The following is a 144,179-nucleotide window of genomic DNA, read 5'->3' as shown; positions in this document are numbered from 1 at the left end:
AGGCAACTATAGTTTGAATGGTTATTTGCAATTCAATAGCCTCCCATGTGATCTAAGGTTAAACACTCATATGTTATCTAGCAGAAAACAACAAAAGTTAATTATCAACCTATTTAGGAACTCACAGACCATTTTTTGCTCTTAATTTAGCTTCAATGGAATCTCCCCATGTTAAACCTTTTCACCAATACACAGGCATTCCCATTTCAGTGTCAATTAAACAAATTTTACTTAACACAAATTTGCCTCACCTTTTTGCACACTGAAAATGAATTGCAAAATGCAGAAAAGTGTGCAATCTGACCATGAGTTGTGCTCCAGTCCACAAGTTCAGGGGCATCAGATTGGATTGGTCTCTTGGAAATATCTGTTTAAATCAGACTGGATAGCTATTATCGAGACACAGAAGTCAGGGCTATCCTCAGTTACCTCTTGGCAGGGAATAATATTTACTGAATCTCAAATGTTCAGGGGTGACAGCAGTAAGGTCAGTTAGCTAATAGTAAGCAGGGAAGGTGCAAGTGAGTATGACAGTTCAGGGGGATAACCTAATGGACCCCCCAGCTAGTGATGATTTGCCCAGATTGGGATATTTTAGCTACACACGACTGGCACATCATGTTTCTTGGCTGAGCTGATGTTGTTAATGATCCAACTCACACTTATTCCCTCCTCCAACACATAGTTGCCAGTTTGAAGGAAGCTGCCTTATACAGTCAAACAATTGTTCCAACAAGCTCAGTATTATCTACTAATTGGCAGAGGCTCTTTGGGATTTTAGATGGATCTCTCCCAGTCTACCTGGAGATGCTGGGGAATGAGACTTGGGGCCTTCTGCCTGCGTACAAAGCAGATTTCCTACCACTGAGTAACAGCCCTTTCTGCATGGCAAGGGACTTGACCAGAAAGGTTACTTGCTCAATTGGGAAGTGCAAGAGCTGGTCTCCAAGCTAACAAAGCACACAAATTTAACTAGGCATATAAACGAAATTGGAGTGGCGGAAACTATGCATGTGTGTGCAAAAAAAGAGAGATTGTAAAAGCAGTAAGATTTTATAAGTATCTGTGCAAAGAGTCTAAGCTGAGGGGGCTTTCACATTTATTAACCTGTCTCATGTTTAAAAGCCCAGGCTGGGAGAAGTCTGCAAATTTTTATAGCTTTCAAAGTAGTTGAGTGGAATTATGAAGAGGAAAGGTCAGGAATTTCTAACACCTTTATTACTCACTCACTTCAAGCAGAAATGGGTGGACTGGCTGCATAGCAATTCACTTTCATGCCTCTGTAGACTGCATTTCATCTTCTCCCCTCCACCTTCTGCCTAACCCCTTCAATGCACTTCATTTGTGGGGACTTCTTGCATTTGTCTTCATCTGTGGAGAGGGGTGATCTGGTTTCCCATCTATTCTCCCCCTTTCCAACTTCTCAACACATGGTAAAGGAGGCAAGAAATGTTGGCAGTATTTAATAGCCCTCCGAAACAGTAGCCACTTAAAGCTGGGGATGGGAGAGATCTCTGTGGAATAGGTTATATTCTGCCCTAATAGAGATTCTCAAATTTTCTATTCCCAGGGCCTAATTGACTCTCCAGGCCACCTTTGACAGGTGGGTGGGTCCAGTTTCCCAGCCCTGCTATGAGCCAATAAGGCTTTTTATTTTCTTTTAGGTAGCTTCTTCTCTTACACCTCTCAAAGTAATTTTTACTCATCTCCTAATTTATTCTCCCCTTCTTCTTTCACACTAAATATTCTCCTTATTTGGCTAAATTGTCTGTTCCTTTAATCCTTCCTCCCACCACCTTTAACATTCACTTATCCCTGTTACAACGGTTTCCATCTCTTATAGTCTTCTCTTCCATCGCAGTTCAATGTGTGTGTGTGTGTGTGTGTGTGTGTGTGTGTGTGTGTGTGTGTGTATTCACCCCTTTTAGCTATTATCTTTCAGTGCCTTCTCTGGTCCTTTCCCCTCAGAGAAGGGAGAACTCCCTCCTCCTTAAGTTTCTTTGTATTTACCCATCTTTACTCAGCATTTGGTGGGTTGGTGGTGGTGGTTTGGGTCCAGCCAAAAGGTTACAAGTATGACCAGAGGGTGGAGAAGGGCAATGAAGAGTTCTTGGGTGGGTTACAGCACTGAGGTCTTCCTGAAAGTCGACTGAAGCCTCCAGTGGCTCCCAGTCTTCCATTTGAAAAACATGATCTATGTATCTATGTTTCTTAATAGGTCTGAAAAAAGATGGTATCAGGTCCAGAGGAAAGCCAGCAGGCCAGAAAGTAGGCACAAGACACACAACCCTAGCATATCTCAGTCTGCAGCTGTGTCTGCACCTGCATTTGCACAGATAGAGGAGCCCAACCAGAACCAGCCTCTTTAGAAGATGGGGCAGAACACTGTTGGACCATTTACTCATTTGGTACCTGCTCAACTGGCAACTGATGGACCACCCATTGACCATCCGTGGTGGTGTCACTGAAGTATAGCAGATAGCAGGTGAAAAGCTTTCTCACCAAAAAGTCACTACAGTGCAACAGAATGAATGGCCTAGGGCCATGATTCAATGACACCTGGAGTTCAAGATCCTTGGTACCATAAAACAGGTTCATTCATGCCAGAGATGAGGAACTTGTGATCCTCCAGATGTTGTTGCACTACAACATCTACCATTCTTGACTATTAGACATGCTGGGTGCGGATGATGGAAACTGGAACTTGACACCAAGGATGGATGTTCCCCATCCTTGATTTGCAAGATTTAAAAATGTGACTTTATCAGCACCACTTTTTTGGAGGTGGGGGTGTGGGTGTCTTTTGGAGACTGCATGTCTTGAAAATGGAGTCAAGTGATTACAGAGCCAGGCTCTGCTTGTTTTTAATCATCTCTATAGTCCTAAAACAATCTTGGATAATTGCACAACTAAATATGAACATTGACCTTTGTACTTCCTAAAGCCCTAAATCAGTGAGTGAAAAAGTACAATTATTTGTCAACATTTGAATTCACGAAGTGAGAGCTTAAGCCATGACCCATTCCCCAATGGTGACATTTTCTAATGGACTATTGTGTGCCTGCCAATAAGAACTGGATGCCACAACTAGAGATCGTATTCAGACAATGCTTTGGTATGACGCAGTGCTAATTTATGTCCCCTCATTTTGGATACAAGGGCAATCTCATTTGTCAAGTAGCTTTCCCCCTTTATGTACCCTTGAGCCCTAGGAGCCTCACTTTAGTGATTCATTGTATTTTTATTGGGAAATGCATCCAAATGCATAAGTCACTCGTACATTGTGATTACTGCAATGCCTCCTTCATTGGCCTGAAAGACTGGCAAAGTGGTTTTCCACATTTCATCCCACCCCCAACATCATATAAATTTGCTTGTAAAGAAACATTTGCATGGTGCTAATGTGGAAAACCTGACAAATGTTTAAAGAGTTGAAATCTAATGAGCATTAGCCATTAACCCATACACTTTTGGTGACTCACAAATTCTCCTTGGTGAGCAGCAGGCAGGGGCCTTTTGGGGGCTGGGCCAACCTGACCTGGATCTGGACCTCCAATTGAATCCCCCCCCCCTTTTATGTTCCTGCTGCAGATACAGCTTGTTTTTAAGGGCTAGTATATTTTCCTCCAGCTTATGTGCAAAACACATGTGATATGAATTTGTTTATATGCTTAATGATGTTTCTTCATGTGCACCCAGTGACTCTAGGGTCATAGAGTCCAGCTTCATGCATCAGTTGATTTCTCTGTGATTCACTGTGGTACACTGTAATGATTGGCAGCTCAATGTGAGAACTGAAACTATGAGAAAGTAAGACTTTTTGTAAGACTTATCAGTAAGTATTGTAATCTCATAGGTGATAGTATGAGAAGAAGCTAAAAGGTTCTACAAGGAAATCTCTTTCATTCTCAACACTCCTCAGCATTGCTCAAAGCAAGGCCTATAACTTAGTTTTCTGTATTGGATGAACAGCGTACGAACTAATGGAAATTTCAGCTCAGATTCAAACTGTGATAGTTTAGACAGGGGACAGCTCAGTGGGAAAACATCTCACCAAGAGTTAAATATCTTCCCCATAATTTTTAGACATAATTAAAAAATTTACAAAATTTTAGATTTACAAAAAAGAAACACACATACCAATAAATAAAATTTAGAAAGGGACAAGATTAGATGTGGAAACACAAGGTTTCCCCCCCCCTAACAACAACAACTCCTTTCACTCCACTCCGCTCTCCCTTTCTTCCCTCCCAAGGTGCCATTGGCCTCTGCCTGCCCCTCTGAGCTGTAAACTCTCCTCCTCACCCTTTCTCCAGCAGACATGATGAGCTGCCCAAGGGAAGATGCCAGCAGCAGCCATGGAAAGGCCATGGAGAGACAATGGGATTCTCCCTTGCCATCACCACAAGCACTATTTCCTCCATCTTTCTGAACTTGGCAGTGGCACTGGTAGGGAAAATAAGGACATTCTGGGATCAAATCCAAAGATGGTATGGCTTTTGTAATTCAGGGACTGGTTCTTGGAAAATTGGACGCAGAGGGTATGATATGGGCTACCTGATCAAATAGACAGTTTTTGAGCTCAGGTAACGTACAATTACTGATGGGTGAACTGCCTTTGTTAGGGTTGGAGCCTGGCTCAGGAAAATTGAGCTGTTTTCCCTCAAACCACAGGAGTTTGACTGGTGCTGAGATGGGGAAAGTATGGGACCGATAGTTGGGAAGTTGGGTTTGTTGGAAAAAGAGCTTGGCTGTTTCTATAGCTTGGATTAATATCTGAGCTGAGAAATAGTTTTTTGGGACTACAATACCTCTCTTATATTTGATAAAAAATATTTTTGGTGACCGATATTTGTAATTCCAGAGGTGATATTGCTGCACAATCTAAACTAGACAATGCAAGAACATTTCGGGGGGGGGGAGGGGATCATCAGGAGACAAGGGCAGGGAGGGAAGAATGTGGGCAAATGCCCTCAACATACACTTTGAAAGCTTGGGATCTTTTCCAAGTCAGAAATAAAGAGCACTTTAAAATTTAATTGTTTCACAGGTCACATCATTGGCTACTGGCATCAAAATTTAAGATGGCATTAAATGGGGAGGGAGAAACCCCCAGGGATTCTAAAGTAGATGTGAAGTGATCCTATTTGCTCTCCCGCTCACAAAGATTTTATCTATTCAGATAAGGATGGACAAATAAATGACAAAGAAGAACATTGGGAGTAGGACGATTGTCTTTGCACTTCACGGAAGTCTCCAAATACCCATAAACTATTTGGCATGTCTCTCACCTTTATGTAGCTCATCAATGACAACGACCGAGTTTTGCACTTGGAAGCTAAAATACTTTTTTTAAAAAGAAAGTAAAGGGAATGTGAGCAAATGTGGGGGAAATTATGGTTTGCAAATTTAAATGCCCTTGATGCTGAAATCCACCTGGAAGCAAGGCAACGCCTGTTTTCAGCTGCCTTTGAAAGCCCCCTTTTTCTAGTTGACTGTGGGAATTAGAATGCTTGCAAAAAGCCCATGTGCCATCAACTCAGAGCCCAAATGGTGCCATCCGAGCCCCTCTGTCTGGTCCTCAGGACTCTCTGCAGGCTATGACACTTCACTAAGACAGCCCTCTCACTGGCTTTGTTTCACACCCTCCATGGGTGTTTTTGCCTGACTGGAATGTGTCTTTGAATGCTGATATTGCCTCTTCCTTGCTTGATGGAGGATAGTGAGGGGTGTGTGAGTATGGACCCTGCTGTACACACATACAATATTACATTAATTGCTCTGAACACCCATAACCGGCATATGGCCCCTGGAAAGTAGCCTGGAAGTAAGGGGTGGATGCACCTTCCTTGGAGATTTTTGACAGACATTGGTTGGCCATCTGTCATTGATGCTTTAGTTGAGATTCCTGTATTGCAGGAGGCTGGACCAGATGACCCTTGTTGTCCCTTCCATCTCTACAATTTTATAAAGTGCAGCCCTTGGGCTGAAAATTGCAGGGAGTAACCCTCAAAGACCCTATTGAAGGTCTTTTGTTTTGGTTCATTGGCACCTGACCTCCAAACCCCATAGAACCCCAAAGAGGTTGTGAACCCTCTTTTGGGGGATTTGTTTCCATAATTTTAATATGTGCCTCAGTGTAAAGAGGAAAGAGGCTGGGAATGACAATGGGCAGAAATGGCTGAGTTTTTCCCCAGTTGTGTGCAGTGGTGAAGAGTGCTATGACAGGAGAGGCATTTTGGGCCTCCAGAATAAAAGGGAAAATGGGAAGGAGTGGGAGAATGCATACACAGGTCCTGAGTGCCAATATCATTCTGCTTCTGTGTTGAGCCCTATTCGGAAATTAAGTGTTATATGTGCATGAATAGGGAGCAGGTCACTGCTAAGTAGCCATTCCTCCAACACATTGCATATTGACTACCCCTCTTCCCTGGCATCTAAGCTTTTGCACATATACACAAAGATTTTCTCCCTGTAGACCAAGAGTAGCCAACGAGGTGACCTTCACTTATTGTTGGACTTCAACTCTCATCAGTGTTTGAAAAGGAAAAGGTCCTGACTTCCTTTGTCTCCTCAGCCTAGTCCTCGGACCATTGTCGGCATAAAACAGTCCACGAGAAGACTGTCCTTGCAGAGTATTTTCTGCTTTTATTCTTAAAAGTCTTTATCTGCAAAATGACCAACCAACTGTACACACCTCAACACTACCAGCTTTCTTTCTTTCTTTCTTTCTTTCTTTCTTTCTTTCTTTCTTTCTTTCTTTCTTTCTTTCTTAACTAACCAACCAACCCATACCAACATTGACCATATATACAGGTACAATTAGGTGAAAGGTTGCATGAGTCATTGTACGCCACTGACTCATGCTGACTTAGTTCTTTTAGCATTAAAGAAACAGCGGCCAATTTTTAGCCGTGACAAACCCCAACCAGCATGGGCCAATGAGCAGGGATGATGAGAAATGCAGCCCAACAATGTATAGAGGACAGCACATTCGCTGTCTCTGCTGAATACTTTTGCACTGTATACACAGATCCCAGAGGTGAACCTCATTAGGTACATACAATGCAGAGGTGGGACAGTTTGATATGGTTCCACAGCCTTCTCACACATTGATAAGGACATATAAGTGTATCTTCTGAATAGGGATTAGTCCTTGCATGTGTCAACATTTAGCTCTGCTGATGGAAGCCTCAAAAATTTGGGATCAATCCTATCTATTATGAGTTTCAGGGGATCGCTACAGAAAGGGATGGAGGAAAAGGAATGAGAGTGTGAAAGAGTCCAGTTCACTTTTGGAATAGCTCCATTGGTCTGTCAGATTTAATATCCCAAATGAATTTGACCTAACAAGCTTAATTAGAGGGAAAGGGAAACAGCAAGAAACAGAAAATTCTATTCCTCTGGGAGTAGAGGGTGTACAGTTCATCCAAATACAGACCCTTAAAGTTCTGGTGCAGTAGTACTTTTTCATAGCCCCAAAATCCACAGCGCTGAATTTAATGACCTTTGCCTTGTGTTACAAGTAGTGCTCACTATAATGCAGACACACATGGTGGACCTGAGAGAACATTACTTTTCCATTGAGTAATTATCTCAGGGTAACTGCTGTATCGTTGACTGTCTGGCTGATGCCTTTGGATTGGACTAACAGCCTTTTGGTCCTTTCCAACTGTGGAATCCAAACTTGGGGAGAGAACTGTAGAATTCTGATGAAAATCCTTGTGAATATTCATCAGCATTTTGGTATGAATTTCTCCCAATAAATACTTTTTATATGCTGTTTTGGTTAATATACAGTTTTAGAGGGGGGGGGAATCGTTTACTTTTCAACAAGGTATGAACAAAACACAAGGTTTTCCCTGTCAGCATTTCACTCCTCTGTTGCTGGATGTGTGATTGCTACATCATATGTCTGTGTTTACTTGTACTTGTACTGTACTTTTGTACTTCTTTTCTCTCTCTCTCTTGGAAAAGAAGTGAAAGGACGCCATGACTGCTTTGTCCTGTATATATTACTTAATAAATACTTAGAATAAACACACCTATGCTCCATGTCGTTTCTGCTATACACTGCTGATAGAGTTTGCACATATCTTTTGATATGTGTCACTACAGTGCACCGGGACTGCAGACTGGGGAACGTCCCGGGGCTGCGCTTAATCAGGAAGATGCCCAGAGAGGTCTGTATCATCCTGAGGGCTGCGTGTGCCCCCAGGCATGTTCCGACGTTCCCCACCCCCCACCAAAGTAGCAGATTAATTTATCAGTTTTTGCCATAATCTGTTTTTGAATTAAGTGGGTTCCAGTCATCAGTGTATTCATTAGAATTTCTGGCAAAGGAGTACTATATTTCAATAAAGTCGCCTGCATCACATATGTTGTTCAAGGCATAAACCCTTTTATGTCAGTTTTTCTGCAAGAAACAAAAACACCCTCCATTATTTAATTTAATGTAATGCATTTTTGTGTGGTGTTTTCACAAATACAATGTTTTCTATGCACACTTTCCCCAAATATATGTATTTCTGTAAACATTGTTTAGTTGGACAACTGTATTGCATGCAGAAGGTTTTATGCCTGGCATTTCCATTTGGTGCTGGGAATGTACCCCCTGTGAAACCCTGAAGAGCAGCTGCCAATCAGAGGAGACAGTATTGAGCTGGATGGACCAATGGATCAACTCGATGTAAGGTAGTTAGTTTCCTATGTGCGTCATTCGAACATCATCAATGCCATTTGATCACATTAACATTTTCCCTATAAATTTAGCCCTGAAAACACAATAATTTACACACACACACACACACACACACACACACACACACACTGAAGGGCAAAATGTAGGCACTTTGGATTCTTTGTAATTTGTTTTAAATATTTTGGCTCAGATGTCTGAAATACATCAGTTCTCCTTGCTTGTCACGCTTGACAGTTGTTTTGCATTTTATGTCTCAGTTATCCTCTTTCACATCCAGTGTGGGTAGTTTTAGGTGTGGGGAGGGGGGCACAGTTTGGAAAAATCAACATTTTATACAACACATTCATGTCTATTTTTCTTTTGATTCCTTAGTAAGCCTTGACAACATTGTCAACAATTACACAACATATAATTCTATTTCTTATAAGGACACTTTGAAAACTTACCTGTGAAGTGCGCTTGTTGAATATTATGATTAATTTGCCTGTCAGAAGCATTTTCCATGGTAGCATTTCATTCCTGAAACACTCTCATTTATCCATATTTCCAAAGCCATTTTAGATTTTTTAAAAGTTTTTTTATCTTATTGCCTGCGCGCGCTCTCTCTCTCTCTCTCTTTTAAAAAAAGGAAAAAGATGGTTTTAAGTTAATGAGAGAACATGTATGCAATCTCACACATCTCTACTCAGAAGTAAGTACCATTTAGTTCAATGAGACTTACTTCCAGCTCAGCATGTATTGGGAGTACAGCTGGAAAGCACCAACTGAAAGTCCTGGTTTGTAGAACAATTCTTAGGGTCTTCCATTATCTGGCTCACCTGCACTTTCAGTTACTGGATTGTGTTAAATGGCATTGGCAAGGCACATATATATTCTGTGATCAGGGTGGAAGAACTCAAACCTGGGAGCTGAATCAGGTCTCTCTGTATGGTCCTCAAGAATCTCCCTAGGACACACCCATATCGAAGCCTTCTCTGCACATATATTTGGCTCATTGGAATGTGTTCTTTAATTGTGATGGTGTCTCTTGCTCCCTTGGATGTGTGTATGCATGGGTGTAGAAAGCTCTGGCCAGAATGTAGTCTAGTTTGCAAATTTTAAAATTCACACCAGTCTGTTCATCAATTTTTCCTCTGGCTTTGCCCATCAGTGGTAACCTATAGGCCAATGTTGTCGTCTGGCTAAGGAAGTCACCTCATTCTATGCTGCACCATTGCTTCTTTTATACAGCAGTATTTGTGAATTCTCATACAGTTTCAACATATTGTGGGGGGGGGGGGAGAGAGAACAGTAACACAAAGGATATTGCTTGAAGCTTGGAAACATCAAGGAGAGGGGTAGATTGGATAACATCATTTGCTTGCTTAACAGGCTTGTATCCATCTTTCCCACCATTTTTGCCCTTGTGGTGGCTTGCAAACATGCTTGAATAAAGATGTATAAAGAAAGTCTCCACATGGGAGGGCTACCCCGTGAAGCTCTTCTGCCATAAAACTGTGGGGATGGCGGATGCAGCATGGGGGCACACCCCCACCTCAGCATGATACGCCACAGTGTATTCTAGCCGCCATGCCCACTCTCTGACCTTTGCCTCCCTCGCAGAAAGCTTTGCTTAATGTTTCACTTGGCTGGAGCGTGATGAGTGAGGCACACTTTCAAATATCACGGGAACATTTGGGGGAAGCACCTGGTTTGAAGCGTGTATCACTCATGCTAGAAATGTGCCCTTGCTGGAAATAAGTTAAGTTCAGGGTGGTTTCACTACTGTTTCCAACTGTTTATTTCTGCTAATAAAAAGAGGCTCTGCAAAGCTAGCCAGCAGCTTGTTTACTTGCACAGCTCACACGCATTCAACTCCCGTGTCGTCCTCCCTTATTTCTACAAAAACCAAAAGGGTCCATCAAAGCTACAAGTAGTAGACCACTTGTTTTGTGTCTCAAAGCTCTTAGGCCCATTACATTGATTTCCTCCACTAAGCTACCAAGGCAACAACTGCCTCCACAGAAATACTGAAACTAATTTACATTGAGTCAGACCTTTGACCTTTTATTAGTGCCATTTACCAAAAAGTTGCAATCCAAACATGACCAGCCCTACCATTGTGCAAAGCATATCAGTCAGCTCTGGCAGTAGATGCTGGAGATGTGCGGCTGCAATGCCAGACCAGGGGATGTTTGGCATCCAACCCACCCCCCCATGTGGGTGCTTAATTATTGTTTATGCATTAATAGCTCAATTCCTTTCTCTAAAGAGCTCAAGGTGGCCTACATGGCTCTCCTCCTCCTTATTTAATCCCCACAACAACTCTGTGAGGTTGGCTGAGGGACAGTGATTGGTCCAATTTCACCCAGTGAACTTCATGTGCAAGTCGAGATTTGATCCCCAGTCTCCTAGGTCCTTGTTCAACACTCTAACCACGACACCATCCTGGTTCTCCAGGACAACAGGTGTGTGAAATCCATAGAACTATGGGCTGTAGCATTCATTTTGGGTAGAAAGGCTCCTGGCCACTGCAGATGGGAGATGATCTTTGTTCCTGTTCAAAAGCAGTAGCATTGCTTACCCAATGCTCAAATGGCTTTTATTTATTAAATGAGTGGCCTATTTTTATTTCTTTTTTTTTGCATTTCACATGAGTTTCATGTGTGTAATTTAAAGATACAAAAAAGCCTAAACCATTACATTGCCAGTATAATTTCCTCCCTATAGTAATCATTTTTAAAGGCCCACAGGCAACAGCAGTAGGTGACTGTCATTCCTACTTCATTAAGTGAAAGAAAATAAACACCATTTATTTTGGAAATGTAATTGAATGCCTTTTTAGTGAAAAAAAAATTCTCATTATACCAGGCAGGAGATTGAACATAAGCTTTTAATGTTTCTTCTTCTTCTTCCTGCCTCTAATAAGTTAAATACATTGTTTGTAATCTGAAATTGTTTCAGGTACAATCAGCTAGGAACTACTTAAACAAGTTTTTTGCTTTTTTTTTTTGCAAGGCATAATTAGGAAACTATTACAGCAACCTTTTTTGTGCAGCTCACCTTGGTGGGCGTTTTAATCTCAGATGAGGCTGGTTTGGTCCCTCTGTGTTAAGACCTCAGTGATATTTTACACACTTTAAGTAAATGGTTGTAAAAACAACGAAAACGGTATCACACCAGGTCAGATTCTTATGTCATCTAGCTCAGCATTGTTTACACAAGGGGCAGGGAGACTTTGCCAGATCAAGGGCCACATTCTCTTGTGGGGAAGAATGTTTCGGGGACCACATACCATCTACTGATAGGGTCAGAAACATAACTGAGTGCACCAGTGAATGTCACTCTTACCTTTGTGCACTGGTCTACTTTTCAGCCAGATGGAAATCAGAGAAATATGCATCCTTCCTCCATCCAGGCAAGCAAGAAGCATTAGCCTAGTTCAAAGAGATATTCAAGCCAGGTGTGTGTGGTCTATACTCACTGGCAGCAGCTTTCCAGGGTTTCAGACAGGGATATTACCTGGGGATATCCGGGATTGAGCCAGGGCCCTGCTGCCTGCACACCAGATGCTCTACCACTGAACTATTATACCTCATGTTTTGGGGGTTTGTGCATGGTATGCAAATATTGGATTCCAGCCAGTACCTGTTCAACACTGTCTAAACGGACAGAAGTGATTCTCCAGAGGTTCAGGCAGGTGACATCTGCAGCCCTACCTGCAGATGCTGCTGGGGACTGAATCTGGGACCTTCTGAATGGACAATGGATTCTTGACTATTGAGCCATTGATCTTCCTTCACAAAAATAAAGCTGTGTTTTTTATTATGATTACTATTAAAGGGGCATTGGCAACTGGTATAAGAATAATTTAGAAGTGCTTCTCTGCAATGGACAACTAAAGCAATTGATGCATCAACATTTTCTCTGTTTCTTTTTGTCGTGTACAACGTACAGTACAATATAAAGTTGCATTCATTGTCCAGCCCATCAGCAAGCATTCTGGTACAGTCACTTATGCACTGCTTTGCCAGATGCAATGCCATAGGAAGGTTATAAGAGGAAGGTTATATTAACTTTATGAGCCATGAGCTGTTTCTCATTGTACAACATGAACTCTGGGAGAGAGACATTTTATAAAGCCTCAAGTTACTTGGATTGCTTTTATCCACCCAAATCTATGCATGCTTGCTCAGAGATAAGGCTGCCTTTGCTTGATTTAAGAACGCCCCATTTACAATTCTGCCCTGTTTTTGTCACTTGCAGCACTGTTTCATTTCCACTGGAGTTCGCCTTCTGACCCAAACGACATTTTCCACCTCACTGCCCATTGTGGTGAAATCATGTAACTATTATAATTTACATAATTATGTAAAAAATAAAATTGCCACTATGTTATTCCACCCCTTTATTCCAATCCAATGGAAACACAATGCAAATGGGCTGGGGGAGTAATCAATTATGCATTATTTGCATACTGAAAGCAGCAGCACAAAACAATTGTATTTGCCAGATAGATTTCCATTTCAGACATGGGCTGAATAAGTGAATGTCATCCATTTTTGCTCCCATTTCTGTTTTTGTTGAAATCACCCAATAGCCCTGCTCCCTGGTCAATATATATAGGATTCATGTCTACTCTAAGACCATCGACAGCACATTCCACCATTCTGAGTACTGAAGCAGATTGGACAAAGGCAGCTGGACCTTTACTTCATTGCTGGTAGTGGGACATTATAACCATTATGGCATTAAAAGCACTGCAATAAACCCCATGTCTGAATGCTGCCTAGGGGTGACCAAATACATTTTGGAACCTGAGTCAAGGCACAGGATGCTGCCAGAAGTGGATTTGGGTCAATACAACTGGTCCCCCTGCACTGGGCGCCAAGCAGGACATTGCAGTTATGACATAGTACACACACAAAACAGAAGGCAAAGGCGGGGGCATCAAATTTTGGCCTTGCACAGGGCTCTGCTGAAATTTGGAAGACCAAAGTCCACCTCTGATGGTGCCACCTATTCCAAGTTGGACTGGGAGTTGAATTTTACTTCACTGATTGTGATAGGACTTCACCCCTGCACTTGAGAGCAGCTGAATAGCTTAGGGGGTGCAGGTTTGGTGGTGTGGCACACACAGCTCTGGAAAATGGCTGAAAGGGGATCAGGAGCAATGATGAAGGAGATTACGTCACTGCCTTCTACTGCCAAGCAAAGAAACATGAAGTCATTTTCAGCCAAAGGCCACATTTCCTTTCAAACTGCCCCTTGAGGATTGCATGCCAGTGGTGGAAGGAGCAAGAGGCAAAAAAAGGGCAGAGCAATTGAGTGTAAATTTTACCTTTGTACAGTATGTTACTCTCAGCACACAGAGACTCACTCTTTCCTCTCTCCAGGCAAGCAAGGAGCATTATCGGAATACAAGGACTTGCTCCAGCCAGGCAAAAACACATAGGGTGTGGATCCCGTCTGGAGAAAGTGCTGTGGGCCCGTATTCATTCCCCAGGTTGCTGACCCCTGTCTTAGCCCCTATTGCCTGAAACACCTGCCTCACTCTGCCCTAATGGTAGGGCCAACCCTGGTTGTGACCTGAATGAGGAGAAGGTCAGGTTGAAGACTCATGGGGGTGAGGAAGGCATCAGCCCCCGTTGTGTTCCTTGTCACATGTGGTCCAACTAACTTGGTTTGCCTTTGAATAAACTGAGGTTTCCTATAGGGAAAGTGGAGGTGGTGGGGCTTCTATCATTAAAACCAAAGAGAGATTGCAAACTGGCCCATAATTAATATCAACCCAGCTGCTTCTGCCCTTGTGCATCTCTTGAGGAATAGCGAGGGGAGGATTTTGAAAGCACTGTGAATTCTTGTGTGGGATCAGCACTGCTTGTTCCAAATCCTTGGGAGAAATCCTTACGGGCTTCTGCGTGTTCTTTCTTTCCTTTTCCTTTTTTCTTTTGCTTAATAGCATTATGCAGACTACACTTGCTGACCTATAGATTTATTCCTACAGTGTTCTCTTCCAATGCATAAGAATACATTCAGGCTCAATGCGGAAGGTGAGGAGTTGACGGAGCGAGAGAGACTCTGTATTAATTAGCTGGGTGCAAGAGTCATGATTAATCCCAGGGACTTGGTGGGAAATGAGCTGGAGTTGGAAATCAGTTCTGGCTCCTAGATAGCTTGCTTTATTGTTTTATTTTATTTTAAAATTATAAATACATTACCGGGAAGTGTCTCCCACCTACATGTGATACATATTTCCTTAGACATGCACCTGAATAAAAGTGTTCGGGTCAAACAGCACTTAGTTACCATCAGTGTTGCTTTTCCTGCATGAAATATATATTGTGCAGTTTTAGTCGTATCTAGAATCATACCCCAAAGGCCACTCTTTGAATATGGAGGAAGCTGCCTTATACAAAATCAGAACATCTCCGCTGTATCAAACAGTTGGTCCCTTACCTTTCCCATCCTGATCTGGCCACAGTGATCCATGTGACGGTCACCTCCAGGCTTGACTACTGTAATTTGCTCTACGTGGGGCTGCCCTTGAAGTTGTCCCAGAAACTCCAGCGGGTGCAGAATATTGTGGTGAGGCTCCTTACGGGGTCCTCGCCACAGGACCACATTCACCCAGTGCTTTTCCAGCTGCACTGGCTCCCGCTGGTTTAAGGTATTGGTTTTGACCTTTGAAGCCCTTTGCGGCCTAGGACCCTCGTACCTATGGGACTGCCTCTCCCAGTATGCCCCGCGGAGGACCATAAGGTCCATAAACAGCAATACTCTAGATGTCCCAGGCCCTAAGGAAGTCAGATTAGCCTCAACCAGGGCCAGGGCTTTCTCAACATTGGCTCTGGCCTGGTGGAACGCTCTGCCTCATGAGACCAGGGCCCTGCGGGATCTGATTTCTTTCCGCAGGGACTGTAAGATAGAGTTGTTCCACCTGGCCTTTGGCTTGGAATCATTACGATCCCCTCCCCCTCTTTCCTTTTCCTTCTGTGATGGAACCCCTACTTGGGGACTTCCCTGGCTTTTCTCTGGCCCACGTAGGACCAGCCTGGATAGTTGGCCTTAGTGAAGATTTGACGTTTTCTCCACCCAAACAGTTTTTGATCTGGGCTTCCACTGAAATGAGGCTGCATTTTAAGTTGTACTTTAATCCTGTTTTTAAGTTTTATTTGAATCAGTTGTTTTCATACTTGATGTTAGCCACCCTGAGCCAGGGAAGACGGAGTATAAAACAAACAAACAAACAAACAAACAAACAAACAAACAAACAAACATTGGTCTGTCTAGCTCAGTATTGATAGTGACTCTCCAGGGTCTCAGGCATGATTTTCTCCCAGCCCTACCTGGAGATGTGAGGGATTGAACCAGGAACCTTCTGAATGCAAGGCAGATGCTCTACCACTGAGCTACAGTCCTTCCCCCTTCCATCTTCCAATCTATCAAATGACACAATCAACTACAGAGCACTCTGTAGGGCAAGGATTTACAGATTGCACAATGGAGCTCCCTTCCCATCCTCCCCCTGAGCCCCCACTCCTGGGGAGGACACAGAGCATATACAGGGGAAGGAGAGGGGAAAAACTTCCATTTCACAATTGCAAATCCTTGAGCAAATGGAACAAGGACATTGGACAGCACACCGCCCAATGAATATTACTTCATTAACTTTGTGGTATGTAAGCCCTGCTGCTGTTTCGGGACCCTCCTTCACATTCTGCCGAGAGACACCCTAGGCAACTGCCCCCAGGTCTGATCTTAATGGCATCAATGTCCAGGGGTCTCCTCTGTTGCTAAGCTACGCTTTATTACTTGTTTGTTTGTTTTTGGGTCCAGAAAGGCCAAACGTATGTTCTGTGATGCTTTAATGCAGCAAAAAGTCTTTGCTGTAACAATAATAGCAAGTGATTATCTTTCATCCTGATGAGAATGGAGGACTTGGGTTGGCAGGGCGGAGGGACTCAGATGTGGAACATCATGACAGCCCTAGAGGACTGCCCCTGATTAAAGCTATTTCCATATCAGCATTTGGGAGCGATCGCTTTCAAAATTAAACCATGGAGAAATGCTGCACTTGGGAGGCAGTTATTATCACATCTAATAATAGCCATGGGCCTTGGTCATATTAATGATCTTGACAAGGAAAATAACACAAGTGACACAGCAAGATGCATTTATTTAAAGCTCAGGTGGTGGCCCTAACCTCATTTAATGTGGCCCCCATAGCCTTCGAAAGCTATTCCATTCTACCATCCCACCAGAGTTTATTCCTCCCTGTTCATTTCCTCCCACTGCTTTCCTGGTTTTTAAAAGACCCCTCCCTTTATGTTTAGTTCCAGGACAATTGGAAACACCAACATTTTATTTCATTTTTTTAAAAAAATGATTTTATTATTTTTAAAAAATATTGTTTTCATTTATTGCATTTATATCCCGTCTTTTCTCTAAGGCTCTCAAAGTGGTGTCTGTAGTTCTTTCTCTCCTCCTTTAGGGACATGGGTGGCACTGTGGTCTAAACCACTGAGCCTCTTGGGCTTGCCAACTGGAAGGTCAGCGGTTCGAATCCCCATGATGGAGTGAGCTCCCATTGCTCTGTCCCAGCTCCTGCCAACCTGGCAGTTCGTAAAGCACACCAATGCAAGTAGATAAATAGATACCACTGCAGCAAGAAGGTAAACAGTGTTTCCATGTGCTCTGGCTTCTGGCACAGTGTTTCCATTATGCCAGAAGTGGATTAGTCCTGCTGGACACATGCCCCGGAAAGCTGTCTGTGGACAAACGCCGGCTCCCTTGGTCTGAAAACGAAATGAGTGTCACAATACCATAGCCACCTCTGACTGGACGTAACTGTCCAGGGGTCCTTTACCTTTCCTCCTTTAATCCCCACGATGATCCTGTGAGTTAGGTTAGGCTGAGAGGTAGTGATTAGCCCAAGAGAACTTCATGGCTGAGGGAATTTGTACCCTGGTCTCCAGGTTCTAGTTCAACAATCTAGCCATTCTACACAACATATGCTGTGCACAGGTAAGTGTCTAATGCCCAGGGCAATTAAGTAATGCAATGAGCATACAGAAGTAAATGGTAGAACATTGTATGCTGCACTCTAGAAACAGAAAATAATAATGTTAGCAAACATCTCCTTTCCCCAACTCTCCCCCCACCCCAGCTGTTTGAGAATAGATTGATGAATTCTGCTTTCTCTCTGTGTGTCCTCTGCTCTGTGTAAAACGCTAAAATAAGAAAGGAGTTGCTTTCACTTGTATTTCAGAACAGCAGCTGTACTGAGCTGTTATACCCATAATCAAAACATCAAAACCAAAACCTGTGTACTTATTGGAGAGTAACCCAATCAAGCCCAGTGAGGCTTAAGGTGGGGAATTCTAATCTGTGGCAGTCGCGTGCCACACTACCAAATCATTCATACAACCACAGTGACCCTCAACAACCAAATGATGCAAGTGATATGTGCAAGGCACTGGTGTAAATGACAGGCTTTCATTGCACCTAAACGATGGCAGAGGTAGTGCTAGGTGGATCTCTCTTGTGAAGCTGTGTCAGAGGCATGGGCATAGCCAAGAGGGAAGGGCAGTGGGTAGCTGCCCCCCTAAATAAATAAAAAAATCAATAAAAATAGTTAACTAACTGAGTTTCTGCCCGCTCCCCACAAACACTCCTCCCAGCAAAAATCCTGGCTACGCCCATGGTCACAGTTGGGGTGCAACTGCAGAAAATGGCTTTCCCCTAGGAGCCATTGACATACACTTAACTGGTGAGGGACTTCCATGGACAATCTCATTAGAAAGGCAGACAGCCTCTCAGAGTGCACATTGTTGTTGCTACTATGCAAATACAGTTATGTCTATAGACAGAAACAGAATTACAGTGAAATTGACATTCTAAGACACATGTTATGCTTTGCTTTAATTTCTTTTGCTTCCCTTTATCTGTTTATCTTCCTGTTCCCTCTACTGTTCATGTTTTGCACTTTGCCCACCTTACCAAAACTCAGGTGTCCTTCATCTTGCAGCTTCCTTTATTCCCTTTGTTGGTTGTCCTTAGTGGCATCTGTGTAATGCTGTGTTTTTAATAATAATAATAATAATAATAATAATAATAATAATAATAATAATAATTTTTATTTATACCCCGCCCTCCCCAGCCAAGGCCGGGCTCAGAGTGGCTTACAAGCAATAATAAAAACAAGTTGAATGATTACAACTTAAAAACAAAATTAAAGTACAACATTAAAAAATTGAAATATTAAAATATTAAAATTTAGCCTCATCGCAGGAGGAGAAGGAAAGGAAAAAAGAAAGAGAGGGAGGGAATCAAATTGGCTCCAAGCCAAAGGCCAGGTGGAACAACTCTGTCTTACAGGCCCTGTGGAAGGAAATCAGATCCTGCAGGGCCCTGGTCTCATGAGGCAGAGCGTTCCACCAGGCTGGAGCCAGAGTTGAAAAGGCCCTGGCTCTGGTTGAAGCCAATCTAACTTCCTTAGGGCCCGGGACCACTAGGTAGTAATGACACATGTAGCATGTAAATTGATAAGATAAGCTTGAGAGATGACAGGAAAAAAGGTAAGGCAAATCTGAACTGGGAAAAGCCTGTGGATTTTGCTAATGGTTGCCTTAGTGGGATCTGCAATTTAACAGTACAGCTGAACAGCCTATCTTCCCCTGTTTTCTGTAAATATACACATATTCTTACCACCCAACCCCAAGAAATCCCTAAATATTTAGGCTGCATGAAATACAAGCCTCTGAGTGCAGTCCTATACATGTCCACCAAGAAGCAAGTTCTAGTTGATTTCAGTGGGGATTAATTCCGAAGCAAGTGGGCAGAGTGAGGGTTTGAAACTGGATCTGGATTCCTATCTCCCTCACCCATCACAGTCCAAATTTGACAGGTGAGTAGGTGACTGTCAATCACCTGACATTATAATGACAATGTAGGTGTTGACAATCACCTGGTTGTGCATGGGTCTTTGGAGGCAGCGCCAATCAGCTGGTGAGCAATACCAGCAACCCCCCATTTGGCTGATGGGTTGGGGGATCCCCAGTTTGGGGGCATAAAATGGCTGAGCTAGCATGCAAACATACTCTGCACCACTGAGTTTCAGCCCTTCTGGTTTGAGTGGAAAGATGCAGAATCGTGTTCTTTATCACAAAAACATAGAACTGTAGAGTTGGAAGGGACCCAAAGGGTTATCTAGTTATTTAGCAGGAATCTCAGTTAAAGAGTATCTGACAGATCCAAACTCTGTTTAAAGGCTTCCAATGAAGGGGAGTCTACCACTTTCTGATGTAGTCCATTCCACTGTTAAACAGCTCTTATCATGAGAAAGTTTTTCCTTATGTTGAGTTGGAATCTCCTTGCTTGTACAGTGGTACCTCGGGTTACATACGCTTCAGGTTACAGACTCCGCTAACCCAGAAATAGTGCTTCAGGTTAAGAACTTTGCTTCAGGATGAGAACAGAAATCATGCTCCGGCGGCCTGGCAGCAGCAGGAGGCCCCATTAGCTAAAGTGGTGCTTCAGGTTAAGAATAGTTTCAGGTTAAGAACGGACCTCCGGAAAGAATTAAGTACTTAACCCAAGGTACCACTGTAATTTGAATACGTTGGTTTGGCTCCTACCCTCTGGAACAGCAAAAAACAAGCATGTGCCATCTTCTACATGACAGCCCTTCAGATATTCATGTTATTGTGTTTAATGATTTTGTATTAAGTTCTTATGTTTTACTGATTCCCACTTAGATTTTTGTTGTTGTTTCAAAGACAAAACACAGTTACATATTGGCAAGCCTTCCAACAAATTCCAAAATAAACAAGTAAATAGATAAATAAAATTATTTGTGTTTGCAGTTGCTTTCATTGAAAGATAGTGCACACTGCACAATGACAACCAGAGGTTATGTTTTACTGTTGATGGAAATTTGTTTTAATTTCCAGTAAAACACAATGAATCCATAATGCCATCATATCACGTCAGGTGTATCATTGTGGTGACAATAATATTTGTCAGCAGAGCCAATTTGGCAGGGTGGGCAAATTAGCAGAAGGAAAAATGATATTGAGATAAACAGCAATGAAATGATACAAAAGTATTCACCCTGGGTGCTGAAAGTGTCCCAGATCTGGAGGTGCTTTTCAACACACATGAAGAGAGAAAAATACTAATCATTTCAGTTCACCTCTAATTGAGTCCCAGTGGACTTGTTCACCTTGACTGGAAAGATGCAGTGAATTCCTAATAAAACTAAAACAGAAATCCAGGTAGGTAGACCTGCTTCTAGAACCATGAGTGTTCAAATCCATGGAAATTCTTATTGTGCAGATTTTAACATGGACCAGAATGAGAGCACGTTGATACACATTGCTGAATTTTAGCATCACAAAGATGATGCAAAACCTCCCAGTGAGTTGGACGAAGAGAGACATGTAATTGATTAGAACTCTCCATTAAAATTCAAGGCTAAAAGTCCAAATTGGTCACATTGAATGCCAAGCTAATAAATGATTTTATGTCTGCACCACCTTAACAGTGTCTCCAGACCTCACGTAGTGTTCCCTTTGAAAGCTGATATGTATTCCAAAAGATGCCCAAACTGAATGGACTATTTCATTAGGCTGATGAGCTTCAAAGCAGTCAGGGGGCACCTTCCAAGTTTGAAGGCCACTGAGCATAAAATTAATTCTATTGCAACTGCAGGTAAGTAGCAGATAACCTGTTCCCTATGTGAAATACTTAATATGATGCTTTGTGTGAAAGGGCGGGAAAGCAATCTATGACTCTTCTATAGTTATTTACATTAGGAGACCAGAAATAAGGAGGCAAGACAAAAGTTTCGGGGCAAAACTAGAGCCACTTCATTGAATAACATGAGAACATAACGAATGCATAGGGGGTAAATAAAAACCATGTGTGAGAAGGAGCCCTGAACTCTTCAGGCTCTGAAGCCTGTTGACTAGATGAGACTACCCTGAAGGGAATAAAGACATAGCTGTCAAACGTCCCTTATTTGGCAGGAAACTCCCTTATTACAGCGCCGTGTCCTGCTGCTGTCCCCTATTGATGATGTCCCTTAAATTTCCCGGGTTTCATGCTCGCCTGGCTCGGGAGGGAAGCATTGGCTCGGGGTCCTACGCAGCACGAGAGAGAGTGCACTGGTGCCGTCATCCTGGCACAAGGAGTTCCATCGGCCCTTCCCCGCCCAAGGGGTGGGGAGGGAGAGAGACTCTTGCCCACGCCGCCCATGAGCTCGGAGGTGGCAGCGGTGGTGGCAGCTGAGGAGGCGGCCTGAGGGAGGAGGAAGAGGAGGGGATGGGGAGGGACACAGAAGGGCAGCGCTTCAACAGCCGCCATGGCACTGCAACCACCTCATGCCGGATTGACAGCATCTGTCATTCCTACCAATGTATGTAACTCTTTACAATAGCAAAAACCCTTATTTTGGCTGCTGATCCCTTATTTTCGAGGCTGCTGGTCCCTTATTTTCAAATCTGTAAGTTGACAGCTATGAGTAAAGATGGCCCTAAATTCCAAGTCGTCCCATCTGCCACACCCTTAAAGTGAAGGAGGTCTTCCTGATTCGGAATCCTGCGGGGCTGCAAAACCCCAAGTCAGAGACACAGGTTAACTTCTGAAGTTATATATATACCCTGCCCCATGTGTCACAAAGCCTTATGTGCAAGTTTATTGCATCACTATTCACCTTAAACATGCTGCAGGTACTCACCATCTGTCTGAATCTCTTCCCTTTACCGCATACACCTTCCAAGTGACAAAGACTATTAAACTAATCAGTCTAATTATCCAGCACCCACAGCTAACTGTTCCTTCCCAACAGTACAGTGTGGAATAGGCATGTTATTTTCACCATTTTCTACTTTTTTGTGCACTTTTGTACACATATATTTGTATGGATCACTACACCACTCAATTTAGAGAAATGCAAATAAGTTTTGTGCATTCCCTCCTCCCCCCCCCCAGGGCAGTGCATATAAGGTAGGCTTGTACAGTAGTACCTCGAGTTACAAACACCTCAGATTAGAAACTCCGCTAACCTGGAAGAGATACCTTGAGTTGAGAACTTTGCCCCAGGATGAGAATGGAAATCATGTGCCGGTGGTGCAGTGGCAGCAAAAGGCCCCAGTAGTGAAAGCATGCCTCTCGTTAAGAACAGTTTCAGGTTAAGAACGGACCTCTGGAATGAATTAAGTTCATAACTCGAGGTACCACTGTATTAAAGTTGGAACTGAACTGAATTTCTCCCCTCATCCCTAGATGTAAAGACAAGGTTTTAAGCTCTGGTGCACTGTTCAGTTTGCAGGAAGATGTGCTGAGAACTGCTCCCCTGCTCCTCAGCTGCAAAGCTAACTGTCTGTGCTGTCAGAAAGCTGGCCTTCCACCTCTCTGCCGACTTCCTCTCTGCTCCAAAGGTACTGTACTTTGGGCCTCGATGTCAGACAGTTACATTTTGGAGAGAGTCTGACTTGAACCCAGAGGCATTCTAAATTCAGGGGGAACCTCATCATTTCTCCCTCTCCTGAAATGTGATTCATGTCAACCTAATGCAATCACCTTTAATTGGGGAAGCCAGACTTTTGAACTCTGAAAGGCTAACGTGTTGCATGAAAGATACTATTTCCCTAACATGTAGAAGCAGGAATCTCTCCCAGGAGGAAAGCAGCAAGGTGGATTCCTTTCATAATTATTCATGGCTCCTTACATTTCTGACAGTGGGGGGGGGGTGAGGCAGCACACTGCAGTATCTCCTGTACACCTTGGTAAAAAAATAATCTCTTTCGAGTGGGTCTGTGGAAATAGATATTAAAAAGCAACACTCCTGCTATAAAGAAATGCAGCACACTGCAGACAGTATGCCACACTATTTGGCTGCTTGAAATGCATTTTGCATGATGTGCAATGGCTCTGTTGGGCCCCACAGGATGCAAATGTTGCTTAAGAAGACGTTGTGTGCACGTATTTTTAAAGGCAAATCAGAACTGAATGATCCCCATGCACGTTGCAGTAATCTAAACCATTGTGATAAGGCAATCACAATTTAAACCATTGTGATAAGGTTGCTTCCTCTGCTGTGAGAGACAGATATCCTTGGAGGCTACAAAATGCTAACTTTGAAGGAGTGAGGGGAGAGAGGTTTAAAAGTGAGAGAGATTCCAGTCTAGGAAGGTTAGAAAATCTGGTGCTGCCAATAGGGGGCGAGTTTGCCCTCAGCCCCTCTTCCTCTGCAAATATGACTCTGGGGTTTGCGCCTGGAGGGAAAAGGTTGCGGGGAGACAGGTGATGACCACCAGACAATGGACAGGGGTTTATGCCTGACACATTGATGAATGCAATGAAATTAGAGCATTGGTTTACTCTAGGTCAATTTAATCTAGACAGGGGTAGTAACCCTGAGGTCCTCCCTATGTTGTTCAAGACCAAATGCCATCAGCCTGCATGGTTGCATGGTCAGTTGTCAGGGATGATGAGATGTCCAAAACACACCTGGAAGGCTACAGGTGCCACATCGCTCATTTAGACTGGCAAGCAGAGATTATGTTGGGTTTTTGAAAGGGGCGTTTCCCAGCCCTGTCTGGAGATGCCAAGGATTGGATCTCAAAGTGAAAAATCTAGACTCTGTCCTCTGGGGCCGTGCTCCAGTGTGAGTTATGTGATTCTTACAAGCTCACAGCCCCCCCCCCCCTGTGCATTTTGGGTGTGAGATCATGGTGTGCTCATGCATGAAAAAAATGGGATGTCCTGGGACCGTTGATGCATCTTGTGGATCGTTTTCAGTTTAGTTGTCTTGATTATATGGGCAGGACTCTTGCGATGATGTAGTGACTTCTTTTTGTCTTAACCCTAGCCCAGCCTGTTTCCAGTTGTAAATTCAGTTCTTCACATTATCACTTTTAAAAATGTAATCAAGTCTATTCAGCAGCATTCTACTGCACATTTTAATGCAAGTTTTTCTTAATATACACATGCTTATATGCCATTTTGCTGAATAGATGCTTTTGCAAATCAATTTTCCCCAGCATAGTTCATTTCTATATGTTATTTTCATTGATATTCATTCTTATGCACACTTTATACCAGTACATGCATTTTTGTACATATGACTTAGGTGTACTGCATTGCAAAACTCAGAGTGGTGTGAATTTTGAAGGATTGCAATGTTTTGTTTCATGTTCTTTTTCAGAAAGTATGAAACTAATAGATTTACATTTCCATGTGAACTGAATTGAAGTCCCTAGTTGCTTCTCAGAGCCATTCTTTTTGTTTTGCCTTTTTTGTCACAGAGCCCTATCTTCACTGTCATGTTTTCGAGTGTATTGATATGAAACGGCAATCTTGAAATGTTTAAGATTCCTGGGAATAAAAGACCCAATTCATCTCACTAAAAACATCTACAACCAGAAAAGTCCTCCAAAACACTAATTAAGATCTCATTTCACTTGACAGTTGAGCCACATTCTTTGTCAGACTGGAGATTTTATTTGTTTTCTGTGCTATGTTGATTAAGAGGTCTTCACTTTGGTCAAACTTCACTGTTTTCCCCACAACTGACAGACAACAGAGATGACAACCATGGGAAGGGAACAGAATATACTGCATGCAATTTGTCGCTGCAGTCCTATTCGTTTACTCTCACAGGCACAAATCAATAGGTTTATAAGTGAATCTAGCTGGCTGCTAGAATATTACCCAAACTTCTACCAACAGATGAGTTTGATCTTTCCACCATATTGGCATTCACTTTTGACACTTGTTATCCATTGTGCCCAGCTATATGTTTGTAAGTAAGCATTTTCAGGGAACAAAATATTGGTCACTATTTTTATTTTATTTTTAAAAAAGGTATGTATGATGAGATGGGGATAATGGAATTTAGAACTTTTTGTGGGATTTGTGGCATAAGTGTGTCTCTGCCACTCTCCTAGTTGGACCAAATCTGAACTCCACAAGAGGCCAGGAATAGATGTCACTGCCCCTGAGTTCCACTTGGAATGCTGTGTAAAGTCCTGGTCACCTCACCTCAGAAAGGTTCTTGTAAGGTTGGGAAAAGGTTTAGAAAAAAGCAACCAAAATGATGAGGGGGTAGAACAAGTTCCCTATGAGTAACAGTTGCAGTATTTGGGACATTTTAGTTTAAAGAAAAGGCAAGGAAGAGGCAACATGATAGTAGCTTATAAAATGATGCATAGCATGGAAAAGGGGGATAAAGAAAAAGCTACCACCCCTCTCTCATAACATAACTCTTTCTTTCTTTCTTTCTTTCTTTCTTTCTTTCTTTCTTTCTTTCTTTCTTTCATCACTCGTAGCCGAGTAAGATTGTCTTTCATGAACATTGTCTTAACAGTGAGGCCGTGACTGTGGAGGCTAATTCTGGATCCACACAACCTTCCATAGTAGGGACATTCTGGGCGGGAGTTGATCATGGTGCATATTTGCCAAACGTGCCTTCCTCTTTGCTCATTTCTCCATTTTGCCTTGAGTTCGTGTTTCTTCAAAATCCACCTTTGGTAAAGGCTATTTTCCAACTGGAGTGCTCGCAGGCCAGTATTTCCTAGTTATCAGTGCTTATACTACATTTTAAAAATATATTTGCATTCAGAGCATCTTTAAACCTCTTTTGTTGTCCACCAGTATTTTGCTTTCCATTCTTAAATTGAGAATAGAGTAGTTGCTTTGGCATCTGAACAACATGACCAGTCCAACAAAGTTGAAGTTGAAGAATCATTGCTTCGACACTGGTGATCTTTGCTTCTTCCAGTATGCTGAATTAGTTTGCCTGTCTTTCCAAGTGATATGTAAAAAATATTTGTAGACACCGTTGATGGAATCTTTCGAGGAGTTGGAGATGGCACTTATAAGTGGTCCATGTTTCACAAACATACAGTAAAGTTGGTAGTACAATAGCTTTGTAAATGAGCATTTTGGTTTCCTTGTGAATGTCCCGATCCTCAAACACTCTGTGCTTCAATTGGGAGAAAACTGCGCTTGTAGAGCTCATGTGATGCTGCAATTCGGCATCGATCTTCGCCCTTGTGGAAAGATAACTGCCCAGCTAGGGCTCCAATAAAGCTGGATGTTAGAAGATTCAGGACACATAAAAAAGGAAGTACTTCTTCATGCAATGTAGAATTAAACAATGGAATGCAGTCCCACAGGAGGCACCAACTTGGATGACTTTAAAAGGGGATTAGACAAATCCATTGAGGACAATATGATCCATGGCTACTGCTCTGTTTACAGATTTAGAGGCAGTAATGCTTCTGAATACCAGTTGCTGGAAACCATGGGAGGGGAAAGAGCTCTTGTGCTCACGCCCTGCTTGCAGGTTTTTCATGGGCATTTGTTGGCCAATGTGAGAAAGGGAAGCTGGACCAGATGGGCTACTGGCCTGTCCCTATGTTCAGGGGAGATGGTGGGTCATTATATTCTGTCTCTTATCCATATGCATGATATGCATGAACTCTAAGGCACAGATTGTCTTTTCACATACTTTAGAAACTCAGTTGTCAGCTTCTGATAATGCATTGTAGGGTAAACAAGACAAACAATTGCATGATAAACAAACCCAGCATGTTGGAGGTGCAGAAATATAGGATACACAAGTAAATGCAAAATATAGGATGTGGGACACCTAGCTTGAAAGAAGGACATATGAAAACCATCTAGGGGTCTTACTACACCACAAACTTAACATGAGTCAACAGTGGGATGCAGAAAGAAGAAATTCTAGCAATTCTAGGCTGCATTAACTGCAAGTGATTTTAAGTTTCTTGAACTCTTTTAGAATGTTTCTTTTTTGTACGGTGGTACCTCTGTTTACGAACTTAATTCATTCCGGAGGTCCATTCTTGACCTGAAACTGTTCTTAACCTGAGGTACCACTTTAGCTCATGAGGCCTCCCACTGCCACTGTGCCGCCACCGCACGATTTCTGTTCTCATCCTGAGGTAAAGTTCTTAACCTGAAGTACTACTTCCAGGTTAGCGGAGTCTGTAACCTGAAGTGTTCGTAACCCGAGGTGTTTGTAACCCGAGGTACCACTGTATATCTGTTTGATGCTCTGGACTCCTTCAAGATGAAGGACAGGCTATAAATTAATAAATATTAATGATAATAATTCTTGGCTTTATCTATTCCTGAAATTCTATGGTTAGAAGCAGCCTCTTCATTGTGAGTCTATATCACAACCATCATCATGTGCTAATAGTGAACTTGTTCTCTATGTGGATCCTTCTATAGTAAGATAGAGAGAGGTTCCTGCACAGGAATGACCTGGGGAAATACGGGGGGGGGGGGCTTAGAAAAAAAACTCTAAGGTGGAGGCATAAATTGACAATGAGCATGCTCAGTAGTCATGGAATGCTGAATGGCAGGAGAAAAACAAGGGGGAGGAGGAATGGATTGGAATATCTTAGAAGAAAGTATGGCTGATTGGTTGAAATTATCAATTGAAAGGCTCAACAGTGCAATGTTTTGTTGCAGGTCCCACTTATAGCTATTATTCTTTACATGAAAACATTTCTGTCAAATGTGTGTGTGTTGGAAGGGGGAGATTCCTCAATACTCATAACAATCAGAATAGACCCACTGAAATTATTATACACTATTACTGATTGATAGACAGAATTCATTTCCATGGGTCAGTTCTGAGTATACAGAGGAGACACACTAAAATGAATGGATCAAAGGTAGACATATTCATTGATTTCAATGGGTCTCTTCTGAGTAGGACTGAATAGGCTTCAATGGAGGGAAGGTTTCTGTGTAGGGATATTTCTCCATGTGTTGCCAACATCGGTGGAATTTTGACTTCAAAGTCAAGCAGGTAACAAGTCTCTGTGCCTAATGAAACCAATGGCCCATCTTTAACTAAAGTATCAGATGTGGAATGGAAGAATAATGCCTGCAACTGTTCTACATCCGCTTTGATATACTTCATTTTTGATCTTCACCACCTGCTGGATGCAGCTCCGGCTTTGTTCCCATTTTCTGCCTCCTGCTGAGAGATATTTAAATCAACCAATATGCCAAAACCCTCAAAAAGTGCAGCAAGCCAGGGAAAGGGGGTTCATTTTGTGGCAAAGATGAAGGCAAACTTCGTTTGTCATCTCTTGAGATAAAAGCCAAAACTTTCTCATTAAGATTCAGACATATACAAAGTGATGGCAATGAAAGCATCACAACTGGCTATGGTGCACATTGTTTTCAGAAATTCTAGATTGCTTCCATAAAATATTTATATTATATATATCAAAAGGAGATTAAAAACAAATGTATGGGTTAATGTGAAAATGTATTATGAAAATGAGAGGAGGGAGCTAATTAATTAGAATGCTGGTACTCTGCCACCATGCCACGCTGATTACAATCCCCCCCCCCACACACACATTTGCGTTTTCTTTTAAACAATTTGAGGGATGCATTTTAATGATGTAGGCAGTGTAATTCCTGCACATGGGAAACAGGGCAATACAAGTGTGAGGGGTAATATAATCAAGACCCAATGCCACTGGAGAATGAAAAGAAATAATAATAATAATAATAATAATAATAATAATAATAATAATAATAATAATAATTATTATTATTATTATTATTTATTATTTGTACCCCACCTATCTGGCTGGGTTTCCGCAGCCACTCTGGGTGGCTTCCAACAAAGATTAAAAATACATTAAAATGTCACACATTAAAAACTTCCCTGAAAAACAGCCTTCAGATGTCTTCTAAATGTTAGGTAGTTGTTTATCTCTTTGACATCTGATGGGAGGGCATTCCACAGGGCAGGCGCCACTACCGAGTAGGCCCTCTGCCTGGTTCCCTGTAGCTTTGCTTCTCGCAATGAGGGAACCGCCAGAAGGCCCTCGGCGCTGGACCTCAGCGTCCGGGCAGAATGATGGGGGTGGAGATGCTCCTTCAGGTATACTGGGCCGAGGCCGTTTAGGGTTTTCAAGGTCAGCACCAAAACTTTGAATTGTGCTCGGAAACGTACTGGGAGCAAATGTAGGTCTTTGAAGACCGGTGTTATGTGGTCTTGGCGGCCACCCCCAGTCACCAGTCTAGCTGCTGTATTCTGGATTAGCTGTAGTTTCTGGGTCACCTTCAAATGTAGCCCCACGTAGAGCGCATTGCAGTAGTCCAAATGGTAGGTTGTAATATTCAGATTGATATGTCTTTTACTTTCAGGGTATCCTGCATGGTGTCTCACCCCCTAGATGCCCTCTCATCAGCCTCATCCTGCATGACTAGTGGTCGGTACAGTGGGAGCTCTAGTCCTCGAACATCTAGAGGGTGCCAGATTTCACATTTGACCATTTGATTTATCAGGTTCCTTTTTACATAAGCCAAAGCCCCAAACACTCAGGCCTTTCTTCAGAGCGGAAGCCCTTCAAATTCCTGTCTCTTTGTGCACCTTTTCAGTCTCTGCAGATTTGTTTTGAAACGTGGCGAGAAAATATGCACACAGTATTCCAAATGGTCTCTTTCTCCTCCTGCCTCTTTCATATATGACAAGGAACATCAGGTCTGGAGGGCAAATGCTTTTCCATGTGGCCCTCAGTCCTACCCTGCAGCTACACCCCTGACTGATCCTGCTATGCTTACACACAAAGGCACACACAAACACACACACACACACACACCACATTTCAGCCAAGATCTCATCGCAAATCACAATAGAAGCAAAACTGCCACAGAGCAAAAAAAGCAGGTAAATGCCACAATTAAAGAGCAGTGGCAATAAAACAGCAGCAAAACAACAATAATAAACAGCAGTATTCAACTCAGCACAATATCATTAAAACAAACAGAACAACTGGCACCTGATGAATTAGCAGCAGAAACATTATTCTTATCAAGAGAAAGCAATTTTTTCAGAAAAGGGTCTTGATTAACACATGACAAAACTGGGAGGTTTATTTTCAATCCCTATCCTGACAATCCCTAGTATGGTGGTTGCCTTTTTCTCAGCTGTCGTTCACCAAGTTGATATTTTCATTCAGCTAGCCACCACTGCCCAAAATCCTCTCTTTGACTAATCACCTTCAATATGAACTCCTTATTGGCATACCTAGTTTGGATTTGATTTATTATATTTCTGTGCTGCTTTCCGTTCCAGTGAATCCCAAAACAGTTTACAAGCAATAAGCAGCAACAGCAGCAATAAATGTAATCAAGTATCACAGCTTTAGCACAAAACATCAAAATCACGATACCTGGGCCAGAGCAAGCTGGCCCTCCCAAGTCATATAATCCCATTAACAAATAATAAAACAATTAAAAGTAATTATAATCTATAAAAGAATATTAATCTTACTTATGTGCAATACTTATATTTTCATGATGAATTGTAATTGATTTTTTCCCAGTGTGTGTGTGTTTTGTAATTGCTACATACACCACTTAGGAACTTTGGTAATTAAGCCGTATAAAATAGCTGAATCAAATAAATTACAACAACTAAAAAGTAGGCTAAACAATGCATGTGAAATTGAAATGTGTTTTACTTTTATTGCTCCAATGTATACCACTTTATATTTATTTACACTTAACATTGCTTGTGATTTTGATGTCTAGCCTGGGGTGGGGGGGTGGGGGATAGAATTCTGGTCTTAAATTCCTCTGCTTGCCAGTTCAAGATACTTTGTGAGCTTTCACCCTAGAACTCATAAACATCTATTGACTGTTGGAAGATGCAAGGCAGATAAAAGAAAGTCCTTCTTCATGCAAGACATGGTTAAACTATGGCACTTGCTTTCACAGGAGGCAGTGATGGCCACCAACTTAGATGGCTTTAAAAGAGGACTAGACAAATCAAATTCATGGGGGGGGGGAGCACGGTTTTCAAGGGCTACTCACCATGATAGCTATGCACTGGCTTGGTTCAGCAGGCTCTTCCATTTTACTGAAGCTGCCTGTTGGGTTTCTTGTGGGTCCTGTGAGCAAAAATATTATGAATCAATCCCCTGTATCTTCACTTTGCATATTTTATACAGAGCAGATATGGAGAACCTCTGGCTCAGTGCCTGAATGGAGCCTCCCCTGTCCCTCTATCTGGCCCTCAAAACTCTCTGAGGCCACACTCCTTCTCTTCAAGTCGCAACTATGCTTTGCATCTTCCTTGAGTATTTTTGCCTGCACCAAATGCATCCCTGTACCTGCCGGTCTACAATCCAAATATAATGCATTCTCAGGAAATTTTTAGGTGAGTATTTCAACTGAGTCCTATGGGGAAAATTCTAATGTGTGCCTGACCACTGAATTTTGACCCCCCCAAATGATGAAAAGACCTGGTAAGACCCAGGGAAAACATCTGAAACCTTGTGAAAGGCAAACAAGGAAGGAAAAGGGGAGGAGGCCTCTTATTCCTCCCCCCATCCCGTTTTCTGGCAAAATGGCTGCCACGGACCAGCAAAACACAAAACATTAGGCAAATAAGACAATCCCCCAATTTCCCCTTCCCCCTGACTTCCCTCAACTTCCTCTTCTCCTTTTGATTCTCTTTCTGCCTACCACTGAAATATGGCCCACAGAACCGTATTTATAAGGGAATGGGGTCCTCAGGTTGAAAAAGGTCCCCATCTGTGATCATGCCCATATCATTTTCCTCAGCTCTCAATTTCTTGAGTGCATTGAAAAGGAAGAGGAAGAGAAAAAAAGGGGGGGAGGTGCCTTACACACCAACACCCCACTAACCTGCCAACAAAATATATCTATGCACAATTTGGCGGATTTAGTCCACCTTATAGTTTGCAAATTTCATCCACATGCACATTTGATGCTTGCAAATTTCATTCACTTCTGTGAATAAAGTTATAGCTGCTATACATTTCCCACCGCATTGCACTGGGTGAGGGGAAATGATATTTGTTTTTAACAAATCTGATTAGGTCACAAATGTCAAGCTGAATTGGAAAGGCACAAAATGGCTCAAAGCCAGCTTGGGCTGTTTTGCAAACAGATACAAGTTGAAACTTGTAGTCCAAATACACATGTATGAGCTGCTGTCTGCATTGTGACTAGATGACCACCATGGTGCCTTCCAACACTATAATCAATGCCATTTAGAATAATTTACAACTTGCTTCAAATGCTATTTTTGCTAAGAACAAAAATTGTTTCTGGGAACTGGTAATCAACTGTCTTAATGAATATCATTTTCCTGGAAATTCTGAATTTTCATGTAATGGCGCATGGAATAGGGAGAAAAAGAAGATTATCACCCTATCGTCATTGTACCATGAAGGTTCTGCAGTAAAACATTCATATATGCAATTGTATTTCAAGCTACTTTTTATAATAGCATGGTTGGGAGGACTTTAGACATTATCTAGCCCACCAGCTTCCAAAATGGTATTTGATTCCCACAAGTGGGTTATGAGATGCTTGTGGGTTGATAGCTAGACTGTTAGCAGTGGGCATCGAAGCAAAAACTGACAAGAGAATATCACTCTATCCTTTATTATTTCAGCTCAGTCTACATGTGCAGCAGAACATGATGGTAAAGAGGGGGTAGACTGGACTGTACAATTGCAGTCTACAGGTGGGATGTTACATTTCTGAACACTTCACTACAGAAAATAAAAACAGCAAAAAAACACCAAACAGAAACCCACCACCATCAACAAAGACAGTAGAAAGCTGTCTGCTTTAGAATCTTTCCTTTCTGATGAACAACTTAAAAACAAAAACAAAACAAAACAAAAACAACAACAGCACCACTTACAGGAAGGAGCTTCTATGAATATTTTTCAAAAATGGCACCCACCACTCACAAGCTAAAGTAATACATAAGAATAGTCCTGCTGCCTCAGACAGAATTGTATTCTGGTTTTGCCACCAATTTTTGGATCCTGCACATCCCTGAAAGGATCCATAGCTCACTTTGTCTGGAGCTAGGGATGTGCAAATCTGTCAAGTTTGGTTTCTTCCAGTTTCTTATTTTTCCAGTTTTAAATTCCCACATCAATTTGTGATTATTATTTTTTAAGTCTTCATGAAAACCCACTAGCATTATATCACAATTTTCTCCCATTTCTGCAAAACAATTTCCCCTAATATATATTTTGTTTGTTATTTTCAATTATTTATTTATTCCTAATTTATATCCCACCCTTGGGGGCATCTCGTCCAGCCCCCTGCAATGCAGGAATCTCAAGTAGAACATACATGACAGTTGGCCAGCCAATTTCTGCTTTAAAATCTCCTCCTGAGGGAGATCATTCCATTGCCAAACAACTCTTACTGTGAAGTTCTTCCTAATGTTTAGTTGGAATCTCCTTTCTTATAATTTGAATCTATAGGTTCTTGTCCTACCCTCTGGAACAGCAGAAATGATGCTTGCTCTATTTTCCATATGATAGCCCTTTAGATTTTTGAAGGTGGCTATCATATCTCCTTTCCGACTCCTCTTTTTCAGACTAAACATACCAAATTCCTTCAGCTGTCCCCCATGAGGCTTGGTTTTTCAGACCTTTGATTAGGCAGAGGGGCTTCTGAGTAGTAGCACCCACCCTGCTGAATGCCCTCCCATCAGATGTCAGGAGATTGTTTAACCTTTAGAAGACATCTGAAGGCAGCCTTATATAGGGAAGCTTTTTAATGTGTAATGCTTTATTAGGTTTTTTATATATTGTATGTTGGAAGCCGCCCAGAGTGGCTAGGGCAACCCAGCCAAATGAGTGGGATACGAATAATAACATCATCATCATCATCATCATCATCATCATCATTATCATCACCATCATCATCTTGGTTGCCCTCCTCCACACACTTTCCAGCTTGTCAATATCCTTCTAAAATTGTGGTCTCCCAGAACTGAACATAGTACTCTAGGTGTGGACTGACCAAGTAGGAATATGGTGGTACTATTATTTCCCTTGACAGGGTCACTAGACTCCTGTTGATCCTGCCTAAAATAATATTAGCTGGTTTTGCTGCTGCATCACACATTTTTGCTCACACTTACCACTTATCTATGCATTTTTTTATTTTTTCATTTTACACCGTGGTTGGAGAACTGCATTGCAATATTTGCCCAAGTGTGGAATTTGAAGGGCGGCTGTGGTTTGGTCCTTGTGTTGTGTACGAAGGTGTGAATTAGGTAGGTTTGACTTTAAATGGGAATTGAATCAGATTTCTCCCTCATTCCTAGCTGAAACCTTTGTGTTGCAGCTTCCAAGGGGTGTGACCCTTCCCTCACCAGCTGTCCAGATTTCTCTCAGCTAGGTTTTATTATTTCTTTTCATCTTTATGGGGAAAAGCAGTGGAGTCACTTACTGGAAGTGGGGCTTTCAGTTACGACAATGAACATGTAAATAGGTACTTATTAATTTTAAGTGGAGAAGACAGCTTTTGTAGTCTCATTCCAAGCATAAATCAGAGGTTCTGGGTGAGTGTGCAAGGGTTTTTCTTTTTAAAGAACCATTAAAAATGCTTGTGAAGATGGATTATAAAAAAGGAAAATGAATTACTATTCCAAATATCTTCCCACAAGCAAACCTGTAGGTCTAGTGAGGAGTCATTCACACAACCAGCAGGATGCATAAGTACACAAGGAATTTGCATGTGGCGACCTTTAGCTTTTAGCCCATGGTGAATTGGTTGTTTGACCATGACTTACAAGGTCTAACTATACACTAAATTGTGAAATGCATCACTACAGGGTGCCTGTGTTGGTCCTTGCATGTTTCCATCTTGCTTCATGAGGTTTTCAGCATATAAAAACAATTACAGAAGCCAACTTTGACTCCTGTCAACCCTGGCTAACATAGCCTGCATGGAAAGGAATTATAGTTCATCAACATGTTGGAGAAGCTTGGCTTATAGTCTTTCAAAGGGATCCCCCCCCCTCCTCGAACACTACAGCATGTATGTCCAGCTTTGCCCCTGTTATGTAATGGAACATGAAGGTGGAATAAAGATGCCTACCTAGATAAGACAGAATAATACCTTTGTCCGGTGCTGTTTTATTGGATTGAAAATTGCACTTCACAGGTAGGGAACAGAGTACAATTTCCAACAAAAGAAAGCCTCGCATTATAATGAACATTAATTATTCATGGAACGGCATGGCGCTTCCTGGAGCAAATCTCCAAAATGATATCCCATTTCATGTAACTGAACCATTTCAAACGCCTTCAAAGGCTCCTTTGGAAAGAGCTCATTAACTCCTTATCAGAAGACAAACTGGATTGTACTGCTGCAGCAGCAAATATGAAAGCCCCCAGAGCTCTCTGCAATGAACAAAAAGGAAGAAAGTCCCACTTCTTTTGGATTTATTAAAGCAATTGTGTAGGGCTAAACCATACAGTCCTTAGATCTAAGGGACTCAATGTGGGAAGCTAATATATTTCCATTGCCTTCCCCCCTCCCCTTACTAGGGGATAGCCCCTGTGAACTCACTTTTTCTACTTCACCCCTCCTGCCCCCCCCATAAAACCTGTGTCTACCTGTAGTTAGCATGATGGGCTGCAGTTTCTTTTGAAAGTCCCTGTCGCCCCAGTGCAGGCTTCCATTTTTGTAGTAGGTTCCATTTAAGAACCCAAGAAGAGACAGATCACTGGACCAGCCCTATGGCTCATTTAGCCATTACTCTATTCTCACTTCCAAGGGCATTCTGGGAAAACCCCGAAATGGCTACTTCTAGGAGCAGCTGCAGAGTCAATGCTTTTCCTCCACTTTCACCAGCAAGAAGAATTATTGTAAGAATTAAAAAAAACCAGGGTGGGGTGATGACTCATAGATGATAGTGTGTTCCTTTACAAAATATTCATTCATTAATGAAACACAGAACAAACCACATATTCATGAAACAATGGGTTCTAGCATGTTCAGTGGGAATTCGTCCCAGGGAAGTATGCACAGGACTGCGGCTTTCATAAGGTTCTATGTAGCAAGCATTAATGTAATTCCGAAATGGGGGGGGGGATCATTGCAAACCCCCTCCAACCCCCCACCGCAAAACTCTTGGCTGCTCTGTTGCCCCAGTTCTCCTTTAAGATATATATGTTTTCTATTAATACCCATCTCTAACATGAATCTCACCAGAACAGACTTTACTGATGTCAGTGTTTGTTAATGCAAATAATAATAATAATAATGAAAATGAAAATGTTATCAAACGAAAATGCAGCAGCAGAAACCCATTTAGGATTTAATATGGATGTCTGTATCTTTCTGCCTTTTATTTTAAAATAGAACCCGCACACTGAAGGCCAACAAGGAATGTGGGAGAATTGGTCTTGGTTGCCCTAGGTCTCATCTAATCAACCTTGGTTTCAATCTAATGAATCCTATACATTCCTGAAGCGACCTATCTCGAAAGAGGTTACTGTGTGGGTGTATGTGGCTGAAGAAATGATTGGAGACCTAAAACAGATAAAACTTGTAGGGTGGGGGAGAGAACTCTCCCATGAACTTATGTCCAATCTTACACTGTTTCCTCATGTCTTAAGCAACTCTGAATCTTCCAGATAGAAATTACTCATCTGAAGTAAAGATTTTGGCACCAATTTACTTTACTTCTTACTGTGTTGCCTTTATTTGCTAAGTTCTTCTCCCAGCTCAATTGGATTTTATCTGCTGGAGCCCTCCCCTCTTTCTATATCATTTAAGAAAAATAGATTGTTGACACTTTCATCCGTTTAAGCTCCTTATCTCAGGGTCTTTGTACAGACTGCACTTTTTGCCTACGGATTCCATTAAGAGACGCTGTTTCTTTTCACTCTAGTACATGTTGGTGAAAAGGCAGAGGAATGAGTGAATGCTTCATACGCTTTCAGAACAGGAAGTGTCCTAGGATGCAGTTGTAATCTGGCACAAGGGGAGCAGGGAGGCCCAGGATCCTCTCTCGGCCACTGGGCGAGGTTGGGCAAGTCACGCCCTCTCAGCCTTACCTTCCTCACCCAAATCATGGCTTTTGCCCTTGGATGCTAACCTCAAAATATAGTAACATTTTGATATGGGTGACATTAAAAAGCACAGAGAGACAAGTTGAACACTTTGTTATAGGAATGTATTATTATTATTATTATTATTATTATTATTATTATTATTATTATTATTTCTATACTGCCCTTCATCTGAGGATCACAGGGTGGTTTGCAGTATAAAAACACAAAAATCTTACCATAACACAGTTTAAATGGCCATAGATTGTTTAATTAGCCAAAGGCCTGGGTGAAAAGGAATGTTTTTGCCTTGCACCTAAAGATATGTAATGAAGGCTCAAGGCAAAACCTCCCTGGTGAGAGTGTTCCACAAGCAGTGAGCCACCACAGGAAAGGCCCAAGTGAGCAGCCTGGATGCCACATCAAGGAGAAAAGGGGGTGAGGCTGGATGCTACATCATTCTGGAAGGAAGAACAGGGCAAAGGGAGAGAGAGTTTTGACAGGTTCTGCAAGATGGAGAAACAGAGGCTTGTCTTGCTCTGTACTGGACCCACAACTATGGCTTGAGGAAGTTAATGGGAAGGCAATATCTGTTGTGTTAATGCTATGAGACCTTCCATCATATGTTCAGGTCATACAGGTAAAGGTAATGGGACCCCTGACCATTAGGTCCAGTCGTGGCTGACTCTGGGGTTGCGTCGCTCATCTCACTTTATTGGCCAAGGGAGCTGGTGTACAGCTTCCGGGTCATGTAGCCAGCATGACTAAGCATGGCAAACCAGAGCAGTGCACGGAAACGCTGTTTACCTTCCCACCGGGGTGGTACCTATTATCTACTTGCACTGGCATGCTTTTGAACTGGTAGGTTGGCAGGAGCAGGGACCGAGCAACGGGAGCTCACCCTTTCGCAGGGATTCGAACCGCCAATCTTCTGATTGGCAAGTCCTAGGCTCTGCGGTTTAACCCACAGCGCCACCCACACCCCATTTCAGGTCATATATGTGTGTGTAAATAAAAACATACATTGTAAAGACACCACAGTCTCCATTGACCCTCATACTAAGAAAAACAAACCCTAGGTAAGTAGTACTGTAAGGGAAAGTCAAAAAGAACTTTGAAGAGAGTTCAAAGGGACACAGGAAATGTGGTGTACAGAAGACCCACTCCTGGACACTGCTCTGGAGGGGGTCCCAAGTCCTTCTGATTGAAGCTCGAAGCACAGCCCATGGACGGTGTGAGGCTGGTAGAGGCCCCTGGCATGCCAGGACTGCATCTTCTCAGAATCGGGTTGCTTGGGAATGCAGCCCAAAGCTGGTGGTAAATTCCATCTAAGGCTAAATATGGGCACAAGACCAATAGTCAATAACCCTGGGTAAGTGCTGGAACCCCTGAAAACTCTCACTGCACAGACATTGGGGTGCATGCAAATATACAGAGGCAATTGTGTTGTGCTAAGTTCCTGCAATTAAAAATTGTTGCATGTACCAATGTGTAAGAAAGAGGAGGTGAACAGAAAGAGTCAGATGTCACAAAGACTCCTTGGGAAGCTTGACAGGCAATGGGATTCCCCCCCCCCTTCATCTTTATTTTTTTCCAAAAAGGCAAGTAATTATCACAAAGGATGCTTAACTTTGGGGAAAGAAAGGAAGAAATGCTTTACAACATGCTGAAACAATTGTGACAGGCTGAGGAGAAAATGAAGACATATGACATATGGGGATATGAAGAATGCAATATGCTTTGATAGACTTCATTGTCTGACAGTTAAATACACCAACTGTTTGACATAAATGGCAAGGCGCGTGGAGGTAGCAGAACAAGAAACCTGTCCTGTATTCCATGTGGGATTTCCTTATATAAATTGTACCGAATACTGTTTTTCAAAATGTTTTTTAGCTATGAGCTAAGGACATACTTGTAGGGTTGAGAGTTTCAGCAGGGCTCATGCAAAATGTCCCTCTGTGACTAAGGCTACCTTCACACCATACATTTAAAGCACTATCATACTGCTATTAAAAGTCACGGCTTTCCCCAAAGATTTCTGGGAGCTGTAGTTTGTTAAGGGTGTTGAGACTCCTATTACATTCCCAGAGTTGCAATGCGTGGCTTAACAGGCAATCCCTCTTTGCATTGAACTCTGGGAATTGTAGCAGAGGAAGAAGCCATGGTTTAGAGCCTTCCCAGTAAAACCCCTTGGAGTCAGGCTCTCCATTGAGACTCTCTGCAAGTCTCACTGGCCAGTTTTTTCTTGGCTTTAGAGTGATGAGGCAGAGTCATCCAATCTCAATGAGGCCTCTACTTTGTCATAGGCATCTGGTCCAATACTGTGGGGACAAGGATGCTGGACTAAGTAGGATGCTGGACTAGAGTAGATCAACCTTTGGTCTGATCTAGCAGAACTCATTTTATGTTCTGGTGTTTTCTGCCTAGATCAGCTCTGTTCTCCTTGTCTAAGAACAAATGTGAGCAGAAAAGCTGACTGCAGCTTAAGGTCACCCGGACCCAAAAGGACGTGTCACTAGTGCTTTGAATTTTCTTCCTTTTATTACCCAAAGGAAGCATAAACTCTCAAACCAGAAGGCAAATGTTTTGGTTGGGTTCATGGTGCGGTTAGCATACAATTTGACTCATAGAAATGCCCACTTCTCTGTATTATTTGTGGCTTCCCTTCTCTCTCTCACGTACATAGTCTTGGAACAGTGCAAAGTCTTTATGTGCATAGGATACATATGAGCTGTAGCAACTGCTTAGAATTTAAATGTTCTTCACAAATCTTTCAAGATCTATAGAAATACATCCTAAAGCGAAAGACTGCTCAGAGACCTTTTGTATCCCACTGTTACGCTGCTCCTTGTGGGATGGGTTAAATGTAAACTATCATTCTTTCCTTCTTAAAGCAGGCAAATGCGTGAGCTCTTGGCCAGGGTTTTGAGAATGGTATGGCTGCAATATATTCTGAACAAAAAGCTAAACTGATTGTAAATAATGTTATGACGGAGGAACTTAAGATAGAAAAAGGAACACGACAGGGGTGCCCGATTTCCCCATTACTTTTTATTTCAGTTCTGGAGGTGTTGCTGAACATGATAAGAAATGACCAGGAGGTTAAAGGTGTGCAGGTCGGAGCTAAACATTACAAGTTAAGAGCGTTTGCAGATGACCTGGTATTGACTTTGCAAGAGCCAAACACTAGTACAAAAAAGGTTTTAGAAATAATACAACAGTTTGGCCAGGTAGCTGGATTTAAGTTGAACAAGCAAAAAACTAAAGTTTTAGGGAAAAACTTAACAGATATGGAAAAGGAGAAATTTCAAGAGGAAACAGGTTTGATTGTGGTAAAGAAGGTGAAATACCTAGGGGTTTATTTAACATCTAAAAATCTGAATTTGTACAAGGACAATTATGAAAAATGTTGGTCAGAAATTAAAAAAGATCTAGAAATATGGTCAAATTTGAAACTGTCAATGCTAGGCCGAATCGCTGTGATTAAAATGAATGTGTTGCCTAGAATGCTCTTTTTGTTTCAGACCTTGCAGATTCTTGACAAGATGGAATGCTTCAAGAGGTGGCAGAAAGATATTTCGAAATTTGTCTGGCAGGGCAAAAAGCCCAGAATTAAATTCAAAATATTAACAGATGCCAAAGAAAGAGGGGGTTTTGCCCTGCCGGACTTAAAATTGTACTACGAGGCAGCAGCTTTCTGCTGGCTGAAAGAATGGATGCTCCTCGAGAACACTGATATCTTGGATCTGGAAGGTTTTAACAATGCTTTTGGTTGGCATGCATATCTTTGGTATGATAAAGTAAACAGCGCTTTTAAAAATCACATTGTTAGGAAAGCATTGATTAATGTTTGGATAAGATACAAAGATCTATTGGAAAACAAAACCCCTAGATGGGTGTCACCAGTGGAGGCCAAAGCAGTGAAGAGACTCAATACGGAGGCCGGATGGCCGAAGTATTGGGAAATCTTAGAACAGGAGGGAGACAAGTTCAGACTACAAAGTCAGGAGAAATTGAAGCATAAAGTTGGAAATTGGTTTCAATACCGTCAAATAATGGAATTTTTTAAACAGGACAGGAAAATTGGTTTCCAGGTGGAGAAATCAAAATTAGAAACTGAACTGTTAGAACCCAATACTAAGATTCTATCTAGAATGTATAACTTGCTGTTGAAATGGAACACACAGGATGAAACAGTAAAATCTGCTATGATTAAATGGGCTCAGGATGTTGGACATAACATCATGTCAGCTGACTGGGAATGGTTATGGAACACCGGTATTAAATTTACGGCATGTAATGCCTTAAAGGAAAACATTATGAAAATGGTATACAGGTGGTACATGACCCCAGTCAAGCTGGCAAAAATTTATCATTTGCCTGACAATAAATGTTGGAAGTGTAAAGAGACTGAAGATACTTTTTATCACCTTTGGTGGACATGCCCGAAGATTAAGGCCTTCTGGGAAATGATCTATAATGAAATGAAAAAGGTACTTAAATGTACCTTCCCTAAAAAGCCAGAGGCCTTCCTTTTGGGCATTGTTGGCCAATTGGTGACAAAGAAGGATAGAACTTTTTTTATGTATGCTACAACAGCGGCAAGAATACTCATCGCAAAGTACTGGAAGACACAAGATTTACCCACTCTGGAAGAATGGCAGATGAAAGTGATGGACTATATGGCATTGGCTGAGATGACAGGCAGAATCCGTGACCAACGAAAAGAGACGGTGGAAGAAGACTGGAGAAAATTTAAAAGTTATCTGAAGGACTATTATAAACTTAATGAATGTTAAAATGTCGTGGTTTTCAGACACAAGGGGGTACAGGGGTATATGGTTAGAAGATTGAAAAGGACTAAGTTGACAGAGAATTGAAAGTAATAATTGGGAGTTGCTAGTTGAGGTATGGACATTGGGATGCAGAGAGGGGGGGTATGGGGAAGTCCAAGAAAAGTGGTCTATAAGAAAATATGTATGAAACTATGCGTGTTTGTTTGTCTTTTTCATTGTCTGTTTGTCTTTTTAAAATGTTGTAAAACCAATAAAAATTTTATAAAAAAAAAAAAAAAAATGCGTGAGCTCTTTCTTGATTTATTGGATTCTTTTATGAACTCCATTCAATAGTAAGTTTGTTCACATATTACACTGAAGGTGCTGCCTGGTGTCAACAGCCAAGGACTTCTTCTGAAGACTGATTTTGTTGCAATGTGGAGCAAGTATTGTGAGCACCGGTAACCTTGCCATTTCTGTACACTGAGGTAGTCATATGAGGAAAATAATTATTCACTCAGGAGGGAGAGAATTTTGTAAAGAATACAAACTTTCAGTTAATTCATGTTTTCCCCGTTTCAAAATTAGGGAGGCACAACACATTATGCACTCTTGATGTGGCTGTATGTTTGTCTGTGTTCCATGTGTTTGTGTGTGGTGTTTTACCAACGTACTTGACTTCATTCAGATGCCAGTGTAACACTGCACAAAAATAATCTTGGTGCAATGCTATGCTCAGTCACAAAGGACAGGATATACAGAAGCTGGCTAGACCAGCAAGCAATTCTTTCTTCAATAACTGAGGACATGCAGGGCAGGGTGTGGCGCAGACAGGCCTGTCCTCTCTGCTGATGTCTTATTCTGCCAAATGTTAAGACTGGCCTTGAATCACACTGAGATGATGATGATGATGATGATGATGATGATGATGCACTGTTTTATCAATATGTGTGCTTCAGTAACTTGTGGGGCAAGGGAGATGGTAGAACTAAAATCTGCATCAAATTCATGTTCAAATTCCATAATTCATTGTGGTAACAAATGAGGCATGCAAGAAATATAACAGTGCAGTGTGCTTCAGGGTTCCAGTCAATCAACTATGCTCCTTTCTAGGATACACCATTCTCTTTCTCCTCTCACCTGATCTTTGGTTCCTCACCATCAGCAAATGGCCTGCTGGTAATCTAGGCCCACTGAGCATGCTCAGTCCTCATTAGGCTGTTGCAGGAATTCCATCTTTTCCCTTAGCTTTCTTTGAAATAAAAATATTTTGCCTTTCCGCAAAATATTGTGACTCCCTTGAACCCCATGCCCCTTGTCCTCAGGTCTTATGGATGGCTGTTGTTGTCTAATAATAATAATAATAATAATAATAATAATAATAATAATAATAATAATAATAATAATAGAATTTATATACCACTCTACACCTGGAGGTCTTGGCAGTTCACAGAATAAAATCGAAATAGAAAACCACAAAATAAAAACAACAACCCAATAACACCCCCAAGCTATCAGGACCAGCCTTCAGCAAATTGTGGTTGCTGTTAGAAGGCTTTCCTAGGAAATTCAAGGGGAGTTGGAATGCCAGGGGGCAGAACAAACTCAGGAGACAACAAAGGAATGGAACTGGGGGGAAATTGCTCTTTCTAAACTGTATGTATTGAAATCTTGGATAATGCTCCAGCAAATATTTCACTGGTAACCTTTACTGCTTTGACAATCCTTGACAATTTATTGCTGAAAGAATAAGGCTTCCACGCAACTGTCAAGCAATTTTTCTACCTGGATTGCACTGCTTAAATATGTATTGTCTTAGATGCTTTATGCTGACCCAGTCAGGATTTTTCCTGTGCTCAAAAGCTTTGCTGGCTCTTCTGTATGCCTCTCCCCCTCTCCTTGAAACCTGCCTATGGTTGTCTGCAAAGTAGCTTTATTTTACATTTTGTCTTGCAAGTCACTCTGCTCCACATTTGTGTGTGTGTGTGTGTGTGTGTGTGTGTGTGTGTGTGTGCAAGCATGAGGAATGACACCTAGAATTCCCAGTGGGCTTCCTTCTTTGCTTCAAGGGAAATTTACTGTGCAAACTTCCATGTATATGTTTAAGCAGCATCGTGTAAGGTTTGTAAGAGAGGCAGACTTAGGCCATTCACACCATGTGTTTAAAGCACTATGGCACAACTTTAAAGAGTCTCCCAAGAATTCTGGGAGCTGTAGCTTGTGTTGAGTGCTCAGAATTAACAGAAAGCCCCTATTCCCCTCACAGAGTTATAATACCCAGAATGGTTAAACGGGGAACTCCACAAACTGTAGCTCTGTGAATGGGATAGGGGTCTCCTAACAACTCTGAGCAGCCTTACCAAAGTCTGCTCCCAGAATTCTTGGGGGGGGGCATGCCAATTCAAAGTGGTATCACAGTGCTTGGAATGTATGGCATGAATATGGCCAGAGACACAGTCAGACACATATTTAATTGTCCCCAAAGATTTTAGAGCAGGGGTGTGGTGGGGAATGCAGTCCTCCATGTTTCTCTATTTGCCCCTCAGGAATCTCACCAGGCATTACATTCGCCCTAGCCATGCCTCTTCATTCTAGGCCATGACCCTCATCAACCTGACACCATGTTCTTCTTGAGTGTTTCTAGTTGCCTGGAACATGTCCTTGAACTCTTGTTTGCTTGGATGGTCGACAGAGAGGGGTGTGGGTGTGTAGAAACTAGACTACTGTACAAAGGTAAAAAAAATAAAATCATTTGTTGCTCCATACACTTTTGCCTCTGGCATGCTGCCCCTAGAAGGTTGTGAAGAAGAGAACACGACTTAGGTCATGTTCACTGAAAAAACAACAACAGCCTGAAGTCCATTCTCTTCAAAAACAACATTTGTTCAAATTTATTTAAAGTTATTGTTTATTCATGGCATATAGAAATCTCACCCTTTTTAAAAATAACTCAGGGACCTATACAAGGGCTTCCTTCTGTTTATTCCTCACAACAACCCTGTTAGGCAGTTTAAGCTGAAATAATGTGAATCCCATGCTACCTGTATGAGGATCTGAACTTAGCCCTTATGCATCTGCCTTCCCTAAGCTACTATATCAATTAGAAAACCACATATTCACAGCAGGTCCATGTTGCTACAAAAAAGCTGATCCAGCATAATTACTGAGACTTAAAAAAAAAGGAAAAAAAGCTGGCTGGTCAAGATTCTCTCAGCCTCCATACATCCCTTTCCGCAATATTTATTTATTTAGTCTAAAAAATATTTATATGCTGCTAGTCATAAAAAAATCAGACTGGTTTACAACCGTAATGCATAAAACCATACAGCAAAAACCACATAAAGTAGTTCAAGTCAGAAATTGTCTAACTCTTGTGGAAAGATGTATTTTTAATTTCCTGAATAGAAAAGGTTTCAGAAGGCATTTATAAGTTGGCATGGAAGGTGCCTGCTGAATCTCCATTGGCAGAGCATTCCTCAATACTGGGCCAATGAAATTAAAGGCTCAGTCTCTTGTTGTTAAATAAGCCTCACAAACTCAGGGAATATTAAGCAAATGCTTCTGCTAATGATATCAGTGACTGAGCTGGGATATGAGGGTTCAGGTGGTCCTGGAGCTAAGAAATCTGGAGCTATGCAAATTAATACAAGGACCTTGAACATGGCTCAGTGAACAACCAACAGTCAGTCAGGGGCATAGCATGGGAGGGGGATAGGGGAGCCATGGCCTCTGGCACAGGATCTTGGGGTGTGGGAACTAGGCACTTCCCCCGTATGCGCCCGGCACACTCTGCATTCTGCACAAGTGCCCCCTGTCAGCGGTGGAAACTGGGTGAGTGCAGAGGACTTGCTCCATGTGTTCACCCAGCCCCTGCCTGGCACGTGAGCACCCTCTGCATTCTGTCCCCACCTTAGCAGTGGGAGGGCATGGAGGGTGCTCGTCAAACTCTGCCCTCTGCCCCCTGCCCCCACCCAGCATGCGAGTGCCAGCCCATTAGTGCCAGGGCTAAGGGAGCATGCAAAGGGAGCTCTCCGTGCTTACCCAGTCCCCGTTGCTGATCAACATTTGAAAATCCCATTGTTCTAGGGAATTTCATTAATGCGAGCAGTTTCTGAGCTCTGCGCACAGTACCATGCCTAGGATTTAGGATTAGAACTGCCACTGCTAGAAGGAAAGGAGCACCTTTTTCTGCCTCCCCATTTTCAGTCACTCTCTGAAGATTGGAGAAGGGACCCTCTTAACAGTACTGTTGTACTGTTTTATTGTTGTTAGCCGCCCTGAGCCCGGCTTCGGCTGGGGAGGGTGGGATATAAATAAAATTTATTACTATTATTATTATTAAGACTATTAGGGGAGTGGGCAGAGGAAGTAAGGCTTTGTTTTTCCCCAGTCTTCAGATGAGGACTAGACCATGTGAAAAATGAACATAAAATTTCAGCCGAAGTTCATTCATTTTCAGTTTGTATTCTTGTTATAAAAAAGTACACCCAGGTACTATGTTGGGGCACTCATAACCTAGGTTTAAGGTGCCATTTAGCTCCTAGCTTTCACATCTCAGTTTCTAACACTGCTGCTGATGGGCAGTCACTCACACACCGGGGATGGGAACAGGTGCGGAGGAAACTCTGCCACCATTTGGCAGCGGCAGCAGCCTTCGTCCCTTGACAGTGGGGCGTGTGGCAGTAGCCTCCATCCCCATGGGAGAGGATGCTCATGCCCGTCTGTTATGGGTGCTGGTGTGTGTGTGCTATACCACTGCAGCCAGTGTAGAAGTTTAAACAATGGTGGCACATGTTGTTGGCCAGATGTCCCTGTTGACAGTCTGCCCACTGCATTCTCCGCCAAGTGTAGCTTCTGAACAAGACCCCTGGGCAGTTCCACATTGAGCACATTGCAGTAATCAAGCCTCAGAGTTGCCAGTGCAAGATTATAATGTTGAAGCCATCCTGATATGATAGCCATGTTCAAATATATAAAAGGATGTCACATAGAGGAGGGAGAAAGGTTGTTTTCTGCTGCTCCAGAGAAGCGGACACGGAGCAATGGATCCAAACTACAAGAAAGAAGATTCCACCTAAACATTAGGAAGAACTTCCTGACAGTAAGAACTGTTCAACAGTGGAATTTGCTGCCAAGGAGTGTGGTGGAGTCTCCTTCTTTGGAGGTCTTTAAGCAGAGGCTTGACAACCATATGTCAGGAGTGCTCTGATGGTGTTTCCTGCCTGGCAGGGGGTTGGACTCGATGGCCCTTGTGGTCTCTTCCAACTCTATGATTCTATGATTCTATGATTCTATGATTCTGATCAATATGTTAATAATAAAACAAATAATATAAATCCCAGAACATTGTGAATATGTTGTAAATCCTAAAACACTGAAGACTATAATCAGCGTAGTGATATTTATTATAGCTAATGAGACATGTTTTGATCATTTTTCATTAAAGGAAGCGAAAAGGAAACTAAAATAATTATAATAAAGCATCGCACAACCACCCATCCCAGAGTATAATTCCTGCAAACTCCTGGGCATCAGAATGTGGAAGATTAAAATATGTTTTATTTATTATCTCTCACATTAAAGTAATGTAGGGACCAATTATGTTTTGTAGTACATAGCTGAAACTTAAAAGTATGTGTGTGTGTTGGCTGGTTAGAGCATTTTGTAAGACTGATGCTAGGGTTAGAGTCTCAGTGATTAAGATTCTACTTTTGAAAATGTGAAAGGTGCAACTTGTAGATGTAATTTTATTTCCTTGTCATGACAGCAAGGCAGAATGAGTAATATGATTCTTGCTGGACTTCCCCATGGCGAAGGTGGGCCTCACTGGGTCATGTAGCCTCCTCTTGATGCTCATGATGTTGTGTGTGTGTGTGTGTGTGTCACTCGTGTGACCTTACACAAACGTGACAAGCCCCCCTCCCCAATGTCAAGCAGAACTTGGTGCTTCTGCCTGAGGGTCATCTGGTCTACTCCCACCCATCTTCCCTCCCTCCACCCCTTCTTTTTTTCTCTCCCCCTAATGTCTCAACAAATGAAACGGATTTGTAAAAATGTTACATGGGAAAAAATATGAAATAATATGAGAGACATTACACTTACTTCTGTAAAACAAGAAAATCTTTAATAAAAAAATTTAAAAAACCAAAAAATTATAATAAACTGTTCCAAATGCCATGTTTAAGTAGCTCTGCATTGTGTAAAACCATGCAGTTTTATATGATTTGGGATTTTTCATACTGAATTCGCAATATGATTTTGTTTTTTTTCATATAATATTAACACATCACCATGACAAATTGAATTATTGTTGAATTGGTTAAAGTAATAATGAGTGAGCTCCACTAGACTCAAATCATATTGTTTCTATGGCCTCCCAGCACCACTGGAGGACAATAGGGACTGAAAGAAACTAGGGTCCTTAATCTAAAGAGGTTTCAGTTACTGAAGCTGCCACACAGATGGAGCTGCAGCTCTGTTTAAGGACCCAGCCTGAGTTTGCTTGTAATTCAGGTAATGCTTGAGCCTGAGAGTCATACAGACTACATGCTTCACTTTCAGCAGGGATTGGCTGTACAGATGACATCCAGTGCAGTGGCATAGTGTGGGTTGCCAGTGCCAAGAGCTAGGGAAGACAAGTAATGTGGCCCCTAACCGGTGCCTCCATGCAGTGCTCCATGCAGTGATGCCGGATGGAGCTTTGGAGCAGCGTTGGGACATGTGTGTACCCATTCTTGGGCTGGTGTGCCGCCACCACCACCACTGCCACAATTCTTGCTGTCTGCCTGCCTCCTCAGCAAGCAGGGGATGCCACATGGCCAAGGAATACAAGGGCTTTCTCAGCTCCTGAAGTGAAATAGGCAGGCAGGATACAGAGCGCCTCTCATCAGAATGGCAGCCACAGAGGTGCACCCATAAATTTCTTTATGCTCAGGGCAATCGCCCCAGTATGACCCTCCCCTCCCCCACACCACACCTCTGGTCCAGTGTAAGGTTGGGAAATACTGTTCTGAGAGTGCTCTAATTGGAGAACAGCCTTTACCAAAGGTGTCATGGGCTTTGAAGATGCTTGAACTGAGGACACAAGGGAGAAACGTCCTAAGAAGAAGGCATGCTTGGCAAACCCTCACTATGAACAACTCCTGCCCGTAAACCTATGTCCCCACTGTGGAAGGACGTGTGGATCCAGAACTGGCCTCCACAGTCACTTGCCGACTCACTGTTAAGACCGTGTTCATGGAAGACAATCTTACTCAGCTACGAGTGATCACCAAAGAAGAAGAAGAAAGAAGAGGTGGGTATGACTCAGGGAAAACTTCTAATTGGGCAATCTTAATCATGCCCATGGGCCAGAAATTCCCCACTAATGAGAAGGAAGGAAGATAAAAGGTGCCATTATATTTTGCTTGCTTGTTTTCCTATGCTTTACAAGATATCAGATTGTAGGAGAACATGCATTTAAGAACCAATGATTGGTAGAAAGAAAGAAAGAAAGACAGAGAAGTCTAGGCTTCTATTCCACCCAGTCACAGCAAAGTCCCACCCTCTCCTCCCTGCTGTACCTTTTGTGTACCAAGAAACGTATCTGGATTGCAGTACAGTGAGATTCTGAGCTGCATTTGTGTGTGACCCCAAACTGGACTTTGCAAGAGCACTCAAACTGCAAGATCAACCAAATTGCAAGATATTAACTTAAGGAATTCCCCACCCTTTTACCCCTCACCCCACCCCACATTGTTTAAAAACATTCTGAACAGCCACAATCTCTTCCAATGAAGATGTAAGTCCAGGTAACAATTTCACACACTACAGCAATTACTCTTTTGTGGCAATCATGTTCAAAAATGCATTTAACAATCCACACACCTTTAAGATTAATGGCAGAGATGTGATACCAGAAAAAAATATATTCTAAAGATTGATGTCAGATTTAAAGGAGAGGTCAGAGAGAGAAGGAAGACCTTTTCTCATTAAATGAGAGTTGAAGGATAAATATCAGGAAATAATGAGGGAAAATAAGCCAGATTTTATGGACAGTGAAAGCTTCAATCTTTAAAAGTTTGATAAATAGGCATAGCAGGGTGGTCTGATCAATGTGGATTAATAATGATGCCTTTAAAAAAAGAGGACACAGAGTTCCATGCATATTTCCATGACACATAAACATTTATAGAAAAAATGAAGCATGGTATCTTAAATATAAAGTGATGGAAAAATAGTTGTGTTTTTATTATGAGATCACCACAAGGTCCTCATACTGCATTAATAAGAACTTGGTTTGCAGCAAAGAATGTCCCATGTAATGATGCAGCTTATTTTCAAATAAGCTAAACTCAAAGATCAACACGAGTGATTAAACTAATTCACAATGAATGAGGAAGAAATTCAGATCACATTTAAAGGGAAAGTATTTTTCTGAAACAATATGCAAACCAAAACACAGCTACCCTTCACAATTCACACTTACTGGGGTTAGCATGCAAGCCTAATGGCTGCCTAGTTGTTCAGCTCCAATAACCACAGGAATTCAAAGTCTTCTGTGAATGATCAAAAAGAACAGACCTCGATTAAAAAGAACCCACAGGATTGGAAAGGGGGTGCAGAAGAGCACGAGAGCCCTGCAAGCAAAGTTGCAGAAACTTCACTCAGACAACGTAATAGAGCAGCGAACCACTGACACTTCAGACAAGGAAGGCCTGGCCAAAATGGTGTAAGGTGGCTCAAGGGGAAAGGCAGGGCTTGAAAATGACTTACATGTCAGATGAGCCAGTGAATATATTTCATAGGTTAGGCATGCTCCTAAAGCAGCCTGGACAGAGGCTCTTCAGCACCTTAAAACTAAAATAGAAACCCCTTCAGCTAAAATGCTGGATGTAACTAAGAAAGCTAATGGATCTGGAGACACAGTCTGAAATGGAGATTCTCAAAATGACAGTGCAGGATCTAGAGCTCATGCTTGAAGATCAAATCAACTGTGAGTGCCTCAATAACTTTGGGTTTGGCGTGCGCGGCTGTGTGTGTGTGTGTGTATTTGTGTGTGTGTGCTCTGTCAGATGCAGGGGGAGAGGAATGCTTTCTTAGTAACATAAATCCCAGAACTCACCTCAATCTGAATGATATTGAGAGAGTGTTGGACGTGTCTTATAAGACCAAATAGTGGTATTGTGTATGGGACACAGCACTTTCAGAATACTTAACCCACCACTTACAGATAGGTAGCCGTGTTGGTCTGCCATAGTCAAAATAAAAAAAATAAAATAAATAAATAAAATAAATAAAATAAAAAAGTGTGCATGCACACGAAAGCTCATACCAAGAACTAACTTAGTTGGTCTTTAAGGTGCTACTGGAAGGAATTTTTTTATTTTAACCCACCACTGTTTAAGAGAATGGCAAAACATGACAGAATTGACAAAATCTGATTTCCTTTTATCCGCTTTGTAAGCAAACATAATATAAACTGTTGCCCTCCAGGGACTTGGACTTCACACTGGAGAGATTTTCTTAAGTCATGACTGGGAATCAGCTTTTCTCCTCTTGGTTGCTTTAATACAGTGTTGTGCTTGTATGTTTATGAACTGCTGTTCCTGCAGTGCCCGTATTATGTTTACTTGTTTTATTAAAAATTAAAAACAACATTTAATAATAATAATAATTAACACTTATCTGAATTTTGCAGTGCCATTATCTGGTCAAGCAATGTGTACAAAAATGCATATAAATGCATATTTTAGCTAAACTAACATACAAAGATACATTATTATATTAATGAAAATGGGTTTACCAAAATGTGTACATTGTGAGAAAATACATGTGTATTTTAGAATAAATCTACACCAAAATGTTGATGAATTTCTAAAGATTTCTTTTTAAAAGGGTGTAAACTGGTGTGAAAATGTGGAGCACAGAATTTAAGATTGGAGAAATGAGAAAATGAGAGAAATGCAGATTGACAAATTTAGATTGAGGTGGGAGAACCAACTGATTATGCAATCATTTGATAGCAAGTTATCAAGTGCCATAACAGATAACAGAAAAATTAATGTATGTATTCATTAGGTCTCTCAGGATTTATATACAATACCAGAAATTATGGAATATAGATTTAGTTAAGCTAATAAAAGCATCATGTAAAAGACAGAGAACTTAACTGTTCCATTCCTAACTGGGGGACCACATGTATGTTTGATGCATTTATGAGATGTTGGGCTCTGTCAAACATGCATGCCCTCAATAGCTTCAGATCAAATTTGTGAAAAGACTCCACTGGGGGGGGGGGGATGAGTTGGATCCAGACCTGCAGAACAATGCTAACTATGCCTACACAAAAGAAGTCCTATTGAATGCAATGGAGTAAATGGAGTTAGAATTGCAAACTATATTAATCATACTTTACTCCCATTATTTCAATTAGTCTGAGATTATATGGAAGTTGTACAGTGGTACCTCGGGTTACAAACACTTCGGGTTACAGACTCAGCTAAACCGGAAGTAGTACCTTGGGTTAAGAACTTTACCTCAGGATGAGAACAGAAATCATGTGGCGGCAGCAGGAGGCCCCATTAGCTAAAGTGGTACCTCAGGTTAAGAATGGTTTCAGGTTAAGAACAGACCTCCGGAACGAATTAAGTTCATAACCAGAGGTACCGCTGTATCTATGATTCAGATAGGTAGCCATGTTGGTCTGACGCAGTAGAAATATATAAATACTATCCCATGCTTTTTCCTGTAGGACTAATTGCAGTCATTAACAGTCGTCAACAGGTTTACCATGCCCATTGAGTCAATTTACCCATCTCCTATTACTCTCCTGATAAAAACCCCACCCCACCCTCCCACTATATATAAAGGTCTGGCGACTTCTCTTTTAGTGTATCTGAAGAAGTGTGCATGCACACAAAAGCTTATACCCAGAACATACTTAGTTGGTCTCTAAGGTGCTACTGGACAACTTGTATCTATGATGTTTAGCTGATGTTGCAGTAAGCATTCACACATATATTAACCAACCCTGAGTTCCATGGAGTACTGTGTCCAGTTTTGGGCACCACAGATTAAGATGGGTGTGAACAAACTGGGACATTTCTGGAAAGCGTGACAGAAACAGTGAGGGCTCTACAGATCAAGAGTTCTGAAGAGTGAAGGAGTTGTGCATTTTTCACCTGGAGAAGAGATGATTAAGTCATCGTTTAATATTTGAATGTCTGCATTTATGGCTGAGCAGATTTGTTTTATGTTGCTCCAGAACGTAGGACCTAAAGTAATGGGTTCAAATTACCAGGGAAAAAATATTGAAATTAAGAAGTATTAAAAAAAAAATCATGATGGTGAGCACTTTGACAGTGGAACAGAATGCCTTGTAAGTTGTACTTTCCTTTATTGGAAGTTTTTAAGCAGACGTCAGATGGCCAGCAATCAGAAATGCCATAGTGGTGGATATCCAATGTTAGCTGGGTTGAAAGGTGGATTAGATTGCTACTGAAGTTACTTCTACTTCACAGTGCAATCCTATGAGTGCCTACTTAGAAGTCTGCCCTTTTGAGTTCAGTTAGGTTTACTTCTAGGTAAGTGAGTATAGAATTTCAGCTTCCGTCTCCTTTAAAAAAGTAGGACTTAGTGAAATAGTTACAACTGGCTTGTAATCTTGACTTCAAAGACACTGGGCTATGATTTAATTAGCTGTCTCTGGTTCAGTGCCTGGGAGTTTACCCATTTCCCCCCATTGCCACTTGTTTACTATTATAACTAACTTTTATAGAGCAGTGCCTTTCCTACGATCCCCCTAGAGGCAAGAAAGCCCGATTGCCAGCTTCCCCAGTTAAATTCATGCCAATAGCCCATTCGTGCATATTTGGGGATGATTATGTGTTTCTTTCAAGTGCCTTAAAAAGGTGCTTGTATTGGTGCTGTGGTGACATGCAAGTGTATGTTTTACATTTAAATGAATAACTCATGATGAAACAATTGTATCTGATTAATTTTTCATTAGTTGACAGTTCTAATTAAAAAGAAAATATACATTTTCAGTCCATGCTCAGGAGGCAGCCACTGTTGGAAACAGGGTCTGACCTTTTTGACTACTTAAATATTTATGGCTGTACAGTGAATTTCTGCTTATAAAAGATGGATTTAGTGCATACAAGGACCTGGACATGTCCTCAGGCATGTTGCCTACAAAGGAAATATTTCACTCCCACCCTGCACTTGCCAGTACACTGATAGAAATCATTTTGATAAAGTTAGCTTGTTTCTTTAGTTTGTTTTTCAAAAGTCAGGCCAATCTGAATCATTTTTATCTTCTGTTTTATTCACATACCTCACTCTAGTTAAAATACTCGAAAGGTAACTATTCGGCAGACCCCCAAGTAGGATGAAATCCTACTTGCATCAAAAAGTCCACCACATGATAAAAAAACTTCATTGCAAAATGGGGAGTAACCTCTTCTTCTGAGACTTGGGGCTAGAAGATGAAGCGAGAGGAATAAGCATAGCTGCTTCCAAGCAGGTCAAGTTGGGTGAGGCAAAGTCTTGGCAAAATCAAGTGAGGCAAAGTCAAGACAAAGCTTTTTAAGGAGTTCAGGACCATGGTCAGATCCCTATAGGCCCTGCTAGCTGAACTGTGAATGATCTCAGCCAAAACCTGGGGCCATCTGAGGCTTTATATATGCTGGCAAGGGCTATACTATTGTTGGCCTCATAGTTGCTAGTTTTGATGACTTAAAGGATCTTTGTCTGATTTTACAGGCACTGGCAGCTGCCAGGAGGAAACTGGGGGAGGTACAGTAGTTCTCCTAGTTGAGCAGACTGCATTTTCTCCTTGTTTATATCTTCTGTAGGGTAGTGCTAAGTTTCAGTGGGCATGACTGACAGTGTTATTTAAATGTTCACCTCAAGTCTAGCATCAAAGGATAGTCTTTCGAACTGCTTTTGTGAATTTTTCAAAATGGTTTCATAGCCTCATCATGGATGTGATGAAATTGACTCTGCTAGTCCACAAAGGTTAGATATTGACAATATCAATTTCTTTTAGTCCTGAAGATGCCTCAAAAATTCCTTATTGTTTCATCAGTCACTATATCAGTTCATTCAAAATCGGTTTATTAATCCCTTGCCTAAATGATGGTGGTGGTGGTGGTGATGATGATAACAACAATTGCTTAATATTAAAACAAACAAAATATATAAGTTCTATTTATCCCCATGTACACATATCATTGAAAGGTTCACACAGTCACTATCCATGGTTTTTCCAGTATGTGAAAGAGTTGTATGCATGTACCAAAGTGCATGCAACCATTCAAAGAGGGAACTGGACCAATCAATGCCATCTTCTTGCATAGAGGACCTGTATGTATATACATCGGCACATAAAAAAACCCTTTTTCATGCTGGCCAAACATGCATTGGTGAGGAGGCATTTCTCCTGCAAGCACCAGTGCACACACATGTTCACGTGGCCTGTGCAGGCCCCTCACACCTTTCTACACATGGGAGCAGTTGTGTGCAGCATATGCACTCTTATGTCATAGGCCTGAGCCCCAAGTTAAGGACTTTGCAACATTCCTGTCTCTGGGTAAAAATGTGCAAAATTCTTTTGAGAACTCCCACACCTCTTACATAGAAACTTCCATGTCTGCCTCAAAGGCTTGCTTTATGTGAGATAGCAGAGAAACTCTAGCATACACCTTTCAAAATGATTTGGCACACTCTTACAAAGCCCTGCATGATTTCAGACAACTCAGGCTAGCTGTCCTTTCCTGGGAATGCACTATTGTTTAATGTACCTTCATTCAGAACAATCCTATTCTATAAATTATGTATAAATGAATGTCTCAACTGAATGGACACAACCTGCTTGAGTTTCATGTCCAGACACCTGCATTTATCCACAGAAGTGTTGGGATATTTGGTGATAAGGGTCTATAAATGATGGTTCCATTGTACAAGCTGTCAGTCAGCTGAGTTGTGATTAACCCATAGAGTTAAGAGTATGTTTTCCTGTCATGTACTAATAAAGTAATTTGTCACTTTTTATTTTATACCTCAGTAGGCACAAAAGAGCAACTTCCCCCTTCCTGTTTAATTGCACACCTACCGTTATTCCATCTGACAGCCAACCTAAAAGAAGAGCAAGCAAGTTTTGTGGCCAGGTAGGCTTTGCTAATTAGGCCATGCTATGGATATTTAAGTATAGGGAATCACAGAAGGGCTAGGTTTAATCCATAATGGTTCTAGCAGAGCAGACCTTGAAGCACTGAACACTACACAGAGAGGAAGAAAATGTGTTCAGTAGCATCTGGGGACAATTGTTTTATAAAGCTTATTAGTATAAAACAGCATAAGCTTTGGTAGGAAATGTCCTGCTTCACCAGAAGCTGATTCTTGTAGGAGCCAGTAGCCCATTCCTAAGAGTCCATAGACAAAAGAACATCTTCAGAATTTGGATTTGGTGCCTGTAGGCCTACTGAGGATGAGTCTATGTCCTCCTTAGAGCCACACTAACTCTAAACAGTGTTGGAGGCAAGGATAGTGCACCATTAGGGAGATAGGAACTGTGCCTACTCACTGCCACTTGTTGGGGGTGAGTATTGTCAGCAGGCCACCCTCTTTGAGAAGATCATTTGGGGGTGTTGTGAAGGAAAGTGAACTTCCCATGGGTGACTGGTTCCTGGTGGGGTGGGCTTGCTCTTTCTTAGGTGAGTGGGTGGTATGAATTGGTATATATGAGTTAAGTTGGCTTTCAAGTGAGAGGTGGAATGCTGAGGAGCTGCCTTTCCATTTTTTAAAAAATAAATATTTTATTAAGTTTTCACAATAAAAAACATACAAAGACAAAAAAAGTACAAAATCACAAAAAACAATACAATGCAAAAATACAAACATTAAACACATCAAAAGGAAAGGGGAAAAAAGATAAAAACACATATAGTAACAAAAAACAAAAAAATTCCCTCTTTCTTAATTTCTCATCTTCAATTAACTTATTTTCCCGACTTCCTCACATCTCCGGTTCTTGTATGCCTTTTAAAAAATTAATTCAGCAAATTAATATCCTATTAATTTATCTGTTGTTAATCCAATCTTACATTTCACTTTGTTGCTAAAGCCCCTGCGATTCATTTCAATGTCCTCAACATTCAAAAATTTTACAATATTTCTGCAAATATTGTCCTTGGAGACTGAAGTGTTCTCCTACTGGTTACTCTGTCTTGTGATTCCTGATGTCAGATTTATGTCCATTTATCCTTTGGCGTAGGGTTTGGCCTGTTTGTTCAATATAGAGAGCTGAAGGGCACTGCTGGCATTTGATGGCATACACAATGTTATAAGATGAGCAATTAAATAGGCCTGAGATGGCATGTTTGATGTTGTTGGGGCCAGTAATGGTGTTTATTGTAGGCTTTGGTACCAGTGCCCATGTTAAGTCTGGTTGTTGTATTATTGTGGGTGAGGAGTTGTTTAAGATTGGGTGGCTGTCTGTAGGCGATGAAAGGCCTTCTTCCCAGAGATTGAGAAAGAGAAAGAAAGAGAACTGTCATTGTCTAGGAGAGGTTGTAATCTCTGGTGATGCATTGAACTGTTTTAACTTAGGTGCTGTATGTTATTACTAGTGGTGTTCTGTTATTTTCTCTTTTGGGGCTGTCTTGTAGCAAGATCTCTGGGTATCAGTTTGGCTTTGTTGATCTGTTGTTTAACTTCATCAGGTGGATATTTTAGTTCCAAAAAGGTTTGCTGTAGATCTCTTAGGTGACAGTCCCTGTCTGTAGAGTTGGAACAGATGCAGCTGTAATGTTGAGCCTGGCTATATATACAATTGATTGTTTGGTATGTTTGGGATGGTAACTAAAAGCATGTAGATATGTTTGTCTATAAGTTGGTCTATAAGGTGCTCCTGGACAATATTTTATTTTTTTTATACATATTCGATAGTCACCAGCATTCCATGCTTCTTCAGAAAAAACAAACATACATAAATAAATCAAGGCAATGGCCCATCTAATCCAGTATCCTGCACAGAAGTGGCCAGCCAGAGGCCTGTGGAAATCTACAAGTAGAACAAGAGCACAAAAGCACTCTCCAACAACTGGTACTCAGAAGCATCAAAGCCTCCAACCAGACTTGCTGTGTCTTGTGCCTCTCAGGATACTTCATTAGACCATCTCCTTCCCTCCTTCCAGCCTTCCTTCCAACCCCTCCTGAAAATTCACCCTTTCCGTGATTTCATTTGTTAAATTTATATATACCAACTTTCATATGTGTATCACAGGGCAGTTTAGAGTAAAGCCTTTTGAATTGCTCACAGCCATACTGCAACCTTCCCCGACCAACCTTCAGAGGTTTTGAGTCACAAATCCCATCCGTTCCAGCCACCATGGCCTATCATTGGGATTGATGGGAACCTAAATCCAGAAGCCTCTGGAGGGCACTGGTGAGCAAAGGCTCCCTACCTGTATTTAATTCTAAATCCACATAGCTGAAATAACTGAATATGTTTACACTGTTCCTTCTTCCTCTGTTGCTTTCCTTTTGATATTTTTAGTCTTGTGGGGGAGTGACCTGTTCTTTCCTCCTCTTCTCTGCCATTCCTTACCAGTGATAATATACAGAAGTGTCTAGGGCATAAGAATGAAGACTCCATCACCACTACCTGCTGCTGACTCCCCACCATGGATGTAAGAATTAGAAAGAGGAGGGGTTTATAATCATCGTTAGCAATCTTATTCTGAACTAAATCAATTCTTTGGACCGATCCAGATGCATTTGTATAAGGACAGGGGGGAAATCTCTGAATTTTAGCTTCAGGTCCCCCCCTTCTTTCCCATTTGCTGCCCTCTGATGTAAAGCTGCCCTATGCCAAAGGGCAAATTGGTGGGGGACCCTCCCTCACCTGGTTGGTAGTGAGAAAGACAAAGGCCAGAATAGTGAGAAAGAGCTGGCTAGAAGCAGGTAGAAACCTGAGAAAGAGAGACATGCATGATTTCTTTTCAAACCCCAAGGAAGCAATACCTTCTGGTGTGAACCCCTCCACCATAGGCTCAGGTTGTATGTATGTGTAAACCTGATATCATAAAGGCACTACAGTCTCTGCTGTCCCTCATTCCAAGGAAACTGAGTAAGCACCTGGAACCCCTGGAATCTCACACCTCCCAGACATTTCTGGAAGAGGAATGAATAGTGTGGTGGGGGCATCACCCCAGATGCTATGAGTAACTGCCACTTCTCAGGATAGAGAGGGAGAAGTGAGGGACGTGGTGCAAATGTGCCATCCTCCTCATTAGATTGGCTCTCCCAGCAAGGTACAAGTGTGTGGACCTCACCACTGCCCCTCCCCTCCCTCTATTCTTCCTGATACGTTGCCATGACTAAGGTAAACAGAAATCAGGTGAGCAGTACAACCTTACCACAATAACTACTGTGGTATCAGCTATGCAAATGCATTTAATGCACACTTTCCCCTAATATATGCATTTTTATAGATATGTGTATTTGGTTGGAGTACTGTATAGTCACATTTGTAGAAAGGTGAATTTAGGAGGATAGCTCTGTTTTGGTTAACACGGTGTTTTGGGAAGTGTGAATTAGGCAGGCAGGCTCTCATTTGAATATGAACTGTACCAAATTGCTTCCCCATCCCTAAATTTGTATTCCATGCCCATTTGTTTCTGAGATGTGGTGCGTCATGATCTTATATATAAATTACTATAGCTTGATACTCTTTCTTCTACAGAAGTGTTTGACAAATGTAATTTTCTTCCCTGTTCCATATCTCTGCTATATCTTGTTTCTCCACAAATTCTTTTGCCCGAGCTTTCAGTCTAAGCAACTTGCTTGAATTTATTCCCCCCCCCCCCGCTCTCTTTCTTTCTCTCTCTGATAAGTGAATTAAAATGACAGTAAGAAAACCAAAAGCTCAAGAGGTGAAAGAAAGAGGCAAATGAAATGGCTTTATTTCCCAGACACCATAAATCAGAGCCTCCCTGCTTATAATGTAGCAAGATGATCAACCAATTCCTTCATGCATCCTGGGCTTATTTGTCTTTTCCAAACCATGGTACTTCACTTCCTCAGAACATACATTGAATAAAACACAGTGTAAAAATCAGCTAGGTAAGGCTGAGAGTCAGGGACTGGTCCAAGGTCACCCATTGAATGGGATTTTGAACCTTGGTCTCCCAGATCCTAGTCCAACACATAGTGGCCTTTTCACAGAATGACAGCTATCCATCTAACACCTGGTCACGCTGAAGTACATTGATTTCCATGTGTTGGATTATGGTTACAATTTTTCAGCGCATAAAGACTGGAGCAAGTCTGTTTCCCCTTCAATTCCTTGTTGGAAGGACTGGCCCTACCATTAGATAAAGTGAGACAAATACCTCAGTCAGGAAATTCTGGGATGGTAGTGACAGCACAGTGCTGAAAGACAGAGCTTTATGGAACATGTGACTTGCTCTGGGCCCCCAGAATTTGCCTGCTACATTCAGGTTCAGTGGAGGGTGCTGTCTTATTACCAGTGCTGAAGTAGGATTCAACTGCCAGTGCAAACAGGTTTTGTACAGGGGATCTGTGGTGTGTGTATGAGCATGCAGACACATGTTTGTGCATGTGTGCACACCCTGTCCTGGGCTGGGATTCAATATATAATCAATGTTATATATACATCAGTCCTGGCACAGTCCTCAAGCCCTGCACCTCAGGAAAACCACATTGACAGCCTCCCCTTAAATCTGGCCAGGGACCCCATTTTCAAGCACAGCACTGCTGAAATTATAATTCAGCAAAACATCACAAATCTAATGATGCTTCTCACATGATTGTATCATAAAATTATGCATAAACTCACATATGTTCCTCAACTTTAAAAGGCTTTAAGAATATGGGCAGGATGGTGATTCATTGCCTTGTATCCTTACACTAGCATCCTCTCCCTGGTTGTAATAAGTGCCCAAGGCCTCAGTTTTTGAGAACAGAACTGCAAGGCTTCACTCTCCCTTACATGTGCAAAATCCACAGAGAAATAATGCCACTCTGATGAGCAACATCATAAACCATAATGACAAAAAAAAAGTACTAGAAAGGACTGTTCAAACAGCCAGTAGCAGATGTTGGAGAAATAAGCCTTATGGATTTATGGTCAGTTAAGTCTGACAGATGGAGATGAGAGATTAATCCTTTTCTTCCCTGGCAGACTCAATCCCTTTTCCCTAGCCCCTCATAATTGCCTTTCATCAATGGTCTTAGCATTTCAACCATTTCATGTGATAGTTCTAAACTTTAGTTAACATTAAACAGCAACATGATTTTGCCTCAGGTAATTAAGAGCAGGTTGATATGCCAACTTGAGCAGGTAATATCCGGGAAAGCTGGTGTCATGTTCTAGTATACAGATTCAGTGTAACTTTTTGCATAGCCTATGGGGAGCTGATGCTTGCTCCAGACCTTGCGAGTGAGTAAGTGCTTTTGTTGTTGTTTAGTCGTGTCCGACTCTTCGTGACCCCATGGACCAGAGCACGCCAGGCATTCCTGTCTTCCACTGCCTCCCGCAGTTTGGTCAGACTCATGTTTGTAGCTTCGAGAACACTGTCCAACCATCTCATCCTCTGTCATCCCCTTCTTCTTGTGCCCTCCATCTTTCCCAACATCAGGGTCTTTTCCAGGGAGTTTTCTCTTCTCATGAGGTGGCCAAAGTATTGGAGCCTCAGCTTCACGATCTGTCCTTCCAGTGAGCACTCAGGGCTGAGTTCCTTAAGAATGGATGTGTTTGATCTTCCTGCAGTCCATGGGACTCTCAAGAGTCTCCTCCAGCATCATAATTCAAAAGCATCAATTCTTCGGCGATCAGCCTTCTTTATGGTCCAGCTCTCACTTCCATACATCACTACTGGGAAAACCATGGCTTTAACTAAACGGACCTTTGTTGGCAAGGTGATGTCTCTGCTTTTTAAGATGCTGTCTAGGTTTGCCATCGCCTTTCTCCCAAGGAGCAAGCGTCTTTTAATTTTGTGACTGCTGTCACCATCTGCAGTGATCATGGAGCCCAAGAAAGTAAAATCTCTCACTGCCTCCATTTCTTCTCCTTCTATTTGCCAGGAGGTGATGGGACCAGTGGCCATGATCTTCCTTTTTTTGATGTTGAGCTTCAGACCATATTTTGCGCTCTCCTCTTTCACCCTCATTAAAAGGTTCTTTAATTCCTCCTCACTTTCTGCCATCAAGGTTGTGTCATCTGCATATCTGAGGTTGTTGATATTTCTTCCGCAATCTTAAGTAAGTGCTAACAAGGCTTAAATGAGGATGAAACAACATCCTAACAACTGCAACTATCAGAAGCAAATAATATTGTGAGTCCAAGGCGGATTCTGATTTGTGGTTTTTTACTTGATGCCCATCTCCCCAATAATGTGTGACAATCTTTGGAAATGTGGAAGAGTTTCAAAAGCAGATTGTGATAAAGGAAAGAAATAGGAATCATGGGGGACTTCAACTTCCCCAATATTTGTTGGGACTCTAACTCTGCCAAGTGTAAAGTCTGACAAATTCCTCCAATGCATAGCTGAAACATTGCTATACTTATATAATACTTTGTATTTGTAGAGTGCTTTCAAGTGCTTCAGATTTATTTATCATTTATTGGATTTATATGCCATCTTTTTTCCCAAGGCACCCAATTTTTAAATACATTATACACAGTTTAAAGGGATGGTGTGCTCTCAGGACAAATAAAAACCCAGTGGTATGTATGTTCCCTGACTTGGGCTCCCCCACTTCTGCCTTCCCTCAAGGCAGTCCCAAGGAAGGTGGGAGAGGAATTGCCCCAGTACCTCTCAGGCCTGTCATGGTTGATGTTTTTGTCAGATGCTGATGGTACTGTGCACCCTGAACTGGGCTCCTCACTTCTCCTTACCACAGAAACAGGCTATATTATGGGTCAACATGTGGAATGCACCCCAAGATTAGGACTGTTGACTATTTTTAGAGATAGGCAATCTGATCTTTGCTATAAAGAACTAATTATTATTCTTTTAGTAGTGGCATGTCTACTCATGGAATTGGAAATGATTGGAACACCCGTGTATCTCACGTTGGAAACAGAATGTATGCTCTTTTACTATATCAGAAAAATTAATCAAGAGATTGCTTGCATTGAATAATATAAATGATGTTGAAAATATGACATCATTTTATAAAAAAATACTTTACTGATAATCCTAAAGAATGGCAAATTTAACTCAACTGCTTTGTCCTGGAGGGGCAGAGGGGGACAAGGGGGATTTTGTTTTTGTATCTTCTCTTTTTCTGGATTTATTTATTGGAAATCAATAAAACTATATTTATTTAGAAAGAAAGAAAAAAGTTTTTAAAAGCCCGCAAGCCCTGCAGAGGAGCACAACTCTTGCTTTGTAAACTTAAAACTCATCAGTTGATAATGCAACAAAAAAGAGCATTGTAGAGTGAAATTTGCTTACTTAACAATGAGTTGAATCCCTTCATCCTCTCTGACTAATATCTACACCCACCACCTTGATATTTCTTGTCCAGAGGAATTGGTGAGCTGTGCTGTTGCCTTGATCTGCTATATTATGTGATGTGAACCATGCAAGTGAGATCATCCAGGGATGGGTGTCCAGTGAGCATTTCTCTCTTACAAGCTGTTCTCATTTTCAAATGCCAAACGTTCATGGGGCCATACAAACATCATTTGTTAGATATATAGCATTGACTTGAAAGCCCTGGGAGTTGTGAGTAAGGGGTTGTCATTAATCTTCAGACAAATGCTGAAAGAGGCTACTTTGGACACAACTAGATCTTCCCCTAACATACTATGGAGGGACATTGATGTTTGATATGACAACTATGTAAAAGATTAGATTACGATCTGGGAAACACGGATTCAAGTAGAACTTTTGCCAGGGATTCATTATATAGGTTTTCTTGACACATAGTCTCTCAACCTCAGTTTCCCAAATGCAAACTGAAGTGAATTTGGCATATTAGGTTTGTAAACAATCAGTGGTAGGAGTCTTGTTTTGTGGGGAGCTGTTGCTGTACATTTTTAAATGCTATAATGTCATACATTAAGATCATGCTGAAACAAATTGGGCAAGGTCTTGAAAGCTCTATTTGAAATCACAAACGCTTCCAATTGCACATTAAGGCTTTCTCTGCTAGTGGGTCCAGTTCAAGCTTTTTGTGTAAATTCACAAACTACAGAACAAATTGCCTTAAGGACTATCTGATTCCTTATGTTTCATCTTAGTCATTGAGATCCTCTGCTGTGGCACTTATTGTGGTTCCTTATGCCCTCGAGGGTTGGTTGATCTTCGTTAGGGAACAAGTGTTTCATGTGGCAGACTCCACTTTGCGGGAGCACCTTCCCAGGGAGCTTAGGCATAAATCATCCTTGCCTTCTTTTAGACATCTCCTAAAAACTGCATTTTCCAGGCAGACCTTTGTAATGTGATTTTTTTTTGACCAGTTAGTATTCATAGATGTTTTAATTGATATTTTTATTGTTTTTGTTGCAATTTAGCATGGTGTATAATGCCTTTCCACATTTTCTTTCACAAAACTGTGGCTTATAGATATTTAAACAAATAAGGGAGCAAGGGGTTGGCCCATAGCTCAGTCATATTTCACATGCTCTGGAGGCAGAAAACTATGGATCCAATCTCTTGCAAGCTCCCTCTGTCTGAGAGTTGCCTTCTGCCAATCAAGACAAGCTCTGGTTGGACAGGTCCAATGATCTGATTCAAGTTAAGTAAATTTTTAAAAATTCTGCTCCAATGTGGCATTCAAGAACACTCCAGAGAGTCTCCTGTCCTGGAATGCTTTTCCAAGAGATGCAATGAGGGTGTAAGCCTTCCTATATAGCTGTATTGCTCGTTTAATCATATTATTTTTAAAGTCATGAATGGAAAACTCTGTGGCCCTCCAGAAGTCAATGGACCAACTCCCACTAGTGCCAGTCAATATGGCCAATGATGTGGAGTGAGTTGTAGATGAAGAATACATTCCTCATCTCTGTTTTAACTAATGAGCAGCATAGGATACAGTTTTTGATGGTCAGATCCTCAATCCATCTAGTCAAGTTTTGTCTGCTTCCTCTGTCCAGCAGTTCAGTAAGCAGTAGTGGCTGGTGTCCTTTGGGATGCAGAAAGCAAGGAGGCCAATGGTAGATGGAGTCAAGGACAGACAGACAACTAATTCTAGTTTTGCCCTGCCCTGCTGTGTTATATATGTGCAACACTGAGACTGTAGAGGATGGAGCTGACAGTCAGCATAGCTTCCTGGGTTGGTTAGTAAAACAACAGGTAGTTGGGTGTGAGTTGAGGGCAGACTGAGTTTTGTGGGAAAGTGTCCCATTCTTCCTAATATACCAGCCTCCACTTTAAAAGGAGCAGGGAGGAGGAGTTTGGATTTGATATCCCGCTTTATCACTACCCGAAGGAGTCTCAAAGTGGCTAACATTCTCGTTTCCCTTCCTCCCCCACAACAAACACTCTGTGAGGTGAGTGGGGCTGAGAGACTTCAGAGAAGTGTGACTAGCCCAAGGTCACCCAGCAGCTGCATGTGGAGGAGCGGAGACGCGAACCAGATTATGAGTCTACTGCTCTTAACCACCACACTACACTGGCTCTGACACCACACTGACTGGATTTTGCCAGTCCTGCTGCTTTAGGTTCTCCTAACTGGAAATGCCAGGAATTCAACTCGATGTCCTCTGCATGCAAAACATGTACTCAGTCATTGAGCTATACAGCCCCTTCATTGGTTAGAGCCATTTCTATCTTGCATGGGATATCCATTTTTTGGCAAGCACTTTTACATTAAGGGGTGAACAACAGAGATGGAAAGTCACATTGCCATTCAGAATAACTGAAGCAGTTAAGGAGACAGGGCTTAAGCTCAAGCATGACTCTTTCCCCTGTGCATTCAAGTTTGTTCCTCCATAATTAAGACATGCAAATTGGTTTGCATAAGTTTCAGAAGCGTGTCCCACAACCTGCATCTTTGTTTCCGCACTATTTGTAATGTACTGATGCTACTAATGTGTATGCATTAAACTCAGCTTTGGGCTGGCCACATTCCAAGAGTACATAAGCATAGAGAACAATTAGAGGAAGGGTTCATATGAATAGCACAGGACGTGGCTAACATCTCTATTATAACTTTCTGACAACTATGCAATTATTTTGTCTCTGCCTTTCAAGTCACCTATGTAAAGGTCAGAAAAATACAGGTGTTCTCTTCTTTAGTAGGCAATGGTTCCTTACTTGACAAAAGAAGGAACTGATTATTCAATTAAGTGTGAGTAAATAAATGCTACAAATTTCCCATGATCCCCCTTCTATCCTCCAAAATATATTCACATGGGGTAAAGCATCAGAATTTTCTAAATTGGGGATTACCAATGTGATGCTATCCAGATTTTGCTTGATTTCAACTCCCATAAGCATGGTCAATGGTTAGGGATCCTGGAAGTTGTAGTCCAGTGACATCTGGAGGGCTTTCCCTGCTTTAAATGGTTCTGGACCACCAGGAGGCTTAGTTTGGTCAGAATCAAGTATATAGTTCCAGAGTTAACACTAAATACATTACTTCTGGTAAATGAGTCATCATGACCGCTAGAGGGTCATGGTGTATCCTGGCCTTTTTAGACTTGTCTACCCATGTACTGGGACGTGGGTGGCGCTGTGGGTTAAACCACAGAGCCTAGGACTTGCCGATCAGAAGGTCGGCAGTTCGAATCCCTGCACCGGGGTGAGCTCCCGTTGCTCGGTCCCTGCTCCTGCCAACCTAGCAGTTCGAAAGCATGTCAAAGTGCAAGTAGATAAATAGGTACCGCTCCGGCGGGAAGGTAAACAGTGTTTCCGTGCGCTGCTCTGGTTCGCCAGAAGCAGCTTTGTCATGCTGGCCACATGGCCCAGAAACTGTACACCGGCTCCCTTGGCCAATACAGCGAGATGACTGCTGCAACCCCAGAGTCGGCCACGACTGGACCTAATGGTCAGGGGTCCCTTTACCTTTACTTTACCCATGTACTATCTGAAACCAAAGGGGTGCATTGGTTTCCAGATGTGAAATATATTGGCATTATTTTCAGCTCTCCTAACTACTTCCCCCTGCATGAGATGGACCCCTGTCCATTGTACAGACAGAAGGATTATAACCTCAGCCTCAGCTGTTTGGGGCTTTAGCTTCAACTTAATTATTTCTTTATTAGATTTATATAAACCCTTAGTCCCAAAGGATCAGCAAGCAATACAAATGTTTCAAACAGCCGTAAAACATCCTAAAAACAAATCCAATACAGAGCCAGACTGGGAAAGGTATTAGAAAGACTTATTGGTAGAGAAAGTTCTTCAGTAGGTTCCAAACACAACAGCAGCTGCCACAACACTAGAGGACTGATTCCTACACTGTGTGGAATGAAAGGACCTCCTGAAGAGATGCTATCTTCAGAAGCCCATCTCCAGCATCGCATCATGAACAATTGGGCATCTAAGGGGTGACACAATCTTTCAAGTGCTTGTTTGGTTGCCTGCAGGCTTGCACAAATTCATGTAGGCCCATCTCCAGCAAGAATTCAGATGGCTATTCCCATATTTTCTTTACCTTTAAACTGCCCTTAAATTTGTTGAAAGACCTTTTATCTGAGTGCTCTGCTACTGTGACATTTAAAAATAACTGTCATTTAAATAAAGTTCTAATGTGTGATCAGTCTTTTCCTAAAGGGGCATTTTATCAAGGTTCACATCAACACAAAATGCAAGGCTCTTCTCAACTGAGCACTGCTAAAATATTTAATGTTTTTCAAGAAATGGATTCCCCCCCCCCCCAGGTGAAATTGCTCCTGGAAGTATTTTATACTAAAAATGCCACTTTGGTTGAGTGATAGTAGCCTGGCACTAGCATTCTTCATTCTGCACCTCCTGAAAGAAGAAATGATTTTAAAAGCAGTGTCATATAGAGAATATCACAGTTTTCCATTCATTAAAGAGAGCAGGACACAAGCGGTAGTTCCTAATTTAACTATGGGTGAATATGGCACTAGTTTACCACTGAGGGCATATCTGTGGTGAGAGGTGAGTGGAGGGTGGGAATTAAAGGTGGGCAAACCATTTGGTAGGCTGGATGTCAGGAGCTCTGTTGATGAGACAAATCTGGGGATATGGATGCATGGTAGGTGAAGTGGGGTTGTGTCTCCTGGCCCTGGCCCTGACTTGCACATATTCACCTCAAGCTCTAAAATCAGCTCTAGAATTGGAGCACATGTGACTTTCTATATCTTTGTTGGCATCCGTCTCAAGAGCCAATGGAGCCAATGAAGTCAAGCCACTGGAGAATCACTTGTAGAGGGGCTGCAGAGACTTGTAAATCATAACTGCTACCTCTTGCATTGTTTTTCTGTGTTAGCAGCACTGAAGTGACCTCCCAGGGGTGCAAGCCTAGGCAGTATGTATGGAGATCCTGAGCTGCCCAGACAACAAGAGCCCCTCTCGGTCTCACTGATGTTGTCCAAACAAAGACAGAGAAATATGTTTCGTGCCAGCTTGACTGCAAGGATTACCAGAAGGAGGCATACAAAGCCTTTTCTTCTCCCAAAGATATCCCGCAAGGCAGTGGGACCAGAGTCTTCCTTCTCCTAGATGAGCTACCTTCACATGTTGATGAGCCCCATTTCCCCCTCTCTACAGCACATGCAAAAATCACTTTTTTGACCATTGGACCCACCACTGGTCTCCTCTACTCAATCTGCCAGAGCCTATTTTCTCGTGGTTTAGCCAGCCAGTCGAAGCAATTCCCAAGGTGTGGCCACTGTCACTGAGTGCAAAGTGGGGACCAAAGGTGGTGTGCACAAGAACTTAAAATCCACAATACAATATTAAAACAACATTAAAACAAAATTACACAATTTCTTTTCTTTTTTTTAATAACAAAATTAAGAGGGATACAAGTATTTGTCAAGCTCAATATTTTAAAATGCTTGGTTGTTGTTGTTGTTTTTAAAAATATATATACTTTTAACTAGCCCCCAAATGAATACAGTGTTAGTAATGGGTGTGTGTCTTATGAGAGGACATTCAAGATCAGGGCACCACTACAGATAAGGCCCTTCTCTTATGCACTTGTATAGTGAACTTTGTTCTCTTATACAGATGAAACACAGAGAAGGGCCTGTTCTGAAACAACAACAACAGAGAATTCCTAGTGCATCAGTTTCACCTTGGAAACAAGGCCAATTCAGATTCCAGAATCTGGGTAGAAGTTTGTATATATCTTTAGTGTGGTTAGATAATTCTACTAGTTCAAGCATTGACATATGCCATAATTACTTGTCCTCAGAGAGGGAAACCTATCTGGAAGCATACCTCTTGCAGAAATATAAAACAGTAGTAAGCTTATCTGAGAGTGTAAAGGTCATCTTTTCAGCTATAGGAGTGAAGTTCACTTCCAATTTGGATTCAGCAAGAAGTATCTTATAGCTGTCTAAAGTCCAGCTAACACTGTTCTAGGGATTTGCCAATGGTCAAAATATGGCAATTGGGACTATTGCTTCACAGGGTCTAGAGTGAAAAGAGGAGATGGTTATTAGAGTACTGTTAAATCTATTCATTATTTCTTTAAAGGTCTGATCTTGTGCTGTCTTCACTGAATGAATTGCAAGAATGTCTGCTGAGTCAAAGAACTCAAACCCATCTGTAGGGGTGGAGTGATTAAAGGGAGGTGGTGCTTTAACTCAAATCCTGCAAACCTTATAATTGAGAAATAATTGGATGGCCATTGTAGCTAAGCATTACATAACAATTTATCACCACATCTACAAAGATTGGAGGTTTAATTACTAGAAGTAATAGATACTTAAACTGATCAATTGCAAATTGGTAATGAAGTTTGTTCTAATGACAATAATGTTGAACTTTTCATTAACGCTGAATTAAATCATCATGTTAGAGTGTTGGAAATTTTAACTCCCAGTATGCTAGCTTGTGCTTCAAAGGTTTTGAAAGAACTCTCAAAAGGGCATGTTGATGGACAGAGTGTCATAGGATGGACTGTGAAGTTAAGAGGTTAAGAAACCTCCACATAAGATAATAGAAAGGATGAGTAAACTCTCTTAGGGTAAATCCATTACTTATAGTGAGTTAAATTTTAATGAGTTTGTGTAATAGTCTACTTTTTAAGTTCTAATGTTTAAGTGCATGAACCCTGAAGGCCAGTGCAGTTCCAGCAGAGGTGCTGTGTGTGTGTGTGTGTGTGTGTGTGTGTGTGTACATACACAAGGGAGGGTAGCTCCAGGACTTTTTCAGTACACAATCAGTAATGCAATCTGCTGGAACTGCCAGGGTAATTTATGGACTATCTTTGCTCTTGCAAGGAAATAAGGTGATAATGTGGCTTTCAAGTTTTACTGTGGCTTGTGATAAGCATAAGGGAAGTCAGAGAATGAGGACAATAATAAAAGAGACTGGATATAATTTCCACCCCATTTTTGGATGGGATTCTAAATTCAGCAGCTTAAATGGAAATGCCTCTTTGCAAGAGTATTTTTTTTTTAAAAAAAAATATAAATGTTATTATGCTTCTATTAGTTAGCACAAAAATATCCATCAAATATTTCATATATATTTTTCTAATTTAAAAGTTTTTCCAGTTTGAACTGCCTTTTGAAATCAACCTCAGTCTGGTCTTTGGGGTGCATAATTTAATGTCATTTCACCCCATGGTCAGGTGCCTAGGACTCAGCATCTCATGTTGAGTGTGTGTGGGGGGGGTGGCATTTTGAAGTCTACTGTGTGGCCTCTTATGCATGGTCAAAAAAGGGGGGGAGAGGAAATGCATATGGATAAATGAGGACAAAATGGAATTAAGATTTGCATGTGCTAATATATACATAAATAAATGTATAATAATTTATACAGAAATAAATAAATAAATGAAATACAATAAATATAATCCTATTGATGAAGACTGACCAGGTCCCCACTGTGTCTGCTTAGGATGTTCTTCATCTTTGAACTGGATTTGGACTGAACAAATATTTGAAGACAGAAGAAATTTTCTGAGAGATCTTCAGATGGGGGGGGGGGACTGTCCTTTGTAAAGCAGGACACATAATCACCCTTGAAGATCAGTCAAGCCTCTGGGTTGCATTCAATTATTTGTACCCAGAGCAAACCCATAGAAATGAATGAACCCAAGTTAGTCATTCCCATTAACATCAGTGGGTCTATTGTGAGTAGACTAGCATTGACTATCTTTCTTTGTCTCCATAATGCAACCTGTAGAGAATACTATTGGTGAATTTGACTGTACCTGTTTTATTTTGCTTTGCTGGTAAGTGACATCAATAATAGATGAGGTTTTCCATGGAAGAGCAGCTTCTGAGACATGAACTGATAATCCCTAACCACATGCTTGGGTTTTGTATGTCTTGCACAGGATACTTCCACCTCAGCAACAGCCATCTTCAGGGCTTGAATTATGACTGCTGCTGTTGCTGTTTGTGTGAGTGCTGGGAAGACCGCTCCCTCTCCTGCCAACTCCATCCGGCCTAGGGGGCGGGGCCTGCACTACCACTACAGTTTCGAGGCCTGAGCAGCCTGAGCAGCTACCGGCAGCAATGGACAAAATGGTTTTAAATGTTTTAATTGCTTTTAATTTGCAGCACCTTAAATGGTGGTTGTTGTTTTTTATAATATTATATTATTTCATTATTTTATTTTTGCTTGGGGTGGGATAAGCATTTAGTCAGCGCTATTGTTTCTTGCTTTGTTGCTGCACCAAGGATTCCCTGCCCGAGCTGCTTCAGGTCATGGCGGATATGCTCCTGGAGACACCTAGCTTGGTTGTCCTGGGGGATTTTAACATCCATGCCGACATGACCTTACAAGGGGCCGCTCGGGACTTCATGGAAAGCATGGCCTCCATGGGGCTGTCCCTGAATACGTTTGGCCCAACTTATAGCCGTGGACATGGCTTAGACTTAGTGTTCACCTCTATGGATGTTGGTGATCTGACACTAACTAAAAGCAAAGCAAAAGAAGTGCCATGGTCAGATCACTTCCTGGTGCAACTGGACTTCTCCGCAACCCTTCCCCTCTGCAGGGAAGTGGGACCGATTCGGATGGTCCGCCCCCGCCACTTAATGGAGCCAATTGGCTTCCAGGGAGTGGTAGGGGATGCTTTATCCCAAGTTGATGGCCTTTCAGCTGATTCCCTGGTGGCACGCTGGAATGCGGAGTTAACCAGGGCTATTGACTGACTGGCTCCGAAGCGCCCTCTCCGATTGCATGGAGCCTGGACAGTCCCGTGGTTTTCCCCGGAGCTGAGAGTGATGAAACAATCGTTGAGACAGCTAGAGCGCCGGTGGCGGAAAACTCATCCTGAATCAGACTGGACACGGGCTAGAGCTCAACGTCGAGCCTACCAAGTGGCAATGGCGACAGTGAAGAGGGCCTTCTTTGCTGCCTCCATTGCATCTGCAGAAAACAGCAGCAGGAGACTTTTTCAGGTGGTTTGCAATCTATCGGAACCACCTGTACCACTGGGGCCTGGTAGGGACCCCAAGATCTCCTGCAATGCTTTTGCAAAGTTTTTTTCAGATAAAATCGCTCAGATTCAGAAGGAGGTAGACTCCACCGTGGGAGCAGGGCCAGGGCGGGAGAGTGCTAGAGTTCTGTCTGGTCCTGTTACATGGGATCAATTCCAATCTGTTACCTCCGAGGATGTGGACAGGCTGCTTGGACAAGTGAAACCGACCACCTGTCTCCTTGATCCTTGCCCATCCTGGCTGATAAAAGCGAGCCGGGAAGGGCTGGGCGATGGGCTCTGTGGGGTGGTGAATGCTTCCCTCTGTGAGGGAGCCTTCCCAGACCCACTGAAAGAGGCGGTCATTAAACCGCTTCTTAAAAAAACATCTTTAGACCCGGCCAATTTGGCCAACTATCGCCCAGTCTCAAATCTGCCAATCTTGAGCAAGGTGATTGAGCGGGTGGTTGCTGAACAACTCCAAGCACGCCTGGAGGAAATGGACCATTTGGATCCCTTCCAATTGGGATTCAGGCCTCACCATGGGACTGAAACTGCCTTGGTCGCACTGGTTGATGATCTCCGGTGGGCTAGGGACAAAGGTGAGATCTGTTTCCTAGTTCTGCTGGATCTCTCAGTGGCCTCTGACACCATCAACCATAACATCCTTCTGGACCGCCTAGAGGGGCTGGGAGCTGGGGGCAGTGGCAGTGGACAGTGGTTCCGCTCCTTCCTCCTGGGCCGTGTCCAGAAAGTGGTGGTGGGGGATGAGTGTTCAGACCCCTGGGCTCTCACTTGTGGGGTGCCTCAGGGTTCTGTCCTCTCCCCCATGCTTTTTAATATCTATATGAAGCCGCTGGGAGAGATCATCAGGGGGTTTGGACTGGGTGTTCATCAGCATGCAGATGACACCCAGCTCTACCTCTCCTTTAAATCAGAACCAGTGAAGGTGGTGAAGGTCCTGTGTGAGTGCCTGGAGGCGGTTGGAGGATGGATGGTGGCTAACAGATTGAGGTTGAATCCTGACAAGACAGAAGTACTGTTTTTGGGGGACAGGGAGCGGGTTAGTGTGGGGGATTCCCTGGTCTTGAATGGGGTAACTGTGCCCCTGAAGGACCAGGTGCGCAGCCTGATAGTCATTTTGGACTCACAGCTGTCCATAGAGGCGCAGGTTAACTCTGTGTCCAGGGCAGCTGTTTACCAGCTCCACCTGGTACGCAGGCTAAGACCCTACCTGCCCGCGAACTGTCTCGCCAGAGTTTTGCATGCTCTAGTTATCTCACGCTTGGACTACTGCAACACGCTCTACGTGGGGCTACCTTTGAAGGTGACCCAGAAACTGCAATTAATCCAGAATGCGGCAGCTAGACTGGTGACTGGGAGTGGCCACCGGGACCACATAACACCGGTTCTGAGAGATCTGCATTGGCTCCCAGTACGTTTCCAAGCACGATTCAAAGTGTTGGTGCTGACCTTTAAAGCCCTAAACGGCCTCGGTCCTGTATACCTGAAGGAGCGTCTCCACGCCCATCGTTCAGCCCGGACACTGAGATCCAGCGCCGAGGGCCTTCTGGCGGTTCCTTCATTGCAAGAAGTGAGGCTGCAGGGAACCAGACAGAGGGCCTTCTCGGTAGTGGCGCCCGCCCTGTGGAACGCCCTCCCATCAGATGTCAAAGAGATAAATAATTACCTGACATTCAGAAGACATCTTAAGGCAGCCCTGTTCAGGGAAGTTTTTAATATGTAACGCTGTACTGTTTTTAACACTGATTGGGAGCCGCCCAGAGTGGCTGGGGAAACTCAGCCAGATGGGCGGGGTATAAATAAATTATTATTATTATTATTATTATTATTATTATTATTATTATTATTATTATTTCAGTGATCTCCACCACTTAGCTCCAGGGTGGAATCATGAAACATAAAAGACACTAATATAGAAAAGCAATCTCTGAACAGGCAAAGAGTGATTTCCCTCTAACCACTGGGTAACTGCAACCTGCATCCATACATGAAGGGTTGAGCTTGGTTGAATTGTTAGTTTAATTGGTTTTCTCTGCAGATTCCCCAACTTGAAGTGGTATCTTGAGTCTTCCTTGGGGTTTGTGTGATGGCAGTCCAAGCTCAACCCTTCTCCAGAACCAGGAAGCATTCTTCAGAAGGGTCAACTGATTCATAAGCCACAGACGTTCAGTTAGACGTCCAAGGCTTAAATGTTTGTATTGCAATAAATCTTCCAGCTAATTATGACTTGGGTGCTGTGTTATCAAGACGGTAGCCTGGTCTCCTGACATCTCCCTCCCAACTCCTGAGGCAATGGAAATCACAACCTGTGCCTTGCAGGAAGGACTGGAAGAATTTTTCTCTCCTTGCTACCTGAGCCCTGGGTTTGTGAACCAGACAAAGACATCATGGCCCCACTAGCTTGGCATTCACCCCAATGTGCATGCCCAGCCCATAAAGCAGCCCTGTCACTCACTAAGCAGATATGGTGTAGGGAAATGCCAGAGTGCCCTTATCTCACAATGCCTCAGGATTAAAGATTCCCAAATCTAAAGCCTTTTTTCCTGCCTAGACCAAAGGCCAGATTAAGAAATTACACCACCCTTAAAATTACTCCCAACTGTGTGTAGTAAGTAAAATGGGGAGCAATTGGGGGCTCTCTTCAAAATACATACTCAGCCCCATCAATAGGTGACTGACAAGCCTACAATGCAAAAGGAGGGAGGAAGAGCAGGGCTATATATGCCAAGACAGGTCAATTCTACCCCAACACTTCCCTAACACTTTTGACTGGGAAGTCATCTGCATTAGCTGTCATTTATGTATTGGCTGTCACGTTGATATGAGAATACACCAAAACATTATCTCCCAGTGAGTTTGGTAAGAATTTGATGCATCCATTTACTGCAGAAATACTTTCTGGATATCATACCTCTACCAAAGTAATAAGCCTCAACATAGATGTAATTGGTGGACATAAATCCAGTCATTGGGGTATGGGATAGTTATGTCTCTACAATGTTACACTTAGTCAGGCTCTGTTACTTTTTGGATTGCTGTGCATGCACTTCTAAATTCTTTCAACTGTCATACAAGCCATCAGTATCACCTGGATTTTCTTTGCAGAATGTCAATTATGACCTTGTTTAAGAAAGTCAAGACTATTTTCTCTGATTGCATGGAGACTAGAAGGCCTTGCTAATAAAGTTCCTGTTCATTGCCTCTTGTTGTGTTTATTAGCTCATTTGGTTCAGTGTACAATCCTCTGCAGAGATATTATTAAGATCATGGAAGCAAAGATGGCTGTTCTGAAGTTCAGAGAAAAAACTCCGGAGTAAAGCTGTGTCTTGAATAGAATGTCACAGGGTTCTGCTCTAGACCCTGCACTGGTCAATGTTTTTTAGAAATGACCTGGATGAGGGCATGGGAGGGATACTTATCATTTTTGCAGATGACACAAAAGAACAGAATAGGATCATTTCATCCTTGTATACCATATCAATCACTTCAGTCTGAAGGAAATGACCTTCTACAGACACCAGCTTATTTCATGTGTATTCCAACCCTATGTTGTTGTTTTTTAAATTGTAGCATCTATTGAAGGCCTCCCTTTTCCAACATGCCTTTTAAGTGGATATCTTTATCCTACTATGCACTGAATTTGTCTAATCGTATTTGAAAGAAATCCAAGTTTGTGGCCATTGCTGCCGACTGTGAGAGCGATTTCCATAGTGCTGCGTGAAGAATACTTCCTTCCTTTGATACACCCTGAATCTTCTAACATCCAGCTTCATTGAATGCCCAGAAATTCTAGTGTTATGAGAGAATGTGCTATCCCCTTTCTCCATGCCTCACATAATTTTACAAACGTCTGTCATGTCAACTCTTAACTTCCCTTTTCTCTAAACTAGTGGTAGCCAAACTTGGCCCTCCAGCTGTTTTTGGACTACAACTCCCATCATCCCTTGCTAACATGACCAGTGGCCAGAGATGATGGGAACTGTAGTCCCAAAACAGCTGGTAGGCCAAGTTTGGCCACCACAGCTCTAAACTAAAAGTCCCAAATGCTGCAAATTTTCATCAGAGGGAACTTTTCCATCCCCTTGTTCATGTTGGTTGCCATTTTCTGAACCCTTCCCATCCCTACAATATCCTTTTTGAGGTGAGACAACCAGAACTGCACACAGTATTCCAAATGCGTTTGGAGTCCAGACTCCATGTCAAATTATATATATATATATATATATATGCAGGTTTTGGTGTCCTCGGGTGTCTTCCCGTGTAAAAGTTGGGGTGTCTAGGCGACGTTTCGACGAGGTCTCACTCGTCATCTTCAGGCTGGTGCTTTCGGCTTCTTGTTACTGGAACAGAGCAGGATCTCAGTGTTTGAGTTCCTATAAATACTGTTGAGGGGGTGTGGTGTATCACTCAAGATATCCCTCAAGCAATCAAGGAACAAAAGAAGAAAAGGCACACCAACCTGGGAACTTCCCCTCCGCCCAGAACGTTGGAGGCCATACACCACACCCCCTCAACAGTATTCATAGGAACCCAAACACCGAGATCCCGCTCCGCTCCAGCAACAAGAAGCCGAAAGCACCAGCCCGAAGACGACGAGTGAGACCTCGTCGAAACGTCGCCCAGACACCCCAACTGCCTCCAACGTTCTGGGCGGAGGGGAAGTTCCCAGGTTGGTGTGCCTTTTCTTCTTTTGTTCCTTGATTGCTTGAGGGATATCTTGAGTGATACACCACACCCCCTCAACAGTATTTATAGGAACTCAAACACTGAGATCCTGCTCTGTTCCAGTAACAAGAAGCCGAAAGCACCAGCCTGAAGATGACGAGTGAGACCTCGTCGAAACGTCGCCTAGACACCCCAACTTTTACACGGGAAGACACCCGAGGACACCAAAACCTGCATTCCTGTACCCGTGAAAATCTACGAAAACATATATATATATATATATATATATATATATATTGCCCTGATATGCATCATCTTACATGGCTAGTCAGATCCCTAAACTGCAAATCCCACAGAGGAGAAGCTTACTTCTTTCTCTTGCTCTTTAAAGTGTTGCAACATGAATGGTGTTTTGCAAAGAATGTGTAATAATGAATGCTCCGAGATCAGGACTTTGTACGCGTTTGATTCACTGTGCTTTGGCTTTCAGGGTGAAAACATACTTTGTATCTGATTGCTATAAACAACTCATTAATCTGTCTTTAGCTAGCAGGTAAAATGCTGATAAAATATCTTACATTTTCTCTGATGTATGGTTGTGTTTCAAATCTCTAATTGCAATATCATTATAATCCACATGCTTTTTGGGAAGCCTTACAAATCAATGCTGGGGGCTGTGATCCAATTTGTATGCCAGGCTGATTATATGCAATTGTTTTTGTGGCAATTTCCGCTTGGAAATTCAAATGGGATATAAATGCATATCAAAAGTCCAATGGTGCCTATTGTTCACTGGCATAATTTTATTCTGTAATATGATTTTCTCAACTTTTAAAATCACATTATCTATTCTGCATAGATTCCCCCCACCCCACCCCCGGAAATCTTTTTGGCATCACACTGTGAACCTACCTCCTCGCGGCCTGGAGAACAGCAAGTTAGATGAAGCTATAAAGGGCATGATTTATAAAGCAAAACAGAAAACTCGTGCTGTTAGATACATTGATTGTGCTTTGAACAAACCCACACATGGAATGCAGCAGAAACAAATCCTTTCTCAATGCTCAGAAGTTCCCTTAAAAGGCCATATAGATCTGATAAGGTCATAAGAATTTGCTCTGTTTTATCATTCCAAAGATCCAGATAAGTTGGGGACAATTTAGGAACATAGGAAACTGCCTTATACTGAGTCAGGCCATTGGCCCACATAGCTCAGTAATGTCTATGCTAACCATGTTTTTTTAGGCAGGGGATCTCTGCCTAAAAGGTGTCGGGAATGGAACCTGGGACCTCCTGCATGCAAAACAGATGATATGACAATGAATTTTGCCATGTCTTTCCCTTGCACTTTACATCTCAAGGGCCACATTCCACCCTGAGCAACTCTCTGTGGGCCATATGCCCTTGGTGGGGCATAAAGGTAAAGGTACCCCTGCCCGTACGGGCCAGTCTTGACAGACTCTAGCGTTGTGCGCTCATCTCACTCTAGAGGCCGGGAGCCAGTGCTGTCCGCAGACACTTCCGGGTCACGTGGCCAGCGTGACAAGCTGCATCTGGCGAGCCAGCGCAGCACACGGAAACGCCGTTTACCTTCCCACTATAAAGTGGTCCCTATTTATCTACTTGCACCCGGGGGTGCTTTCGAACTGCTAGGTTGGCAGGTGCTGGGACCGAACGACGGGAGCGCACCCCGCCACGGGGATTCGAACCGCCGACCATACGATCGGCAAGTCCTAGGCGCTGAGGTTTTACCCACAGCACCACCCGCGTCCCTTGGTGGGGCATAGCCAGATGCAAAAGTGGGGTAGTTCCTTCACACTCCTTCACACTCATGCACCTTCCATCTAGGCAAGCAAAAGGCATTATAAATGTATAGCACTTTTGATGGTTTATGGTTTCCTGCAAAGCATCCTGGAAACTGAAGCTCTACTCAGCAGAAAAACAAAGACAAAGAAGGGAGAAAGATTTGATAATATCAGAATTATTTATGGTTTAGTGTTCCTCCAAGGAACTACAGTGGTACCTCGGGTTAAGAACTTAATTCGTTCTGGAGGTCTGTTCTTAACCTGAAATTGTTCTTAACCTGAAGCACCACTTTAGCTAATGGGGCCTCCTGCTGGTGCTGCGCCGCCGCTGCACAATTTCTGTTCTCATCCTGAAGCAAAGTTCTTAACTCGAGGTACTATTTCTGGGTTAGTGGAGTCTGTAACCTGAAGCATATGTAACCCGAGGTACCACTGTATAAGGGATAAGCACGGTATTAATCATAATCACTGGGAGATGATGACTGGTTCAAGTTTACACAGTTAGCTTAACTTCTGATTGTGGATTTGAACCTAGAATTCTTTCTCTCATATCCAATACATTATACCCTATTGGCAGATCAATGAAAAATCAGATTGCAGCTTCACAATGCCCACATGCTACCTAAACAGGGTTCTCCAAATGCTTTTGATCTGTTCCTTGAAAAAGCAAAGCTAATCATTTCAAGGCATCCATTAGATTATGGATTCTTGGCCATTGCCGCTGCGTGTGATACCACATCAATATAAGCTGGAGGTTTCTGTGTGTGTCCACGAATATTTTCCATCCCTGATGTGCAACTATTTTTCATTGCTGTTTCGCTACCTGAAAAGCTTGGTTTGTGGACTGATAAAATGGATGCTTTTTGTTTTTTTTGTGGTTTTTTTTAGAGGAGACTAATAAGGGCACACTTGATCTCTGTCAAAACATTTCCCTCTTCCACTAGTCCTTCAGTGAATCAGGTTGAGTGATTGCTCAGAGGTTGCTGTTCCATTATGGATCATTCTGCAGGATAGTTCCTAATGCATACTTACAAAAAATATAGGAAATTCAAAACCATGATGGATTTAGACTTGTTATTGAATCCCAGAGCTAACATTAGAGTTGCATGTGGTGTGTTGGCACAAATATTTCATCAGCTCTTAATGTAAGGTAGAAAAAGTTCAAAACTATTGAAAGTCACCTTCCTTCTGCAAGGTACAATGAATTCTGGAGGTAGCTTTCTCTAAAAGTATGTTTGATCCATTATCTCTGGGAATGACTAAAGACAAATTACAGCAGTCCATCCATTGACACGATAGGGATGGATCTCATATTATTGTTGTTTTTGTAGGAGACAGATTTGGCCCACTGAAACAATCATTACTTTCCGTCATTCATCTTCTGTAAAAATTCCCTGTTTAATTGTCTTTACAAATCGTGCTACGTATTTATTATTGGAATGAGTGACTTTTCCACTTTTGAGAGACTTTGGGTGCATGAGTGGATGAGACCAGGGTGTGAGTGGATGAATAACACTTTACCAATAAAATAAAACAAAACCCTAAGTATAAAATAAAAGAGAGGATAGAAAAAACCAGAGCGAATATAATGAGCAATTGAGAGTATTCAGACTCTACCTGGCTGAAGGATGCCATCAACTCTCAGGCATGCGGTAAAGCCCTGGGACAGGGCAGAACTCAACAGAAGTACTGACATCTGGCTTCAGTTCCTTCCTCATGACATACCTCCATGGCTTCCTCTTGCACACTGTTTTATGGTAGTGAGACATGGGCAACATATATCTTCCAGGACTGCTGCCTCAATGCCTTCCACATGTGACCTGTCAGGAAGATTTTGAGTGTCACATGGCAGAACAGAGTTTCAGACAAAGAAGTGCTCTCTCAAGCCCACATTCTCCATAGTCCTTTCTCAGCGACATCTATGCTGGCTTGGTCATTTCCACAGAAGGCAGGATGGCAGGATCCCCAAAGACATGCTTTACGGGGAGCTGGCTTCAGGCACCAGGCCCACTGGAAAACTGACCCTGCATTTCAAAAATGTCGGTAAAAGTGCCATGAAGGCTGGCAACATCAGCCTCACCATGTGGGAATCCCTTGCAGATGACTGCAATGCCTGGAGTCAGACAGTCAGGTTGTGCATCCATAGCAGTGACCAGAGGAGGGATGACCACTGGGAGGAGCACAGAGAAAATAAATGCCACAGTGCATTTGCATCCGCAGAAGCAGATGTCTTCATCTGTCCCAGCTGCAACAAAACATGCCTCTCCTATAGCAGTCTCTACAACCACAGCAGGTGCTGCAACCTTCAAATAGTTTAACCTCACCCCCAAAGGCACACTCCTTCATTCACTCATTCACTTCATTCATGCCAACAATCAAAAAGAATAATCTAATAATTCTGTTTTTATGTCTTAGGAAGATAGGAAGATGCCTTGTACTGAATCAGATCAATGCTCTATCTAGGTCAGTACTGTCCACAGTTACCTTTCCACCACAGGTAAGTGTGGATAAACCCTAACCGGGAGCATCTCTCTAGGGTTTCAGGCAGGGAACTATCCCAACTCTACCTGGAGATTTTGGGGATTGAACTTGGAAACCTCTGTAGGCAAAGCAGATGCTCTGCAACTGAGCTGTGGCCCTTTTCTCAAATGACTGGATGATAATTATATAACCAGCTAATTTCTTGGGGAATTCTACTTCTGTAGCTGTTCATTCTTGGCCTTAGGAGCTTCCAATTTTGTTAAGAAATGTGTCGCAATGTGCATTGCTTTCATTATCTATGTTCATTATTTATGTCTCTGAAATATTTTACATACAGGGGCACGGTTAGATGTTTAAAAGACACAAAGAACAGGGCCCATGAAAGAAATCTGAATAGAATGCACATATGCTGATTTGCATATGTAGATGCCACTAGAAAATTAAAATGGTAAGTTGGAGCCCCCTAACAGAAGGTCCATGTTGTGCTCGCCTCCTGAAACTCTTCCCCAACCAGCTTGTGGGCGGGGCTTGCCCTGCTCCAAGCCGGTGGTGCCACAGTTACGCCACTGGTCTTTAGCCAATCGGCAAAGGTTGGGGGTATCTATTTTGCAGTGCAATTTTGCTTCGCCTACCGAACACCCGCCCACCCACCCATTAATTAGGTCGTGTTTAGCCTTGCTTTGGTCACCTGTTTTGGAATGGGGGCCGGGTAGGAATTTTCCCCAGTGTAGCAGATTAGCTGTGACCACTTGGTTTTTGCCTACCTCTTAGCAATCGTGACAACTTTGTAAGGTTTGGCGGTTAGGCATTGGTTTAGGGGAATGTGAGGAGGGGAGGTGTGGCCATCACCTGCCCCTCCAATGCATAGGGTATTCCGTTAAAGGAATCTGGGGGTCTGGATCTCCCTGCTGGTTGTTTACTCTTACAGGCTTCCTGCAGGGTAGGACAGGAGCCAGTTATAGTTTTGATACCAATGCCTAAGTCAATACCAGTCACATTTGTGTATTCAATAAAGTTGTGGCCAAAATTTGCCCATTAACATTTAAACTAAATTTTGTCTCCGCTGTGTCTTTATTTCCATGAGGGATGGGTTTTGGAGCACACATGGCTTAGCTTTGCACTGAGTAAAGTTTTATTTTACACTTTAAAATAGAGAAGAGTCAGAAGGTCCAGGGTCCACCATGAAAGGCCCTCATCAGAGCCCACCTGGTAATATTCTATGTCTGCATGATTAGAAGCACACTATCTCCTATACTCAGCCAAATCTTCCACTTTAAAACTGCCCAGGTTTCCCCTTACTACACCATGGGGCAGCAAATGGCTCAACTGTGCATTGTGTGATGAAAATACTTCATTTTCTCTGTCCCAAATTCTGTTTCAGCTTGAATTGCTATTCTGTGTTTGAGAATTTTACCAATAATACTGCTTTCCTTGAAATAGATATTAGGCCTGTAATTTCCAGGATTTCCCCGGGTCCATTAAAAAAATAAATCCTTTCATTGGCTACTTTTCTAACTTCAGTTATGGAAGCCATTTTTAGGAACAAGTTTTTCTGGGTGTGTGTGTCAGAATACTGTGGTACCTCGGGTTAAGAACTTAATTCGTTCTGGAGGCCCGTTCTTAACCTGAAACTGTTCTTAACCTGAGGTACCATTTTAGCTAATGGGGCCTCCCGCTGCTGCTGCGCCGCCGCTGCGCGATTTCTTTTCTCATCCCGAAGCAAAGTTATTAACCTGAGGTAATATTTCTGGGTTAGCGGAGTCTGTAACCTGAAGCGTCTGTAACCCGAGGTATCACTGTACCAGCAATTTCACTTTTGAGTTCTTTACAAACTCTTGGATGATGCCATCTGGACCCAGTGGCGTAGCGTGGGGGGTGCAGGGGGGGCCGGCCGCACCGGGCGCAACATCTGGGGGTTAGGGTTAGGGGGCGCAAATCCACGGGTTAGGGGGCGCAAATTACTTGCCTTGCCCCGGGTGCTGACAACCCACGCTACGCCACTGTCTGGACCCAACAATCTTTATATTTATGTTTATTTCTCAGTGAGGCCTATGCTTTTGTCTCTTGCCTACAATATTTTCCTGACTTCCTAAGAAAGTTATCTCTTCAGTGAAAACAGATGAGTATAATATGTTCTGCTTCTCTGCAATCTCCTTTTCTATATTTAGCTCACCTTTGACTCCCTTGTCATCTACAGGTCCAAACATTTTTCTAGCCAGTTTCATGCTTCTAATGTATTAAAAGATGACATAGTAGTGGTGGTAGTAGTAGTAGTAGTAGTAATAGTAATAATAATAATAATAATAATAATAATAATAATAATAATAATAATAATAATTTGCTGCTAGAATCATAAATTGAAACAAAGTACACAGCAGCTCAGAGGAAAATCAATTTATTTGTTTTTAAACAGAGCACAAATACAGATACAAGGCAAATCTTGGCACCCACGCACACCCTTAATACAAAAACATACACATGGATGCAATGGTAAATCAGCTTTAAAAATATTGTAGGCCACTTACTGCTTCAGAAATTGAGGCAATCTGACTTGATTGGATTACACATGGTTGAATTTTCCTAAGCAGTAAAATAATCAGTCATTCTCACCACTTAAAATGTGGACTAGATTTTTTGGGTTTTGATACATGTTTGCTTCAGTAAATGGGATTTGTATAGAGAGAAGATATTGGTTTTGTCAGATCACACCACTTCCCTTTCTGCATCCATAGATCTCTTCTTGTTTTGCCCAATATGACAGAACATGGGGCTCAGTGTACCTCAGATGACAGAATTACCAGTTCCAGCACCAGCACCAGCATCTCTGAGCAGCTTCCAATGGCCCTCTGCAGCTGATCCCATAATATCAAGCCTAACTGTTTTTAACCATTGCATCTGCAGGCTTCATGGATTAGGTGGGAATGACCGCTCCCCGCATAAAACGGGGGGCGCCCTTTGCGTGGACGCACGCAGCCCCTGGATCTGGAGTGGCTCCATCAGCATAGGAGGTCTCTGCCTACCTCAGTCAGTTGTCCAATCCCACCTGGGGGAAGCGTTGCCAAGGAGACCAGGCCAGGTAGGGGAGGGATTACCTGCCCACACAATAGAGGGAGGATCTTACCTAGGAATCCTCACTTGGCTCCAGAGCTTCTCCCACCCTACCCACCCTCAGTTAAGTCTTATTTTGCAGGTTAACTTTTCTTCACAGGTATGTGGGCGATGCTAGGTCAAGATCGCTGTTAGGGCCGGAAAGGAATTTCCCTGCACTGGCAGGTTTCGCCTTTCCCGTAGCAAAACGTCACAACTTTGGTGGTATCAGGCCTTGGGCGGAATCCTTTAGTCCATCTTCCTCTTTGCAGCTGCGATACCAGGGTTACCCGTTAAAGGGTTTTCTGAAGGGAGGCTTTGACCGTACGCCGAAAGGTCATCATTGCTCTCCCCTGCGGCAGCAGCGTAACGGGGGCGGCCATCTCTGCTTGAACATATGTTCTCCAGAGCTGGCCCATCCCCCCCCACACACTGGATAACCCTGATGCTCCCTAGGTCCCCGGCTGGGGACTGGGGAGGGAGAACGCCCAATGCCTGAGCCAAGGTCTACCCACATTTGAAATTTAATAAAGTTGTGGCCAATTTAATCCCATAGCACATTGTCTTGAGTCGTTATTCCACATGACGGGGGGCGCGCTCGGGATCTGGGGGACTCTGCCTGTCCATGCAATGAGAATAAGGAACCAATGGTTCATTGGATAGCACTTCTGTAATTTTTCTCCTCTCCTCCACTTGTTAGAAGACTATTGCCACTAGTGTTTAAGACTATGGACTTCTAAAGGATTAACTATAGTACTTTTAAGATAAAATTGCTGGCATAATGTAGTCTCAATCCCACTGTGAAGGGTTTCAATGTCCTCCAGGAGGTCCAGGAGACAAGTATGGCTCTGTGATGCTGAGCCAAGCATCCTAGAAATAGGTGAGCAGATAAGAAATGCCAACCGAGCCTCCAGGCCTGACAGGCTGAGAGATAAAGCCGTGGAGGTTTGTGCAAGCAGTGGGAATATGGAAAAGCCAGTATGGAAAGCAAAGGAATTGGAAGAAGAAAGAGAGGGCATGTGAGAGTACAGCTGAGACAGGAAGTGAGCAGGGTTGAGAAGCAGAGAAGCCTTCGAGTGACTGATACAGTGAAGATGAAAGAGTGAGTAAAGAAGGGCGAGTTAAGAAGGATGGGTGGGTGGATGTTCCAACAGATGGGAATGAGAGCATGAAAGGGAGGAGTGTGTGTGCAGCTGGCAGGAAGAAAGATTAAGGAATGGATGCAACATTGTTATACAAGCGTGTGTGTGTAGAGTGGAAGCAGAGTGGTTGCAGTGCAGATATATGAGGGAGCTATGAAAAAAATGAGCAGGAAAGAACTGAGTAAAAGACCAGTGCTCTTTTTCTGGGGGTATGCAGTGGTACACATACCCCTAAACATTTTGTGAATCTTTGTACTTTTGTCCATTTACTGTATTTATTTTCCCCGATTTGAAGTATAAAATGGTGATTTTCTTGAGTCAAAATGAGAGTACCCCTAAACTTTTTTTAAGGAAAAAAAGCACTGTAAAGGGCTAAGGACAAAAGGGGGAGTACATAGAGCATTTTGGTAGTGCGTCATACAGGTGGAGAATAGTGTTAGGAAATGAGGTTTCCGAACCTAAACAGAAACAGAGTGTCTGGAACGCAGAAATTCAGTGTTACATCCCAATACTGTACTTAAGGGTGAGAGGAGCCCAGAGTTCAACAGAGTGAGAGGTTCACTGGGTGTTGCAGATAGAGAAGAAGCATACAGGGGCTATGAAGCCACACGGAAAAAGAAAACCTGCAGGCCCATTTATCCTGTTGTGTCAGTGATTTTGTGTCCCCCTATATTACCTGTTGTTTCATAAATTCTAGAAAGAATTGTGAAGTTACTGCTCTATCTGTGCCTCTGATATAAACCAAAAACAAGTTTGGCTCCTGACACAATCTGCTTATCACCATTCCAAAAAGGAAAGCTTATGTTGGAGTTCTTTTTCTCCTCTCCACTAGAATGAAACAGTGGCTATAAAAAGTAGAATGACTTATAACTTCTCCTGCTGCAATCAATTCAATAAGCTTAACTACAGTAGAGGGAAGTGCAGTGCTAAAGCTATGCTCATAGTGATCAAAGCAACACCCATCCTGCCTCTAACAGGCAGTCTCAAATTCTTGTGTATGTGTTCTTTCTCTCTCTCTTTCTCTCATTTTTGTCAGAGGGGGAAAGGTTTATGAATTTGTGCCAACCAGCACACATGGCCCAAATGCAAGCAATCTGCTGTATACAACCAGTATGTCTGGGTGCTTCTTCCTTCACTGTGCCTTCCTGTGAGTGTTCAGAAGTCATAAACAACTACAGTGGTACCTCAGGTTAAGAACTTAATTCGTTCCGAAGGTCCGTTCTTAACCTGAAAGTGTTCTTACCCTGAGGTACCACTTTAGCTAATGGGGCCTCCTGCTGCCGCCACACGATTTCTGTTCTCATCCTGAAGCAAATACTTACATACCTAAAGTCTGCTGATGTGTATTACAAATCCTTTCAAAATTAGAGTTGCTCAATCTACATTTTTAAGTGAACTGATCTGATTCACACTTCCTGGACTAATAACATGTTAGGAAGTCATTCTGCAAAGAAACAGAAAAAGGTACTTGTAGCTTTAAAGAAGTTTTCTTTAATACAGTGGTACTTCGGGTTAAGAACTTAATTTGTTCTGGAGGTCCATTCTTAACCCGAAACTGTTCTTAACCTGAAGCAATCACTTTAGCTAATGGGGCCTCCTGCTGCCGCCACGCCACCAGAGCCCGATTTCTGTTCTCATCCTGAAACAAAGTTCTTAACCCGAGGTACTATTTCTGAGGAGTCTGTAACCTGAAGCATATATAACCTGAAGCATATGTAACCCGAGGTACCACTGTAGTTAGGAGTGACATTCCAAGCTGATTAGTCACAGCTGGGGGTGAAAATAAAAAAGAGGAAGTTGCAGGAAAGAGTACCCACACACTGTGAGTTTATACCGTGGCGGAAGGATGTTGTGTAAATTGATTTGTATATAGTCACAACTAAAATGCTTGTGAACCAGCCAATAAATAAAGTAACCCTTGACTGAGTATTTTGCACAAGTCTTGTAGTCTCTTGTCATCTGCCGCCAGGAAGAAACTCTGCTTCAAGCTGTTTAAAGCGGTTTTACAGAGGAGCCACCACACCAGCAGCAAGCACAGCTGAAGTGTGTGGGCGGCAACCTCCAATATAAAATCATCAGTACATAGTTATCCTTCAGTTAATACACTGTCCCAAAATGTAATGATACAGTCCTCAGCTCAAAGCAGTGAGTAAACTTGCAGAAAGGGTTTGTTTGAAGAATACAAATCGAAAATTTCCAGTTAAGCAACCACCTCTTCAAAGCCAATAGATATTTCAGAGTAGTAAATGTAATGTTAAGATGTACAAGCACTGCAAGATCCAGAGAGAGAGTGTGTGTTATTATTTATTAATTAAATTTCTATCCGGCCCTGACTCCTAAAGGAGCCTAGGATGGCAAATAACAAGAAATCAATCAATCAAAACATCTTAAGAACTTTTGATGTGCACTGGAATAGTTCTCAGCTTAAAAGGTTTGTTGAAAGAGGAAGGTCTTCAGCAGGCATTAAAAAGACAACAAAGGCAACATCTGTCTAATATTCAAGGTGAGGTGATTCCGAAGGGGATGTATCGCAACAATAAAGGCCCAATTCCTACATTGCGTGGCATGGACCTAACTATATAATGGTATCTGTAGGAAACTCACACCTGCAGTGATCAGCTGGGTTTATAAGAGGTGAGACAATCTTAGCTATCCTGGTACCTAGATGTATAGGGCTTTAACATTTTCATGAGGATTTAAATCAGGGTTTCCCAAACTTGGGTTTCTAGCTGTTTTGGGACTACAACTCCCATCATCCTTAGCCAGCAGGAACAGAAGCCATGGATGATGGGAATTGAAGTCCAAAAACAACTGGAGGCCCAAGTTTGGGAAACCCTGATTTAAATATACACACACATCACAAATTGCAATGGAAGTGTGAAGAACTGAATTTAAGACTGGAAAAATGAGCCACAGAAGGAATTGAAATGAGCAGATTTGTCCATCCCTAGTCTCTCCCAAGCTATGCCTGGGGATTGAGCCTGGGACTTTCTGCCTGGAAAGCACCTGCTCTACTATTAAGCAAGAGTCCTCCCCCTTTCTTATTCTAAGGAAGAAAGAAAAAGAATCTGCAACTGTGAAGTATAGTTAATCTTTAACCACAATGTGAGAGAAAAGAAGTTCCTAAACTCTTGGCATTATAATGACGTTTGAAGTTGCATCTCTTTTCACAGGCATTGCCTTGACTTCTTGATCTGGACTTCCTGCCTTTCATGATTGCTTTATTGTTTTAATGGTGTTGTTTCTATTCTGCATTTTGAATGTGGAAAGTTATATTTTAATGGTTCTGTTTATTATTGCCTTTATAGTTTGTAAACTGTTTAGAAGCCTACTCTAGCATTAAGCAGTGTAATGATGATGGTGGTGGTACAGCTTATGGCCAAACAAATCAAATGACTGTTTGACCCACTGCTGAACAAATTAAAAAGCAAAGCAGGCACATGAACTCACTTTGAGAAATCTGGCTTTTGCTTCCTGATCTAATGTGATGATACATCAGTGCAGAGCATCAGGCAATTAAAGTAAATTGCATTTGCCATCCCTATTGGTGAAATTCATGTGCATTAGGAAGATGGCACCATCTCCACATGCTGGTCAGAGTGACTGCCAACATTCCTAACAGCAGGAAATCCATTTGTACCACCACACTAAGTAGGTATAAGATTTCCTCATTTTGGGATGTCTGGATAGTGATATCAAGAATCAGTTCAGTTGTGGCATCTTAAGACTGGAATTCTGTTCCCGAGGAACCTTACTCTCTAAATGCTTTCCTGCCTTTAAAAAGTTGATCCAAATATTTCTCTTCCACAAGGGCTGAGGACTTGTGATTTCTGCTACCGTTATGCTATTACACTGGTACCTTGGGTTAAGAACTTAATTTGTTCTGGAGGTCTGTTCTTAACCTAAAACTGTTCTTAACCTGAGGTACCACTTTAGCTAATGGGGGCCTCCTGCTGCTGCTGCACTGCCGCTGCACGATTTTTGTTCTCATCCTGAAGCAAAGTTCTTAACCTGAGGTACTATTTCTGAGTTAGTGGAGTCTGTAACCTGAAGCGTCTGTAACCCGAGCTACTACTGTAGAATAATACTGTAAAGGTAAAGGTAAAGGGACTCCTGACCTTTAGGTCCAGTCATGACCAACTCTGGGCTTGCGGCGTTCATCTCGCTTTACTGGCCGAGGGAGCCGGCATACAGCTTCCAGGTCATGTGGCCAGCATGACTAAGCCGCTTCTGGCGAACCAGAGCAGTGCACGGAAACACTGTTTACCTTCCCGCCGGAGCGGTACCTATTTATCTACTTGCACTTTGACTTGCTTTTGAAATGCTAGGTTGGCAGGAGCAGGGACTGAGCAATGGGAGCTCACCCCGTCACGGGGATTCAAACCGCCGACCTTCTGATTGGCAAGTCCTAGGCTCTGTGGTTTAACCCACAGCGCCACCCGCATCCCTTCGAATAATACTGTACCTAGCATTTATTTAGAGGTTTCAACGGTACATTGGTATGCGACTAAGTGCTTCTGCCAGCTCAAGAGAACTTTCCCTCCTTGTCTTCTACTTGTGTGTGCACATTTGTGCATGCACACACACACACCCTTCCCAAATCTCTTGCAGAGGCATAGGGAAAATGCCACAACAGATGTAGGTGTGTGGGAATATTGGGGGGGGGGAGAAGGGGGATGTAGCACAACTAAAAGTTCTCTCAGTAATACTAGCAGAAACACTACATTGGATACTGCCCACTGTGTGTGTGTGTGTGTGTGTGTGTGTGTGTGTGTGTGTGTAAAACACACGTACGGGGGGGGGGAGCCCTGGCCATTAAAAATAGCCTGGCTGGATCAGGTCAATCACCCTCTTGAGAATCCTCTTCTCAAAATAGACAACCAGATCCCTTTGGGAAACCCACAATCATGAGAGTAGTCTTCCCTTCCATGATTTTCAGCAACTGGCATTGAGAAATATTACTGCCTTGAGCCTTGGAGGCAGAGTACAGCCTCCTCTTCCTCCATGAATGGCCTTCTCCTTCATGATGACTGATTTGTACAACTTTGTTGTGCCCATAGACTCAACACTCCTTGTACCTTGCATTTGAACACCTGTGAAGCTCATCTATTTGTGTACAGAGGTTTTACACAGAATGTAATGTGTGAACAACCTCTTAGGTAGTGTCCCATCAAACTCAATGGGAATGACATCCAAATAAACAGCCATAGGACTGCTCTGCACATTCCTGACACTTTTGCTCTCCTTTTATATGGTAATCCTCACCACCACCACAAACCTAACAACATAGACAACCCTGGTTCTGCAGAGGCACAAAGACTAAGAAAACTATCAAATATGTGTGTAAACTCTGAGGTCAGAGGTACTACATTTTAAAAAGCATAAATATATAGTGATTATATAGATAATGAGCACTCACACTTTACATTGTGGGTGCCCTTTGCGGGATCACGCATGGTGCTACAGTTCCCAGGGAGCTTACTGGCAAACAGGGGCTGGCTTGCCTTTCAGTGCTAATTTTTGGAGGTTCACGCCCAGCCTCAGTAATCAAGTTTCATTGCTGGGAGGTGGGGCCAGCCCCATTTATAAATAGGGGGTGAAACCAACAATAGTCAGGCAGTCGGCTCAGGAGATTCACCCTCCCCACCCTCCCTTTGTTTAATGTTTCTTGTTTGCAGGTTAACTTTTTCTTCCTGCTTAGCGGACGCTGCTATGGTCTTTGACTGGTTGTTGTTGAAGGACCAGGAAGAAATTTTCCTGCATTGGCAGGTTTTGTCTTTCCCATAGTAATTCGTCACAACTTTGGCTGTTATGGCCTTGGGTGGAATCCTTTAGTCTTTTCTTCCCTATATGGGGGGCGGGGTGTGAAGTGGTGTTTCACCCCCCTGTGGCAGCGATTCCAGGGTCTCCCTCTTAAAGGGGTTATATATATGGGTGTCACTGCCCATACACTGAAAGGTCATCAGTGAACCACCCTGCATGTGGGGCTTGGCTGCCTGCTACACTTACGTCTCGCAGATCACCCCCATATCCCATTTACCCTGATGAGCCGCAGTTCCCCCTGGCTGGGGGACTGGGAGAGATCCACGCCCAAGGCCTAAGCCAAGGTCTTCCTACATTCGGAAGTTTAATGAAGTTTTGGCCTAATTTTAATTCCATATAACGTCAAAGTCTTTATTCCTTCCTTATGATCCCTGATGGCTGGGGCTGTCACTGCCTGATCACACAATCTCTGTAGGAAGATGTGGTTAAGTGTGTGTGTGTGTGTGTGCGCGCGCGCGCGCATGCTAGCAATTCAGTATTTTTGTTTTCTATTGAGGTTCCCCTTAGGGTGAAGTTTGGAATGCACACCAAATGTGTCTGTTGATATTAAAGTCATTAAGTAGCCTTTGGAGGTTTAGTGCAAGGCAAAATCCTTGGCCGATGGCCAGACAGAGCCAACATCTTCTTTTTCTTTTACAGGCACTATAATAGACTCTCCATTTCATACTCACAAGGTTTAGAGGTTTAAATTCCTTTATTACAAGTTGGGATGGGTTGAGCAACTTATTCCATCCCTGTTTGCTCCCTCTGGCACTCAGCCATTGGATTGTTGCTTTCTGTTCTGTCCCGCTATATCTCATTCCTTACCATTGTATACTGTTCCACCTCTTTGTGTACATTTTGTATGCACTTCTTACGTAAGATTTGGACTTTTGATATAAAACACACACTTTTCAATGCTGCCCAATGCATTCAACAGTAAAACACACATTTTGCATTCATCTTTTATAAAATTGATATTTTTGTGCCCTCTTTTTGCATGCTTAAAGTTCCCAGTTCCCAGAGAAATGCTGCAAAATCCAATTGGGAGTTGCGTTATGGTTTGTAAGCAAGTACAAGAGTGGTGAATTGGACCAGTCTACTGTGCAAAGTTCACTAAACAAATTCCTCCCCATATCTATCTGTCATCTATCTATAATCTATCATTTCATGAAAATGACATCACACTTGATTGTAGAAAACCAAAAGGGAGAGTGTGTTTGAGAGAGTCCACACCCCCTGCAGAACAGGGTGAAATACGTATGTAACCTGAAGTACCACTGTATTGCCTTATCCTGATTCGGACCATAAGTCTATCTGGATCAGCATTGTCTACCCTGGCTTGGAGTGTCTCTCCAGGGTTTCAGACAGGGGGCATTCCTAATCCTATCTGGAGATGTCCAGGATTGCACCTGGGACCTTCTGCTTTACCACTGAACTTTGGCCCATCTCTCTGCAAGCCCAACCAATGGGTACACACTGGGACTTCATGCTAAAATAAAATTCTTCTGCCTTGCAAAGAAACAGTCACATCATCTGACTTCTAGGCTGCTGGTAGTCTAGCAAAATGCTCACTTTGTTTTCAGTTATCACTAGAATATTCTCTTCTACTGTGCATAAACATTATTACATATTTACTTTTGGATAAATAACAATACTCCCCCCCCCAAAAAAAAAAGTTACCAGGAGAATCAGCCTTAGCGTTTTCTTCTCATTAGCCCTTTGCTTGTTGCCACCTGCTTATGAAACAAGAGCTAAGTAGGAAGTGCTAAAGTGTTCCCACTTGGCTAATGAGAGGAGACAACAGAACTCACTCCACTAATTATTTTTTTGCCAGGAGCAAATCTAGGGGCCTTGCTAGGTGAAGCTGAAAGCACTCCAACAAATTATATGTATGGAGACCAGTTTGGTGTGCATTTTAAAATCTTCCCACTGTTTTTCCCATTCCTTGAGGACTTTATTCTGAAAGGCATCATTCTTTATAATAACCATCATGTGGTCCATTTTTGTTTTTGCTACAGCTTGTCTGTCATTCCTTGTATTGCCTCCCCCTCTTTCCAACTGACCCCTGAGTAACTGTTCTGCCTACCTATCTCCTTGAATAAAAGCAAGGAAGGAACTGACCCTAGCATTACCTGTAATTATATAACAAGTTTAAAATTACAAGCTTCCTTGTGGAAATGCTCATTAATCTTTCTGGCAATAGACTCCTTTTGCTGTGGAATGTTTCCCAGAGTGCTGGAAGTTAACTAGATGTAAGAATTTGGCCTTGGTTAAGTTTATTGGTTTCTTATCCATTGCTTCCATTCTCTGAGGTTTGCTACTTGCAGGGGGTCACTTTGGACTCATTTGCATAAGTCTGTTCTTCCTGTTCATACCCAGTGCTGACTTGCACAAGTGAAATTCCAGTAATTGCACAGGTAAAATTTTCATGTCACCAAGCATCACCTCACACATAATGGTTTGGAACCAGATTTTATCATGCATAGAGCAGAACAATTGAACTCACTTTAGCAACAATGTATCTACTTTAAGCATGATGGGAAGCTTGGATCCAACCCAGTGAACAGATGGGTGACATACCCCTTAGCTTCCTTTAATTCATTTAGATATAAGCCATGGAAGTGGGTTGCAGACAATGAAGTGATAGCATGCCATACCTTTCTGTATGCAAAACTATTATCATTAGTCGACAGAAGAACTGAAGTACGTTTCACAGCTACTATTTGTGACTGAAGGAACAGAGAGAGTGACATTTATCACAGTCCCTTGAAACTATCCTGCAGAATTGCAATTGCCACCTCAGGGTGTGTTTCTCATGCAAATGTTGAAATGGGCTGTCTCTATAATCCCAAGTCTGTAGCATAACGATATGGACCTACAATTTGTACATGGACCTCAGGCAATGCACATGCAGAACGCTTTCCTATTGTTATGCTTGGAGAATTCCTACACATAAAACTTATTAAACGACAAAACCCCCGAATAAACGCCCCCCTCCAAAAAAAGCTTTAAAGGTATAGGATCTCACTCCCCCCGTTAAATCAGTGGGTGAGTGGGGAGAATAGGGAATGTACATGTGGGAGAACAAAGAGAGCTCAGACCCCAGAATTGAATTGTACAACCTCCAAATTGGGCTGAGCCAAATCAGTTTGTCTTACAAAAGAACCAGATAGGGGTCCAAACCAAAACTTGCAATCTGCACACACCACCCCTCCTCCTGATTCCCAGCTTGCTTCCAGCTTTTAGAACCGGGACATAACATTTCATGAAATGTCTTTCCCTTGTATCACTTCAATAACAATTCCAGAATTGCCGGTTTCCACCAGCGATTTTTTCTCCTTCCTGCTGTTTCATTCTTCTTTCTGTTATCTCTTTCCTTCTATTATCAGCTCTGTTAGATTACCGTGCTGAGATTCGCAGGGGCTTCTAATCCTGGGCTAATGTAGGGCTGCTCTTCACCTCCCTCGCCTTCATTTTATTTTTTAATATCTAGGACAAAGGAGGCTCTTGTTTGATGTTATATTTAATTACTCGGTAATGACTTGAAGTGAGGAGCAATCTAATTTCTGGAATGCTATTGGGCAGCCAGTCACTGACAACAGCTGAAAAGAAACCACATCTGCTGTGTGCAGCACACTTATTGTCTTCTGTCCCATTTCATGTGGACAGAAGGTGCTGCACACACAGATAGCCCATAATATGTAGCCCTGTTGCGCAGCATTTCTACTTCTTCTTCTTTTCCTTGCCAGTTAGGCTGTCTCCATATTTGTAAAGAATTGTACAAAAAAGGAAACAGATACCACCCAAAGGAGAAGAGGGGGCAGCTATTTAAATGCAGTTTGTCTTTTGTAAGGATCCTTGTCCCTAAAGGTGGAGTTGGTGCACAACAGCAGATTACTATTGCCATTCTGACATAGTCAAGCTGGTTTTTTTTTTTTGGGGGGGGGGGTTACACACTTACCAGGAAATAAGTCCCATTGAATTCAATGAGAGCTTCCTTCAGAGTAGAGGTGCACAGGATTTTAAGGCTGCAGGCCCAACCCTGACTTATCAGGATAAAGCCCTATTTAGCTTAGAGGGACTTGTTTTTGAATAAAACATATGTACAATTTCACAGCAAGATAGCTCACAGCCTCTGTTGGCTATTTCTTGTGACCTTAGCCTTTGACACCTGAGGTGTGTGTTTTAGGACAACCCTATTCTTGTGACTGTGAGATGCATTAACTGTTTTTAATATTGATTTTTAAATTGTTGTTACCCTGTTACCCTGGTGAAGGGCAGGTAACGAGAAGAACAGCAACAAGAACAGCAGCAGCATGGCATCCTCTGCTCTCTCAAGAATAGTAACTAATCATAGAACCATAGAATTATAGAACTGTAGAGTTGGAAGGGACCATGAGGGTAATCTAGTCCAACCCCTTGCAATGCAGGAATCTTTTGCTGATACTTTTAACATCATGGATTGCAGGTATATTCTTCTTGTGTTTTCTTTTTTCCTTTTTCTTTGATTGTAACAACCTTATTTTATGCTTGTACCTATAAGATATGGAGCTTTAGTGAATTTCAATAAAAACATTCCACCACTAACAACAACATCCAAGTTAATTAATCAAAGAAATGTTATCTAAATAATTAGATGATTAAATCTGCATAAATATGCATGTGAGGGAGGAAATCTTGTTCTAAGGTTTAGGAAGATAAGAAGCAGCTTTATACTGTACCATACATTTAATGCACTGATTTATCACTTTAAACGGTCATGGCTTCCCTCAAAGAATAATGGGAGTTCTAGTCTGTTAAGGGTGCTGCAAAGTGTTGGAAGAATCCTATTCCCCTCTCAGAGTGGCTTAACAAACAATTCCTCTTCACAGGGAACTCTGGGAATTGTAGTTATGGGAAGAGAACAGGGAGCCTCCTAGCAATGCTCAGCACCTGTAACAAACTACAATTACCATAATTCTTCAGGGGAAGCCATGACTGTAAAAGTGGTATTATAGTGCTTTAAATATATAGCATAGATGTCAGAGGTGCCAGCTTGTGAGGGAAAGTGGGGGGGGGGGGCATTGTGCACATGACATCAGGTCATCAGGAGCAGCTGGGGGAGGAGCTCAACATGACGGCTGTGCGGCCTAATGGCCAGCTGCTTCTCTGCCTCCAACTGGTGCTGTCGCCAGTGGGAGGTTGCTTCAACCCCCCTTCTCCTCTGTGGCAGGAGAAGGAGCTGGCCACTGGAGGCATGCCATGCTCAGATCTGCATTTCACCTCCATGCTTTTTGAGCATTGAGGGGCCCTGGTCCTCACCCAAATAATAGGGGGGGGGGTAGCAAAAGGGCTTGGCTCCCATGAGCTGGTGCCCATGAGACATGTTGCCCCAGACACAAAGGAACTTGAATGAATGAGAACATCCGAGATAGGCTTTCCCCACATTGTCACCAACATATGGTGAGCAGGTGTGTATGTGCCCACAGAGGCCTTCCCTAACATGCCATTGAGTCTTCTCCCCTCCATGGAAATTACGCTGGGAGGGCAGTAAATAATAGATATACATATGTGCAAGCATATTCCTAGATAGAGGCTATATTCACAGTATGCATTTGAAGCACTTTTATAACACTTTTCAGGAGACACTGGGACACACACACACACACACACACACCCTTTGCAAGGGATTAGGAAGATACACACAAACCAAACAAGAAATGGGGACAGATGGAAGTTGTTAAGTTGACAATAATGTTGAAGAAGGATTATAGTGAAAATTCGATTGAAGGAAACTGGTTGCACAAGATCCATAAAGTGAACTGGAGGTTGTTGGAACTGGAGTGGGTATTATGCTGGTGAAACATCTGTAGTAACAAGGAAAGACAAAACATGACTTTTTAATCATCTATGTAATATTTATGTATTGTTGCCATGAAATATTAGTTCTCTTAGTTAATTGGCGGAGCTCGCCATGCGGAATCTCTCCATATATAGAACTGTAATGAATATATGTGAAGAAGGAGCCATGGACAGACATGAGTCTGACTGCTGTACTTGACTCCTGCAGGTTGTTGTGGGAAGGAAGTGGGCTGGGAAGGACACTGCCATACCCCTCTGGGTGTTCTTTGATGACAGCCCAAATGCAATACCATATGGGTGCCATATGGAGATTGGGTCAGGGGGTACTTCAAGGCCAACTTGGAGCAAAACCTGTGAACTATATTTGGACAGAACTAAATATGAAGTGTGGGAGTGAGAAGATGAACTTGCAGAACCACAAAGAAAAATTATCCCAAAGTGATACTGAGGTGGGATAAACCTCTGGCCAGATGGTTGGAGTTTGGTGGATGACAGCCTCTGGAATATAGACTCTACCTATCTATCAATATCATCTATCCAATTTCTATACCACCCTTCATCAGAAGATCACAGGGCAGTTTACAATATAAAAACACAAAAACACATAACATAGTAAAAAAACAAAAAATACCAATATTTTTAAAGGTAATAGATTGCTCAATTAGATCAATTTTCTGAGCATTTTGTGTTGCAGTAGTAGTTGTTTTTCCCTCCCTGAGGTAGCTCAGTAGTGAGCCAGTAATTTGCTTGACTTTCTTCTTTGTAAAGCCAACCTGAGGAGCCACAGCATGGACCTCTATCCCCTTTGGGCATTGAAGACCAGCAGGTGAACCTGGAGGACAGGGAATGCTCTGGGGCTCTATTGTAAACTGTGAGTAGTGCTGCCCTATAATTGTGCTAAGGAGGCATAATGTAAAGTATATACTGTTTGTATTACTGACTGCTGGAGCTTCTAGCAGATGCTTTCATTCTTCTTCATCTTCATCTTCAGTTCTGATAGGTCGAAGGGGAGAGAAAGCTACAAAAGAGATTAAGAGATTTCTTTAACACATTGCTCATGCTTGATTTTGTCTCTGCTTTGCAAATGGATGCAAGACAGTAAAATATTTTTGCTACAAAAGAGATGTGAGACTAGAAAGCAACCTTAGCTTTCTGATTCATGGTACATTAAAATGCCTCAATTTGCATGCTTCAGAACCTCCTTCCATGTAGACACATCTCTAGTTTGCGCTTCAGTTGCCATGCACTTCCCTTTGGTCTGCTGCTTCAAAGGGACAGTTTGGTCCTCTGCTTCAAAGGGGCAAAGGGAAAACCGATGATGCCTGCAATCTCATGGGATATTTGGTAATTACTATCCCTTTCAGAATTGTATTCCTTGTGAAGGAAGAAGAGAAAAAGGCAACAGAGATGTATGTGAGCATTGAAGGTCCTCCAAGAATAAAAGATTTGTGGTAAGCAAGAAAGAATTTCAACAAGGCCACCATTTTTGCCTACAGGTGGGGTGTGCATATTCCTTTGTGTACACTACATTATATGAGGATGAGCATAAGCATAAGAAGAACCTGCTCAATCAGGCCAGTGGCCCATCTAGTCCAGCATCCCAAACTCACAGTGACCAATCAGATGTCTATGGGAAGACTGCAAGCATGACCTGAGTGCAACAACACTCTCTTCTCATGCAATTTCCAGCAACTGGTATTTGGAACCATGCTGCCTCCCAACAGTGGTGGTAGAGTTGGAGACTTCTGCTAAGGCAAATGATATCCTCTTCTACCAAGGACCATTACCCCACAAGATAATTCACCTGAAGGCCACAAACAATTAGCCAATTACTCTAATTGCATTAGGCAACAAATTGCATGTGTGTGAGAGAGAAAGTATATAGCCAAAGAAGATACTACTGTGTATTGTTGCCATATCCTGAAGCTCTTGCTACTCTGATGCTGATCTTCTTAAATGACCATGACAACTACCCTTGGAAGGCAGGGATGGGGAACTGATGGCCCTTTAGATGTTATTGGGCTACAACTCCCATCTTTCCAGATGATTGACCATGCTGGTTAGGGCTGATGGGAGTTGAGTCCAAGCAACATCTGGAAGGCTGCAGGTTCTTTATCCCTGCTGGAGGGAAAGGTGGGTGAAGACACGTGCTAGTTCCTTCTACCAGGACTGTTGTTATTATTTGCCAAAGCAAGCAGGTGATGAAGGGAGGGTTGGAGGCTGCTGTTAAAAGTGCATGGAGCACCTTGCTGTAGGACCACCTGCTTGGCCACTCTCTTTGACAGCCCTCCCCATTGAGTAAATGGAGAACAGCTGCTAGGAAATGCCTCAGGACAGCATGAAATTAAGGGGAGGGATGCAGCCAGCTCTTAGCTCAGACAGTCCCCACACATGGGCTACAACAATACATTTCAAAACTTTTGAAAAAAAGCAAAAAATTGTTGTATCCCAAGGAAATGTTTCTTTAAAAGTGCATTGTGAGGAATGAGTGATATATAATAGCTAGTGTGGTAAAACTGGTTGTATGCTAGGCCAAACAGAAATGCTGCCCCCTCCCCCCAGCTCACTGCAGAAATTAGGATGGGGGTGGAATGCAGCAGAACCAAACAAACATGGGGGTTATTGGTGGCAACATGCAGAACTTTGCCCTATAGTGTACTCAGAAGGAAGTCCTGTTGAGCTCAATAGAGTTTACAAACAGGTCAGGGTACAGAAGTGCAGCCTATGTCTTCCAAGTTTCTTCTCCTGATATAGGCATTATTTAGGAAACCCATTATATTCATGACAGCATCTTTACCTAGACGTCTCTGTTCCTTTTCATATGTTGGTTATCCCTCAGTGGTAGGGCACCTGCTTTGCATGCAGAAAGGTCCAGCTTCCATCCCCAACAACTCTAGGTAGGGCTAGGATAAGATCCTGCCTAAAACCCTGTACAGCTGCTGCTAGTCAGTGTAAACAAGGGTGTCCAAACTTGACTTGGGTCTTCAGCTGTTTTGGGGCTACAATTCCCACCATCCCTGACCACTGGTCCTGCTAGCTAGGGATGATGGGAGTTGTAGTTCAAAAACACATGGAGACCCAAGTGGACACCACAGATGGAAACTGTGGTGTAGATAATACTGATCTAGATGGACCAAATGTCTGACTCAGTATAAGGCAGCTTGTTGTGTTCCATTATGAAGATTCACAAGAAACCAAGATCCCACAGGCATAGTTTGCTTCTTTTTCCCTGGTGTGAAAGGCTATGAACTTTTGTGTTTTCTTTCGTTCTTTCTACTGTAAAAAAACCCAGGAACTATTGTTTTTCTTACTGGATCAATATGTTGAAGTTGCTTAAATAAAATATGAAGACTGCAGTTGTGTGGTGTTTGACACACCAGGTTGCCAACAACCTCAAAGGGAGTGTTGACCCATGGATGTGAGATTCAGTCTTCAGTATAACTGGCTCACACAGTCCATCTAAGCCCAAAGGATATGTTTTTATTGGTTTTTTATCATAGTGAGAATCTGACCCTGATTTCCCCCCCTACTTCCTATCTCCCTTGATATATTATGGATTAGAAGACCACATTTACATTTGTATGACAGCTTTGAAACATTTGGTCTTGCTGTCGGCCTGGAGAGTGAAATTTTATTTTATGTATATATGAATTTATCAGTCATATGGTGTTAGCTGCTGATGTAAGAAACAAACAGATGTGGGTCAACTCATAGGACAATTCCCCAAGTAGCACAGTATGGGTCAGATGTTTCCCAAGGCAAAACAGCAGCAGTGAGGAAGGTCAGGCCTGAGGGACAAATGTGGCATGCTGTGATGGCCTGGGATTCCGAGTCTGAGAGCGATCCGGAGGAATCCCAGCCGGCACAGGAGTCCCCGCCTCCAGGGCCGGCTGAACTGGGGCAAGGCCTAGATGCTGAGGAAACTCAAGAGCAGGCACCAGGTGAAACCATTCTGGCCCCAGAGGTGCTGGATGACTCAGTGGCCACAGGTGAGCCTCCTCCAGGGCCCAGTAACCCTTCGGCCTCTCCTGATCTGCAGAGGCTTAGGGCAGAGAGGCGAAGGGAACTGGTTGCCCCCAGGAGGAGTGCTCGCCTTAAGGCCAGAGGAGGCGGGGCTCCTGGGGGTCGGGACCGCCCCTGACCTTAGAAGAGGATAAAAGCCCAGTCAGGCCGGCCCCAGGTTGCGGGAGCAACGTCGTTGTTGGCTACGGACCTTCCTGTGTTCTTGATCCCTGCTCGGCTTCCTGTTCCTGATTATCCAGTACTCCTGTTCCATGCTCGGCCTCCTGTTCCCGACCATCCGGCGTTCCTGTTACCTGCTCCGCCTTCTGTTCCAGCGTTCCTGTTCCCCGCCCGGCTCTCTGCATCGGACCTCGCCCCTCTTCGTGTGGACTCTGCTACACTCACGGTACCTTACCCCCGGGACCAGCACAGTTTGCTCCCGCCACACCCGCACTCCCCCTTCGTAGGGGTGCGTTCGGGAAGAGTCAGAGGCCATGGCCGACCAAGCGGCTACACCGTTGGCAATAGCCCAGGAGAACCAGGCTTTGAGGCACACCGTGCAGCAGCTCAGTAACGCGGTTACGGCACTGCAGCAGCGTTTGGACGCCCTACCGGCTCCTGGGGCCGACGCCCCAGCTTCTGGCAAGTACCCAGTGGCTTTGCCTGAGAAATTTGATGGGGCCCCGGCCAGCTTTCCCATGTTCCTTGCCCAGGCCAAGCTGTATATTCAGGGGCGCGCCCGGAATTTCCCTGACGACCGCACCAAGGTGCATTTTTTGATTAGTTTGTTAAAGGACCAGGCGGCCAAGTGGGCGTTGCCGCTGCTCAGGCAAGACTCCCCCTTGCTGACAGACTACGGGGGGTTTTGCAATCTGTTGGAGGCCGCGTTCGGCAACCCCCAGAAGGAGAGTCAAGCCAACCGGGCGATTCGGCGGTTGAGGCAGGGCAAGACCACGGTGGCCGCATACACCACAGAATTCCGGCTGCTGGCACAGGACTTGACCTGGAACGACTCGGCTCTCCGGGACCAGTATCTCGAGGGGCTTTCAGATGAGATACTGGACCAGCTGGCCACAATGGAACGCCCCACCACGCTAGACACTCTTATTCAATGGAGTCTACAGATTGACGATCGGCTAGAGGACCGGCGTCAGGCTCGGGACCGCCGGCACCTCCAGTTCTTGGCCCCAGTGTCTACCAGCAGCCCCACGGGCCCAGCTAAGTCATTGGAGGTACCTATGCAGCTTGGGGCAGTGCGGCCACGCCTCTCCCCCGCAGAGAAGTCGCGGCGTCGGGAGGGGAATCTATGTCTCTATTGTGGCGGAAGCGGACACTATGCAAGGTCCTGTCCTGAGAAACGCCAGCCGCAGGGAAACCACCAAACCCCAGTAGCTGATGGCCCTGGCTACCTGGGGTCCCAAACAGCACAGAATGGGGCCGCACCAATTGAATTACAACACCTTATGGTTCCGGTACATCTATACCCTCCAGGAGGGCCATGGATTCTTACCCATGCGCTGGTGGATTCGGGCGCAACCCGCTCTTATATGGACGCTGCTTTTGCTGCCCAGCATCGGGTGCCACTTCGGAACAAGCCAGAACCGGTGCAGGTGGAGGCAATCGACGGACGGCCCCTGTGTTCGGGTGCCGTCACTCAGGAGACCCGGCCCCTGGTCCTGTGCCTCCAGCAGCACCGTGAGATGCGAACTCTGGATATTGCCTCCATGCCCCGGTTCCCCCTGGTGCTTGGGATGGACTGGCTGGAGGCTCACAATGTGCGGATCGACTGGGTCAAACGGACTGTACACTTCCCAGACCCCAGTTCTCCTGCTGAGACTGAGATGCTAGCAGCTGCGCCCACTGAGGAGGTTGCTGCAACGCTCCCCGCTGAATACCGGGAATATCACGACGTGTTTGAGGAACGGGGGGCAGACCAGCTGCCGCCGCATCGGTCCTTTGACTGTGGCATAGACCTCCAGCCCGGAGCGCCTCTACCGGTGAGTCGCTTATACTCGTTAACAGAGCCAGAGCGCGAGGCTTTACAGGACTTCTTGCGCAAGAACCTGGAGCGTGGGTTCATTAGGCCTTCTACCTCGCCCACTGCTGCACCAGTGCTCTTTGTTAAAAAGAAATGTGGGGAGCTCCGCCTTTGCCATGATTACCGGGCCCTGAACAAAATTACCATCCCGGACCGGTACCCCTTGCCCCTTATTTCGGAGTTACTGGAGCGGGTGCAAGGGGCGCAGGTGTTCACCAAGCTAGATCTCCGGGGTGCCTACAATTTGATTCGGATCCGCGCCGGGGATGAGTGGAAGACCGCATTTGGGACCCGGTACGGACAGTTCGAATACCTGGTTATGCCCTTTGGTTTGTGCAACGCGCCTGCTGTGTTCCAACGGTACATCAACCACGTGTTCCAGGACTTACTAGACAAGTACGTGGTGGTGTACTTGGATGACATTCTGGTTTACTCCCGTGACCCGGCGTGCCACGAAGGCCATGTCCGGACCGTGCTGCAGCGCTTGCGCGAGCATCGTCTGTATGCAAAGCTCAGCAAGTGCGAGTTTCATCAGCGGTCAGTGGACTTCCTGGGTCACCGACTCTCACCAGGTGGGGTGCAGATGGATCCTGGGAAGGTGGCAGCGGTTCGAGAATGGGCGGCACCTCGGAACCGCAAGGACCTACAGCGTTTCCTGGGGTTCGCCAACTATTACCGGACTTTCATTGCGGACTATGCTCACCGCACCACCCCGTTGACCCAACTACTGCGCCCCAAGACACCGTTTTCCTGGGACAAGGAGGCGGAGGAGGCGTTTCAAGGGTTGAAGGCCTGTTTCCAGAGAGCGCCAATCTTTCAACATCCGGATCCTTCTCGACCCTTTGTGGTAGAGACTGACGCCTCCAGTACGGCTCTCGGTGCCGTCTTGTCTCAGCAGCACGGACCGGAAGCGCCACTTTTACCCTGCGCCTTCTATTCCCGCCAGCTCCTCCCAGCGGAGCGTAACTATACCGTGTGGGAGCGGGAACTACTGGCCATCAAGGTGGCCTTTGAGGTTTGGCGCCATCATCTTGAAGGAGCACGACACCCGGTGGAGGTGAGAACCGACCACCGGAACCTGGAATACCTCCAGACCACCCGCAAGCTGAACCAAAGGCAGATCCGGTGGGCGTTGTTCTTTTCCCGGTTCCAGTTCCGGATCCGCTACATCCCTAGCTCCCAAAACCAGAAGGCGGATGCCCTGTCCCGGAAACCCGAAGACAACGTAGACACGGTTCAGCAAGCAGCACCCACCACGATCCTACCACCAGCTGCATTCCTGGCCACCCAGGAGGTTGAGCCACTGCAGGCTCGGGTGCGGGAACAGCAGCGGGTCGACGCTTGGGCCCAGGAACGACTCCGGGAACTGGCCGAAGGATCATGCCCTCAGTATCCAGGGCTGGTCTCGCATCAGGGTCTTCTGCTGCACCACGGGCGCCTGTACATCCCATCAGGGCCGCTGCGGGCTGAGATTCTCCGGATGACCCACGATGCGCCAGCGGCGGGGCACTTTGGGCGGTATCGGACCACCCATCTGGTAAGCCGTGAGTTTTGGTGGCCCCGTTTGAAGGCCGACGTGGCTCGCTACGTCGCTGGTTGTGACGTCTGCAGGCGGGCCAAGGGGCCTACCGGGCGACCCCCCGGCCTTCTTCAGCCGTTGCCGGTTCCACCACGTCCTTGGCACACAGTTTCTTTGGACTTTGTAGTGGAGTTACCCCCGTCTCGTGGCTGCACCTGCCTTCTAGTTTTCTCCGACCACTTCACGAAGATGGTGCACTGTGCCCCCTGTCCATCCGTACCCTCAGCTAAGGAAACCGCGCAGCTGTACCTTCAGCATGTCTTCCGCCTGCATGGCCTACCTGAGCGTGTAGTGTCCGACCGTGGCGTTCAGTTCACGTCCCGGTTTTGGCGTGCTTTGCACCAGGCCCTCGGGACAGAGGTCTGTCTCTCATCTGCTTACCACCCACAGACGGATGGCCAGACGGAACGGGCGAACGCGGTGCTGGAACAGTACCTCCGGTGTTACTGCAGCTACCAGCAGGACGACTGGGTCGACCACCTAGCATTGGCGGAGTTCGCTTATAACAACGCGGTGAATGCGTCCACCCAGCAGACCCCGTTCCAAGCCAGTTATGGTTTTCATCCACGGTTGTTTCCGGATGTGCTGCCGGCATCTGCGGTCCCTGCGGTGACAGAGTGGCTTCAGGAGCTCCAGTCCCAGCAACAGCTGTTGATGGAGCAGCTGCGCCAGGCCAAGGAGGCGTACAAGGTCCAGGCCGACCGCCACCGCCAGGTGGGGCCGGAACTTCACGTTGGTGACCTGGTGTGGCTTTCCACTCGCCACCTCCACCCTTCTCGACCTTCGCGGAAGCTGGACGCCCGGTTCACCGGCCCGTTCCCTATCGTGAACCAGGTCTCGCCTGTAGCTTTCCGTCTCCGGTTGCCAGCACATCTGAAGGTTCACCCGGTCTTCCACAGGTCCCTTCTGAGTCCGGTGGCCCCACCCGACGAGTTCCACCCGAACCGTCCCCGACCGCAGCCAGTTTTGGTGCAGGGAGAGCCTGAGTACGAGGTGGAACGCATTCTGGACTCCCGATACCGCAGGGGAAGGCTGCAGTATCTCATTGACTGGAAGGGGTATGGGCCAGAGGACCGTTCCTGGGAACCAGCGGCCAACGTCCACGCGCCTGCCTGCATCCGAGAGTTTCATGCGGCGTACCCCAGCAAGCCGGGTCCGGACCCTCAAGTGAGGGGGGGCCTGGGAGGGGGGATGGTGTGATGGCCTGGGATTCCGAGTCTGAGAGCGATCCGGAGGAATCCCAGCCGGCACAGGAGTCCCCGCCTCCAGGGCCGGCTGAACTGGGGCAAGGCCTAGATGCTGAGGAAACTCAAGAGCAGGCACCAGGTGAAACCATTCTGGCCCCAGAGGTGCTGGATGACTCAGTGGCCACAGGTGAGCCTCCCCCCTTCGGCCTCTCCTGATCTGCAGAGGCTTAGGGCAGAGAGGCGAAGGGAACTGGTTGCCCCCAGGAGGAGTGCTTGCCTTAAGGCCAGAGGAGGCGGGGCTCCTGGGGGTCGGGACCGCCCCTGACCTTAGAAGAGGATAAAAGCCCAGTCAGGCCGGCCCCAGGTTGCAGGAGCAACGTCGTTGTTGGCTACGGACCTTCCTGTGTTCTTGATCCCTGCTCGGCTTCCTGTTCCTGACTATCCAGTACTCCTGTTCCATGCTCGGCCTCCTGTTCCCGACCATCCGGCGTTCCTGTTACCTGCTCCGCCTTCTGTTCCAGCGTTCCTGTTCCCCGCCCGGCTCTCTGCATCGGACCTCGCCCCTCTTCGTGTGGACTCTGCTACACTCACGGTACCTTACCCCCGGGACCAGCACACATGCCCTCCAACATGGCACAGAGGAAAACTGAGATGAGCATCTTTTGCATCCGTGCTCCTGCATAAGTCGTGTGACCCGCATGAGAGTGGCCCCCAAATGCATGTTTTGGGGGGTCATGTTCTCGCGAGAGGGGTCACATGAGAGCACCGCCCCAAAAAAGGGCATCTTATGGGGCTGTGCTCTTGCAGAAGCCAAAACAAGACATCCTGGGATCCAATAAGAAGCTGGGATGACGTGTAATTCTGGGGTGTCCTGGTCAGATTGAGACAGTTTAGTGGGTATGCTATGGGCCTCCAGACATCTCTATCTATGCTGGATCTACACTGACCAGTTTAACGATCTTAGAATGATATTAGATATGTCGTTCTAAAACGTCATAGAGCATACTTTTAAATTAAAGTGTTTTTTATCTTGGTTTTTGCCCGTCAAAACGCTGTCTCCCTGGCCTTCACAGTTGAAAGAAATTTGCTTCTGAATGCCAGTTGTTTGAAACTACAGGAGGTGTGAGTGCACTTGTCCTTAGGATCCAGTTGCTGATTTCCCATAGGCATTTGGTTGATCACTGTGAGAACACGATGCTGGACTAGATGGGCCATTGGCCTGATCCAGCAGGCTCTTCTTGTGTTCTTAATTTCAGAGGGGGTGGGGGGAAAGCAAGAGAGAGCTTTGTCACTGATTCAAGCAGCACTGCATATTAATTAAGAAGAGAATACTCTGTGGGACACAGCATCAACTGCAGGGATAGTCTTATAAGAATAGAATTGTAGTGTTTTGAAGGTACCCTGAGGGTCATCTGTTCCAACCCCCTGCAATGCAGGAATATGCAGCTGTCCCGTACGGGGATGAAACCTTTAGCCTTGGAGTAATCAGCACCATGCTCTAACTGAGCTATCCATTATCAATGCAGTGGGTGAGAGAAATTTAGTTTCTTCATCTGACCAAAGATTCTGCATTGGAATCACAGCTTCAATGGGGGCATCAATTTCTGCATACTCCTTTCAGAGTCATTCTTACTGCATTGCTCATCTTGGGACCCCTCAGAAACTCCCGTGGTGCCTGCCACAACAGCACTTGGTCCTTGTCGGTAGAACAAATAGTCCAAATCAAATAATAAATCCTTTCATGCATTCTGCAAACTTCTTATTGGGTAATATAGTGGGGGTAAATTGCTGGTAGCTGCATGTTTCATTATTTACCTTAACCTAGAGGTGTGGGGGGTGACTGGTCCTCCAAGTGTTAGACTACAATATCTATCAGTCCCAGTGTTCATGGTCAGTGGTCAGGTAAGTTAGTAACTGTAGTCAAGCAACTTCTGGAGGTGCTTCAAGTTCTGCACCTGTCTGGCTTGTTGCTTTTTGGAAATAATACAATCCATATGAGTTTACTTTCAGCTGCTCTCTTCCTCTCTGCTTGGGCCAGATATGGCCTGAGAGGCCAGCTGATAGGTGGGAGATTGAAGCAGATGCTGGAAACAGGATATAATTCCCTGTTTTCAAGTGTAATTGCTAGACTGCATCCTAAGAAAGACAACTGACATTCAAAACGATTCAGATGTTATCTCCTAGTGGCCAGCCTTATAGCTCTGAGGCCTTCTCCTTGGAGCTTTGATTAGCTTGTCACTCTCCAATAATTGAAAGCTGTGCGGGGTCATGAAATGGCATTTCTCTCTGAGTCTCTCTGCTTGTTATGGTGTATCTCTGGTCTGCTACAGAACAACCTTTTTCAGTCCAGTACCCTATAGAAGTTTTGTACTCCCAGAAGCCCTCCCCAACATGGACAATACATGGGGATGATGGGGAGCATCAGGGGAGCACAAAGTTGGGGACGGCTGCAATGGAACTCAGTCTCCAAGCCCACCAAAAATGAACATAGGAAAAGATCTGAATATCGTATCTTTTTTCTATATATAGCAACATTTATATATAGCTAGTTTGCTATTGCCCATCCCTTGGTAGCCTTACAGATTACTGCAATGTGCTCTAAGTGGAGCTATACTTGGGGTTGGCTTGGAGACTGCAGCTAGTTCAAAACACAGCAGTTAAGTTTCATATGGCACAAACTACCACTTGCTTGTGAAGTTATCCCTGGTTTATCCCTTGACTACCTAGTAGGTCATGGTGGGAAGGTGTCTCCTGCAAGTCCCCAAGGTCTTAGAAGCTCACTCTGCAGTAGCTCAGAGCAGGGCTTTTAGTGTGGCTGCCCCTGCTCTGTGGAACAGCATTTATGTTGAGGCATGCCAGGGACCCACAACTGGAAACAGTTGAAGAAATTTTTGTTCCGACGGGTTTTCTGAGCTGAATAAATGGGTCTTTGCTGTGAGTGTCTATTATGAATTGTTTTTGTTTATTTATTGGCTGTGTTTTTAACTGTTTTTCCCCTTCTGTTTTTATTGTTTATCACCTGGAAGGCAAATGATGATGATAATAACTAATAAATAATTTATTAAACATGTTACTTGCCCCAAAGGCTTCCAAGCAACTAGCAACACATTTAGAAACAATAAAATAAACATATCTTACTATAAAAACAAGTAAACTCCATAACAGTTACTGGAAGCTTTGGCAACCAACTGTATAGTTTTTAGGTTTCATTTCATTTCTAGGGGAAGTGTAGGATTGACTAATGTTGCTCAGAGACCCAGAACATTTTAAGAAATTCATGAGTGGAGATGGAAAAAGACAACTGGATAAATGCTTTTTTTCATCCCACCCCATTTCTCTTCGCTTCTGTATGCTCTGTGGATATTTCAATGAGTAGACTCCTTAGAGTCATTCTTTAAGGCAGCTTCCCCCAGCCCAGTGATTTCTAGGGGTTGTTGGACTACAACTACCATAAGTTAGAACCATCCCCATGACCTTGAGTCTTTTCTTTTATTATTATTTTTTAGTTTTATTGATCATCAGTTACAAATTAATTAGATGTAAAAAGAAGAAAAGAAAGAGAATTATATCAACAATAACAACAAAACGGCGGAGTGCAGAGCCATCACAAAGAGGGAAAAATATACAGAGGCAATCTCAGTTGTGGATGTACAGTATTCAGATGAAACTATCATTCCACAATGTTTTGTGCATTGCTGGCAGATGGAAGCCATACTCAATAAATTCTGCATTCAATATGTTTCATAAAATTTTCTGTTTTTCTTTCCAGTACAATTATGAAATGTCTGGTCCAATTATACCCCCAAATAGCTCTATTATTTTATTTACATCTGGAAGCTCAAGGAACGCCTAATAAATACCTTATTACCCTTGATTCTTATTGGAGCAGTCCCTTTATTTTTCAAAAGGAGAGCAAATCCCTTTTAAAAAAAAGCGTGTGTGACCTACATAACATTAAGATATTTGCTGCGTGGATTTTTTCGGCCAGTGAAGCAGCAGGAGAATCTGCATTTGGCACAATGTTGTGCCTTAGCTCATGCAACAGCTGTTCTATAGGGAAAGCTATTTCGACTAGTTAGATTTCTGACACCCCTTTGAATGGTGGCTGGCAGGGAAAGACTTGAGCTGTCACAGCTTGGCTGCAGGGATTCAGTCAGAAGACAGAGAGTGAAGAAAAGATGGTGCATTCAAATAAATATAAACACTTGTGTGGATTGATTCTTGCTGTGCATGCTTCCAAGTTTCCACTTTTTATGAATCATTTTTCTTCTTCAAGATTTGAGGGTCACCAGTAGTTAACTTCAATTTCAGAAATAGCCAGATGGTTGTACTTATTTCAGGCAAGGGAAGCGAGTGTTATATATTTGCAGTTAGATGAACAGGGATATCCTCTGGAAGACGATATTGTCCTCGTCCTCCCTCATCCTCCCCTTTCCAAAATATTTCTCCACATTGCTGACAACTCTGAACCTGAACACCATATCGCTATATATAGTTGAGAGTGGGGAGCAATTGCCCATATTCCTAAGCCATGGTGGTCAAACACGTGACCCCAGGCACACATAGCCCGTGAGGTCTTTTTTAAAAAAAGATATTTATTAAAATTTTCAAGATATTACAAAATGAAAAAAGAAAAATACGAAACAAAAAAAGTTTAAAACAACTCAATCTTTCCATTACTTATTTTTCATTAGCTTGTTTCCCGGACCTCCTCACGCCTCCCTTTTTTGTATTCCAGTTCAGTTTGTTAGTTCAGCAAATCCTTCCCCTCTTTATTTATCCTAATCTTTAATCTTAAAATATTGTGACATTAAATTTTCACCTATTAGTAATCCATTTTTCATATTCCCTTATAGTATTACAGCTAAAAACCACTTAATTTCTATCCAACATCATTCTAACATTCATTAATTTTACAATATTTCTGTAAATAGTCTTTAAACTTTTTCCAATCTTCTTCCACCGACTCTTCTCCCTGGTCTCGGATTCTGCCAGTCATTTCCGCCAATTCCATATAGTCCATCACCTTCATCTGCCATTCTTCCTGAGTGGGTAAATCTTGTGTCTTCCAGTACTTTGCAATAAGTATTCTTGCTGCTGTTGTGGCATACATAAAAAAAGTTCTATCCTTCTTTAACACCAATTGGCCGACTATGCCCAGGAGAAAGGCCTCTGGTTTCTTCAGGAAGGTATATTTAAATACCTTTTTCATTTCATTATAAATCATCTCCCAGAAAGCCTTAATCCTTGGGCACGTCCACCAAAGGTGAAAGAATGTACCTTCAGTTTCTTTACATTTCCAACATTTATTGTCGGACAAGTGATAAATTTTTGCAAGCTTGACTGGGGTCATGTACCACCTGTATATCATTTTCATAATATTCTCTCTTAAGGCATTGCATGCCGTGAATTTCATACCTGTGGTCCATAACTGTTCCCAGTTAGCCATCATAATGTTATGTCCAACATCTTGTGCCCATTTAATCATAGCAGATTTCACAGTTTCATCCTGAGTATTCCATTTCAACAGCAAGTTATACATCCTGTAGACCATGAGGTCTTTTGGCAGCCCTCAACAATGTCTACATCGAGTTCATTATCAGGAACAAGCTGGACGTAAATCACACTGTGCAAGTTGCAGTTAATTCTTTTTTTCTTTTTCACAATTGTTTAAAAAAGTAATGCAATGCAATAGTAAGCAAGACAAGGTTGACTACCAATTTTACTACCATTTTTTAAACTCTGCTCAAAATCAAGCTGTCATTGAATCCAAAGAACCATTAAATATGAATGACCATTTGACAATATCAGCTTTTAAAAATCTAACAGTAGTGACATTCAGCTACTACTTAAAGTAGAATACAGGTCTCCCTACAATCACATTACCTATACACAATTCTGTACTGTTTTTATACTGAAGCTAACAATGAGCTGCACTCGACTTCACATTCTTAGCAAAATCATTGACTTTTGAGCACAAAATCTTTACAGCAGCTTTATAACTCCACTCTTCCTCTTCCTCTTCCTCTTCTTCTTCCTCATCATCTTCTTCAGGTTCTACTTTCTTCTTGGAGCCTGCTGGGTTACCTGGACCTTTCTTTCCTGCATCACCCTTCCCCTTGGCACAATATGCTGCAACATCCTTCTCATATCATACTTCTCCTTTAGTTTTGCTGCCTTCTGCTCAAAGTGCTGTTTGTCTTTTGTTATTTGCTCAGACCACATTTCACCTAGTTTCTTTGCTGTATCACCAATAGACAAACCTGGGTGGTCACTTTTTATCTTTGGGTGATGCTCAGAACAAAACAGGAAGAAAGCAGATGGTGGTCTTTGGGGGGCATTGGGGTCCTTCTTCTTCTTCTTCTTCTTCTTCTTCTTCTTCTTCTTCTTCTTCTTCTTCTCCCCTTTAGGAGGAATATAACTTTTCATCTCCCTATCATAATGAACTTTGTCACCCTTTGCCATGTCTTCAAACTTGCCTTTTTCTTTTGCTGACATTGTCCTCCATTTCTCGGAACATTTCTTGGAGAAGTTGGAAAAGTTGACCGAAGTGTCCAGGTGCTTCTTCTTATGCTCCTTGCAGCACGTTTGCATGAAATAAGCGTACGAGAATATCTTGCCCAGAGGCTTGTTCGGGTCGCCTTTGCCAATGGCTGTGGCAACAGTCCCTGATCGGTGGGAAAAGACTTTGTGGTACTTAGCTCCTCACCTGGTGGAGCTGAGGAAGAGAAGCAGCGGCCATTGGCGATGTTGAGAGGGGGGTCAAGTAAAGCACAAGGATCACCTTCCTTCACTGCAGTCAAATGGGTTGCAGTTAATTCTTCATTAGCAAAGACACGATCTGCACAAACTTGCTGGAGTTGCAGGCCTAATGAGCACAGCAGCTCATCCCCAGTAGGTCTGACCCCCATGAAGCAGTTACTGAGACTGATGTTCTCTGCCTCCCCACAGCTGTCTAAGTCCCCTCCTCTCCAGAGCTTTTTCCAAGCAGTTGGAGACTTCACCTGGGTGAAGCCATCCTTTCATCTGCCCTTTTCATGTCTCTTCTGGTTCTGGGAGGGAAGCTTGTTGCGGCAAGAGGGGGAGACACCTGCGACTCTGCACCAGTCTGATTCATTTCTGCTTCTTGGCCTCCTTTGTCCCATGCTCCTCCTTCAGCTTCTGCCTCTGATTCTGGTCTTTTTCTCTGCTCCAGACTGCCAGCTCACCAAATCCTCTTACCTCTTCAGCACCTCCTCCTCCTCTTAGTCTTTTCTCTCTACTCCCTCTGACCACTCATCATTGTCCCATCACCAACCCTCGGGCTCTGAGACTTCTTTCCTTCAAGGTTCCCCAGCTGGTTCCTCCCAACATTCCTCTGCATCTAACTAGTCCATGATATGCATGTACAGTGCCCTCAGACCTACTGCCTCCAGACCACCTTTTTTAAGGGATTGAGGGAAGCGAGGAATTTCTTTTCAACCCCTTTCCTAATGATCTCCAACATAAAATTTACAGTTTTCCATAGCTGCCCCACACTGGTTCAACATCTTCAATGAATAATAATAATAATAATAATAATAATGGCCTCCAACAAAATATAAAATAACATATGATACATCAGACATTATGACCCCAAGGTCACATTCCAGGTTATAGAATCTTAGAGTTGGAAGGGATCTCAAAAATCATCTAGTCCAACCCCCTGCAATGCAGAAATTTCAACTAAATCATACATGGCAGATGGCCATCCAACTTCTGCTTAAAAACCTCCAAGTAGAGTCCACAACCCGCTGAGGGGGGTTGTTCCAGCACCAGTGGAACCACCAGTCACCACCAGTTCAGTCCCATTAGTATATATGGGAATTGAGGGTGTTTTTGTCCCAGTGTGCATCACTTTACACTTACATACTTTGAATTGAATGTACCATTTTTTTGCCCATTTACCAATTTAAGAGTTCCCTTTGGAGTTCCTTGCAATCACTTTTTGTTTTAAATGCCTTGAACAATTTGGTATCATAAGCAAACTTGGCTACTTCATAGTTCACCCCCAACTTGGAGGGCTTTAAAAGAGGATTAGACAAATTCACGGAAGATATGGATACCAGTGGCTACTAGTTATGATGGTTATCTTCTTCTTCCACAGTTGAAGGCAGTAGTGCTTTTGAATACCAGATGCTGGAAACCATGGGGAGGGGGAGTGCTCTTGTACTTGGGTTCTGCTTGCAGGTTTCCCACAGGCAACTATCTGTTCAGCCACTATAAGAACAAGATGCTGGACTATATAAAGCCACCAGCCTGATCCAACAGGCTCTTCTTAAGTTCTTACATCCTAATCTTTCTGGGTCTGCAATTTCTACTTTGGAAGAACTGTTCATTTATTCCTCAAGTGTCTGGAGATGTACCTTCATGGAACTCCATATATGTGGGGTTGGTGTGTAATTTTTTTCCCTGGGTTTGCACAAATGCTTGTTCCCAATTTCTGGATTTGCTTCATTAAGTTGATTCACCCAGTCTCTGGAGGCTGCTTAAAGGCCTAATAGCATATTGAAGAAGAAATCTGGTCTGAAATTCATTGCAGCCTTCTGTGTTTTAACCTGGTTTCCCCTTGAAAGCCCCCAGGAACATACAGGATTCAATATGAGAGAGGACTCCAAATAGCATTTCTTTTCTGAGCACTGTTTGAAAGCAGGAAGAAGACATATCATCTAAAGCTTTTGAGAATAAATATAGTGAGAGGAAGGCTCGGATAACCTCAAATGGCTAAGATGTACAGACTTTCCCCTCCCACCTCACTCCTGAAAATCCATCTGTGATGCTAGTTATACCTGTTAACATCCATCTTGACAGTGCAAACCAGTTTCAAATGCAACAGAAAATGGTACTAATTACCAGAATTTCTGGCTATGCCTATACTGGATTCTTCATTGGCAGGCTAATGGGTGACCTGCTCTGTCTTGGCTTTTATATCTGTAGTATGATTAGGAGGCTCATAAGCCGCATATAATACAAAGCCTTCTAAATTTAGCCCAATAATTGAGCCATGTGACATTACCTTTCCACTGATGAGAGGAGCTGGAAATCAATGCAATTGATCGATGTGATTTGCTGTCTTCATGATGAGAAAGGGAAATGTGAGAACCCTTTTTCATCGCTGCAGAAGCTCCCTGAAGCACAGACTCCAGCAAAATGTCCAAATGGTTCCAGTTTTGGCCAGGTAAATTCAGAAATCACCACTGAAACCATAGAATCAAGAAATATCATTTTGGAGAAGAAGAAAATGTGCTGGTTTATGGTCCCTCCTCTAAAAGAGGAGTGGGAAATACAGAAAAAACCTAGCACTTCTTTCCAGCTGGTCCACCACCTCCCGACATGCCTTTCTCCTGCCAGCTGTTCTGAGGAAAGATCCTTATTTGCTTATTTTTGATGTTGATCATAGTGATTTTATGATTGGATGCTGATATTACTTGCAAGCCACTGAAGAATGAGCTTGTGTACTGAAAGGCATTTGTGAATGACTGCAGTAACTAAATACAAAATTGAGTTTATTTTAGTCCTCTTTGAATAAAGTGTTGATTTAGATGCAGCATTAAACAGACTCAGTCTACTGACCCATCCTGTTCCACTTTGCCTTCACTGATTGGCAATGCCTCTCCGGAAAGTTGAGAGAATTAGAAACTTGGGGCACTTTGAAAACATTCCTGAGTTACGACGGTAATCATTTTGAAGTTCTTGGATTTTGAAAACTGTTCCCATCTGGACTGAAAAAGGAAATGAAGGGAGTGACACATGCTGGTTTTGCGTGGCTTTTGACAATGCACCTGTCCTGGGGATTTTGTGCCATATGGTGCTCTGCCTCAGGCTGCAAGAGAGAACGGGTGTAGCTCAGTAGCAGAGCAATTGTTCTGCATACAGAAGGTCCCAGGATCAATCTCCAGCATCTCCAGTAGAGGTGGGGAAAGTCTCATTTCATCCTTTCTTTTATTTTTATTAATAGTTTGTATTCATGTTAATATAAATATATAAAAAATAGAAAATATGAATACTGTAGAAACATGTATTAATAAGAAAGGAGGAAGAATAGGTGAATTTAATATTAAACTAATGTGAAAAAATATTTAAGGAGATATATTGACTGCTGCTTTGTCAGAACTCTATAAACGTATACCATCTTTTGATAAATTTGTTTTGATCATTGCTATAAATTGCCCTCCCCCATTATATGTTTGCTTTATCTGCAAGTCCATTTCCCAACTTTAGTCATTCCATAACTGTTGGGGGATTTGGGGGGCAATGGGAACTCACAGGCAACATTTTGGCAACTTCTGGGATAAAGGCTACCTCTGATTTCTTGTTCTCATTCCTTCATTCAAGCCCCTTCCTTTGTGTCTGTATCAATGCATACCTTTTTCTTTTGTGTTTTAAATGTTAGAATTAGATTTTAAAATTTACTGTACTTTCTGTGTGATCATGAAAAGCATTATTATTATTTTTTTAAATAAAAAAAATACAGGATGAAATGTAGGAATGATTTAATAAAATGGATCCCAAATTCTCGGGAGGAATGTATGCGGATGTGGAGAACCACATACTAAATCACTCCAGGTAATTTTCTTTTCTTTTCTGGCCAGGTATGTGAGGGAAAGAAGAGGAAAGGGCAAGAATGATCAATGCCTCACTGAAATATTTATAGAAATCTACAGCCAAATTCTGCAGCTGCTTGAAGATCAAGAGTGCCTCTTATCTCCCTCCATGGGTCAGAGAATCAAAACTTCCTTCCTTATTAGCTTCGGAGACAAAGGAACAAGGTTGTCATATTCATCTAAATAACTCAAGACACCTGAATAACTTCAGGGGTAAGGAGAAAGCGACATGCTGTACAGTGTAGAGCTGGAGGGCTAGTACTAAATACAGAGTCTGGGCAGATGGCTATCCTGTCTCACAGCTGCACCTGATTCATGAGTAAAGATGCCGCTCAATGGTCAGCAGGCTACTGCAGGTGACACAGAAAATCCAACTTTGGGATATTTTGGCCTTTGGGAAGCCTAAAAGCGGGACATGAATGCAATGCTCTCACCTCCTGCAGTTTCCAGCAACTGGTATTTGGAGGCAAAAAGGAAAAGGAAAAGGGTAAAGGGTAAAGGACCCCTGGATGGTTAAGTCCAGTCAAAGGAGACTATGGCGCTCATCTCACTTTCAGGCCGAGGGAGTCGGCATTTGTCCACAGACAGCTTTCCGGGTCATGTGGCCAGCATGACTAAACTGCTTCTGGCACAACGGAAACACCGTGACAGAAGCCAGAGCACACGGAAACACTGTTTACTTTCCCGTCGCAGTGGTACCTATTTATCTACTTGCACTGGCGTGCTTTCGAACTGCTAGATTGGCAGGAGCTGAGACAGAGCAACTGGAGCTCACTCTGTTGTGGGGATTTGAACCGCCGACCTTCTGATCAGCAAGTGCAAGAGGCTCAGTGGTTTAGGCCACAGTGCCACCCTATACAGCCTCTGACTGTGGCGCTTCTAACTTTCATCTTTATCCTGCTTTGTTTGTTCATTGACCCTGACTACTAGTTTCTCCCATGGCTTCTCAACTTGTGACTCACCTCCAACAAGATTTCTAAATGGTGATTCTGTGAAACAGGATGCTAGATTAGATGGGCTTTTGTTCTGATTGAACAGGGCCATTTTTTATGTTCATCATTCACACATTTATTTAATTGGTGATTTTTATACGGGGGGAATGTTGCTTTCACACAAACACCACAAGCTGCTTTGAAAAGCCCATTCTTTATAGTCAATCTCATTTCAGCTAAGGTTTTGGGAAAATCTATCAATCAATGTCAGTGGTTTTTAATCAAATCCTTCATTCCAGTGCACAATAAGTGTTCAACAATATACCCGCCCCCCCCAGTCCCCCAATAGGCTTCAGTGCTAACAGGTTACAACAAGGGCTCCTAATGGCAGACGTTTTTGAAAGAAAACATTATTGTATTATGAAATTATTTTGCTGTCCTCTAAATGCTAGTCTAAATAAATGAATTTCATTTGTTTCATTACTTCTAATTATGAAAATGAACTGTAATTCAAATGAATGAACTCCACATTTTTCATTAGATTCTAATGGAAGGAGAAACTGATATACCATGGAACAGCCTATACAGAAAGGTGAGACAGAGCAGGAAGGGGAGTGAGGGAGAAAAAGGTGTGTGTATGTGTGTGTGTGAAATGGACAGCTATATATTGTATACAAAATGGAGAATGGTAGTCTTTCCTACTGAAGAAGAGTAGAAGAACAAGAGTTGGATTTGATATCCCGCTTTATCACTACCCGAAGGAGGCCTGATGCCCTGGGGATAGTACAGTCATACTTCAGGTTACAGACACTTCAGGTTGCGTTATTTCAGGTTATGGATGCGCCAAAACCCGGAAGTACCAGAATGGGCTAGATCATGCTTTGCACATGTGCAGAAGCACTGAATTGCAACCCGCGCATGTGCAGACACGCTGCTGTGGGTTGCGAATGCTATGGGTTACAAACGTGCATCCCGCATAGATCACGTTTGCAACTCGAGCGTCCACTGTACAATGTATGAAAATACCACACTCTTTGGATGGAATGCACTGAATTTACAGGCAGCAGAAGGCAGCAGAAAGGACATACCATTGTGGCAGAGAGTTTCCTCCTTCCCCCCATCTTCTTTTAAAACATGCTAAGGCACTTTTAAAAGCAGGAATCCTTGGTGGCGGCATTTTTGCTGATATAATAACAGTGGAGCTCTGGCCCTCTCAGCACCATTCTTAGTTTCCTGAAAGCCTCTGAGAAGAGCACTTGAATGCATGCACTTGCATGGCAGTGAAAGTGACCAGAGCTTCGCAGGCGCTGCTGTACTCTCAAAGCTGCCAGCAACTCACCCCCTCCACCCTAACAGCAACCAAAACAGCTTCCCCTCCAGTTCACCTCTTGTAATTGGGGTGGGAATAACACAATGGGACAAGATTGCATTCATACATACATGGGACTTTCCTAATTTGTGCTCCTAGCTGGACATGTATTGGACAGCCCATTGGAGGGTTCATCATCTTCATGTGTGACTTTTGGTGGTTGAGGCTGGGTTGGTGCTATAAGGAGGGGAAAATCCACACATCCTGTTGCATCTTTGAATGCTGGCCATGGGCCTGAGCTCACCCTCACATTATAAGGTGAACCATACTGTTCAGTAAGATATTCCGAAGATCCTATGATTTGGGGAAATGGCTGGAAATGTAAGTCATATGAAAACCTTGCTGGAGGGAATAATTCCTTTCCTATGATCCCTGGGGGCTGGGGCTGTCGTGGCCTGGTCACACAATGAGTGTCCAGGACCTAAGAGATGAATTAAATTGTTGTAATAGTTGTAGTTGTAGTTGTAGTTGTAGTTGTAGTTACTACTAGTACTACTACTACCAGTAATATATTTATCATTTTCTAAACCACTATCTTAAAGCGATTTACTCATACAATAATGAAAATCACTTAAAAATACAAAAACAACAAATACTTTTTTAAAAAAAATATTAAATCCCTAACAAGTGGAAAGCCTGTCAGAACAAAAAACATATTCAGCTGTTTCCAGAAAGTACAAGATCATGGGTGCATGCAGTATCTTGATGGAACTTCTGTTTCACAGAATGGGGGAAACTGCATCGTAAGTCCTTCTCTGAGTTACTGGAATAGAGAGGACATTTCATTCAGAAGCAAGTTGCATTAGAATCTATATGTTGTTGTTGTTGTTGTTGTTGTTGTTGTTGTTGTTGTTGTTGTTGTTGTTGTTGTTTAGTCATTTAGTCGTGTCCGACTCTTCGTGACCCCATGGACCAGAGCATGCCAGGCACTCCTGTCTTCACATCTATATGTAGCATCTCTTTATATTCAAAACTGAGATTGATTCAGCAAAAAATATTGTTCCAGGTATGTTGGACTCCACAGTGGCTGTATAGGAAGGACCTGGGTGGTTCAGATAACTCATAAAATCATAGAATTGTAGAGTTGGAAGGAACTTCAAAGCTGGTGGTGTAATGCTGCAAGTGCCTCTTTGAATGATATGATTGGGGGAATGTCCTGTGTTGTTGCCTTCCTGGTCAGAATTTTTTTGTTCATTGTAACTTTGTTTTGGAAAAGATCTTTATATTTGCAGATGTTCACAAACTCTTAAATTATATTGTTGTGGTTGGGGGCTAACAAACAGACAACAAAAATGTGCCCCACATGATCATGCGAAAGGAAAGAGATTTATATTGCAAATCTATTCAGTTGTTGGAAGATCTCTCTGTCCTTTCTACATTTGAATGTCTGATTATAATCATCAATCTTGTTTAGATACTCATCTGGACATATGGACTGTCTTGTATTCTTTTATATGTTTAAGTTAGGATTTATTGACTTTTTATTGTTAATGTTAGATGATGATGTCTCTATCTTGCCATCCATGCTATAATCTGTAAAAATAAAATAAAAAGTAAATTAGAACACTAAATAAAATAAATAAATAAATAAATAAGATTTTAAAAACAGCAGTCTGGTAATTACATCTATCTATCATGTATCTATCATCTATCTATCTATCTATCATTTATCTATCTATCTATCATCTATCTATCTATCTATCTATCTATCTATCATCTATCTATCTATCTATCTATCTATCTATCTATCTATCTATCTATCTATCATCTATCTATCTATCTAGCTATCATCTATCTATCTATCTATCATCTATCTATCTATCATCTATCTATCTATCTATCTATCTATCTATCTATCTATCTATCTATCTATCTATCATCTATCTATCATCTCTCTCTCTCTCTCCCCCTCAAGGCAAAATATCAAAATAGCTTCAGGGATGGTAGGTCTTATTCCTGACATATTATCTCTGATCTTTTCAAACTTCACACCTCTCATAAACACAGTTTTTTCCCACTTGTGTTTCCTTAAGCGTGGTGTGGAAACAGCTGTTCTGGAAAAGAGCAGCACGTTAATCGATGTATAGTTCTGCTCACCTTATCTTGGATGCACAGAAGCACAAAGGACGGTGACATTTTACTCCCTTGTGCTTTGTAAGTTGCGTCAAATGCTGTCACACCAATGGTTTTTACAGGTACAGGGGAATGAGGAGAAGGAGGATTAAGTGACCAGAGATAAATCACCCAGCCAGGCGAGGCTGAGTTGAACCATATAGTTGGCAAAATTTATGAAGCATTTGTACATAGGTATAAATATCCCAACTTAAGATGAGCGCCACAGATGAGGGGTTCTCCAACTTTGTCCTTGGAGGCTTCCTCAAGTTTTGCGAAGCAATGGCCTAGCTCTTTCCAAGTATGAATAAGACAAAGAAGGGACCGATATATTGCCCATCCACCACACAAAACACACAGAAAGCTGCTTTGTCCATCTAGCCCAGTGCTGTCTGCACTGACTGGCAGTGGATTTTAGACAGAAATCTTTCTTATCACCTGCTACGAGTGGAGAAGCCAGTTATTGTTGCCTCAACTCCTAGCTACTTTCTTTCTTTTTCTATTTTTGCCTTCCTCTTATCATCACACAACGACTGTTACATCAAACTGATGGTGTCTATGTCATTTAAAAAAATTATATATCTCATATCTATCTCCAGCCTCTGCCACTGACCAGAAATGCATCATTGGCAGATAATCATTCAGCTTTTGGATGGTCCTATAGCAACAACCACTAGCGGAGGTGGAAACAGAAGGTTTTGCCACTCTTACACACACACTGAAGCTGTCCATGCGCATGTATGAGAGCCCATGTCTGTCTGATTTGGGATTTCAATGTCTCTCAGACAAAATGCCACAAATGCGTTGGTGTCTTTTGTTGTTGTTGCTGCTGCTGCTTTGTTTATCCATATCCATAAAAGGAAAAGGTACGTAGGAGAGCTCCAGTGGCCTCTCTTTACAATAAATGGAGGGGTGCCATAATAATCCTAGTGACCTAGTCCCAGTGTGAGGATTGGGCTGCACACCACAGTCCTTCAAAGAAACCTTCTGGGGGACACATGCCAATGGTTGGTTAGTCCAGAGACAAAGGATTGCAGAGCAACAAATGAATATTGACTTTTGTACAGCATGCTAACTTTTACATACACCCCAGCTCTATACTCCACCCAGGCAAGGCAGAGGCATTGCCAGAGTTCAAGAACACATTCCAGCCAGGCAAAAACACTCAAGGAAACACTCATGTTAGTGAGAAATGTGGCCAGCAGAGGGGGGAGGGGATGTATGTCTACCTTGTGAAAAGTTTTGAGGATCAGAGAGGTCCAAAGGGTCGCATTAAGTTCCAGGACTTATGTTCCTCACCCCTGTGCTGGACAAAGCACCTGAACTTGGATGTTCACTTTGTATGTGAACACAGAGGGGACATATTTTATTGCATTTTATTGGTTTGCTGGTGTGTGCCCCCCCTTTCTTTATCATGCTCAGACACTTGGTTCAGAGATGACTAGGCTCTGCTGACTCATTTTGTGAGAAACTTGAAGGAGATGGCTGATAATCACAAATGTTTCTCCGAGCAACTACAATTTAGGATAGCAAACTTGTTGGGTCTTAGCCTTAATCCAAGCTGAGAGAAAACCAGAGTGCAATAATGAATAGAATTGGATTTTGCTAACATGCAGTATGAGTAGAAGGAGTAAAAAAATACAACAACCACCTCATTTATCGCTGTCCTCACCACTCACAGCCTTGGATAATGGCAATGCTGCCACATTTCCTGAGATCCCAGAACTGAGGATTAGAAAACAGAGGTAAACTATTAGTGGGGGAGATACAATTGGGTTCCCACCCCCACCCCCAATCATTGAACATTGTGGCATTTGCAAACCACTATACGTAAGCCATTGGTGGGTGGTTATGTAAGTGAGACCATCAAATATGTGCCAGCAAATGTATCATACACTATTAAGGATGTTTCTAAATCCTCCTCTTGCTAATGTCTCCATGAATTTTTCAGTTCCAAGTGGCAAGGACTTTGTTTCAAAAGTCAAACCAAGCACATTAATAATATTCTAAAACTAATGGTGAAGGGAAAACAGTTGCTTTTTTTCAACATTGAACATTATGTCACTTGCCAAGCACTATGTGCAAGCTATTTCTGGGTGGCAGTGCAAAAGTGTATCACAGGTTGCATTGAAATCATAGTATGTTCCATTTTCCCGAAGTTTCTCTAAATGTTAATTTCTGCATTACATTTGAGCTTTCACATTATGTAAAAACCACTTGTGGAAAACTAATGGAATACAGCGTAACTTTAGTGCTCGTTTTCGTGTTTGATTCCAGAAAAAAAATATCCATTTGCAACCCACTTAACCCAGAGAATCACAGGAGTAAAGCGACAAAAATTTGTGTGGTATTATTATTATTATTATTATTATTATTATTATTATTATTATTAGAATTTATATACTGCCCTATACCTGCAGGTCTCAGGGTGGTTCAAAGGATAAAATCAGAATATAAAACCACAAAGTACATTATCAAAATAATAATAAAAAACACCCAGTAATTCCCCTCCCAACATGCCAATACATATACCAGCATGCAGTTCTTTCCTTTATGGAGGAAATCATGGAGGATTTGAAGCACACTTGTGGAAAGCATGGGGGAGTAGCAACATTTTCCAGTGATGTCCTTTGTTGCATCACACCAAACCCAATGGGGTGAAGCACTTTTAGCCTTGCATAGCAGTATATTGGTCAAAAAGTCACAGTGCCATAATACAACAAGTATTTCAGTGTGAAAGGTATGTTCTGAGACAGAAGTGAAAGCATTATAAGGGAAACTAACACAATTTTCCCATGTCTGAATGCACCCATGGTGTAGAGAGCCAGTGTGGTGTAGTGGTTAAGAGCGGTAGTCTCGTAATCTGGGGAACCGGGTTCGCTTCCCCGCTCCTCCACATGCAGCTGCTGGGTGACCTTGGGCCAGTCGCACTTCTTTGAAGTCTCTCACCCCACTCACCTCACAGAATGTTTGTTGTGGGGAGGAAGGGAAAGGAGAATGTTAGCCACTTTAAGACTCCTTAAAGGGAGTGAAAGGCGGGATATCAAATCCAAACTCTTCTCTTCTTCTTCTATTATACACAATTAAGGATGTTTCGACAATTCTCCTCATCCCAGTTTCTTCCTGAATGTTTCAGACCCAAATGACATGGTGTTTGTTTCAGAAGCAGAACTGAACAAATCAATAATCTATTTAATACCAACAACAACAATCCCAGTTTTTGCAAAAGGCAGTCAATACGGCACCAGCATTTTCACATCAGGTTCTTCACTTTTCCCTTCATTACCTGCTATATCCAACTTGGTTCTGCTCAGAGTAGACTCATGGAAATGAATGGATCTAAATTAGTCATGTCCTTCCCCACCCCAATTGGGTCCACTTTGAGGAGAACTAGCATTGGATTCAACCCTGTATGTGTGCAATGTGGTTACACTGCTTCTGTTTCAAGATTTTTCATCCATACACAGGATAGGGGCCATTGTGCAAACTGGTGAAACACCACACAAAAATGATATTGATGCAGTTTTACTGTCATGTGCATCCCAATCTCTGAATGGTGAGATATTTTAGGAGTTCCAGTGTGCACCCTGGGTCAGTTTCCTTCCAGTATGGTCACTGGAGACTTGTCTTGTTTCAGTGAAAGAAAGTTTTGTTTACACGTTCCTATATAGGCTGAGCATAGCATGGGGTTCACAACATCAAGCCCACAGACATTGCTCTTCAGCAGCTTTCTAATGCAACTCTTGATGCTCTAGCTTTGGATTTTCACAAAGAGAAAGTCAGGCCTATGTCTCTTCCAGACTCAGTTCTCACAGTGCCAAACAATTGCCCCTTTCACACACAAATACCAACTGAAGGCATCACCTTGAGCTGGGGCCGGGGGAGAACAATATGCCCCCTTTCAGAAGAATCTGACTTTTTTTATGGTGACAAATCATCGGTACATGCCCCTTTATTTCTGTTATGTTAAGTTCCTTTTCTCCAGCAAACCTGCTAGGCTAAGCTGATCCAACTAGGGACAGAATTTTCTGAAAATCTGAAAATTGAATTCATCTACTTATCCTTATGAGGATTTGTGACTGAAGATAAAAACAGAGAGGGAGGAAATAATAGATGCCACCTTGAACTCCTTGGAGGAATGGTGGGATATAAATGTAATGCATATGTATAAAGTAAGCTAAATTGCATGGCTGGATGTCTTATACTTGATTCCCCACCCCCACCTCACTCACTCCAGGTAGGCATCAGGGATTGGCATCATTGGACCTCTGGTACTGAGGTTCTTTCCACAGCAAGGAGACCATTGACCATCCCAAGAGCTGCTTGAACTGGTCCAGGTCTGAAGGCACATGAGGCCATCATCTTAAGAGATATGGGTATGGTCAGTGCCTTTAGGGGAGACCACTGGGGAACCACATGTTTGCTGCTGTAGACTCCAGGAGGGAAGGAGAATTAGAAATGTTAAGACAATGAATAGAAGATACACTTCTTGTGTCTCAAAGCAAGTGAGGAATGAGATGAGTCAGGAAAGGAAACAATAACTCCAGCATACCTTTCTATCTCCTTCCTGGTGATTTGGTGTATTTATAACAAGTGAAAGGAGAGCTGCTAGGGCAATGAGTGTGGTGTAGTGACTTGTGTTTGACTAGATCCTGTGAGACCAGGGTTAAAATCTCCACTCAGCCACAAAGCTCACTGGGTAGCCTTCAACCCAGTCACTGCCTTTTAGCCAGAAGCTACCTCACAGGGTTGTTGAGAGGATAATAGAGGGAAGAAGCAGCTATGTCACTCTGAACTCACTGAATGAAATATAAATAAAAATAAAAATAGAGGAGGTGTAATAGTCAGGAAAAGAGGAGGGAAATGAGAGAATCTGGTCCAATGATCCTTCCATATCTACTGACATTTCTGTCTGTCTGTCTGTCTCTCTCTCACACACTCACACCTCTACAAATGTGGAATCAATAATAGTTGCCCATTAAATGTTAGTGGCCGCTCAACTCTGCAAGTTGCGTAAAAAATAGATGGGAAGCAATTACTTTTAATCTTGCAATATTTTTCAGCTGCATAATCTAATCCTCCACAGAATGAGAAGAAGCCCCATTTCAGCACTTCTTTGCGCTGAGCCTCAGTGGTTGCTACGGCAATCTCCAGGCTGGTGAGGCAGCACTTTTTTTGCAGCTTCCCACCTCCCTCCCACCCCACCCCACCAACACCTCCTCCTCCTCCTCTAAATATATTCAGAGCAGTGCAAGGAAAGTCCCAAGCCTGCATCTGCAATTCTTTTTAAGTGCATCCTAGTCCCCTGGTGGGGCTGAAGAAGCCTGCACATTTTTCATAGTCCCTTTATAGCTTAGGAGTGATTGAGGCAATGGGGACTACATAATGACTTTGTGACTGCTGCTCCACATTCATGTTCCAGGGGATGATCTTTCTTGGTCTGTTCTGTACACACATTTTCTTTTCCATTCAGAATGCAAAAAGCACCATCATAATATCATCCCCCTTCTTTGGGAGCAGGAGAGAGAGAGGAAAAAACATTAGATTAATTACAGAGCCTTATTTTAGAAACTCAGTCCTCTGCTGTGTGATATGTGAGGCACCACAACATATCCATTTGCCATCCCAGGGAGAATGACCCTGCCAACTGAATTTTGGAGCAGTTTATTTCTTTAATTGTTTCTTAGATTTAGAACCCATATCCCAGCTGAAGCTGCCCAAGTGGTTTTCCTGGCATTGTGCAATACAGCTGTGTGTGTTTTAAGTAGCCATTTAGTGTGATTTCACTTTAAGGGATGTGGCACAGATGGCTTCGGGGCAGAATGTGACTGTGTTTGTCCTCCCAGAACAGAAATTGTTGACTAGAACACGCTTTCCAAAGGCAGCATCCTTCAGATATCTGTTTTCAGCACAAGTCATTGTTGGATAGCAGAGGCAACTCATGCATCTTTCTCTTCTTTCTTTTTTTCTTGGATTTTTGAATTAGGCAACCAACCTTTTCAAACCCAGCCAACCTTTTTCTTGGAGGAGTCGGATGCCAGAAATCCCTTACAGAATTTTGGGAGCTCTTGTTCTTTAAGGATGTGGCATTGTTAGGAGACCCTCATTCCCCTCCCAGAACTACAATTCCTAGGGTGGTTTAACAGCCAATCCCTTTGCACAGGGAACTCTGAAAATTGTGGCTCTGGGAAGGGGAATAAGGGTCTTCCAACATCTCTCAGCACCCTTATTAAACTACATCTCCCAGAATTCTGCAGCGGAAGCCATGATTGCTTAAAGTAGTATAATGCTGCTTTAAATGCATGGTGCAAATCTGCCCATAGACATACTCAGGGCACACACACAGGCAGGCACAGGGCCCGCCTCCTCAGCTGATCAACATAGGGTTGGGTGAGAAATTTGATTCTGTTCCCTAATCTCTCAAATATGCATTTTCTGAAACAATAGGATAACTGAAACACAACCATCACTTGAAATTTGCACTTATCTGTATTTTGTGACGCAGTTCTCTAGCCACTGTCTGCAAAAATATTCATCTATTAGGGAACAGTGGATAGAGATGAATATATTAGTGTAAATAACTTCTAAATGTGCATTATTGTATTAGGAGAAATTGCTTGCAGAAATATGTGCATTAGGCAAAACTATGTACAAAAAGGTGTGCACAGGTTACAATTTGCAGTAAAATGCTGCTGATTTTTCATGAATATTTAAAATAATAACAATGCAAATTGCTGGGGGGGAAATGTGAAGAGCTGAATTTAAGATTGGAAAAATGAGAAAAAGAGAGAATTGAAAATGGCACATCCTTCCCTCTCTAGCTGAAGAATTGGGTTATATTGTCCGTTCTCTGCTCATCAAATAGTCAATCTGATGACTGGGGAGAGATGATGGGCATCCCCAACTGGGCTTTGGACTCAGCTTACTCCAGTGCTGTTTACCCCCCCCCCCCATTTTTTCTCCTGCTACCAAAATCACTAAACATGAGGAAGAGTGATAGCTTAGTGGCAAAGAAACTGCACTGCATGCAGAAGGCCCCAGGTCCAGTCCGTGAGATTTGCAGTTATAGAATCAAAGAATTGTAGAGTTGGAAGGGACTACAAGGATCATCTAGTCCAATTCCCTGCAATGCAGGAATATTTTGCTCAACATGGGGCTTGAACCCACGACCCTGAGATTAAGAGTCTCATGCTCTACTGACTGAGCTACTCTCATTCCTGCCTGTGAGAGATCATAGTCCAAAATCTTTGAGAGCCACTGCCAAATCAGATTAGACAACACTGTCTAAATAGACCAAAAACATGACTCGATGTAAGGCAGTTTCCGATGTTCCAGTCAGATGTGCTGGGCTATAGCTCTGTGGCAGAGCATCTGCTTGGAATGGATAAAGTCCCAAGTTCGATTCCTGGCATGTCCAGGTAGAGCTGAGAATGGCCCCTGCCTAAAAAACCTTGGAGGGTGGCTGCCAGTCAGTGAAAACAATGCTGGGCAAGATGGACTTTCAGAAATGGACACTAATCTCTCTCCTTTTCCTCACGTGGAAGAAGGAAGAAAGAAATCACGCAAGAAAGGGGTAAAACAACAACAACCCACAACTCCTCTCCAATTTCTCTGTACTGTATTGTATTTATTGCTATTCCTTGCCCTGTTCCTTTAACAAGAGGCAGGTGATGCAATTATTTGTCTGCCTCCTTCGTTAGTGGCTTTGAAGGAAACGCTGTGGCGCTAAAGAAAAACCATAAAGGGGAACGCAGGATCAGATGATAGTGGAGCTAAAACTGCAAGGCTGAACAAAAGCGAATTTCCCTCCTTCCCTTAAACACACTGCAATTAGGACAGGAGAATGACTAGCCCAGCTGTCGTGGGAGCCTGATGTTCGAGTCGAGTTTTGAAAAAGAATATATTATGCTTTTTATAGCTACTGTCAACAGCTATCAGGAGAAGGAAACAACTAGAACAGCTGGCAGGGGAGTCTAATGTCAGAGCGCAATTTAAGAAAGCACACTGTTTGCTTGGGCGACTGTCAGAGAAGGGAAAACAACAAGCCGGCCAATGGGGTGGGGGTTCATGGAATGGCACACCCCCCCCCCTTGTAAAAGAGAGGGCAGGGAGTAGAAGGGGGAAATATAAAAAAAGGAACAGCACAGTTTTGAGGAAGAAAGGGAAACGTTTGGAAAGGTGCGTTCTTGTTTTGTGTTCCACCATGTGAACTTTAGATGAAGGGTGGTACACAAATTTAATAAATAATAATAATAATATGGCGGCTCTCATACAATCAGTGCTTTCATGAAGCCTACCACCATGATTTGATGGGACCTTCCAAAAGGAAGGGGCCATACCTCCAAGGCAGAGCATCTGCCTTGCATGCAGAAGGCCCCAAGTGCAATCTATGACCTCTACAGTGGGAAAGCCCTCTGCCAGAGACAACCACCACTTCAAAACAACCATTTTAAAACAAAAGTTCTCAAACCAATACAAGGACAAGGACAAAGCAACAACAAAAAACACAGCACAGATGGATTCAGCAAGTAAAACAAGGGGCTTGACCATTCAAAACCTGAACTTGGTAGGTTAAAATAATTTACTTGTTAAATGCATGGGCTCATTAAAGAGCTATTTTAGAAAGCATAGGAGGACAGCAACCCCTAAAGCCCCACCCCACAAAATAATATTGATTTACTGAGGAAGAGGGATTAGAAAACAGAGACTGTGTCTATAAAATAAAAGTGGTTGGAATGCATGGGATTTCATTGTGGGAAGAGATTTACTGCAAGATTAACACATGAACCTGTCCTTGGATGTAGGCATCATGTATTTGTTGCTTTTTATACCACATTATGCTCAAAAATCTAGATGCATCTTCAGAATCATCCTCTTTGATCTGAAACACAGGTGTCCTCTTGTACACATGTGGGTACAACTTCCCCTATTTGCGTTCCAGTTATTTGAAAACAACAACAAACAACAGAAACAACAGTGTCTGTGAGGATATGAATAGTTGTTATTGGCAACAGGAGTCTGGACCAGATGGCTCATGCTCTGATCCACCAAGACAAGTCTGATGCTCTTATGGAGCACATTTAACAGACTATCATGCCTCTTAAACAGGGGAGACAATGTGGTGCCCACCAGATGTTGTTGTACTCCAACATTGGTCATGATGTATTGGTGCTGATGGAAGTTGGAGTGAAGCAATTTTTTGGAGAGCATTAGCTCCTGCTCTAAGCAAACAAGCAAAGACAACAACAGCAGCTTAATCCCATCTCTTTATTTAGAGATGGAACCAACACAGACTGACAGATATACAATTACCATGACTCTATAGTAAGCACCCATCCATACTATTAACTGGACCTCACCAGTTTGGTGTTCTGCTTATGTTATGGATTACAACTTCATCCAACACAGCTACGCTGGCTGGAGCTAATGAGAGTTGTAGTGCAAAACATTTGGAAGGTGCCAGGTTCACAACAGCTGCTACTGATATTTCAAGACTTGAATCCCCTTTGATCCCAGTTTTATTTCTATCCTGTATTCCATCTCACTAAACTATCTGTGGGATGTAAACACAGGAGCAGTCAATGACAACATTCCTAGAGTGTAGATGTTAGAACATGGGGAGGGATGTCTGTCCAGCAAGCAGGTAAACTTCCTGGGGATGGACTTCCTCCGCATGTGACCAGAGGTGGGTGTGGCCTCACCTGTGCAGGTAATGACAAAAGCACAGGGCAGGCAGCCTCTCTCTCTCTCTGCCATTTTCCTTTGATGAGGAAACATCTAAGGATGCTCTCTTGGCTCCCAGCCAAGAGAGGAGATAAGGACTATCTTGCTACAAGATAGATTCTAAATGTATGTAACCTTTTTAAGCTGTCTGCCTTCTGGGATCATATTGTGAACAGAACGTGAGTAAACTCTTTTATACTTTTATAAATACTGTGTTGTGTCTTGTATTTTAAGAGGGATCAAAAGGGGGAAATTACCAGAGTAATTATTATAGAGGTTCTAGCGAATCTGTGCAAGCGTTACCGTTGCGAACTTAAAGGGGAATGTCTATAAACTCTGCTGATATTTTGGGAACTTGTTAGCACAAGTTGGATAAGGATATAATCCCACAATATATCCTCTCCTGCACCCCAGAACATTCCCACACTATCCACCTTGCCAACACTCAGAATTAAAACGGGCAACACATTCTCATTTGACTAATACTTTCTTGTCTTTCATTACGGTTTAACAGCAATGGCCAGACTAAAAATAACATCTTTCTATTTCTTATGTATCTATAGGTAATGAAAAGCTTTGCACTGGAGAGGTCACTTCAGTGCTGCTAATGCAGCAAAAACAATGTGGAAGATAGTTGTTACAAGTTACGGGTCTTTGCAGCCACAGCGGGTGCTGTGATTCTCCAGTGGTTTGACTTTGCACACTCCATTCTCTTTCAAGACAGATGGATGCCAACAACATGAGATAATGAAGAGCACAAAGATTTCTTCGATCTTCTTGCATAGATTTATGCCTCTTTCTGTTGGCGGACATTTTCTCCTCCAGGCAGGCTTGAACCATCTTTAGTTATATCTTTAAATATTTATATCTCATCTTTCTGCTATACAAACATCTGAGTTGCCTAACAAAATGTTGAAAACCTGGAAATAAACAAATGTCACATAGTAAGAGTTATTTGTGAAGAGGGATAGTTAGACCACTCTGAGAATTTTGGGTCTGGGAGGCAAATAAGGGTCTTCTAATAACTCTCCACACCTGTAACCGACTACAGCTGCCAGAATTCTTTGTGGGGAGCCATGACCCCACAAAGTGTCTTGAAATGCAAAGTGTGAATGGGACCTTAGGAGGAAGCATGCATGATATATGGAGATGTATAACTATCTCCTTGTTAATGTTGTTTTGTTTCCCTAAAATTGTATAAAAAGAATGGGTGATAGTCAATGTTAGTCATAGTCACAGTAGATCCTTTGAAATGAGTGGACTTCACTTCTTTAATTTCAGTGTGTCTGTTCTGATTATATCATTGAATGTAATGCCTTTTTCAATATGCAGAAGGGCAGCGGCCTACATCTGAACAACCCAATCCTCCCCCAATGCTTCATATGTGAAAGCTCATCTCAGACCTTCATGAGTTTAGTGTGAAGGTGTGATGCAGGTATCTAAACCTATTCAGTGGCCACATGCAACATTAAAATGACATAGGCAGAAAATATTTTTTTTAATAAACTGAAAAACCCAGGCTTTGCCACATGACCACTACCAACAGAGAAAGTGGGAAGGGATAAATTTTTTCTTCCTCTGTGATCATAATACTCAGGGTTGGCCAATGAAGCTGCAGGTTGGAAGTTCTAGTACAGACAAAATGAAGTACTTCATAGTTAAAATATTGATCCCCCACACAGAAGCAGAAATGGCTACCAAAGATTACACAAAAGGGATTACACAAATTCATGGTGATTAAGGCAATTGGTGGCTGCTAACTATGCCTGATGATTTATATAGATTGTTTATGCATGTGTTGGTTTATTTACTTATTGATCTGGAGATCATTAAACTGTTTTTTTCATATATTTATATATATATATAGAGAGAGAGAGAGTGAGTCAAGCTATCTCACAGTAGTTATGTAACAGGAAAATGTGGTTTCTTACCGAAGCTACTTCTAGTACAATCAATTCCGTAATGCTCTGAAATGTTGCTGGAGTGATTAGTTTGGAACTTCACACGGCTCTGATAACCTCTTGCCTCATTTTATGGATGCTATTTCTTTTCCCTGCCTTTGAACACACTGCCACCCCTCCTATTGTATCTGTACTGTCAGCACAACAGCTACAGAATCTGCTAAGTGATGTCTTCTAATGCAGAGCTAATTAACTTTCTCCCTTGGAGACAGCCTTCCTTCTATGAAAAATCCTTGCTCTAAGAGCAAGTCTTCCATAACTGACATCAGACAAAGAGACCTTCTGTGATCTAAGTCATTTAACCCACACTTATCAGACATGCATAAAGTCAACATTATTCTCAGTATATATATTGCTAAATGAAATCATCAGATGATAGCACTTGCCAGTAAGATACATAGGCAGGTAAAGGACTACATTGGTGGTGCCAAGTAATGACTTTTTGTGGGCACCATCGACACAGTAACATTAATAAAGGACCTCCTGGAGTTGACCAATGGTCCTTCTAGTACAGCAGACTCAGCAAAAAGCGAGCAAGCAAGAAGAGTTGCTCTAGTATTATTGCAAATGGTGAGCCACACTTGAGATACTGTTGGCAAATTTATCCTTCTCCCAAAGAAATGTAATGAAATAGTTTCACCGATTTCCTTGTCCATATATACGGGGGACTGCTCAAAAGGAGATATATGACTGCCTAGGTATGCAGTCTTGATCCTCAATTTCCTATTGCCCAGAAGACCTAACAGCATTATTAAGGAGCACTGGTTAAACACTGCTGAACAAAGGCCATATTTGGGGAACTTGTGGTTCCTAATGGGAGGAGAATGGCTTCTTTAAAAACTAAAGGGGAGTTTCCCACTCATGGGCACTCCTGTGGTGCAGTAGCTTAACAATTTAAATAGCCCATATATGCCTCTGAAATACTAACACTGTGCACAAATAAATGGGCTACTAGTGATTGATGGACTAACACAGGCCCAGCAGGAGTGAGAAGACTAGCAACAGATTCTGTTTGAAATCAGTGCAGGCAGAAAGAATTGTGCAACGGCCAGCATGTGCAATCTGAGATCATCACCACTGCACAATAGGTGATCGTGGTTGGACATTCAAGCAACACACACACACACACACACACAGAGAGAGAGAGAGAGAGAGAGAGAGAGAGAGAGAAAGTGAAGCCCTGGTATGCTTATAATACAGTGGTACCTCGCAAGACAAATGCCTCGGAAGACGAAAAGCTCGCAAGACGAAAGAGTTTTTCGTTTTTTGAGTTGCTTCGCAAGACGAATTTCCCTATGGGCTTGCTTCGCAAGATGAAAACGTCTTGCAAGTTTGTTTCCTTTTTCTTAAAACCGCTTGAAGAGGTGCAGTTGCGACTTGACCGTGCTTCGCAAGACGAAAAATTCGCAAGACGAAAAAACTCGCAGAACGAATTAATTTCATCTTGCGAGGCACCACTGTGCTAAAAGACTTGCAGACACATTTCAGTTTCTGGAGCAAATGGCTAAAGGAAGGACATGGTTCTTCAAGGATTTCAAACCTCTGAGCAAAAGTGGTCTTCTCTGAGGAATGCTTTTGGTAACAGAAAATGTATATAGCATTTTAGTGTGTTTGCAACCCATGAATATTATCTTTTTAAAGTATTCAAATGCTTCCTTGTTCTTCTAGTAAGAAAGGCATTGGCATTTCATACGGTGTTGGATCCTGCCATGTGAAACCATAATCTCTGATCCAGCACATTTCAGTTTAGTTTTATAAGATGGAACTTTTTAAAAAGTTTTATTTTCCTTCTCTCAAGGTGTCCTTGTATTTTCTGGCTGCAAATAGTTTTTTCCCCACTATAAAAATATGTAATTATCAAACATATTGATGTTATAAATCAACTGTGTTCATTAATTCTACAGCAAATACAAAAGTTGCATTTGGAGCAGGGGTGTGCGTAACAGGATCAGCATACTTATTTTCAGAATTATTTGTATTGATTTTGCATTTTACCATTTTTTTTCTGGTCTCTTTTCATTGCCCTTGGTTACTGTAGAGGCTGTTTGCTTTCTTCTTGAGCCTACCTGAGTTTCTGAGATTCTGCTACTCCAGAGTTTCCCTGGAGAAGATTTCATTTAAAGTTTGCTCACGGCTGCTGTTGAAGAGGACAAGAGCACAAGAATGTAAGACATGCCTGCTGGATCAGGCTAATGACCTATTTAGTCTAGCATCCTGTTACTGCAGTGGCCAACCAAATGCCCATGGGAAGCCCACAAACAACATCCTAAGACAACAGCACTCTGCTCACCTGTGATTCTGAGCATCTGGTATTCAGATACATGGTGCCTCAGACAGTGAAGGTAGAACATAGCCATTGGGACTAGTAGCCTTTGATAGCCTTATCCTCCCTAAATTTGTCTAATCCTCTTTTAAATCCATCCAAGTTGGTTTGGATCACTGCTTCCTATAGGAGCAAGTTCCATAGTTTCACTATGTGCTGCATGAAGCATATAGTTCTCCATGCATTCTTTTTCCTGTCCTGAATCTTCCAACAAAGATGGAGACTCACCTTGTTCTGTGGTGGTTTGATGATACCAGAGGAAACCTGTCCTCCTGTGTACTGAGCAGATAGTAAGGTGATGAATGGGAGAGACCCAAAGTTCTAATTTGAGGGCGAAAAGATCTGGGAAGCACCTAGAACCTTGCAAAAGAGTCAGGATCTTCTCTTGAGATACTGAGGCTTTTAATTGTAAGGCTGAATTGCAAAACCTCCCACACCTATGCTTTGAAAAGAGCTTTTGGGTGATGCTTCATGGTGGGGTTAGCATGAAGAAAGGGTGGAACACATTCTGGGGTTGTCTAGGCAACCCTCTGTTTTCACAAAAGAACCTTATTGGCTACATAGTGTGTACATCATCTAAATGAATACTGATTGGTTAGGCTCACACAGTGAAGAGGAAAATAGAACAATGCCAGACATGGCACTGGGAAGTCTACTAGGATGCGAATTGTCATGGTGTGTGGGGGGGGGATGACAAAGTAATATGTGACTTTCCCCTTTACCCCTTCTGTAGTTTAGTTCAGTCCTATTAAATAACACAACACTTCACACTTTCTAGAATGACCTGATGATAACAGGGGAAAGGGCATCTGTTTAGCAGGGGTAGATACAAGACTTGAAAAGAATGCCCACTTTTAAAAAGAGAGAATCTAAGATGTTCCATAAGCACTTGCCCCCTTCCAAATTATCTCTGAAGTAACCTCATTCATTTACATTGTTCCCTTGGGTCATAGCCACAAGTGCATGATTTTCCCCAAAGAATGGTGGAAACTCCTCATGAAGTTCCCCTTCACAAAGCTGCAGTTATTCGCAACCTTAACAAACTACAGTTATCAGTATTTTTTACATGTGTGGTGTGGATGTGACCTTTCTCTCCCTCTCAGCTGATTTAGATGTGGTATAATCATGTATCCCAAACTGATTGGCTTATGTAGCACTATAATGTCACCTCATCCAGCATGTGATCCCTGAATTACTGGGATCATTCATTTTACCAATCTAAGAAGAATGGGAAGGGGGACGTGCCAGAGGAGCAATGACCAGTGGGCAGAAAAAAAGTGAATTTTTGGTTGATCTGTGCATGTTGGGAAAATGCTTTCCTCCCTTAAAATAAAAACTGGAGGATATTTTATTTACTCTTAATTCTTTTTTTCTTTTTCTTTTTCTTTTTGCCTGTTGCAAAATTGCTTTTGCCCAACTTCTGCTTCTTTTCTAGTGTGCTGCCTGATGAGTATTCACAGCAAGGCAGATCTGCTTGCTTGGCTGTAGCTGCTTAAATTTCAAGCCATCCTTCCATTACCTGTCATTACATATTGATTACATAAATAGCCTTCCAGCTTGCTGTATGATACAGTGAACTGGAATTAGCAGAAGTGGCAGTGCTAATCCATTCTGATGTCAAGGCAGTAGTTGCTTGGTGTACTTCCAGCTCCTTCTTGAATATCCCCTAGATGTCCTTCTATCGACATTTTTCATCTGGCATTCTCTTGTACTATTAAGGCTGGAGAACCAAGGGCCAAAACCTCTCTCATTGACGATAGTTTTCTAAATTAGTTTTTTTGAGGGGGGGCTGGGGGGAAATTGCCTAATCTTCAAAGCTCTAACACAGCCTATGCTAATCTGGTCCCCTTCAGAATAATTCCTGGCCTGCAGAAGGAGGCATGGTGGGGCATAGGCACTTACTTCACCTTCTAGGAGGTGAATCACTGCTGCCTACTGGGAGACAGGGAGAGAGGGTGGGGAAAGTGAGAGCAGGACAGTAGAAACTCATTGACAGTACTGCCGGACTAGCTTGCCTGGTGTGATTGCATCATACCAGCCTTGCCAGCACCTCATCCCTCCCAGTGAGCATTGGTGACTCACTTGCTAGGTCTGCACCAACACTTCTTCCACAACTTTCCTATACCAGAGTGAGGGCAATTATAGTATAGTCCTAAACAACTGGAGGGCACCATGTTTGTTAGGGAAGGCTCCTCTAATATGGCTATACTTTCTGACATCCCCCATGAGCACTTAACTTTTTGCATCTTGTTGCCTTCAGTTGTGTTTTGTTAAGTTGTGTCTTCTTCACTCCTTAGGCACTCTCACCCTGTCAGACCAGAGATGAGGAACATGTGACACTCTATATGCTATTGGATTCCAACTTCCGTTAGCCCAACTACCACAAGCATTGGTCAGGTATGATGGAAGTTGTAGTCCAACAACAACATTGGGGCTGGGGGGAGGCAAGTTCCTCATCCCTATTCTGAGGCAGATATAATCCAATGAAGCAGTCTGAAACCCATTTGAAGCCCCCTAGAAACTCTAGTGGAGGAAAGCACACACCCTCTGATGCAGAATGTCCAGGCCCCAGATGTGAACTGATGAGACATGCCAGGGCTTTGAAATCCCAACTTGAATGGTAGCTTGATTGATCCATGATGACGACAGAGGCAAGCATGTATGGGAAGCATGACATTGTTGCTCAGAAAAACCACAGAACCCCTCAACCTCCAGGACAGATGATCTACAAACATTGTAAGCTGCCTCAAGTCAGGTCAGTCTGCTAGTCCATCTTGCCCGATGTTGTCCATTATAACTGGCAGTAGTTCCCCAGGTCAGAGGACTTTCTCAGCCCAGCTGCTTGAGATGGAAGGGATTGAACTTGGGACCTTAAGAGCTCTCTCAGGCAGCCATGACCTTTGGTCTTTGATTGTGATAAATGATGGGAGGCAATTTTCAAACTGGGAAAGTACAGAAAGTACAGAATATAAGCTCCATCATTTGGGAATGATTCATAATATGAAACGAGCCTTGCTTTAGGTGAGGAATGTTAGGTTGTGGGTGGAGCATATGCATCCCTCCATGACTCTCTCTTTCTCTCTCTCTCTGGCTCCTGGAATACTTCCCCGACCAAACTACATCCACATTTCCTTTCCCCAGGTCACTCCAACCCCACCAGCCCTGCTTTTCCTTGAGTATTTACCTGGCTGAAATCAGCAGAGGACCTTGGTAATGTGTGTCATATGGACTTGTACTCGGGCTTGCTGACCAACAGCATTGTGAGTGAGCCTTTCAAACAGGAAATACAAAATTATGCAATACTTCCCCAAAGGTGGATTTTGTTTCTGTTTTTTTTAAATCCAATCACCACATGGCACACTTTAGCCATCTTTTCATGTGCAAACTTGAAATTGTGTTCCAGGCAAGCATCTGCTGAATGCAGAATCTAGGTTCTCTCCCCTCCCTCTGCATGCCCATTGCAATTGCACGAAATAAAAATAGTAATTATGTCTGGTGGCCAGATGCAATAAAGTATGCTAATGGAAATTTCTAGATAACTTTATTTGATGATAAGCTGAAATGATCTCCATTAACACATGCAAAATTAAAGGGTAATAATAACAACATTTGTTGTGATGTGAGGAATGAAAGCTATTTTGCTCTCTTTATGGTCAAAGAAGTCTGCTAAAAGGTAGCTGGTCTTCTCTTGCCATTGTTCCATACCCACTTCTCTGAAATGGGATCCCCCCCCTTCATTTGAATGACATCCTTATTTTTATTTTATTTTGTAGGAAATGAGCATTCAAGCTGGCTTCTCTCTGTTACAGCCTCAGCGGGAAAATAAGGCAAGATCTAAAAATTCCAGAATTCATTTCAAGACAGAAATAATACAGAGGAAACAGCTGTATGGTACGGTTGGTACCCCTCAAGGGGTTTCTACTATGTCTGCAATTTAATTCTGTTACGGGGTAAATAATACTGGCTGCAGGCCAGTATGTGGTTCTGCCAAGCACGCATTTAACTCATCCACGAAGATCCATGGGGAATGAAAGTGCTTAACTTTGAGTGGATTGTGCCAATATTGTGACACCGAGAAGAGAGTTCAACTGGAAAAGCAAAGCAGTATAAATGTTGTGACCATCCCCATCATTTCCATTCATTTACATTATACAAGAGTAGGAGAGAGTCAAGTGTCTTCTAGCAGGGGCAAAACTGGGGGTGAGCAGATTCTCCAGATAAATTATTGCAGAACTGAAATATTTAACCATCTGTGGTCTTGCTCGCATGGACACATCAGGCTGCTTTGTACTAGCCCATTTCAGACATTCACTCTGCTGAGAAAGCATAGTATTGTTAGGCAAAATAGGCAAAGGATTTAGGCAGCAAGTGGTGGAAGCCAGGGGTGATGCTAGCAGCTCTTTTGCCGACTAAGTAATTCCTTTTGTTTATTCAGGCAACATATGCTCTGTTCAATTACCATCATCTCTGAGATCTTGCGATGAAGGGCAATATATAAATTTACTAAATAATAAAATCTCAAAGTGGTATACAGGATACTCAATAAACTGAAAATAATTTTAAAAATGAGGTAAAACTTAAAATTAGAATTCAGTTAAAATGCCAAGAAAAAGAAGAAGAAGAAGAAGAAGTCAGTAGGAGCCAAATGTTCAACAGGGAAAGGGCCTGTCTACACACTGTACTGAATACATGGCTCTAGGTGGATACGATCCATGGAGGATCACTGACAATGATTAGGCAGGGATATAAGAGAATAGGCAGTAACAGTGGTGTGGTGCTCAGGGTTGATAAAAGACTCATTACTGTTTCTGCAGCAGGATCCTTGCCTCCCGCATCTTAAAGCTGCCAATCGTTTTTTCCCCATGACTGCATGCTCCAAAGGCAAGCATTTAGGAGCACAGAAAACACAAGGAGTTTCAGTTTCAAGAGAATGGTGTGCAAGTTCTGCTATGTGCAATGGAACTTCACCCTAGGAGCCAACTTCTATGGACTGAGGTCCCTTCAGTCCCCCAATAAAATATTTGAGGGGCCACACAAACACCAAACTGGTGGACATTACCATTCAAATGGTGTGTGTTTTCCGTGTCTTGTGAATGATTATGCAGGGCAGGGAGCCCTGCCCCCCCAATATTTTATTCAAGTCCCCCCCCCCCCGATACTTCATGGAAAACACAACTGAAATCACTCTGAAAGAAGATACTGGGGCACTCCAAATAATTTGCCCATGTGCATGCGCAGAAAATGGTAGATCCAACTTAAAGACAGCACATTGAGATCTGCACTGATCATTGCAATGGATCCCTTAATACTATTATTGTATAATGATAAGATTAGTGTAGAATCTTAAAATGAATGTGGCTGTGAGGGGCTTGGCTCTGTGAAATGTGAAGTTACTGTTCTGTACTTCTGAATTTGGCCCTACATTATTGGGTGGCCCTTGAGCTTTCATGGACCCAAGTTTTTAAGAACATTGTCAATTAATGCAAGATGAATGCAAGATGATCTTAAGCTCTCCTGGCCATTCCCCCTGTTGGAGGATGGAGCTGTGTATACTAAAGTCTTGCACACTCCTAAACCAGCCTGCTGCCTCAAATGTAGTGGAAGACACTATGCAAGCAAGAAGGAACTGCATCTGGTCAGTGGAACAAACCCTCATCCCCTACAGGCCAACTTTGACAGGATAATGTCATGTGATGGTCAGTTATCAAAGTTCAAAGGAGGTTACTGCACCCACAGTCATCAACTACAGCAACATCCTTTGAAGATGCACCTTCAAAGATGCCTGCTGACTGGCAGTTACAGGGAGCTGCTAGACCAGATCACTGGCCTTTCGTCTGGTCCAGCAGTGCTCTTCTTATGCATATAGGTTCAATCAGACCACTGATCCATCTGTTGCCCTAGTTCTGTCCACTCTAAATGAAAATAGTCTTCATAGATATAGAAAGAGGATTTTCCCAGCTCTGCCATTTAAAATCCTTTTGGATCATGATATGGGGAATTAGAGTCACCTCTACTGGCACAGGACAGTCATAACAACCAGGGAATCACCTTGAAATGACATTGAAATTATAGCCTTGTTTTTTAGTCTTGCTGGCTTGAAGAAGAAAAAAATCCCTACACCATGACTTTGAAGTACTTGGGGGGAAATACCGCAAGATATGTACCACAATAAACAAACAAACAAACAAACAAACAAACAAACAAACAAACAAACAAACCCTATTTTTGTCTGGAATTAACAAGCAGCCCACTCATTGAAATTGCAATGGTTCTTTTTTGTTGTGGTGGTGGTGAAGTTTTAAGTCTACATCAGTTAACAGGATGTTTATGCATGTGTTTTTATCTCAAATTAAATGCTAGCAGCCAAGATGCTGGGGCAGCAGTTCAAATTGCTTAACTCACTGGAAGGAATCAACGTGAGGGAGGTTGTTAAAGCTGATTCATCCTATTAGGTTTGTTGCTGGTATTCAGCTGTCTGCAGTCTAATGGGCTCGCCAGTCTCCTCCCGCCGATAAAAAGAAATAATATGTTTTTATTTCCACGGCCAACCACAACTTCGGAAACAGCAAATGTGACATCTTTCATGTTTATTTAGGTGCTTGCTTCTTCTTTTTTGCCTTCATGGATTTTTAATGGGTAGATATTTGATTGCCCTGCACACACACACACACACACACACACACACACACTGTGGCTCAGTGATAGAGCATCTACTTATGCAGAAGAACATAAGAAGAACCTGCTGGATCAGACCAGTGGCCCACCTAGTCCAGCATCCTGTTCTCAAAGTGGCCAACCAGATCCCTGTGGGAAACCTGCAGGACATGAGTACAACAGCACTCTGCCTACCTGTGATTTTCAGCAACTGGCATTCAGAAACATTGTGGCTGGTAGACATTAATAGCTTTTTCTTCCATCAATTCATCCAATTTCCTTTGAAAGCCACCCAAGCTGGTGGCCATCATAGCCTCCTGCAGGAGCGACTTCCATAGTTTAACAATGCAGCAGGTCCATGGCATCTCCAAGTAGGGCTGGGGATGTCCTCGCTTGGAGAGCTATTACCAATCAGAATGGACAGCACTGAGCTAGATAGGCCAATCGTCCTACTCAGTTTAAAGCAGCTTCCTATGTACCCTTGTATAATTAGGACAGTTGCTGCCATGGGCATACTGGGGTTGTATCAAAATGAGATTATAAAGCCATAGCTTTCTGCTTTCCATGCAGGAATTCCCCATTTCCTGGGTAGTGTTGGAAGAGACCCCTTCCTGAATCCCTGGAGATGCCAGTCAGTGTAGACATCACTGAATTATATGGACCAGTGATCAGACTCAGTATAAGGTGCTTCCTATGATACTGTAATGTGTGTGCTTGCATGTCCACATGTGCATGCATGGTTTCCTTGCCACAAGGAAGGGCCATACTTGCAAAGACAGACAGCTTTCCTTGTTGGGATAACAATATGCCGAGGGGGAGAACCATGAATGCCTCCTCAAGCTCCTTAGAGAAAAGATGGGATATAGGCAAAATAACAAAAAAGCCAAAATGACTTGGTCTGATCCTGAGGCAGTTTAGTACTCTCAGATCTGTAGCTATGGTACTAGTGGTAGTATAGGAATGAGTAATAAATATTCTTGTGAACCAACCTAATTCACACTTCTGGAACCAATATGCAAACTGAAACACAGCTCTCCTTTGAAATGTGCACTTGTCCAAATAGTGCTATGAAGCTATCCAACCACAAATGCTTTCAGAAATAATAATAATCAAAGTATTGGGGGAAGAAAATACTTTTGTTATAAAATGCACACACACACACATAATGATTATGTTAGGAAAAATAATGTGCAAACATGTCATATTAGGAAAAAATGATTGGAAATAAGTGGGATGTGACTCCAAAGGAGGAGAGGAGTTGTAGAGGGCAGAGGGAGATATGGAGGGGGGCAACAGTACCATTATCATCAAAGGAGGCACAACAAGAGGGTGCTGGTTGCACCCATATTCTCCCCCTATTCAAATAGCCAGGAAAGTCTTAGCATCAGTCCACCGAGTTGAATGCCAGGTCAGTGAATGGCAAAAGAACAGCTATCCAGGACTTGGTTCTGGAAGAACATGCTGAGCTGGCTTGTATTGCAGAAACCTGGTTTGATGAAACTGTTTGGTGATGGTGGTGGGGTAATCTCTATCAGATTTGCCCTCTGGGATTTTCTGTACAGCAGCAGGCAAGGTCTGGGGTGTGGAGTTGCAGTGTCTACCATTGTTACATCCCCCTCAACAGGCGTCCTCTCCTGCGCTCTGCTGGGTTTGTGCGTGGATCTGAAAACAAGTACCGAGGAAAGACTGGGGGTCCTGTTCGTGTACCACCCACCTTCCTGGGCTAGCTTGGGGTTGGTGCTGGAGTCCCTCTACTTGTTGTGCTGGGGGCCTTCATTCATGTTGAGGCTACCCTGCCAGGGGTGACTCGGGATTTCATGTCTGCCACAACAACCATGGGTCTGTCCAAAGCAATTTTTGGCCCTATCCATGCTGCAGAGCACACTCTGGGCTTTATTTTCTGTGCTGGATTAGAT

General features: G+C 42.9%; 1 long non-coding RNA gene and 1 pseudogene across 3 annotated transcripts; one reads left to right on the top strand and one right to left on the bottom strand.

Moving 5' to 3' along the window:
• The first annotated feature begins 51,052 nt into the window (after positions 1 to 51,052).
• Positions 51,053 to 118,599, top strand: LOC310698919. Of its 2 annotated transcripts, none has more exons than XR_014521821.1 (3): positions 51,053 to 51,351; positions 56,425 to 56,527; positions 74,974 to 76,133. It is a non-coding gene; the product is annotated as an uncharacterized lncRNA (long non-coding RNA). The 2 variants fall into 2 exon arrangements; XR_014521820.1 differs by lacking the exons at positions 56,425 to 56,527; positions 74,974 to 76,133 and adding exons at positions 99,126 to 99,212; positions 117,178 to 118,599 and having other exon boundaries at positions 51,176 to 51,351.
• Positions 112,330 to 113,478, bottom strand: LOC310697893 (high mobility group protein B2-like; annotated as a pseudogene). The gene is made up of 2 exons: positions 113,352 to 113,478; positions 112,330 to 113,268 (listed from the first exon to the last, which is right to left on the bottom strand). The product of its transcript is annotated as a high mobility group protein B2-like (transcript).
• Positions 118,600 to 144,179: the final 25,580 nt, after the last annotated feature.

The sequence above is a fragment of the Podarcis liolepis genome (assembly GCF_965112155.1).
Source record: "Podarcis liolepis genome assembly, chromosome: Z".
Lineage (NCBI taxonomy): Eukaryota > Metazoa > Chordata > Lepidosauria > Squamata > Lacertidae > Podarcis > Podarcis liolepis.
The sequence above is the reverse complement of the archived record's forward strand: the minus strand, read 5'-3'. Positions and strand labels throughout refer to the sequence as shown.